This window comes from Megascapheus bottae, unplaced genomic scaffold, assembly GCF_031878675.1.
Source record: "Megascapheus bottae isolate mThoBot1 unplaced genomic scaffold, mThoBot2.hap1 HAP1_SCAFFOLD_53, whole genome shotgun sequence".
NCBI classification, from domain to species: Eukaryota; Metazoa; Chordata; class Mammalia; order Rodentia; family Geomyidae; genus Megascapheus; species Megascapheus bottae.
In genome coordinates, this window is record NW_028327559.1 from 1,923,690 (window position 1) to 2,067,868 (window position 144,179).

General features: G+C 40.2%; 2 protein-coding genes and 1 pseudogene across 2 annotated transcripts; 2 read left to right on the forward strand and 1 right to left on the reverse strand.

Annotated features, from left to right (window-relative positions):
* Positions 1 to 2,945: 2,945 nt before the first annotated feature.
* On the forward strand, positions 2,946 to 16,065 carry LOC150039686 (zinc finger protein 556-like). The gene is made up of 7 exons (XM_090327663.1): positions 2,946 to 3,137; positions 6,712 to 6,772; positions 7,012 to 7,133; positions 14,178 to 14,304; positions 14,499 to 14,559; positions 15,056 to 15,369; positions 15,824 to 16,065. The coding sequence occupies exons 2-7, from the start codon at positions 6,763 to 6,765 to the stop codon at positions 16,063 to 16,065; spliced, it is 876 nt and encodes a 291-aa protein (XP_090183789.1). The 5' UTR covers positions 2,946 to 3,137; positions 6,712 to 6,762.
* A 6,755-nt stretch (positions 16,066 to 22,820) lies between these two features.
* LOC150039687 (E3 ubiquitin-protein ligase RNF139 pseudogene) lies at positions 22,821 to 24,852 on the reverse strand (annotated as a pseudogene).
* Positions 24,853 to 26,742: 1,890 nt separating this feature from the next.
* LOC150039688 (uncharacterized) lies at positions 26,743 to 72,491 on the forward strand. Its single transcript, XM_090327664.1, has 6 exons — positions 26,743 to 26,883; positions 28,668 to 28,761; positions 30,505 to 30,578; positions 32,981 to 33,104; positions 34,794 to 34,869; positions 72,227 to 72,491. Exons 1-6 carry the CDS (start codon positions 26,797 to 26,799, stop codon positions 72,489 to 72,491), a joined length of 720 nt encoding a protein of 239 aa, XP_090183790.1. The 5' UTR covers positions 26,743 to 26,796.
* Positions 72,492 to 144,179: the final 71,688 nt, after the last annotated feature.

The following is a 144,179-nucleotide window of genomic DNA, read 5'->3' on the forward strand; positions in this document are numbered from 1 at the left end:
CAAGGACAGTGCTCAGACCCTCAGCTCAAGCCCAGGAATGGCAAAAAAAAATTTTAAAAGATGAAAATTTATCCAAGTTTTCAAGATAGACAAGCCTTGTTTGTTACAGTTTTAGGTATAGAATATTAACATTTGCATCTAAGCTCTGTTCTTGGGCACCTCATTCCTGTAATTCTAGCTAGTCAGTAGACTAAGAGCTGAGGATGGTGGTTTGAAGCCAGGCCACGCAGGAACGTCCATAGTTAACCAGTGAAAAGTGGAGGAGAATGGCTCAAATGGTAGAGCACAACCTTTAAGTTAAAAGCTACAAGGCAGCACTTAGAGACTGAGGTTGTGTCTGTGCCAGTACAGTCCCCCAAAAGGCCACCATAAAATACAAATTGTATGGCATCTGCTTACTATAGGAATGTCACACTCATGATCCTTCTGCCTCCAGAGTAGCTGAGATTAAAAGCATGTACCATCATACTCAGTTTCTCCTTCTTGTCCTTCTTCCTTCCTTCCATTTACTGTGCTTCTTCTTTTGGGACAAGGTCTGAGACAAAGAGAGCCTAGTTGGGCTTAAATTCCAGATCTTTCTGTCTCAGCCCTCTGGGAGCTGTTATTACACATAAGCTTCACCATAGCTGACATATTATTGTTTCCTACCATAGTAAAGTTTTTGCATTTTTTACGAACACTGCAGAATGCACCATTTCATATAAAATTTGTTTGTTCTGAGATACTTACATTAATTACATAAACACTCTGCATTATTTTCTTGGTTTTTATTTTTTTCCTTGTTACACTTAGTGAAGTTTGAACTCAGAGGCTTGTGCTTGCCAGGTAGTTTGGGGTTGATTTTATTTTAACCATTGAGCCATACCTCTTGTTAGCTTTGTGCTGTGATTGTCTGAATAGGGCGTCCTTTATCCCAAGCCGTCCTGGACTTCTATCCCCCTATTTATGCTTCTCACAGAACTGGAATGACAGCATGTCCAGCTTTTTATTGTTGAGATGAGGGATTGTGAGTACTTGGCTTAGTCTGGCCCTGGACAATGATATTATCAATTCCAGTCTCCTGAGTCACTAGAATTAGAGGTGTGAGCCACTGAGCCTGGGCTACACATTCTATGGAAGTCTTTCTTCAGATGCATTTATTTTTCTGAGGGAAATGTCTGGAATATAAGTGCTAGCTCATAAAACGTAAGTGTAAATTTTATGAAAATGTCAGATTTTTTCCCCAACAATGTATCTAAAATAATGTAGAAGTGTTAAAATTGCTCTGTATCCTTGATGATCCCATGTGTTTTGGGCTTCTTAAATTTAATTTCTCAGGCTAAAAGTGTAGTGGTTTTGGCCTTTCATTTTAATTGTTGATGATGTACATTTATTCTACACTTCCTCCGGGGCTTCATCAAAATTCAAGTCATAAGAAGCCCTGTATATATAGTAATTATATTATGAATATACATGAATATAATATGAATACATGGAGCTATTGGGTTAGTAGTTTGGTCATAAAATCTGAAACCAAAAAGTATGAAATATTCAGAACTGGTAAATCCAGAGAACAGAATGCTTTCCTGGGTAGGAGCAGGGAATTAGTTTGTCCAAAAGATTGTAAATGATATAGCATTTGAATTAAGGATTACTCCTTGACAAAAGAATGTAGCTTCATCATGTACATACTGTGTATGAAGCCTTTGCCTTCAGGTCTCAGCGTCAATTTAAAGACAAAAAGAAAAATAGCATTTTTATACCAATAATACATTTACATTGTCATTTTTTCCACAGGTGCAAATGGTGCACAAAATGCCCTTGGCACCAGAGATCTAATTGCACCATCTAATATATTTATGAACACTACTAGAACTATGTTACTGAGATAAAAACCTCAGTCTAGTTGTTTTTTTTTTCTGTGTTGATCTTTTGCTCAATGGCAAGACATATGTATAAAGATTTTCTTTGAGCTAGGCACCAGGGACTCATGCCTGGAATCGTAGCTACTCAGGAAGCTGAGATCTGAGGATCAGATTGAAGCCAGTAGTGGCAGCAAAGAATCAGAAGTGGAGCTATGACTCAAGTGGTAGAACATTAGCCTTGATTGAAAAAAGGGAAAGGATAACATTTAGACCCCATGTTTACGGGCTAGTACTGTGTTAGAAAACAGGAGCAGGCAAGTTTGCATTTCAATGTAATATGCTTTTTCGCCTTTCTTAAGTAAGCAGATTTAAAAACATAGAAAAGTGTTATTAGTGAAGAGACTAATTCTCAGCAGTGCTATTAATTGAAACAAAAGGAAAGATCAATGTATAGGAATGTAGGGTTATGTACTTTCTTCAGCAATAGATATTTGAATGTCCTAAGTAAAAAGACTGTGATTAACTCAAGATACTTGAGCCTAGTTTTAGAGACTCTGGGTTAGAAAGGTCAAGTATTTATTTTTTTCTTTTAATTGTTACGTAGCATTTCACAGAAAAATTCTGAAGCAATGAATAGTGATGAATATAAAGATAAAAACTAGTCATAGAAAATGTCACCATACAAAAAGTTTCAAAATTATCTCCTAGACTTCCATAGCCAGTTAGATTGCTGATGTCTTTGAATATTAATATGATCAGATAATTCCTTCCTGAATATAAGTACCTATGTGTAGATATGATTATACAATCTATCATCTATAAGTCTGTCTTTTCTATCTGTCATTTATGTACTTCCTGGTATTGGAATTGGGGCTTGAACTCAGGACTTGTCCTCCTGTTTTGATTTTATTCCCAATAAATTCCTAGTTGAACTATGCACCCTAGCTATCACTCTGTGTGTCAGGAAGTTGTGACGGGACATAGGTGCTTGGATTCCTGGTCAATGGCTCTACATCTTAAAAAGACATACTGGCCATACAAGTCGTGTATCAGCCCCTGTATTCATGATCTTGCATGTCATATACATGTTTCTCACATTTTCCTGTCCCATTCCTGCTAAGAGAGGAAGTTCAAGCATCTTGTCAGAATGTGATCCCCACATCTCCCACTGGCTCATTGTTCATCCCATTATTCTGCAGACTCCTTGCTTAGTTCTTTTGAAGAAGTGTGCTGCTCAGTCCTCTGAGGCTGAAAAGCTAAGGATACAAACTCCAGTGAAGGCACGAGGGCAAGGTAAGTAGTCCAATTTACTTCTAAAAAGTCATTTAACGGAAATTTTCTCAACAGATTTACTGTTACGTTAAATGGTCAATCAAAATGATAGCTAATAAAGGTAAGCTTAGAAGTAGATCCACAGAATAATTAAAGTAGTACACTGCATTTGCCTTTTTCATTACAGTTCAAAAGTGACCTTGTGAATTGATAATTTTTTAAGTCATCAAGCTCTCTGAACAGGATCAGTGGAGCAAGCCACAGAATGGGGCTACGTAATGAGTTTCACTATCCACTCCTGCTCCTGGCCTTACTGTTTACTTTTTTTTTTTTTTACCAGTGCTGGGCTTGAGCTCAGGGCCTAAGCACTGTCCTTGGATTTTCTCAAGGCTAGAACTCTACCACTTGAGTCTCAGCACCAATTCTGGCTTTGATCTATGTATGTGTTACTGAGCATTCGAACTAGGGTCTTCACGCAAGCTAGGCAAGCACTCTACCACTATGCCAAACTCATGCCCCCACCCCTACTGTTTCTTTTTATCCTGTTGCTTCAATTGCACCCAATAAATTAGCCACCAAAATGGTTCCATGCACTTATCTTGGGTAAGCTTCTGTATATATTCAAGTGATGAAGATCTGGGTCACTGAAGTAATTCCTGCTAGGCCCGGGAGCATGGCCTAGTGGTAGCCTTGTTGCCTCGCTTGCATGAGGTCTTGGGATAGATTCCTTAGGACCCCATATACAAAAAATGCTGGAAGTGGTGCTGTGGTGGCTCAACTGGTATTGCTCTAGCCTTGAGAAAGCCAAAGGTCAGTGTTCAGGCCCTGAATTCAAGTCCCAGGACTGGCAAAAAAAAAAAAGAATTTTGCTCTTGGTTACTTTGAATACTTGAAGATTTGCACTTTTGCTTCTTTAAGGATCAAATTTTCTTTTGCTCTAAATACCATGATTTATCTGATTTTAGTAGGTGAGACTGATAAAAGATAATGGTTTTCTCGGCAGGACATGACTCAGTCTAATGCAGCAGAAGGGCAAGACATGTGTGAGAGAACATAACCTTTTGTGTGTTTATTATTTACATTCTATCTTCTCCTATAAGGGGTCTTTGTATTTTCAATAATATAGCCAAAGGAATTTATCTCGCAGGTTACTCTAAACAATCAGTGGGACAAAGCATTAAGTGCTCTATAATTCATTTCATAAGTATGAATATTGGGACACTCCTTAGAAATGTCAATATCTTATATTCAATATGATACGGATTTCAGACTTGTTTTATGATATTGGTTGTGTGTGTGTGTATGTGTGTGTGTGTGTGTGTGTGTGTGTGTGTGTGAGTGAGTGTGCTCACACGCGCAGGTGTGAGCGCTAAATTCGGGGCCTGACTACTGCCCCTGAGCTTTTTCACTCAGGCTGGTGCTCTATCACTTGTGCCACAGCTGCCCTTCCTGCTTTCTGGTGGATAATTGGAGATAAGAGTCTCACTGATGTTCCTACCTAATCTACCTTTGAACCAGAAACTACACATGTCATCCTCCGGGGTAGCTAGCATTGCAGGCTGCCTGTGTCCCTGGCAACAAGCTAGATGTTGACTTTTGATTATCAGGGTTTTTTTATTGTGATTAATAAGGGTTACATTATATTCACCAGATAAAAGGTGCATAACTTCACAAACATTGATACTCTTTCTCATGACATGGTCCCCATTTCCCTTCCAACCCCCCCCATCTTGATTTCCCCTCTTCCCTATCCAATTTCAAATAACCAATTAAGCACATATAAAATATATCAGATAACAAGGTGAAATATTGTAATAATATGAGATAACCAAGGGATGGCAAAAGAGATGAGTGCCTGGTGCAGGTCTGCCAGGTCCAAGCCCCTAGCCCTGCCTCTAGCAATTCATGCAGACCTCTACCTGAGGGTGGGTGGGGCCTCACCTCTTAAGAGTTTTCAGAAATTTCCTATCCTTCACCACAATTCTAAGGTGCTAACTTTGGACAAAGTTTTACAGCTTACTGGTCATAAGCTACATCTATGTCATACTTATAGTTCTCATCCATGACTCTTTTGGAACCCACCAAACTTCAGTGGACTGACTGTTTTTATTCACCTCAAATATCTTTCCTTTTAGAGAGAAAACAGTCAAACCTTAATTTCCACCAGGTGTGTGAGGATGTTTGTGGGTGTTGAATGAACCTAGAATTGTAACATATACAGAAACATGTTTCCAGAATGAAGGGTTAAGAAGAAAAAAGGGGTTAGCAAGCAGGAACCAATAATCAGAAAGCCTAAGTTAGAACACTGAACCACTTTGTCTCTTGATGCCAACTTTGAAGGAGAAATGGGAGAAAGAAAGACAAAATTGTAAGGATAAACAGATTCTTTTTCTCAATGATTTACTTATATAGATTATTAGTCCTGTTTCTATATACATGACATGTCAAACTCAACTACCATGAAATTTCTTAAATGGACTCACATTTTTGTTTTGTTTTCCTTTTTAGAAAAAAAGAAGGTAAAGATCACATACTTTTCTTCCACTTTCTTCATTTCAATTCTTTTTTGCCAGTCCTGGCCTTAAGCTCAGGCCTAAGCACTGTCCTTGGATTTTTCTCAAGGCTAGAGCTCTACCACTTGAGCCTAAGCACCACTTCTGGCTTTTTCTAAGTATGTGGTACCAAGTAATTGAACCCGGGTCTTCCTGCATGCTAGGCAAGCACTCTACCACTATGCCAAACTCCCGGCCCATTTCAAATTCTTAACTGAAACATTACATGTAACAATAGCTGGTCCTAACTTCTATAAAAGGCTATAACAGTGGCCGGGAGTTTGGCCTAGTGGTAGAGTGCTTGCCTAGCATGCAGGAAGACCCAGGCTGGATTCCGCAGTACTACATTCACAGAAAAAAGCCAGAGGTGGTGATGAAGCTCAAGTGACAGAACTCTAGCCTTGAGAAAGTCCAAGGACAGTGCTCAGTCACTGAGCTCAAGCTCAGAACTGGCAAAAAAAAAAAAGACTAAATCACATTAAGTTTCTTTGCCAACATAGACAGTTACAACAATTCTTTTATAGTTGCCTTAAACATAGGCATGAGAAAAACTTACTGAAGGAATTGAAAAGGAAAAGGAAAACCATAGAGAAAAGAAATGGATGATAAATGTAACAAATAATTTTGAAACACTCAGATCTGAGAGGCAACTATTTAAAAAGCCCCAAAGGACAGAGTGAACACAATCTATTGTTCTAGTCAGCAAAATAAGACAGAAATCTCACACGTAAGAAATACTGTTTTGCATATGCATTTCAAAAGTTTCTGTTAGGAAGTGAGTAGAAGATAGAGATTTTCTTATTCAGGACTTGAGAGCATAGAATAAAGAAACAGATTTCTTATAATCGATTACTTCATGCTGAATGTGCATGAGATTATTAACATGTGCAGTAACTGTTGGTGAATGTAAGACCATGCTCACTCTGGTCTCTCTTTCTTTTTTTTTTTTTTAGTAAGAAATGATTTTATTTGTATGCTTGATAATCACACTCTATAGAACAGGTAACAAAAATAAAACAAAAGCTTTGTTCTTAAAATTCTAGGGCTGAAAGTCATTCTTTGGGAAGAGCTTCAGTGATTCCTCTGAGAAAAGAATGAAGTCTGGTGAGTTGAATGACCGCCTTCCCCAAAAAGTTTTTGTTGTTTTTCAACATGCACACACAGAGAGACACAAAAGGCAATCTAATTCTTTTATATAAATCCCTATCTTCCAGAAACTTATTCCCCCAATTTCATTATCTTTCTGCCTCCCAGTCTTGACTAAAGCATAGGCTAATGTGGTCCTATCTTTACAACCCTTTACTGCTTTATTTATGTATTTATGATTCTTTGCTGCCTTCTAGCCTCAGTGCTGGTAAGAAAGCATCTCACAAATCACGGAGTCCAGGATAAGAGGAGACAATTTAAAACCTCCCAGGAAGATTTTGGGGATATCTGTCTCTCTTGGGGGCTTGGTATTTCAAAGGTCAGTCCTGGGTCTCTCCATTTTGATGACTAATGTTAAATTGTTTTGACTTTTTACAAAAATATTTAGCTATGCTTATTTACATAGTTTCATCCACAGAGCACATAGTAGGCACATATTTGTCGAACAGAATCCTTAGATGGATAAGAAAAAGGGAGACAACCCTCCAAATCTCCTTTCTCCCACATATTAAGAGCCCAATAAGGTTAAAAACTACAACTCAATTTATACAAGCCTCTCTGCATTCCTTTTTTACTTCAAGCTATGTAGCTATGCATTGGTTTCAGAAAGAAAAGGATGACACAACCACACACAATGGGGAAATTCCAGGATCACTAAGAAAACATCATTATCCTAAATCACAAACACTTTCTTTTAATACTGGTTACTACATGGGAGACTGCTTAGAGTGCTGTTGTCTACCCACTTGCACAATTAGTCCCGGAAAGCCATTGCAGAACATGTAGAATCTAAAGATGCCACATCCTGGATTCACAGCTAACCCCTAACAGAAGTCTAAGGACTATGTCAGCACAGAAGCATTAAGTAGTACAAACGTGAGACAAGCGTGCAAGACATATCCCCCCCACCTGATGGTCCTGGGGGTTGGAACCCAAAGAGGCTTATGCTTGCTAAACTGGTCCACTACCACTCACCAGCCCAATTTTATTTTATTTTATTATTTTTATTTTAAGATAGGGTCTCCCAATGTGTATAGCCCGGGCTAGCCTTTACCTCTGAACCTTCCTACTTAAGCCTCCGAAGTGCTGGGATTGTATCACCATACCTGTCTTTGGAAGACATTTTTTTTTATTTGTTGATTTTTGGGTTTCTTTTTCCCATCTTGGGGCTTGAACTCAGGACCTGAGCACTATCCTTGGAGTTTCTCAAGACTAGAGCCCTACCACTTGAGCCACAGCACCACTTCCAGCTTTTCTGTTTTGTATGTGGTACCCAGGAATCCAATCCGGGTCTTCCTGCATGCTAGGCAAGCACTCTACCACTAGGCCAAACGGGCCCTGGAAGATATTTTTTAAAATAACATTTGACATCAAGCATCACGACTGAAACTTCCTAGACCATCAGCAATCATTTGGCAACGGTGATAAAAAGAAACTGTGAGTGGGGTTGACAAGTTCTGCGTTCTGCATTTCTTTAACTTGATTTATACTAGGCCCCACCCTTAAAGTTCTCTTCTAATTATCACACAACCCATTACCTCTCCATTCATTCTGAGTCTCATAAAGTCTTCCTACGGCAGAAAAACAAATACATGTATGTATATACATGGGGCTAGTAGAACCTGTTTCAGGATGGCTGGGTTTTGTCCCCAATAGGACCCAATTCCCCCAGGACCCCCAAAAGGCAGCAAAGAGAATGCACTTGGGAGTGGCCCAGAGGCAAAGAAGCAGGTCTTTTTTTGTTTGTTTGTTCATTCTGGCGGCAAGGTCACTCAGGCTCTGACCGCATTGGGGTGTTCGAAGGTCTCCAGGTGCCTCAGCACCGCCACCTCGCGGATGGTGGAGAGCGGCATGCCCTCCTCGCCCGTCTGCACCCGCACGCGCTTCAGTGCCACGAACCGACCCCCGTTCTTCAGGTCGCGGGCCTTGAACACCTTGCCATAGGCGCCCTCCCCGATCTCTGCCACGCACTCGTACTGCTGGTCCGCTCGGCTCATCCCTTCCTTCTCCATGCCGCCCTGCGCTGCATCGCTGGGGCCGGTGGGGGTGCGCTCGCCGGCTGGAGCCTTCGCTCCCTGGGTTCCGCTGGCCTTCGCCCTGCCCGCTCCGGTGCTCCGGTGCCTCGGCTGCCCGGATTCTTGTGGCCGCCGAGACTGGATGGAGCGACCTCCCCGCCAGCTCGCCTGGCTCCACTGTGATGAGGCCGCTGCGAAACTCCGCCTGCGGATTCGCCGCACTGCTGCTGCCTGAGAGGAGCAAACCCCTGATCCCTCCTCTTCCCTCCCCGAAGCGAAGTGTCTACCCCGACACCAAGGCAATCACATACTCTGCCGGGGCGCGCCTCCTTCAGCAGTCTGAGAACCTGCGGGGCCCAGCGGCTCTGGGCCTCCTGAGGACGGCAGCGAGTGTCAGTCCGTGTCCGCACATGTCCTGGGCGCGCTGAGCAGGTAAGGAGACTGGGGAGCCGGCGTCCCCGCTCCCTCCCCCGAGGGGGTGGGCACAGAGGCGGAGGGCGGAGGGACAGCGGAGGGCGCCGCCCGAGCTGCACTGGGGGCGGTCTGGGGCCTTGGGGCTCCGGCCGGGGCTTGGGGGCCCGAAGTGGGGAGGCTGCCAGGGCGGTCGCCCAGCGCACCAGGGGAGGGGACCCGAAAGCTGACTTCGCTCAGACTTACCCTGCCGCTGGACCCGGGGGCCTCTGGGGCGGCGGGGTGGCCAGCAAGTGTTGGTCTCTCTTTCTAATGTAATCTTTCTCTCTATCCACATTGGCCAAAAGATGAATTACGTAGACATTCTTTATACTTTGTGAACACATCTTGTCTAGACAGCACTCTAGTGGTAGAGTGCTTGCCTAGCATGCATGAAGCCCTGGGTTCAATTCCTCAGTGCAACATACATAGAAAAAGTCAGAAGTGGTACTGTGGCTTAAGTGGCAGATTCCTAGCCCTGACCAAAAACTGTCCAAAGACAGTGCCCAGGTCCTGAGTTCAAGCCCTAGGAATGGCAGACAAAAGAAAAAGGGAAAAAAAGAAAAGTAACTTGTCTATGTTGTTTCCTTGTCAGAGTAACAGTGACTTCATAGAATGAATGACAGAGTTCCTTTCTTTCCATGTAGTGGGACATTATTGATACTTCTTTTAGTCTGGAAGAATTCTATAGTGAATCTCTTCATTCCAGGGCTTTTCATTACCTTGGCACTGTTACTTCTAGCAGTGAGGGGTTCAGGTGGTCTCCCTGCAGTTTCAGTTCTCTCAGATCTCACCCATGTAGGGGGAGGGGGGCCACCTGCTGCCATATGTGTTGCTGATTGCTTTCAGTCCCATCTAGCAGCCAGCACCCAGGGGCAGCAGATAGATCCTGAGTGCTGCTGACTCTCTTCCTTCCAAAGGCTTGGATGATTCTCCTCCAGGGATCCCAGTCCACTGATCAGAAGGCACACCACTGTCCAGCATCTTGGAGCTGCTTTCATTTATCAGCTTTCAGAGGTCCTAGAACCTGGCCCCTGTTTCACTATGGAAACACTTTTCTTTATTGCCTAGGAAACACTTAGCTTTAATTTTTTAATCTATAAGTATACATATATATATATTATATTTTTTTCAGAGCTGAGGACCAAACTTAAGGCCTTATACTTGCTAGGAAAGTGCTCTTCCACAGAGTCAAACTGCCAACTCCTTAAGAGGCTCTTAAGCAGGGGCTTCCAAGCTATTCCCATTGGATCTTTCAGCTCACCCAAGTCAAAACTCGTTCGTGTTTACTACTGGTTCTGGAAGCCATTTCCCCATTGGACAGTACATGTACACTGTGACAGAGTGTGCCAGACTCAGAGCTTCAGAATCGAACCTGGGCCTTGTTGGATGCTAGACAAGCACTCAACCACTGGGCAAAACTCCCAGCTGTAATATTTATTTACTATTTTTTCTTGCCAGTCCTGGTGCTTGAACTCAGGGCCTGGCACTGTCCTTGGGCTATTTCAAGGCCAACACTCTACCACTTGAACCACAGCACCACTTCTGGCTTTTTCTGTTTATGTGGTAATGAGAAATCAAACCCAGGGCTTCGTGCATGCTAGGCAAGTACTCTGCCACTAGGCCATGCTCCCTTTCTTTCTTCCTTTCTTCAATGCAAATCCTGGGTCTTAGATTCAGGGCAGTGTTCCTTGTTTTTTTTCACTCAAAGCTGATTCTCTACCACTTATTCCTCCCACTTCCAGATTTTTGCTGGTCAATTGAAAATCAGAGTCTCACGGACTGGCCTGTTTATCCTGGACTTGTGACATGATCCTCACATGTCAGTCTCCCGAGTAACTAGGATTTTTGGCATGATCTACTAACCCCAGCCCCATGAATCCTTTTAGCCATGTCTTCTTCAGACACTGTGCTGAGGTCTCTTAAGACTCCTGGAACTGAGATTGCTCCTGTTTTCAATAGCTTCAAGTACTTAAGTCTTGGACAGAAGGCCCTCTTCCAAGATAATGCTTTCTTCAGCTTTCTGCAATATGAGAAGCTAGATTGTCTTATCCTTTGCTGATGTGTCATGTGTCCCATGCTGGGAGAGTCACTACCCTGCCAGGTCCAAACACTGTAATTAGGCTCCAAATAGAAGTCACTTCATTAACTAGGTCTGTCACCATATTACCTTGTGATGAGGATGGGGCCTCTAGACTCACTTCCCGTGCAGCCAGGGCTAGAGTTTCAGTCTCTTAGTTTCTACTGTCACATTCCTGTGTACATGCTCTCCCTTGTCCTGTCTGCTTTTCATAGGTCCTGGAGCCCTTGCTTTCCCCTTAGAACTTTTTTTTTTTTATTTTGTCGGTAGTGAAGCTTAACCTGAGCTTTTCCACTCAAGGATATTCTTTAAGTCATAGCTTCCCTTCAGGCATTTTTGGTGATTAATTGGAGATCGAGTCTCACAGAGTTTCTTTCCCTGCCTGACTTGGAACTGTGATCCTCAGATCTCAGCCTCCTGGTAGCTTGGTTATAGCTATGAGGTGGTAGCACCTGGCCTTCTATTTTTAATTGTGTCTCTGTATGATTACACACTGAACACTATTCTTTTACTTTTGACCCTTGAAAGTTCCAAAAGCAAATGCTGAAGTTGTTCCAGATGAAATCCTAGGATCTTTTTTGCCTTTGTAGGTTTCACACATGTATGAGGTTAGAGACAGCCTGCTTCCTCATTTATTAAGGTGGTCCTGATGTGGGGGCCATTTAAGATGACTTTTCAAAACACATATATATGCGAGAGAAACAAATCCACATTACATTTTCTGGATATTAAAAAGATGGCACATGATTCACAGGACTACAGTCATTTACCACAGTGAGACCAAAGGAGGACATTTTTAGGAGAGGAACATGAAGGGGCAATGCCTCTGTGCATCAGATCATATAAAATAATGCTTATCTAAATGAACTCCAGCATGTGGAAATGGGGATTCTTTTTTCTTTCTTGTTGTTTTCTTTTCATCTTCTTTCTTTATGTATATATGTCTTTACCAGGTTAAGGAGAAACAGAAATGGCCAGGCAAACAGTGAATAAATGTAACAGTGGCATGTTTAACTATAATGAAAATGAACTAAGAACTTGTGGATTGGGATGAAAAGGCAAGGGATAACATTGTCCAAAAAGAAATGTATTTAGTCCTTGACTGATATAACCATGGTCTCCTGTACATCATCTTTACAATAATAACATTTTGAAAAGATGGCATATAGAGCCTGGACTTTAGCTTAGTGGTAGAATGCTTGTCTAGCATGCACAAAGTCTGGGGTTCAATTCCTTGGTATCACTAAATAGAAAAAAACTTGAAGTGGTGTTGTGGCTGAAGTGGTACAGCTGTAGCCTTGAAAAAGTCCAAGGACAGTGCTCAGGCACTGAGTTCAAACCCCAGGACTGGCCAAATTAAAAAAACGTGGCATATGTCCCGATGCCAATGGCTCAGATCTTTAATTTTAGCCAATCAAGTTAGTAAAGTGTGCATCATTTTCAATTTTATTCATGCATAACTAAAGGTATGTAAGGTTTTAATACGTTTTACTTTGTGATTGTGAGTCAGTCCCAGGGAAATTTGTTTATATGTACAAAATTATCTTGACTAGCTAGTCATTCCTGTGTATTTGGTTTTTTTCTTTTATTTATTTATTTTGCCAATCCGTGGCTTGATCTCAGGGCCTGAGCACTGTCCTTGGCTATAGCTCTTCTACCACTTGAGCCTCACCACCATTTCTGGATTTTTCCTATGTACGTGGTAGTGAGGAATTGAACCCGGGTCTTCGTGCATGCTAGGCAAGCACTCTACCACTAGGCCAAACTCCTGGCCCCTCCTTGTGTATTTTTATATAGTTTCATTCATTAGTGTACTGAACATATTAATCCTTTGTTTTGACTTGTATTGCACCTAATTTTCTTTTGTCTCCCTTAGTTTACACATATTAAACTCCTCCATGTGTTGGGTAATATTATTACAGACAAGGTTTTATTGGCTACAATACTTTGCGACAAAAGTGTTAGGCCATAAGTCTGGAGCTGGGCCAGATGTCCATTAGCTCATTCCTGCAATCCTATCTACTCAAAAGATGGAAATCTAAGGACTAGAGTTCAAAGCTAGCCTAAGTAGGAAAGTTTATGGGTCTCCTTTCACCACTTAACCAAAACATGACTAGAGGCTGTGCTGTAGCTCATGAGGTAGAGCACTCACCTTGAAGAAAAAAGCTACATGACAGTGTTCAGGCTGTGAGTTGAAGCCCTGACAAAAATACACGAGTCTGAAACAAATTATTCAGCCCTTGCTGACCTTGAACTTCAGATTGTGCTACATCATCCTCTCCATGCTTTAAATTTTAGGCCTTTGCCATTATGTAGGGGAACGTGTTCTACTTTTAGCTTTCCTGTTTCAAGACAATTTAATTAATGTCTCTGATAAAAAGAAATGAAGTACATGTTTCCCAATAGATGTCAGATTGTAGACTTGCTCTTACTGTGTGCTATCTACTGTGTCCTGAATGAATTTATGTTTTATCCTAGTAAGAATTCATGTCCCCTCCTTTGATCTATTTTGCCAGTCACTTTGTAGAATATCATCTAAACAAATTCAAAGTTCTTTTGTTCTTCCTCTGTTACATCATATTTTCCCGTTTAGCTCTTTCTTCCTTTCTCAGGTTTAAGGAGTGCTAGAATTGTGGGTTTGTGGGGAGGAAAAAGTAACAAAGAACTATGTGAGAAGTACCATGTAGAAAAGATGTCTGGTGAGTATTTAATAATTGATATATAGACAACATAAGGTATCCTTTTGAAAAAAAAATAAGATGAGACTCATTTCTGTGACTTTAACTCTTGCTTTGGAATTCTTTGTGGAATATTTTAGGAGACTGTGAACTTTGAGGATGTGGCCATCAATTTTACCCTGGAAGAATGGGCTTTACTGAGTCTTTCTCAAAGGAAGCTCTACCGAGATGTGATGGGGGAAATCATTAGAAATCTGGCCTCTATAAGTAAATATTGCCTTACTTAACCTGTGAGCTGTTCCTGCCCTGAGTGATGCTGCATGATTTGGAATGAAAAACTGAACATGTGGGTGAATAGATAATTATAAATATACTGTGATCACATTATTCATGATGATAGTTGCATTCTTAATATTTTTTATATTGTTGAAAAATCATTGATTTCTATGTTTGCATTTTAGAAAAGAAGAAAGAAAAAGAAAAGACTGAAGTTAACTGCAAAAATCCCAGGGAGGAAGTAAGGTAATTGCACTAACCAGAGATAATACTATGCAGAGTGGCAGGAAATTTTTAAACCAAGCTGCTATACAAATGCACACAGATAGAAATTGATTTTATCTTAGAAAATTTTCCTTTTAAACTGTATACAAATGGAGCTCCAAAACTAGAAAATTCAGGAATCTAAAAAAATATGCCAATATTGGGAGCATTTGGAGGACATCATGAAAGCTCAGGAGACGCTTTCTAATGGTTTCCTAGTTTGCAAGCAGTTCTCAGTTTCTGTGTGTGTGTGTGTGTGTGTGTGTGTGTGTGTGTGTGTGTGTGTGTTTGTTTTTCACAGAACTCAATTTGTAGAGAGAGTGTCTGAACATGAACAGGGCAGTCAGTGTGAAGAAGCCTTCCAACAGGATGTGGAAAGCATTTTGAATAAGAAGACTCTACCTGGAGTAGCACCCTTTAATACCCATGTGTTTGGAGAAACCATCCTTACTCCTTCCCCCATGGGTATGCCTTTCAGAGCTCACACAGGACAGACAGCCTTTGTGAATCAGGAATGGGAGAAAATCCCCACCACTCATAAAGACTGTGGGAGAGCCTGCAGGAAATCCCATCAGGATCAAACTGGCCATAGAATGCACCATGAGGAAAATCCATTTGCAGCTATGCAATGTGAAAACTCCTGCAGCCATTCCTATGTTTTTCACAGACATGAAGAAATCGACACTGAAGTTGAACCCTGCTGTGAATGTCTGCATTGTGGAAGACCCTTCCCTAACTCCACTACCCTTCAGGAGCACAAAAGAACTCCTCCCATGGAGAATCCCTATAAATGTGAGTAATGTGGGAAAACCTTTAGTTTCTCTAGTTATCTTAAAGCACATGAAAGAACTCACACTGGAGAGAAACCCTATGAATGTAGGCAATGTGGAAAAGCATTTGTTTCTAGCAGCACCCTTGGAAAACATAAAAGAGGTCATACTGGAAAGAAACCCTATGGATGCAAGCAATGTGGGAAAACCTTTCTTTTCTCTAGTTATTTTAAAGCACATGAAAGAACTCACACTGGAGAGAAACCCTACGAATGTAAGCAATGTGGGAAAGCATTTATTTCTAGCAGCACCCTCGGAAGACATGAAAGAGATCATATTGGAAAGAAATCCTATGGATGCAAGCAATGTTGGAAAACCTTCCCTTCCTCTCATTACCTTAAAGCACATGAAAGAATTCACACTGGAGAGAAACCCTATGAGTGTAAGCAATGTGGAAAAACATTTGCTTTTTCCAGTGACCTTCGAAGACATGAAAGACTTCACACTGGTGAGAAGTCCTATAGATGACTGCAGTGCGGGAAAACATTCATTCTTCCTTATTACTTTGAAAGACATGAAAGAATTCACTCTGGAGAGAAACCTCATGGATGCAAGCAATGTGGAAAAACATTTGTTTTTTCTAGTGACCTTCGAAAACATGAAAAATCTCATGCTAGAAGCAAACCCCAAACCCTGTGGATGTAAACCATGTGGGTAAACCTACTCTTCCTCTAGATCCCTTGAAGTACATGAAAGAATTCACACTGCAGAGAAACACTGCACACGTGCGTAGTGTGGGAAAACTTTTGCTTTCTCCTCTCTACTTCGAAAACATTAACAAATTCATACTGGAATGAAACCGTATGAATGTAAACAGTATGGGAAAGCATTTGTTCTTCCCTATCATCTTCAAAGCCATGAAAATATACACTCCAGAGAAACTGTATGAATGTAAGCAGTGTAGAAAAACATTTGTTCTTATTGTCTGGGAATCTAAAGTTCCAGAGTTCTAGGCATGTGTTCTCTGCCTCTGGCTTATTTTGCTCTTTTGAGACAGCCTCTCACTGTTAGTGTAGTCCTGGGTAGCTTAGAGCTAGTGATTTTTCTTTAAGAGGAGAAACTGTTTCCTGTGTATCCTTACAGTTGCCATTACTATTTCAGATCCTGAGATGAGGAGAGCTATAGGCATAGACTGATCGTTTTCAATAATGATAAACCAACCCAGGAATAGTGCCCAATGAACCTCTGTGCCCTGAGATTTAGGAGCATGGCTGGCTGGCTGTTGAAGTACAGGCATCTGCCAAGTCTCCAGCTAAGGATGGGATTCCTGGGGTTTCCAGAAGAAAGTGGACAAACACCAGCAGCCTGCCTGGAAGATACCAGTCTGGCAGCTGGATGAGGGGTGAATGAGGAGGTTCTCGTAGGAATGTGCCTCAATCTTTTATTCACAATGGGTCTCACTGACCCAGGGTGATATGAAACAACAAAAGAAAGCATTAATTTTGTACTACTGAAGATTTAACTTTTCTCTCCGTGTGTGTGTAAGTGTGCATTTGTGTGTGAGTGTGTACGTGCACACACAAGTATGTGTTGAGACTTGAATTTAGGAATTGGGCACTGCTCCTTAGCTTTTGAACTCAGGGCTGTAATTCTACCACTTGAGCCACATCTTCGATTCTGGCATATTTTGCTGGTTAAGTAGTGTTGAAACTTAGACTTTTCTCCCCCAGCTGGCTTTGAACCTCAATCTTCAGATCCTGATTATCTGGCATTACATGTGTGAGCCTCAACCACCGGCTTTTGTTTTATGTCTGAATATGAGGTACCCAAAACCATAAGAAGGAAAAGCATTGACTGTTTCAAAACATGAACAGGCTGGGAGCTGGTGGCTCATATCTGTAATCCTAGCTATGCAGGAGGCTGAGATCTGAGGATGGAGGTTCAAACCCAGCCCTGGCAGGAATGTCATTGAGGGAGGAATTATCTGAATATATTAACATTCAAAGGCATCAGCAAACCATCTGGTTAGTGGTGAATTTTTTGGCTGTTGACAGTTTCTATGTCTAGTTTTTCTTTATAGTCATCTCTAATCATCTAAATTTTTCTATGAAATGTTTGTGTAACAATTAAAAGACAAAGTTAGTACTTGGCTTTTCTAGAAAACCCACTGTCTACAAAAGTAGCCTCACTAATCTTCAGCTAATCTCAATCTTTTAAATTAGACAGTCAAATATCTATTGCTGAAGAAAGAAAGTACATTTAATATATAGCTTCTTTCTCATGATCTTTCAATCTAATGCAGTTAATAGTATTTCTGGGAATTAGTCCCTTTACTAGCAGCACTTCTCTAGGATTTTGAATCAGCTTTCTTAATTAATTAATGTCTGAAAAAGCAGATTACTTTGAAAGGCAAGGTTGCTTTTTTTTTTAACATAGTACTGGGGCTTGAACATAGGGCATAAATATCCTTTCCCTCTTTCCATTCAAAGTTAACACTCTACCACTTGAGTCATAACTCAACTTCTGACTCTGCTGCCAGTACTAGCTTCAAATTGATCCTCAGATGTCTGCCTTCCAAGTAGCTAGGATTACAGGCATGAGTCCCTGGTGCCTGGCTCAAAGAAAACCTTTATGTATCAGACTAGAAATTGTCATCACCAGTCTATGGTGCCAAGGACACATTTTACATCATCTGCATCCTGTAGATGGTAGTGTGATCATGTTATTGGTATAAAATGTTATTTTTTCTTTTACTTTTTGTATTTAATTTGATGCTGAAAATCAAAAGCAAGGACTTCATACACACTATGCACACTATTAATCTATACTTTATTCTCAAGGAGTAATCCTTTATTCAATACCATATAATTTTCAACCTTCTGGACATACTATTTTCCTACTTCCAGCCAAGCAGTAATCTACTCTGGCCACTAGATTTAGCAGTTCTGAACATTTCATATTTTTGGCTTCAGACTATCAAATTCCCCAAACTATTAACCCATTAGCTTCATATTAATACTGTATATCCTATATGTACAGGGTTCATTTGATTACCTTGGTTTTTAAGAAGCTCATTATTAATGTAGAATAAATGTAAGCCATCATCAATTAAAATGTAAGGCTCAAACCACTATACTTCTAGCATGAGAGATAAAATTTAAAAAGCAAACAGTACATGTTATCTCCAAGTATACAGAGCAATTGGAATGCTCACACATTATTTTGGGGAGGGTCAAATGATATGTTGGGGGAATATATGACATTTTCATAAAATTAGCATTTATGTTTTTTGTACTAGTAATTCCATCACAGTATTTCCCTGAGAAAATGAAAAAATATCTATCTATCTATCTATCTATCTATCTATCTATCTATCTATCGAATGTGTAGCCAGGGTCAGCGGATTATACCTATAATCCTAGCTACTCAGGAGGCTGAGATTGAGAGTATCACAGTCCAAGGCTAGAGCAAGCGAAGTGTAACCCTAATTGCAATAATTAAAAGCAGGACATGATGACTCATGCCTGTCATCCCAATTCTGTGAGAACCATAAATATGGAGATAGAGGTCCTGGATGGCCTGGGATAAAGGAAGGCCTATTTAAACAATAACAGAAGCAAAAATGGCTAGGGGTATGGATCAACTGCTTAAAAAAAATCACTCCCAAACCTTGGTTGGCAAGCACAAGCCTCTGAGTTCAAACCCCACTAAGGAAACTAAAGAGAGAGATAGAGACAGACAGACACCAGGAAAAAGAAATTATCTGAATTATCCATAACAGTATTGGATCTTGTATTGGATTGGGAAAGACTTATCCATTTCTTTCTGAACAACATTCCATTCACTGGTTCTCTTTCACATTTGAAAATGACACTCATTTGTCATTTAAAACTGATTTAATTCCTGATTTAAGCAATCATGGAAAAATAGACATGCGTGAAGAAATAGGAATTTTTATAAGCAATCTCCTCTGAAAGCAAAAATGGGAAAGGCAAAGGAGTGGAATTTGACATAGTCCACATCCTGCATAGATTATTTTCTTAGAAAGAGCTTCAGGCTGCATGAGCACCTGACTGCAACAACTGCACAGGGTGTGGACCATGGAGTGGTCTTTTCTTCCACTGAAATCATGTTTCAGGACCTCAGTTTCTTCCAACTGCAGGGGCAGCAATGAGAAAACCTCACAGGCCACTATTTGTTATTTTCTATCCAAAAAAGTGTTCAGATAATTTAGTATTTTTTCCATTAGTTTTCCCCTCATTTTCCATGCTAGTGTCTGAAATGTTTTAAGAGTCATATCTCTACTTATGGCTTTTGGGTTTTGGTTTTTGGAGGGCTTTTTTTTGGGGGGGGCTAATGATAATATTATTGAGTTTCCTGTCTGAACTTGCTTCCAATCAGGATCTTTAGTGCCCAATGTCCCAAGTATTAGGTTTACAGATGTGAGACACTAGCAGACAGAAAATATTATTAACCTAATCTAAAATATATTCACAATAAATACAAGTTTTAGGTATGTAGGTATGGACATAGGTAGGTACTTACAGAAATAGATAAATAGATCCTTCAATAAGTCTTCACTGAAACACAGAAAAATACATTCTCATTTTTGTGGGGTGTGAAAAAGAAAAATGGAGCTTGTATTTAGGTCACCAAGTTGGATTAGTAGGCATTCTGCTGTTGAGCCATACTTTAAGCCCTTTTTCTGCACTGATTATTTTCTTTGAAAGGTAATAAGATCAATATTAATTGATGCCTAACAGCTTGTTTTGAAGAGAACTCCAAAAATGATTTAAAAAATTATATGAAATTGGATACTGTAAGAAACTGGCATTGTTTTCTAATAATTTCACATACATAGTTATTATTTTGATATTCACATTCAAATAGGACTAGACTTACAAAGTGTTATTTAGCTCTCTAAAATAAAAGGTACAGATTGTATCGTATTGTAAGTCATTAAAATGTGTGAGCATAAAAAGCCAGACCATGAACACATTTTATACAAGGGACTTGGCTCTGGGTGGGGAAATGGGGACCAAGACATGAGAAAGGGTATTAATGTATGTGAAGTAATGAACTGTCTCTCTGGCGAATATAATGTCACCCTTCTATTAATTACAATAAAAATATGAAAAAAACAAGGGACTTGGCTCTACATAGTTCAATTTAGCTGTCCTTTCAGCCAAAGTCTGGAAAAAATGCTTAAAATATCATAGAAAAATTATTCAATCTACATTAATGAAAATAATGATGCTTTTTAAGATTAAATACAACTCAACAGAATGTCTATATGAGAGCAGAAATGGAATTAACAAGTACATGTCTGATGCCAGAATTATCTGTATTTTATTTTCTTTATAGAGTAGACAGACAAATGAAAATATCAGAGGGAACTTCCAAGAGAACATCATGAACGTCAGGCAAATTTTCTAATAAAGACACTTTTGAGGGCAGGGAGATAGACCTAGAAGTATCGTGCTTGCCTAGCATGCATAAAGTCCTGGGTTCGATTCCCTGGTACCACATGCAGAGAAAAGCTGGAACTGATGCTGTGGTTCAAGTGGTAGATGCTAGCTTTGAGAAAGCTCAATGATAGTGCTCAGGCCCTGAGTTCAAGCCACAGGACTGGCCATAAATAAATAAAGAAAAAAAGAAACTTTTGAAGTTCTAGATTTTTGCAGAAACAATATACATGAAAATGTAATATATTGCATATATTGTTCTATCATTCAGTGAAACTTCAATTGTATTTCACACTTGTATTTTCTAATGCTATATGTACCTAATTACACCAGTTATTTTAAGACAGGGTTTTGGTTTTTGCCCAGGGTGTATCTGGACAGTGACTCTCCTATTTCATATTCTGCCATTGGCCACAGATGAAAGGAGCATGACACTATGGCTGGCTTTCTCTGTTAAGATGGAGCCTCAGTAACTTTTATGGCATATAGTCTGCAATCATCATCCTCTCAATCTCAATTTCCCACAGAGCTGAGATGGCAGGCATAGCTACTGCACTAAACTTTAATGTTTTTCTCTTATACTTCATAAAAGTGAGAACAAACTTCTGGTGTCTAGTTCATTCATGATCCAGTGGTGAAGCTAACAGTTACTGATGCTTATAGTTGAGTGACCTGATGCAAAGACAAACCTTCTGTATCTCAGATACAAAAGAAGCGTCCATGACTCTTACAGTAATAACTCAGTACTTGATAGTCACACCGGGTCACATTTTCTTCCCTTTTACTTTTTACCTCGTTTTCTGGTAGGAACTTGGATTCCTCCCTCTGGTTTCTAAGTTTTGTTTTCATTTCTGCTGCATATAGTATTTTTGTTTACTTCAGGAAATTCATTAAGTGGTCAGGTACTGGTGCTCAGGCCTGTAATCCTAGCTACTCAGGAGGCTGACTTCTGTGTATCATGCATGGAAGTCAGCCCAGGCAGGAATGCCCATCATTCTCTTCAATTAATCAGAAAAAAAGCTGGAAATGGAGGTGTGCTTCAGTTAGTGTGCCAGCCTTGAGCAAAAATAGGCAAGCAAGTGAGAAAAGCCCTGAGTTCAACTGCCAGCACAGCCACCCCCCAATATATGTCATGAATAGAAATCCAGAGGTAGCCCAGTGGTAAGCAAGTAAAAGGCCTTGCTTTGATTCCCGGGATGAAACACACACACACACACACACACACACACACACACACACACACACACACACACACACACACACCACTTGAATGGCCCTTAGTTACCATTAGTTCATCTTTGGCTACTGATGCGCTGTAAAATGTAATGACTGGATTTCAGTTATTCCCTTCATATAGAAATTCTTTGATAAAACTATCTTTGTCTTCATATTCTGCTTTTAGAGTGTGTAAAATAGTATGGGTACAGCTTGTAACACCTCAGGCCTCTTTATAATTTACATGTTATTTACACTCCCTTAGGTGGCCATATTTAATGGTTTAAATAAAATGTAAGAAGTACATTTGGACAACTTACAGTAGGGTATTTTTTTTGTGGGTCATGGGGCTTGGACTCAGCCTGGGCACTATCCCTAAGTTCTTCAGCTCAAGGCTACCACCCTACTGCTGGGCCTGGACATAGTCCCTGAGCTCTTCAGTTCAAGGCTAATGCCCTACCCAGCTTAGTAGTGCCTTTTTTTTTACATATGATCATAATTTACACTTTGTAAATTGTGAGAAACTTTACACATATGAGCAGATAGTATTATACTTTATATTGCAGTATGAGAACATCACCAGGTAACAGTAGTAGCTCACACCTGTAATTCTAACTACTTAGGAGGCTGAGATATGAGGATTGTGGTTCAAAGCCAGCCTGGGCAATAAAATCAACATGACATCTTTTTTTGTCATAAAAACGTGAAAACATTTTATTCTATGTACAATAATGTACACAAATTTAAATAGGTACCAAAGAGACCAGAAGTAATTAAAGAGGTATATTTACAGTAGCACATCACAGTAAACAGAAAACCATTCACAGATTCAACATTGATACTGTTTTTTTGTGCTTGGTTACACACTGAAGTGAAGCATATTACTTCATTTTGGATGAACTGAATTTTAAACGAATACCTCAATGATTAGTAAATGCTATTTTAATCAGTGTCATCATTAACAAGTTCTTCAGCTGCTGCGCCTGTGGGCCGAATTCCTCCATTTCTTTCTCTTTGAACATCAGCATCATCATCAACATTGTCATTATCATCATCATCATCATCATCATCATCATCATCATCACAATCAGTACTGTCATCTTCATTTAATTCTCTGTCAGATTCAGCAGATTCTTCTCTTATAGCTTCCTCTGGATTTTGATTTTCATTGGGTGCAATAAATCCATTGTTGTTAGACACATTTGAATCATCCTTGATATTATCTTCAATGTATACTTTTTGATGGCACATTGGACAAGTATCTTGAATGTACAGCCACTTCGAAGGCAAAGTGCATGGAAATAATGATTACAAGGTGTAACACCAGCAGATGTTGTAAACTCATGGTAGCAGATTGCACATACATCACCTGTTTCTTGCAAGCGGCTCCCTTTTACTTCAAGAAGTGAATTGATTTTCTTAACGGCAGTTCTACGGTTCATGAATGTCTTCCAACCCTTTTTTGCTTGTAAGTAGATGTTAAAATAAGCATGTAGGCACATCATACAAGCCCGAATTTTACTTCCTGACTCAAACATCATAGTATAAGCCCCATTTTAAACATCACTACTCCAAATATAAATTCAATAATATTGCCTATTGAACGAACGTAGTAGACATAATCATCAAGCTTTTCCCAGAGGACATTATAGTAGCCATCAATCATGAATAATGTATAAACAGTGAGAGAAACAATTACTTTTAAGCAGAGTTCCACGCAAAGGCTGTTACTGCAAACAACCATGTATTTAGTGCATAGTGATGCCAGAGAACATAACTGAGTAAAACAGGAAGGACAACCAGGCAAGCAGAGACAAACAGCATGGGAAAATGTCTATGAAAAGATGACACATGGGAGGCACTGAGAGACATTAATACAGGATCTGTCATTCCATGGATGAAATGCAGGACTGCAGTTAATAAAAGGCACATGTTTCTACTTAAGCGAATAAGTCTCTCTTCTGGCCTTAACCCACTTAAACCAGTCTGAAGAGCCAAAATAAAAAATAAAACAGGTACTACAAAGCCAAGCCGCCTGTCATCTTCTTCAGTTGATCCAATAAAGGCCAATATTCCAAGGCCCAAGTAATGGGCTACTGAAGAAATTACAGCACTCAAGCCCAGTACAGTTAGGGTAGAATCACATCCACTAATTATAAGGTTACAAATGAGGTCCCAGAAATCATCCCAAGAAATAAAATAGGACTCAGTTTCATTTGCCATCCTTAAAATGTATATTAACACTGTAGCCTGGGCTGTAACTCTTGTTAGCCCGAAGACGCGAAGTATATCTGGGAAACGAATCCTCTTCCATGTGTCTTCCATCAATAACTGTAATCCATAAATTCGATACATGTGCCTCACTAAAAGATAAACATATCGTGTAGAATAATAAGAATAGATGGACTGAATCTGGAGTGGTGTGATGTATCCAATTCCAGATGTGAGCTGTAGAACAATGAGTGCCGCCCGCAGTGAGGGCCCTTTCCGAGGAAGCAGCTCAACCCTGAAAGCTGATGTGTTGTAGGCACCATTGAAGTCAGTGTGCGAAGCAGCATAATAATTCACCAGCACTGAAGTTGCGGCTAACAGAAAGGCTGAGCTGTACACATAAAATTGAAAAGTGATCGTTGTGACAAGATCGGAACAATACTGGATACAAATATCCCGAGGAGCCGGAGGAGGACCTGGAGCGCCATACAGAACCGGCTCTGGCTGGAATCACAGTAGGAGTTGAAGATGGCGTCGATGATGTCAAGGCAGGGTACCCGGAGCGCCACCTCGAGCGCTGTCCACATCTGCTGATGGGCCATCCTCCCCTGCTGCTGTGGGGCCCCTCCGCCACTGCCACACCAGGGGCACGCGGGGCAGGGCCAGGGCCTGCGGCCAGGAGGGGCAGGGGCTTGGGCCGACGCCCTCCTCTCCTCTCCAGCAGCCCACCCCGCCGCCCGCTGGCTTCATGGCTTGAAGCCAGCTTAAGCAGAAGTCCAGAGTTAGCCAGTAAAAATTCAGTAGTGGAGAAGAGTGGTTCAGCCTTAAGTGACAGTCTAGGGGTAGCCTCCAGGGCCTAAGCTCAAGTTTCCATGCCAGCACCTTCCCTGCCAAAAATCCACCCTAAAACAATTTGTATGTTGTCTAGTTACTGTATGGATTTCAAACTCATGATCCTTCTGCCTCCAGACTAGCTGAGATTAAAAGCATGTGACAGTATACCCAACTTCTCCTTCTTGTCTTCCTCCTTCCTTCCCTTCCTCCTTCTTTCCTTGCTTCCCTCCTTCCCTCTTCCTTTCCCCTCCCTCTTCCCTGTCTCTCTTGTTCATCATATGAATGAAACAATCTGGCATGATGCTCTGTTTCATAGAAAAGTTCTTTCATTCTGAGATACTTATTACATAAACCCTCTGCATTCTTTTTGTATTTTGGAGTATTATTTCATCACATTTTATTTATTCATTCTATTCATGGACACTGGGAATGTTTGTATTTTTGGCTGTGATGAATGCAACTGTTATGGATATTCCCTCTTTTTTTCTGTTTTGTTTTGCTTTTGTTATGACTAGTGAGGTTTGAATTCAGAGTCTTGTGCTTGCCAGACAAGGTTTGGGGTTGATTTTTTGTTTTGGTTGTTGTGGTTTGGTACATAGTGGGGCTTGAACTCTGGGCCTGGGCACTGTGTCTGAGCTCTTCAGCTCAAGCCTAGAGCTCCATCACTTAAGCCATAGGGCCGCTGCCAATTTTCTGGTACTTAATTGGGGCTAAGAATCTCATGGACTTTTCAAAGCCCTGGCTGGCTTTGAACTGAGATCCTCAGATCTCAGCCTTCAGAGTAGCTAGGATAACAGGTGTGAGCCACAGGCGCCCAGTTGATATTGATTTTTTTTAACCAGTAGAGCCATACCTCTGGCTAGTTTTGCTTTTGTTATTGTTTAAATAGGCCTTCCTTTATCCCAGGCCATTGTGGACTACTATCCCCCTATTTATGCTTCTCACAGAACTGGGATGACAGGCATGAGTCACTATGTCTAGCTTTTAATTATTGAGATGAGGGTTTGTGAACACTTCACTTTGTCTGGCCCTGGACAATGATACTCGCAATCTCAGCCTCCTGAGTAGCTAGAATTAGAGGTTTGAGCTACTGAGCCTGGCCGACACATTCCATTAGTAGTAGTCTTGTTTAGATATGTTTTCATTTTTCCCAAGGAAATACTCTAGAATCTAATCTCTGGCTCATAAAACATACATGTTGATTTATTGAAATTGATAGATTTTTTCCCCAAATCATATTATTAGACACTCCTTCCCAAAATGTATGAATATGCCACTTGCACTGGCTGATTTTTTGTGTTTTTGGCTTTTTAAGTTTTATCTCTCATGCTAGAAGTATAGTGGTTTTTGCCTTGCATTTTAACTGATGCTGTGTTAATACTGAGCTTCATAGAAGTCAAGGTAATCAAATGAAGGGTATATACGTATGGTATGAGTATGAATAGGAAGTGAAGCTAATGTGTTAGTAGTTTGGGGAATTTGACAAAATCTGAAGCCAAAAATATGAAACACTTGGCTGGGAATAGGAAAATTGTCTGTCCAAAAGTTCTAAACTATATGGTATTTGAAGTCAAGATTACTTAAGTGTAGCTTACTAGTGTATACAGTATGTATGAAGCCTTTGGCTTCAATTGCCAGCATCAAATAAAAGACAAAAGGAGGAAAAAAATAATAACGTTTTATGCCAATAACATGTTTACGCTGCCATTTGTTCACAGGTGCAGATGGTGCAAACTGTGCCCTTGGCACCAGAGACTGGTGATGACAATAGCTGTTCTATTAAAGGAAACAACCCGAACTATGACACTGAGGTAAAAAATTCAGTCCAGTTTTTGTTGTTGTTGTTGTTGTTGTTGTTGTTGTTGTTGTGAGTCACCAGGCTTGTACTAGGCCTGGGCACTGTCCCTGAACTCTTTGGCTCAAGGCTACCACCCTACCCTTGAGCCAAGCCCCACTTCCGGTTCTCTAGAGGTTAGAGATAAGAGTCTCAGGTCCTTTTGTGCCTGGGCTGGCTTTGAACTGTGATTCTCAGATCTCAGCCTCCTAATTAGCTAGGATTATAGGTGTGAGCCACTGTGCCCAGCAAGTCCAGTTTTGTTTTTTTTTAATATTGATCTTTTACTCAGTGGCAAGGCATATGCATATGCACATATTCCTTTTTTGTGGGTCATGGGTTCCTCAGTTCTTCAGCTGTGTCCCTTTGAGCCACAGAACCACTCCTAGTTTTCTGGTAGTTAATTGGAGATAAGAATCTCATGGAGGACCGGGAGTTTGGCCTAGTGGTTAAAGTGTTTGCCTAGCATGCATGAAGACCCGGGTTCGATTCCTCGGTACCACATACATAGAAAAAAGCTGGAAGTGGTGCTGAGGCTCAAGTGGTAGAGCTCTAGCCTTGAGAAAGTCCAAGGACAGTGCTCAAGCCCTTAGCTCAAGCCCAGGACTGGCAAAAAAAAAAAAAAAAAAGAATCTCATGGACTTTTTTGCTGGGCTGGCTTTGAACCACAATCCTAGCTCTCAGCCAGTACCCAGCAACATAAAGATTTTGAGCCAGGCACCAGAAACTCATGCCTGTGATCCTAGCTACTCCAGAGGCTGAGATCTGAGGATCACAGTTTGAAGCCAGTAGTGGCAGCAAAGGGTCAGAAGTGGAGCTAATAGTCAAGTGGTAGGATGTTAGCCTAGACTGGAAAAGGGGAATGCATAACATTTAGACTCTACATTCAAGCCCCAGTACTGTGAAAAAAAAGCCAATCTTGTATTTCAAGTTATCTGCTTTTTGGACTTTAGTTAACTAAGCTGATTTAAACATCTAGAAAAGTTCTATTAGTGAAGAAACTAATTCTCAGCAATAATACTAATTGCATCCAAAGGAAAAATCATGAGAAAATATATGTTTATTTATTATGAATTAGATACTTTCATTCTTTGCCTATAGTCATTGGAATGTCTTAAGTTAAAAGACTGAGATTAGCCAAAGACACCTAAGGCTAGTGTTGTAGACTCTGGGTTAGAAATGCCAAGTACTTATTTTTCCTTTTAATTATTACACAAGCATTTTATTAAAATCTTAGAAGAGATTAATAGAAATGAATATAAAGGAAAAAAATCTAAAGTCATACAAATTGTCACCATCCAATTAGGCACTAACTCATATCCAAATGAGTTTAACCATATGGTTTCCTGATGCCTTTGAATTTTAATATGTTCAGCTGATTCCTTCCTATATACAAATACATATGATTTATACTCATTATCTATCTATCTATCATCTATCTATTATCTGGACTCTTTCTTTGCTTTTTTTCTCAATGACTCACTTTTTTATCAATGAAATAAGCATCCTAAGTATGATTCTGTATACAGGAAAATATGTCTGGACATGTTTGGATTACTGGTCAGTGCCCTCCACATCCTAAAAAGATATACTGGATATAGAGGGCATATATGAGCCCCTGTATTCATGTGCTTTTGTTTCACATATATACTTCTCACATTTTCCCGTTCCACTCTTTCTAAAAGAAGTTGTTCAAGCATCTCATCAGAATGTGATTCCCACATCTTCCCACAGCTTATTGTTCATCCCATTATTCTTCAGACTCCTTGCTTTGTTCTTTTAAAGAAGGGTGCTGCTCAATCCTCTGAGGCTGCAGATCTAACAACACGAAGTCCAGTAAAGGCACGAGTACTAAGTAAGAAGTCCTATTTAATTCTAAAAATTTATTTGACAAATTTTCTTTGTAATATATTGGCTGCCATGTTTCATAATCAATAAAAATGATAGCTAACAAAGGTAAATTTAAAAGGTGGATCCAAGGAACAATTACAATTGCATACTTCATTTTTTTTTTTTTGCCCATACTGGGACTTGAGCTCAGGGCCTGAGCGCTGTCATTGGGCTTTGTCAAGGCTAGAGCTCTACTATTTGAGCCACAGCACCACTTCTGGATTTTCCTATGTATGTGGCAACAAGGAATCAAACCTGGGTCTTTGTGCATGCTAGGCAAGCACTCTACCACTAGGTCAAACTCCTGGTCTCCCTTTTTCCTTATAGGCCAAAAGTCACTTTGTAAATTGACCAATTTTTTATCATCAAGTTCTTTGAATAGGTTCATTAGAGTATGCCACAGAATTGGATTCCATAATGAGTTTCAGTTTAATGTGTTCTGATACAATAGGAATGTCATGGGATCACTTACAGGGGAGAAGAAGTGATAAGCTCACTTAGACAAGAGACTAGATTTAGGAAAATAAGGTATGGATATAGAAATGGCAATGAGCAGATGAAGAACTTTGTTGGAAAAGAAAAGACACAGTGGACAATTATGAGAAAATATCAATTCACTTTCTAGAACAGCATTTTTTTTAAGAAATATAATAAATCACTCTCTCAGAAATTATGCTTAAAGTTGTGAGAGCTATTATTAATGGAGAGTCTGATCTGAAACACAATCCTAAAGGTGCATGGTCACAAGGCCGTTCCTCCCTGGTCTTGTCAGAGAAAGTGACACAGTAGGAACCACCTTGCCACTAGGGAAGTGAAAACCATCTAAGGAAATATTGTTCATTCTGAAAGTTTTAGATGCAGTGCAAATTTGATAAAGAAGTAAACTTCACTTCAAAGAATGCCCGATCTGGGCAAGTAGGGAAAAAAGGCATCTTTAATGAATGTTACAAATAGTAGATTAAGTCACAAAAGAGGAAAACTGATTGCCAAATAAGAAAAGAAATAGCTCTTGAAAACACTTGCTGTTGAGGTGAAAACAATTGGAATGAGCTGCTGATAGGTTACTTAAATGAGGCAGATAAGAATAGGGTGATTGTGATTCTTAATGTACAGTTATTTCTTTTTTCTTTTTCCCCTTCTGGTTAATCTCATGTAGTTACTGTATCTGGCTTTGTTACCTGGTATTTTATATATACATTTATTTGTATATTTGCAACTAGAGAAGAGGGGAACAAGATGATTGGGAGGGGTGGGTGATGAGAAACGGGACAAACATGAGAAGGGTTATCAATGTGCTAGAAGTAATGTACCCACTACCTGACAAGTGTAACTATAATCCCCTATACATTACCCTGACAATAAAATAAAAATAAAAATAAAAGAATATGCACTTTGAATTTGCTCTTTTTTATTATTTTTTTTACATTTTATTTTTAGCCTCTTGTGTTGGTTCACTTATATCAAATAAATTAATCACAGAAATGTTTCCATGTCTTCCTCTCAGATGATATTCAGTATATATTCAATTGATGAAAATCTGGGTCATTAAAGTAATTCCTGAAGGGAGAAATAAAAGTATTTTGCTCAGGGTTACTTTGAACACTTGAGGATAAACTTTTGTTATGTCTAATTTAAGAATAGGCTTCTTTCTTTTACTATCATTTATCTGACTTCAGTAGATGACTGGTGAAAAATATGGTTTTCTCAGCAGGCCATGACTCTCAGTCTATTGCAGCAGAAGAGCAAGAGAGTTGTGAGGGCAGGGAGCATAAACAGCCTTTGGTATGTTCATCCTTTACATTCTATCTTCTCCTGCAAATGTATTTTATTTATTCAATAATATAACCAAAGGAATTTATTTACCTCACAGACTACTCTAAACAATCAATAGTTCAAAATAACAAGTGCACTATAGTTATTTTACTAAGTATGAATATTGAGACATTATTGCAACTGAAGGAGATGACTAATAAGGAAGGGTTTATAATATTACAACACAAACAAATTTTTTTTTTGCCAGTCCTGGGCTTGAGCTCAGGGCTTGAGCACTGTCCTTGGACTTTCTCAAGGCTAACGCTCTACCACTTTAGCCTCAGCACCACTTCTGGCCTTTTTTCTATGTATGTGGTACCAACGAATCGAACCCGGGTCTTTGTGCATGCTAGGCAAGCACTCTACCACTAGGACAAACTCCCGGCCCAGAATTTTTTATTTTAATGAATGGAATCAGAAAATATAACTAAAAATTTATAGATGGATTTAATGATAACTTAGCATATGTTGATATTGGGTAATCTGCCGTGGTTATACACATATGAATGACGTAGAGATTACCAAGTTGAAGAAAACCATTAGCCAATGCATCCTACAGGAACGTAGGGCTTGGTTTTTTTATAGCACATTAAAAATTGTTATGTGTTAGACACTGAATCCATTTCCCTTTCTGAATAATTACCTTTGGAGAGATAGTCAGGAAACAAACAGGATGAATATTTACATGAGAGAAAAGGAATCTGTCAGCAAAGAATTTTCATCTCTAGAATCCCTTCCAGTGAAGATGTTAAAAAGGATTTCATTTTTCTTGCTTGCGGAAATGGAAGCCATTAGGAAGAAAATTCTATATTCAGACAATTGGTTCCCTAATATGACATTGTATCAGACAAATGAATATCTAGGATACATTATCCAGGGAGACAGAGCAGAGAATGCCTAGGTTCATCATTTTATCCTTACAGTCATAGATTGAGCAGTTGATAGTAAGATACTCATTATCCTGGCATCTACATTGTTACAATGAATAAGAAAGGAATGATGGCAGAAAGACAAGACACATTTTTCACATTTAAGAAATAGCTTCTTACCAGATACAGAGGCTGGGAATTGGAAGGTCCAGGTTCAAAGCCAACCCCCACAACAGTCTGGGAGACTCCTGGTCAACAATAAGTAGCCAAAAAGGAGGCAGGCAGTGTACCTCATGGGGTAGAGTCCCGAAGTGGTCTAGAAAGCTGAACAAGAGTAAGAGGGGCCCTCAGTGTAAAGGTTGGAACCAGCTGAATCTGAAAACCAAAGAAACAAAAACTGTCCTATTGCTTTCATTCTTAAAACTTATTATAATTTTTCCTCATAGGGAAGAGTTGTATATTGTGATAAAACTTTCAGTATTTAAATCTAATGTAAAGAACAAAATTTCCATGGAGCTCTCTGTGATTTACTGCTTTCTTCTCACTGAAAGCTTTTCCTTAATATATAGGTTCTGTACTTCTGTCTTTGTGTATCTAGGACAATACTCTTCTTTTTTCTTTTGATGTTAATCCTGAGTTGTGATCTCAGGGCCCCTGCCCTGAGGGTATTTTTTTTTGCTCCAGACTAGCAGTCTCCCACTTGAGCCAGGCTCTATTTCTGGATTTTTAGTGGTTCATTGGAGAAAGAGTCTCACAGACTTTGCTGCCTAAGCTATTTCAAACTGTGATTCTTTGACCTCAGCCTCCTGAGTAGTTAGGATTACAGTTGTGAGCCATTAGAGCCCAGTTGACATTACCTTTTCTTTTGCTTAATTCAGTATTAGGATCTCTCTTTATTATACAAATATCATCTTTTGAGATGTAAGCTATTCTCCTGGAAAGTGTTTTTATATTTAATTCTATCCCACTGAAAATAGTAGTACTTTTAAAATTATGTATTTGATACCCTATCCTCCAAAGCTCATGGGATATTCACGGTGGCTGTCTATGTTCTTGAGTTAGTTGCTTGCTGAAATACTCCCACCAGCCATAGTTCTGTGCATCTGCTGGGTTTTTCTATAGTCACACGCTTGAATGACATGATCAATGACCTGACGACAACCACAGCAGCAACAACAGTTGTTTCACATGCAAATCAGAAAGAAATAGGCACTGCAAATAACAGGGTCCTTTTTAATGAACGGTAGCATTTACCCTTAATATTGAAAAAGTAATTAAATAATAGCTAGTATTCATACTTAAAATATATCTTTTTATCTTTATCTTATATATTTGATTCTTGATTTTTCCTCTAACCTTACATGAAATGAGTTCATTTCAGAAGGATCTTTAGTGCAAATATAAAAAGATGAATAATTACCATATTTGTATATTCGATATATGGCATTAGAAGTATTTTCAGAAACACATACACATTTTGAAATACTGTTACTTACTTTATAGACCACAGACCAAATCAATGGAACAGGTGGCACTAATGTCTTCTCTAAGTCGTCTGAATCAGTCCCAGAAGAGTCTACATTGCCTCATTATGAGCAAAGTAAACAACACAGAATGGAAGGTGAAGGTAAGGCCACTGAATACCTGTAAGGTCCTTTTTTAACCAGTCCTGGGACTTGAACCCCAGCTTGGGTACTGTCTCTGAGCTTCTTTTGCTCAAGGCTAGGACTCTACTACTTGAGCCCCAGCCCCATTACTCTTTTTCTGAGATGAGACCATTATGGAACTTCCTGCCTTGACTGGCCTTTAACCCAAATCCTCAGAACTCAGATAGCTTAGAATACAGTTGTTGTGAGTCATCGGCACCTGGCTTCTAAGGTCTTTTAGATTACTTACACTAGCGCTGCTTATCACTGTTATACAATACCAATGTGTTATTCTTGCATTAGTGTCACAAATATGCCTCAGGTTAAAGTAGAATGAGGGCTACACACTTTGCCATGGAGAGATGATTCCCACTGCATCGCTCTCAGTGGAAAATCCCTCCTGTGTCTTTTCACTGTGCTTCTCCTCTATGCTCTCCCATTCTCACGGAGGGTCACACCTACAATACTACAGGAACTTTAGGTACCTTTCACTTTCACCCCAACTTAGGAGACCCTAGTCAGCTCTGTAAATGCTAATCCCATATTTAGTGCCTACCAGATCTTTTCAAGCCTTGGTGAGAGATGTATGGCTTTAACTGCTTTAACTGTAATTCCCAGGATAGCAGAAGTGACTCCATTTTGTGTAGCAGCTGCAGTTTAGTTATAAAAAGAAATTGAAAAATAACCAGCAAGATGTTCACGGTCAGAGTGACCAAGAACTGAAATTGTATAGACAGGATAAGGAGTAAGATAAGGAGTATGTGAAAAACATGTTATGACCAGAAGAAGGACACGTAAGCCCTTCTCTAGCCAAAAAGGAAAATTCCACTACTGCCCAGAATAAACCCCCAGCCTTATTTGAATTAACCAATCCCTACTCTGTAACTATGCTTCTGCTTCTGTAAACGCTTCAGCTACCCATAAATACTCCCCTCTCCCCAGCCTCGGCGCGCAAGTCTTCTAGGAGACTTTGTTGCCCCCGGGCGCCCGTGTACCCAAATAAACCTCTTGCTGTTTGCATCCGACTGCGTGGTCTCGGTGCTCCTTGGGAAGGGTCTCCTCCTGGAAGACGTCCCGCTGAGTCGGGGGTCTTACATTGGTTCAAAAGCCAGCTACTGTTTCTCATTGCTACAGATTTCTCTAGATTTCTCATGTACCTTCCCATATCCATACAGGGGTATTCTTGCAGTAGAGCATTTAGTTTTCTTTTGATTTTTTAGGTGTTACTGATGCCTGATGAACTACACATGATATGAAATTTACAGTTTATTTTTTCACTAATGTATTCCATATATGTTTATTCATGGCCACTAAAGGAGCGAATAAACATCACTCACAAAATCTCTTCATGCTCCTTTTGTGACTTTATTGGGAGCTTTCCAAAAGCCAGGCAGGGTGACATGTATTTGTTTTGTTTTGTTTTTTGGCCAGTCCTGGGCTTGAGCTCAGGGCCTGAGCACTGTCCTTGGACTTTCTCAAGGCTAGAGCTCTACCACTTGAGCCTCAGCACCACTTCCAGCTTTTTTCTATGTATGTGGTACCGAGGACTTGAACCTGGGTCTTCATGCATGCAAGGCAAGCACTCTACCACTAGGCCAAACTCCTGGCCCCGTCAACATGTATTTGTAATCCCAGTGCATCTCTGGCTAAGACTGGATTTAAAGTTTCAGACCAGCTGGAACTACATAGTGAGGCCCTGTGTCAAAACAAGTGGGGAGGAGGTGAGTGGCAGAAAGGAAAGATAAAGTAAGGAAATTTCCAAAAGTTATGTAAATTCTCAATGCCATTAGCTATTAACATCAAAATTACTGGTTTCCTTTTCTCTGTTTTTACAAGTACACTGTAATGTGACATTGGTTGTGAGTTTTAGCATTTTAGCTGGTCCCTGCCCTGCTGCATATCCAAGTCCTTTCATTGCATCACAGATGCATGCTGATGGTTGCTATCTTGCCAGGGCCAATTCTATTTGTGTATCATCTCTGGTGAATTGTCTTTCCACAGCTCATCCTGAAGAGTTCAGATCACCGTTACTCTAACAGCTTTCATTTTCGAGAGGATACATTTTTGGCTTTATTTTTTAAGCTCTTAATATGATCACTGTGTGTGTGTGTGTGTGTGTGTGTGTGTGTGTGTGTGTGTGTGTACACGTGTGTACACACATGTGCAGAAAGTCTGGAAGTCTGAGGCTCAAATGCTTGGCATTTTGCTTTTGGTTGGTTCTGTACCACTTGAGTCTAGGCTCAACCCTCTGGGGGTTTGCTAACTAACTGAAGATAAGGGCCTCCTGTATTTATTTACTTGCCCACCCTGATCCTGTGAGCCTCCTGAGTATCTAGGATTATAGGGTTGAGCTTCAGCATCCAGATCTATCAGCATATGATTTCTTTCTTTTATTAAGTTCTCCCAAGTGCAGAATAAAATGTATCAGTTGGGACTACTGAGAAAACTACAGAGTAATCACGGTGGTTAATACATGATTAGTTATGCTCATCAACCTTCTGTATGATTTCTGTAATGTACAACTTGATTTCTTGAGCCCTATTTTTGGAAGCAAGTCACTTTCAGATAAAGTCCTCTTCCTCCTTTCCTCCTCCTCCCTGCCCTTTTCCTTCTGCTTCTCCTCCTCTTTAAATTATCTTTAAGGGGGTCTCAATTGAACATGTCAGGTTGTGAGTACAGTAAATCTTCCATCATTCTCCCCATCTCTCCAAGCCTCTACCATCCCCTCAATTTTCCTAGTTCGTTATTCACATATGCATATTGAATAGTGCACCTATATTTGTCCTTTCTTCCTTTCTCTATTTGTCTGCCTCTCCTTCCCTTGACCTTACTACCTTATCCTGACTCCACGAGTTCCGGCTGGCTGGCTTGCTTTCTTTCTTTCTTTCTTTCTTTCTTTCTTTCTTTCTTTCTTTCTTCTTTCTTTCTCTCTCTCTCTCTCTTTCTCTCTCTCTCTCTTTCTTTCTTTCTTTCTTTCTTTCTTTCTTTCTTTCTTCCTTTCTCTCTTTCTCTCTCTCTTTCTTTCTTTCTCTCTCTTTCTTTCTTTCTTTCTTTCTTTCTTTCTTTCTTTCTTTCTTTCTTTCTCCTTTCCCTCTTTCTCTCTTCCATCTTTTCTTTTTTGGTACTGGGAATCAAACCCAGGATACTGCACTTGCTGGGCAAATGCTTTGGCACTGAGCTACATCCCAGCCCAAATTCCAGCTTTCTGGTATCCATTTTGTTAAACTGTAAGACAGTGGTGGAAGGGGGTTACACCATTGAAATTCTCTGCTGCATATTCCATGCTTTAGTTAATATGATGGTGTATATGTGCATAGGACATTGTATATGCTTATGTGTTCTTGCCTCTGTCTCTTTTCCAAGGTTTGAGATGGCCCCTGGGGATAAAGCCAGGTCCCCTGAGGACAATTGCCTAATGACAACTTGCTTGTGTTTGGCAGACTGTGTGTTATCTTGTTTAATCGTTTTTTTTTGCTCAGTCCATAATTATTGACTTCCTGGTATCTGCTGGTCATGGGCTATGGCAGTAGAATATATGACAAAGGACGAAGGGAGACCGAGCATGGTCCTTTCCTATGAAGAGCCTAATCATCATTATAGCAGGTACAGGGTCACTGCGTGTGCTCTGTGTGCTTCCTTAGAGGGACAGGCATGGGACCTCAGACAAGCTTCCAGGCCAATGGTCATCTGAGCCTAACTCTGATACAGAGTCAGACAAGTATTGTGTCAGTCCTTACATCCAAAAGATATAGGAGGGTTGTGGGACTGAGATGTGATCCCAAATCTTGGGGCTTGAAGTAAAAGAAGTGGGACCCATTTCTTAGAATCTCATGCCCTACAATAATACTTGGACTAGCGAGGCAATCTGGGGTAGTTTGGGGCTGTTTAGGACTTGCTGAGCTTCGGTCTGGGGCCTCACTTCTCCTATTCTAAGTTTCTGCCTTACTAATCAGGAGGCTCACAAATCCTATGGATTTACTAGGATTCAATCCCTTCCTGTTTGTTCTGGAACTTGGTTGGTAGCTGCTTCTGTGGGGGCTAAAGAATTCACAAGGTCATGGACTAGAAAGGTGTCCCCTTGAGGCCTGCTGTGTAACCAGATGGGCAATTCAATCACAGGAAAGTCATATTGGCTGGCAAAGGACACCAGGACTTCATGAAGCTCACCTCTCACCCTCAGGGATAAGCTTTGTCCCAGTGCCCCATTTTCTATACATTGAGCTGACCCAGGAAGAAAGACATCTCTAGATTCTTCAATCATTGTTTGCTTTTGCTGGGTTGCCCAGACCGGGAGGCAGACAGGCGGCCTATCCAGTCAGCAGAGGCTGAAGTGTTTTCCCTGGGGCTGGCACCAGTCTGCAAAGAAGCCATGGGAGGCGCCGCCAGGCATCGGCTTTAGCAGGTGTCTCAACCCTAGAGCCAGAACCACAGTTTCTGCTTACACAGTCAGAATCCTGAAATTTGAAAATAGATCATAAATAGACATGTGGATGACCTAAATCCAAATGGACTGGGTACCCTGGGGGAAGACAGAGCTTATTTATTTATTTTTATTTATTTATACCCTACCTCATCGCAGAAAGGGATTAGTTGAAGCTTATGCCTGTGCAGAAATACTTAATATACAACTGAAGGGTTTAAAAATATTTTTTTCTAATCAAGAAATGGAAGAAATTAGGGCAGAGAGAAAATGAGGGCAGGGATTCAGGATGAGGCTGGGAGAAGGATAGATATATAAAATGCATGCACTGCCATGCTCCACATCCCACCCCTGCTCCCCTCCCCAAGATTTTTATTCTTGCTTTTATTGTTGGTCATGGGACTTGAACTCAGGGTACTGGGCACTGTCCCTGATCTCTTTTACTCAAAGCTAGTACTCTACTACTGTGAGTTACAACTTCACTTCTTTTCAGCTTTCAGTGGTTAATTAGAGATTAAAAATCTTGTGGATGTCCCTGTGTGGATTGGCTCAGGGACAGCACCCAGGCTGAGTACAAGCCCCATGACCCACAAAAATAAAAAATAAAAACAAGATCTGGAGAAAAGCACTTCTTGACAAACAAAATGCCCAACGTTTTGTTCTGGCTCATGGAAAATGAGATCACACAGAAATGTGAAAAGATAAAGAGTGAAAATGTATTTAAATCTCTTTTTTCAACTCTCCCCACGTTTTCTATGAGCATCAATAAATTGAACCAGAAATATTTATTTATCTCCCTCTCTCCTTCCCTCCCTCCCTCCTTCCTTCCTTCCTTCCTTTCTTTCTTTTTTTCTTTCCTTCTTTCTTTCTTCTTTCTTTCCTTCCTTCCTTCCTTCCTTTCTGCTGGTCTTGGGGCTTGAACTTAGGGCCTAGCAGATGTCCCTGAGCCTCTTTGTGATCAAAGTTAGCACTCTCTAATTTAAGCCACAGTGACACTTGGAGAATTTTCTGATGGTTATAGAAGAGTTCTATCTTTTGAGTAGTATGGAACACAAATAATGTCACTTTATAATTAAAATGGGTCACCTTCCCATTTGTAATATCAACAAAGTTAAAAACAACTTTTACCAGAAAATACAAGGAAATATCCTTTTTACATCAGATTTAGATAGTGCTGTTTAAAGTAAATCTTGATTTTTAAAGAATTTGTTTTAATTTTAATGCATAGAGGGGTTACAGTTATATTCGCCAGATAGTAGGTGCATTTCTTCTCACACACTGATAACCCTAACACTTGAAAGATATAGAAATCATGATACAAACCTGTAGGTGAGACTGTGTACTTTAAGCCAAAACCTATAAACTCTAGGAAGATAGGAGGAAATCCCATTAATCAGTAAGCAAGAGAGAAATGATGAAGTAGAAAAATTAGCAAAATAAATGAACATTAACTGAAAAAGCATATGCTAAGTTAACTTATGAAGAGATGTGCAAAAGGGATATGCAAATCAGGATAAAAATGTGATATCACTTTATACCTGCTTGACTGTCAAAATAAATCTAAAAATAGTTAAGGATAAGCAATATGTAAACCAGCTGGTCACCAGTGGTTTATTCAGGGGGATGAGATCTGATGATCAAGGTTCAAAGCCAGGCAGGGGAAGAAAGTCATGAGATTCTTATCTCCAATTAACTACCAAAAGAAGCTAGAAGTGGATCTGTGGCTCAACTAGTAGAGCACTAGCTTTGAGCCAAATAGCTCAGGGAAAGGGCCGAAGACCTTGCATTCAAGCCCCAAGATCAATGCGTGTGCATGCGCACACACATGTATTAAGTAAAACAATAGGATATATTAGATGTGTGTGTATGTATTTCTTGGATATAATGATTCTAGAAAGTATAATTATAAGACAACTTTAAAGTTGATTATCATTACCCACCAATTCTATCACGGTTCATAGTGGAAAGAGTTATGTACATAAACACGTGTGCAAGTGAGCTAATGCACATAACAATAATTTTTGGAATGGACAAAAACATAAATAAATAGAAACAAACCAAGCATCCATGTTTAAGGCAATAGACAGATAAGTCATATGCTTAGAAAATAAGATATTAGACAGCTTTTAAAATAAAACCACTTAGCCACACTCATAATAAACTTTATTAATGTAATAACATTGAAATTTAAAAATAACTCCAAGGAGAATATTTATATGACACCCTTACTTGAATGTTTAAAAGTATATAAATTGAACAGTACTTCAGGGAGACATAAATAAATACGAGACAGTATCACATAATAGAGAACTTCCCACTGCAAACAACTATAAAGTCTTTTACAATGCACAAAATAAATGCTTCTAGGCATCACATATAAACCAGCACAGGACTAATTTACAAAAAAAAAAAGAACAAGATGAGAGAGGCTCCGTATTCCCCAGATCTGACCTGAGTTCCTTTTCCATAAAAATTAAGGATGGGCTTTCTATGTAGAGGGAACAAAATTAGAGTCTGTGGCTGGAAGCTGCTGATCTCGCACCTATAATCCTAGCTATTTCCATGTTTCAAAGCCAGCCTGGGCAGAAAAGTCCACTGAGAGTCTCAGTTCTGCATTATCAAAAAAGCTGGAAGCAGAACTATAGAAAGGTGGTAGAGCACTATCCTTTAGCAAAAGGAGCTTAGCAACAGCATCCAGGTCCTGAGTTTGAACCCAAGACCAGCCAAAAAGGAAAAGCCTTAGAGTGTGCTGTGGCAAGGTATGAAGGATGTTAAAAGATAAGAAGAGATGAAGAGATAGGAAGCAGTGGCCCATGCCTATAATCCTAGCTACTCAGGAGACCGAGCTCTGAGTTTCGTAGCTCAAAACCAGCTCATGCAAAAAGGTCCATAAGACTCTGATGTCCAACTAACTCAAAAAAGTGCCAGAAGTGGAGCTTTGGCTCAAGGAATAGGGCACTTGCTTTGAACAAAACAGCTCAGGACAGTGCCCAGGCACTGAATTCAAGCCCCACCTCCCCCCACACACATGAAGAAACTGCAGAACTGAAGTGAAAAATTTCCAAAGTGCCCCAGTAAATTATACTCAGGATCTCAGATGACTTCAAAGAAACACATGAAGGAGTACAGAAGGATGTGATCACTTGAAGAGAGCTCACCTGGAGACGCTATTTCAATAGAGAGGTGTCAAACGACAGGCCCAAATTACTAACACCCTTATGAATGCCAATGACTTTCAGATGAACTGAAGGGAGGCCCAGACCTCAATGTGGTTTGGTTCTGACAGTGAGGGACCACTAACACAATACACTAGGGAGCCAAATTTCCTTGGATGAAGACTATTTGTTCATAACAGCAATTTACTATGATGAGGAAAGGTAAAAATAGGTCCAAACCTTTATAACATGGATTCCATGGTGGTCAAAATAACAAAAATTGTTAGTATGCATGTGACAGAACAAGAATTACTGATAACCAAGAAATAAAACAATGATTAGAATAAGAATTTTAAGGTGAAGCCAATAAAGCCAACAGAAAAGGACATGGAAATAAACATGTGTATATCATGAAGGTGTAAAGACAATAGAGGAGATGAGAGATAACCAGAGCCAAAAGCTGCAAAAATATGAACTGGTAATATGAAGCCATTGAATAAGTATTAAAAATAGACAAAATTATAAAATTAAATATTCTCTGAATATTCACTCAATCAATAGAAAAACTAATTAAACCACATAAAAATGTAGCATTAGAGAGTTCCAAACTATGTATGTACCCAACATTCAACTAAGACACTAAAAAAAATTGAGAGGAAAAGCTAGAGAGCATCAATCATGAGTTTCTACCTCATATGTCTCACAAATATTTAACTAAAAAATGAAAGGAAGGATGAAAGGTTTAAATAACATTAAAGGAAATGAGTAAAAATTTCCCCAGTCTGAATAAATACATCCAACCATTGATTCAAAAAATGTAGTAGGATAAAGGCGAAGAAAGCCACAAATACCTGATACATTACAGACAAGTTGTGAAAAATGAAATGCAGAAAACATCTCCAATTAAAGAGAAAAATACATGTTAGGCCTAGGGAAGGAGAGAAAACAAGATGAGGGGTGGGGGTGGGGAGAGGTAAATGGGGACCAAGACATGAGAAAGGGTATCAATGTTTGTGAAGTAATGCACCTTCTATCTGGTGGATATAATGTAACCCTTCTAGTAATTACAATAAAAATATATGGAAAAAGTTAAAATCCCTCCTGAGTTTAAAAAAAAGAAAGAAAGGAGCAAAGATACATTGGTAATGAACATCTCCAATAATTCAACTGAGATGATTGACCATAAACTTACTTTTGTTAACAGATAAAAGAAAAGGAACTAGGAACCTGGAATTTGAGACCCAGAAAATAACCTTCAAGATAGAAGAAGCTCCCTCTGAACACGATGACTGACATTGAAGATCTATTCTCTTAACCTACTTAAAACACTTATGAGAGCTCCATCCATCTCAGCTATCCTGATGGATGAGTAAAATGTCATCAGATGTATAACACATTCTCTTGATCCACATATACACTGTAGAGCACTTGGGTTGTTTCCATTCCTTGCGATGGTAAATACTACAACAGTGTACATGAACTGTATCCCAACTTGTAATCTTTCTGATACATGTCAAAGAGAATTGCTAAGACATAGTGTTAGTTATATGTTTTATATTACAGCAGGCTCGGTGAAACAAAGGACACATGTTTTCTCTCACATGAGGAAGTTAGCTATGTTATAAATATATATATATATATATATATATGTAAACATATACAGAATCCTATGCCTACATGCCTATAAGTAAATCATGGTATACACAGAGGTGAAGCCCAGTTGTGCTAGCTACTTTGAACAGCTACTGTACAGTTTAACAAAAGGAATACAAAGAAACTGGAAATTGTGGTATTGAGGAGTGGGACAAGAGAAGGGAGAAGAAAAATGGAGAGAAAAGGGGTAGGGGAACACAATCATAATATCTGTGTGTGTGTGTGTGTGTGTGTGTATGAGGGGATTGGTGTGAGGTTGAGATAGGGGGAGCATTCTGAAACGAATGGCATTGACTAAGATAAATTGTACTTATAAATGGCATGTGGAAACAAAATCTTTCTATATGACTAGAGATCATAAAAATCAATTAAAAATAAAACATGTGTGACTGGAGCTCTAGTTTTAGCAGGAGGACCCAGCTACCAGTCATCATATCCTCTTTGGGACAATCATTTCTAGATCCAGTACAGAAGAAACAATTTCCCTCCTAAGTCTCAAAGGTAAAGAAACAGATAAATTTTCTGAGAGCCCAAACTAGAGAAACAAATGAACAAAGCAAACTTTGTAGTGTGTGAGTGTGTGGGGATGGGGATGTGTTTGAAGTGTGTGTGTGTGTGTGTGTGTGTGTGTGTGTGTGTGTGTGTGTGTGTGAAAGATAGAGGGGGAAGAGGGAGTCTCTCCCTGTGTCCTATCTCAGTTTTGCCCTTACCGGGTCTCTAGTGGATCAGTGTGGTGGAGATGGCTGTGTATTGTTGACAAGTAAAGGAATAAAATAACACATATACAGCTATATTCACTGTATTTGAATACAGGGCAACAGAAACTACTGGACTTGAAAATTAAAGACTGAAAAAGGAAGATAAGAATCTCAAAGATCTATTAAGCTATACCACAAGTTGTACTATATAAGCTATTTGAGACCCAAAAGAGAGAAACCTGACAGATTTTTCTCACACAAATATATTTAAAGCAATAATTGTAGAAAAGCTTCCAAGTTTAGTATAAAAATACATATTTACAGATTTCAGGCTCTTGATAAACTCCAAAAATATGCGAACACACACATCAAAAAAAAACAAGTCAAGCTGCATCTTAATTAAATTGCTGAAAACCAAAAGAAAATAAAGATTCCTGAAAACAGCTAAAGTAAAATGGAGGAACATGACAGGATTTAGATAGGCTTTTCCTAAAAAGATAGGGAGACCAGGATAAAATGGAACACAGAGTATTTAACATACATTATCGTGAACAAAACAACTGTTGACCAGAATTTGTGGGGTGTGTGTGTGTGTGTGTGTGTGTGTGTGTGTGTGTGTGTGTGTTGGTATGGATGCTTGGCTCAGGGTCTAGTTGCTTTCCTTTAGCTTTTACATTCAAGGCTGACTCTACCACTTGAGCCACAGCTCCACTTCCAGCTTTTTGGTGGTTATGTAAAGATGCAAGACATTCCTACCTGGCCAGCTTTGAATAGGATCTCAAAGTCCTGAGTGACTAGAATTACAAGCACTGGCAAGATCACACAGATTTTATAATCAGTGACAATATCCTTCAGGAAAAATCAAAACCTACGACCTTCTCAAAACGACAATGAAAAGATTTCTTTTGTCTAGCAGTCCTGCAGAATAAATGTTAAGATAATTGCTCAAGGTAAAGTAAAATAATATCAGGAAACAGAGCTTCAGGAATGAACAAAAATAAGATAAATAGTAAAACTTTTTTTATTTTAAGCACTTTGAAGTACGAATGACTGTTGAAATAAACCAATCACATTCTGTACTAGAAGTTTCAATGGATGCAAACAGCCTTAATAATTATCATACAAAATAGCATAAGGATAAGAGAGGATAGTTATTTAAAAAAAAAAACCTTTGTGCCACAAAGTTACAGTTCTAATTTCATGTGAAGTGGTACAATGTAAACTCTTAATAGTTCCCATAAATATTATTAGCCCAGATATATCCAAAAAAGAAAATATGTGCAATAAAGTATTTAAAATATTCAAATAGCTCAAAAGAAATGGGTTATGGAAGACCAAAATATAGAACAAAAAATCCATAATAAAATTGCAGATAAAATCCAACTCTATCAATATCTTCATTAAATTATAATGTTTAGAACACTCCACTGAAAGGTACATATTAACAGTGAATAAAAAGCAAAGTGCTTCTATGAATCACAACTGAACCATAAATATTAGACAGATTGAAATAAATGGATTAATAATGGTAGGATTTGTTCAATTTTGTGGAATGGAGGTAAAGCAGGACTTGGAGGGAAATGTCTCAAGTTAAATACTTATATTACTAAAAGAATAGGGACATAAAATAAGTAATCTGTGGTAGGCTCAGGTCACTCATGTCTGTAATCCTTGCTACTCAGGAGGCTGAGATATGAGGATTGCAGTTAGAAGCCAGGCTGGGCAGGAAAGTCTGGGAGACTCTTATCTCCAATAAACTGCGAAAGGATGGAAGCAGAGTTGTGGCTCAAGTGGTAGAGCACTAGCTTTGAGAAAAATCTGTGGAAAAGATCTGAAAAGTTCTGAGATCTCTAATACTCATCATCCTCTAGCTAAACTGACTGGGAAACAAATAGACATGAACTAAACTAGCAACATCTACAATGCAACAAGCACAATTCATAGTTTAAAATATTGTGAATAATTCAATGCCATAAAGTGAAGGACTCAGAAGAAAAGGGCCAATTCCTTAAAAGACTTAAACTACCATATTGTGTACAAAAAGAAATAGAAAACCAAAATATCCTTCATATCTATTAAGGATACTGAATGGATAATTTAAAACCTTTGTAAGCTGAGTTCAAGCCCCAGGTTCACACACACACATAGTTCTAAACGGTATCTTAAGACTTAAACAGCTTTCCAGATGGAATCTGAAAGAAATCATACCATTCCACATACTTCCTTGCAAATAGACATTACCAGAAACCTTAAAGAAGAGATGATCCTGTAATCATACATGCAAAATGTTCAGCACAATATTGGCAAATTGGATTGAGCCTTTTATATAAAAAAAATGATGCTCCCTGACCAGCATTTGTTTCAGAAGTGTAGGACTGATTTAGCACACAATAATCAATTACTAGAATTCATCAATGATGATACTAGAAACGTAAAAGAAAAGAAAAAACGTATAATCACATTGGAGAACATTCAACATAATTCGGCATGTAATTATGACCTTAACAAAACCTCTCAATAAACTAAGAGCAGGGAGGAATTTCCTTGACCTAATGAAGGGTTTCTAGAAAAAAGTAAATACAAATTAATTTTGTACTTATTCATAACAGGCTGAATGCTATCTGCCTAAAAAAGAAACAAGGAAAGGATTCTGTATTTCATTATTCCCAGCCACCACAATCATGGAAAACTAAACAAAAGAAAGATTAGAAAGAAATAAGACTGTCTCTATTCACAGATCCAGGTATGGCTATGGGGAAAAAATCCTAAGGAATTACGTGAAAAGCTACTGCCTTTTTTTTTGCCATTCCTGGGGCTTGAACTCAGGGCCTGAACACTGTATTTGTGCTTTCCCAAGAAGAAATTTTGCTGTGTATGTGATATAAAGGAATAGAACCCCGGGCTTCGTGAATGCTACGCAAATACTCTACTGCTAGGTCACACTCCAGGCCCAAAAGCTACTACTTTAATAGCAAGTAATATTAGCTACACAAAAGGCTGAGATCTAAGGATAGTGGTTTGAATACAGCCCATACAGCAAAGTCTTTGATACTCTTATCTCCATTGAAAATCTCCACTGAAAACTACTCAAAAATTAGAAGTGGAGCTTTGGCCCAAGTGGTAGAGCACCAGACTTGAGTAAAATAAGTTCAGGAACAGTGCCCAAACCCTGAGTTCAAACCCCAGAACAGACACTAAAAAGCAAACAAAAACTATTAAGAAAAAGGAAAAGGCAAACGTAGGGGGGAAAAAAAGCTTTAGAACTCATAAACACATATCCATTGAATGACTTATATCAAGAAAGCATGTACAATGACTGCTTACGTCTCAACAATAATACAACAAATAAGTATCTTAAAAATGAACATGAAATAATCAGTAGAAACCTCGGGCTCTCCTAGCAGAGGTTTACTATAGAACAAAACCTAGATACATAAGGCCATATAGTATGACGCTAAATGAAAGGACCTCCAGGATATAGAAACAAAAGCCACATGAGTAATTATTGTCCTAAATGTACTATGTTATCTCTCATCTCTTTTGCTGTCCCTTGGTTATCTCATATCGTTACAGTATTTCACCTTGTTATCTGATATATTGTATATATGCTTATTTGGTTATTTGAAATAAGATAAGGAAGGGGGGAAAACAAGATGAGGGGCGGGGGTGAGGGAAGGGAAATGGGGACCAAGACATGAAAAAGGGTATCAATGTTTGTGAAGTAATGTACCTTCTATCTGGTAAATATAATGTAATCCTTCTATTAATCACAATATAAATATATGGAAAAAATAAAATTAAAAAATAAAAATAAAAAATATATATGGAAAAAAATGAACATGAGAAGCCAACTACTAGTGATTCACAGCTAACCTAGCTACTACTTGGGAGTCTAGAACCTGAGGATTGTGGTTTGAGACCAGCCCAGATAGACAATCTGATAAATTATTACCTATAATTTACCAATAAAAATCCAGAACTAAAATGTGGCGCAATTGCTACTCCAGCCTTGAGTGAAAAAGCTGAGTAAGAGCACAAGATCATGAATTCCAGCCTTCTTACCAGCTCAAAAGACAAAATTGGGGGGGGGGGGGGAAGGGGAGGACAAGTTTAAATAATGAGGGTCACCAAACAAAGATATACAGACTGTAATAGCAAGATGTGAATTGATGTTCATGTCCATTAGACAATAATACACTGCAAATTAACTATCAAAAGGCTCTAGAGTACATCAAGTAGAATGGTTAAAATAAATAATAATAGCAATTAGTAACAATAAACAGAGAGTACCAAATGCTAGAGATGATTTCAGCAACAAGAACACTGATTAATTAGTGGTAGAAATGCAAAGTTTCCCAGCACATAGGTAAGATCTTGGCGGTTCTTTAGAAACACAAATGCATACAATATGTCCCATTAATCCCACTTCAAAGCATTTATCCAAATGAATCAATATGTATGTTCACATAAAAAAATGTTTACAGGCCCCCGCCGCCGCCGCCACTGCCACAGGTGGCTTGGCCCAGCCCGCGGACGGAGGGCCACCGCCCCGTGATGCCTCGCCTCTGACCTCGGCGGCCCGCCCCTCGCTCAGGCGGTCTCCCTCCCCGCCCGCTTGGAGCTTGCTGAGCCGCGGCGGCGGCGGCGGCGGCGGCGGCGGCGGCGGCGGCGGCGGCGGCGGCGGCGGCGGCGGCGGCGGCGGCGGCGGCGGCGGCGGCGGCGGCGGCGGCGGCGGCGGCGGCGGCGGCGGCGGCGGCGGCGGCGGCGGCGGCGGCGGCGGCGGCGGCGGCGGCGGCAGGGCGCGTGCGCCGGACTCCGGGAGAGGCCCCGGTGTGCGTCCTGGGCTCGGCGGCTCCATTTCGCGGCGAGACCCAGGCCGGGCAACTTGGTTCAGCCTCACCACTTTCCCCATCCCCATATTCCAATCCACACATCACACTCCTACACACACACACACACACACACACACACACACACACACACACACACACACACACACACTGGCTTTCACACTCACCATTCCTTCTGCTTGGACCCCAGGATGCTCTTTCCTCCCCATCACTACCAGCTCCATCCTTCCCATCCAGTCCAGATTTACAAGGACAGTTGGCATATCCCAGAGCCCACATCTGAATTGAGCCCCATGAATAATCCCGCTTTCCATTCTTTATACCCTAATCTTTTCCTTCACAAACACCCTAACTTGTTATTCCTCTGTGTGATGAATCCATCACTGGTTTACCACTCACTGAAAATACCATGCAGGAAGCTTGGGTAAGAGAATTCCCTGTGCCTTTCACACACGTTGGTTCACAAGGAAGGAACCGAGGTAACTGCAAGTCCAAATGAATAAATATATGTGATTCCTAGCCAATCTTCAAACCCAGTTCACGTGTCATTTCTTTTTTTTTTTCTTCTTGACCTCTAGACACCACCTGACAGAACTGGATGTCCTCCACTGCATTCCCAGTAGCTCTCTGCCTTCCCCCATTGCTGTAGGTGTCATACTGAGATTTAATCATTGAGTCTCCAGAGTGCAGAGGCAGTTTAATATGATTTTGTGTCTCCTGCCCTTAATACAGAACCTAGCAACATTACATTAAGTGGCTCATGAATGAAATAGAGGAATGAAGAAGTACATGTGTAAAGGAAATAGCCAGGCCTTCTTTCAGGCTCTTCTGTCTAGAAGTTTGGTAACAGAGGCTCTGTTACCAAAGGAACTATTTATAAGAAGGACTAGGAGCCGGAAGTGTGGCCTAGTGGTAGAATGCTTGCCTAGCATGCACGAAGCCCTGGGTTCGAGTCCTAAGTACCACATACACAAAAAAAGCCAGAAATGGTGGTGTGGTTCAAGTAGTAGAGTGCCATCCTAGAGAAAAGTCCAATGACAGTGTTCAAGCTCTGAGTTCAAGCCCCAGGACTGAGGATAGGAAAGGGAAGGGAAGGAAAGGAAAGGAAAGGAAAAGAACCAATGACACGGCATTTTTACTTTTTTGTGGGGAGAAGGAAAGTCAGCTTCTCCTAGCTGTGCCCTCTTGAGGGTCTTTTTGCCTGTGGGGCTGTGGAGTAATGTCATGAGATGGTGACCCTCTCGTGTCCCTTGCTCCCCACAGGGGTGCTCCTTATTCCCCAGGTCCCTGCTGCTTTGAATAAGAGCTACTGTTGTACAAACAACTTGGCAGGGTTTTTTTTGTTTTTTGGTTTTGCTTTTTTTTTTGAAAATAAGGACCAGGGATTTGGGATTTGCTTTTTTGAATCAGGATAGTAAGACACACAGAAGTGACTCTCTAAAGGAAGAAGTTTATGGTCCTCAAAGGATGCTACAAGGAGGAAATGAGGCACACAGACACACTACACCAGTGTTGTCAGAGAACAGACAGCACAGGGGAGGAAAATGACAAGGAGCTTTATTTTTGAGGGGAGACGCAGGAAAAGTCTAGTGTAAGCAGGTTTAGGATTGGCCACTGTGGCTAATTCCATTAAATTCCGGGGTGTCTGTATGGGCTAACAGGGTTGTCTGGTATCTGGCTTTCAGGGAATGAGGCAGCAGAAATGTGGCTTGACCACTAAATATCCCATAAAACAGGGATGTGAGCTTCAGATTGGTTGGCTCCCATATGAGAAGTCTGCTCACGAGTAGATAATTGGCCATCTTCAGCAGTGAGCCAGCCCTGGGGAGGCAGTTCCTCTCAGGTCAGCAAGGCCCCTGAGATGTTAAAGCATTCTACAGCCAAAAAATAAGACAATGACTTTCATACAGCATTGTCTCTTTTCTAGGGAGGAAAGAGCAACATTATTTTAATATTACTGCTTTGGACTGAATGTTTGTATCGCTCATAAATAATCTTCAAATGTGGTGATCTATTAGGAGTCAGAGCCTTTGAGAAGCGTCTGAGTCATCTGGGTGAAAACTTCCTGAAGAAATCCTTATCTGTTGGGTCCCAGTGACTCACACCTAGAAGCCTAGCTCTACTCAGGAGACTGAGAGAGGAGGATCACAGTTCAAAAACAACCTTGGGCAGAAAAGTCCTTGATAACCTCATCTCCAATTAACCAGCAAAAAAGTAGGAAGTGAAGGTATAAATCAAGTTGTAGAGTGCTAGCCTTTTGTAAAAAAAAAAAAGTTAAGGAGAGAATGCAAGGCCCTGAGTTCAAACCTCAGTATTGACAGAGGAGGGGAGGAGGAAGAAAGGAAGAAAGAAGGTAGGATGGTAGGAAGGAAAGGAAGGAAGGAAGGAAGGAAGGAAGGAAGGAAGGAAGGAAGGAAGGAAGGAAGGAAGGGAAGGGAAGGAAATATGGAATGAAATGAAATGAAATGGTACCTTGCCTCCACAAGTGTGAGAAATCACTATCTGCTGTTTACAAGCAACCCAGCCTACAGCATTTTGTTGTAATAGCTCAGAGTAAGGGACTTACTTTTGCAAATTTTTAGAAAACATATGACCTTGTCAATCACATTGCCTAAGAAGGAAGCCATGCAATTAAATTGCCCTGAAACTGAGGCATCATTACCTTCCCAGTACCTACCACTTCCCTCATTTTCTCTGCTCAACAAAGAGGCATGGAGACATCTCTACTTGGTGCCTTACCCCAAGCAGAAATAGCTCCTCACAGGAAAATCAGCATGTCAGTAAATAAAGCAAAATTTTATGCCCACACTTAACAAATATCTGTGACATCCTAACACACATCAAGAGTTTCTGTGAGGCACAGAGAATAACTATGATTAAGCACAGAGAATCTGCTGTTGTAGTTTGGAGCTGGTGTGTTCCTCAACTACATATGCATTTAAAGTCTTGTTTCCCAGACCATGGCATTATCAGAATGCTGGAACCTTTAAGAGGTGGAACCTGATGTGGAAGGAAATAAGGCCATTAGGGGTGGTATCTTGCAGGAGGATTCTGGTTCCTCTTTTTCTCTTTTTACTTCCCAATCACCAGGATGAGAATACACCTCTTGTGCCATGAACTCTGACCATGAAGCACTCCGTTGTCATCAGCCTGCAGCAACAGAGCCAAAGGATCATGGATTGAAACTTGAGCAGAATAAACCCCCCCCCCTCTTTATAAGACAATTGATTCTCTCAGGTACTTCTTAACATTGATAGAAAGCTAATACATCTATCCTCACAGAGAAACAGGTAGCCAATGTGATAGGTCCAGAGAGACAAAGAATAACAAATCATGTTCTGACATTGGTAATTCTATGGAGAAGCTCATTAAAAATTGACAAAGAAGCTGAGTGTAAGTGGCCCATAGCTATAATCTTAGCTACTTAGGAGGCTGAGATCTGGAGATCAAAGCCAACCTGGGCAAGTAAGTCTACGAGACTCTTTTCTCCTACTAACTACCAAAAAGCTGGAAATGGAGCTGTAACTCAAGTGGCTCTAGAGTGCTATATTTCAGCCAAAAAAAAAAAACTAAGGGACAGTGCCCAAGTGGTGATTTCAAGCCCCAGTACTGGCATCAAAATAAAATTATTTTTAAAGAAGGAAACATTGAAAACATATCTAGGAGACCAGATCATATGCAAAGTTCCTAGAGCTGCAGGTGCCCCAGGAAGGAAGAGAAGGCCCCTGTATGGGTGGTCAGATGGTTCGTGTAGGACTCTGTGTGAGCTCAGGTTTTAAGTTTAATGGAACACCTTTCAAAAGTCTTAGAGACTGACGTGGCATGTTTACTGTAACTAGTTCACTGAGCAATCAGAACCCCAAAGGAGGAAGACAAGAAGACATTTCTCTATTCCTTCAAGTCCTTCTCCTTGGTCCCAGCAGGATGCCAATGACGCCAAGGTTACTTAAGTATGCTCACCGGCAACAGTGCCACCCTCCTATAATCCTAGTTACTCAGGAGGCTGAGATCTGAGAATCACAGCTCAAAGGCATCCCAGGTAGGAAAGTCTGTGAGACTCTCATCTCCAATTAACCACCAAAAAAGCTACAAGTGGAGCTATGGCTCAAAGTGTTAGAGTGCTAGTCTTGAGTCAAACACCAACACCAAAACAAAACTCAGGAAAAACAACCGGGCCCTGAGTTTAAGCCCCAGGACCAACACACACACACACACACACACACACACACACACACACACACACACACACCCCATTTTATCACTAATTAATGCTTGACCCTTCTAGTCAGCCAAGGTATGGCTGATCTTTGTCCTAGGACAGGCATCTTGGTCTCCTACCAAGATTCCTTTCACACCCTTTTCCTGGAGCCTCCACTCTCTCTTCTGGCCCTCAAGAGCAAGGGGCACATATGGAGAGATTTTAAGAATCCTCTGAGAAAAGATGGTGTTTTCCCTCTACCTCGTTTAGTTCCTTATGCAGTTAGTGCATCCATCCAAGTAAATGTCAAGTGTGAGGAAGAATGGAGTGACTAGGGGTGATCGATGCTTTGCACTGGAACAGCTGAAGAACTGTAAGAGCTGTACTGTGGGGTTGGGCAAATCTGGATAGAAGGAGGTCAGAGAATACTCTTGGGGATGTACTGAAGGGAAGATGTCTGTGAAATGTTCTGGTTGATCTTAAGGCTTGGGAAAAGTCTGGAAGGGGGGAATAGCATTTATACTAAAGAGTAAACATATAGGCCGGGAGTTTGGCCTAGTGGTAGAGTGCTTGCCTAGCATGCACAAAGACTTGGGTTCGATTCCTCAGTACCATGTACATAGAAAAAAAAAAGCCAGAAGTAGTGCTGAGGCTCAAGTGGTAGAGCTCTAGACTTGAGAAAGCCCAAGGACAGTATTCAGGCCCTGAGCTCAAGCCCAGGACTGGCAAAATAAAAAGAGAGAGTAAACATGTAAAGCTATTGCGCAGGATGAAAGCATAGAGAAAGAGCCCAGAGACAAAGAAAGACACGCACAACCCATCCCTTGGAAAATGATAAATGATAACAGTTGAGCAGACACTGGGGAGCCTGTGGAGGAGGAGTTTAGATAGGAGAGTGAAATTCAGGTGTTCCATAGATGGCTGCCTACCTCACAGCACAACCAAAGCTATGTACCATCAGGCAGCTGCTCCAATCAAATGAGTAGTTAAAATACAGATCAGGTGCCCCTGTCATGGGAGATGAACATTGTAACTTTTAATCTCTTTGGACTCTTACCCTGCTGAGCCATCTTCCATGGTAAGTCAGCTAATCAAACATGTCCTATGCCAGGGACTGCAAGCTGCTGTGATTTTTCAAGCACACCAAACAGTGGGAAAGAAAACTGAGCAATTCAGACCCAGAATGAGGCTTGACCTGATGCCCCCAAATAGCACTTCCCCACTTTCAAACAGACCTTCCATCTGGGTTTACAGCTGCTGTGTGCTGCCTCACAGCCTGGCAGCCTGGCTTTCAGGGGCCACCATGAGGATAACACAAGGCTGGCATCTGTGTGTGGGCAGGAGTAACACTGGGAGGTTTTCAGAGGTGAGCTCTGACCAGACACAGGCAGACCCACCATTGAAAATGAAAAATTTTTGCCAATCACTGTCAGGAGTTCAGTCATTGCCCCTACCATCCCTAATCTACTGTCACAGCCCGAAATCAGAAGCTGGGGATTGGGCAGAGCCCCAGTGCTTATACAGGCCAAACCCCAGAGAAGTATTCTTCCCTTGGCTCTAAGATACCCTACGGCATCTAAGATGCAAACCCTGCAGAGGCACACATCCTTTATGTAAGATGGCACAGTATATACATGGCACCTAAATACATGCTCCAGTGAACTTGAAATCATTGAACAATGCACACACTACTTTAAAAAGTTGTTATTGTTAAGGGGATGATAACTGAAGAAGAATGTCCATAGGGACTGGGTACAGACACAACTATCACAGGCCTAATAACATTTTTGCTCCACAGTAGATTAATGTATAGATACAGAACCCACAGAGACAGAGGGCTGACTGTAACAGAAAGACCTCAGATGAGGAGATGAAAGTCCATACTGATTGAAGGATCAGTGTATGTGAGCATACGTGATCACACACACACATAAACACACACATACACACACACTTATTCACATGCATACACACACACATACATACATGCTTTTCATGCGCACTTGCTACTCTACACATGGCTAGAGTAGGGGAAGTAAACAGAATGTTGGTGGCCGGGAGTTTGGTCTAGTGGCAGAATGCTTATCTAGCATGTGTGAAGACCCAGATTCGATTCCTCGGTACCGCATGCGTAGAAAAAGCTAGAAGTGGTGCTGTGGCTCAGGTGGAAGAGCTCTAGCTTTGAGAAAGCCCAAGGAAAGTGATCAGCCTGAGTTCAAGCCCAGGGACTAACAAAAAGAAAAACCAGAATGTTGGAGTTACCTCAGTGGTCCCCCAATGATCCAGGGAATCACAGCTGGAACCTCACTTGAGTTCAGTCTAAAGGTTCTTAGAGCAATAAAAGGCACCTAATATGTGAGATTTACTAAGAAAGATGACAGCATTGAAGATGCATCTAAATGCTGTTGAGCTTAAAATGTTTTTTTAAAAACTCATTTCCTCCAGCACAGCCCTGGACAAAACAATTTCAAATATAAAATGACTCTTTATAAACCCTGCTTGGCTTCATAACCATACCATAAATGTTTTTAAAAGTACTTTTGGTGTCTTCTAGTCTTCTCATCTATTTTCATGTGAGACTTGGGGATCTTTATGTTAAAGTAATTTTTCCAGAAGTGGAACACTGTCTGCAGAGAAGAAAATTCTAGCCCCCATCAAGAGCAGAAGCTTCAACTGGGTGATGGTAGCTCATGCCTATAATCCTATCCACTCAGAAGGTTGAGATCTGATCATTGCATGTTCAAAAGCTAGCCTACATAGAAAAGTCTGAGAGTCTTATTTCTAATTAATCAACAAAAAAGCAAAAAGGAAGGTATAACTCAAGCGGTAGGACCCTGAGCTCAAGACCCAGAATTGTCACAGAAGAAGTAAAATTAAATAAAAAAATGAAACATAAACTTCATATATGAGTCTTAGAAGAACCCAACACAGCTGCATCATTTAGGAATAAAGTCATTTTCAGTCATGTATGACCAGCTATGGAACTTTGACAGGATGATCATCTATGTGTTTGGCTTCTGGGTAGGTAAAGGGCTCAAAGGCATCCCGGCTAGCAGAGAAGTCCTCAGTAGTGAGCAGCTGGGGGCCCACAGCAGAGAGTGCCTCCTGTCTGTTGGGTTCTCTCGGTTTCTAGGTCCCTCTCAATGTGTCTATCCTATTCATGGATCTCCATCCTTCTTCTTTGAGAAAGCTCCTTTTCTTTTTAATTGGCAAAGAGAAAGCATTGTCCATAACTGAATAAGATGGGTATGCATGATTAAAAGCCACTGGCAAGCCATGTGCCATTAGTTCATGCCCATAATCCTAGCTATTCAAGAGCCTGAATATCTCCAATAAATAACAACAGCAAAAAGCCATAAGTGGAACTGTAGACTTAAGAGTACTAGAATTGAGAGCAAGCTCAGGAAAACAGAGCTTAGGTGCTGAGTTCAAGCCCCAGGACTGGTACAAGAAAAGAAAAAAAGGAAGGAAGGGAGGGAGGGAAGAGGGAAGGAGGGAGGGAGGGAGGGAGGGAGGGAGGAAGGAAGGAAGGAAGGAAGGAAGGAAGGAAGGAAGGAAGGAAGGAAGGAAGGGAAATATTAGAGAGATGCTCATTAAAGAATTAGAAAAGATGAAGTAAACCAAAGTGGGAATTTTATGTAGAGATGTAAAATAACTATAATTGAAAGCTACAGATAAAAACTCACTGGATGGGCTCAATGGAATGCTAATGATAGAGGAAAAAAAGATAAGCTTGGAAGCAAACTAATAGAAATTATCCAATCAGGATAAGAGAGACAATTAATTTTGAGCCAGACCCTTGTGTCTCACACTTATAATCCTAGCTACTCAACTGGCTCACAATTTGAGGATCACAATTTGAAGACCAACAGACAAACAAATCCAAGATCCTCCTAGCTCTAATTAGCCAATAAAAAAAAACAGAAAGAGGAGCTATAGCCCAAGTGGTTGTGGTCACAAACATCAAGCAAGAAAATTAGGCCCTAAGTTCAAGACCCAGCACTACAAAAAGAAGGAAAGAAGAAGGGAGGGAGGGAGGGAGGGGAGGAGGGAGGGAGGGAGGGAGGGAGGGAGGGAAGAAGGGAAGGGAGGAAGGGAAGAAGGAAGGAGGAAGGAAGGAAGGAAGGAAGGAAGGAAGGAAGGAAGGAGAGAAAAAGGAGAGGCTCACACCTGTAATCCTAGCCACTGTGGAGGATGAGATCTGATTATTGCAGATCAACCTGAGCAGGAAAGTCCATCAGATTCATATCCAGTTAATTAGAGAAAAAGCCAGAAATGGCACTATGGCTCAAGTGGTAGAGGACTAGCCTTGAACAAAAAGAGATTAGAGATAGTGCCCAGGCCCAATGTTCAAGCCCCAGGACAGGCAAAAAAGGAAAAGAAAGAAAAAGAAAAAAAACAATTTTGCCTAACAAAATATGACCAGAATATTAAGGACCTATGAAACGGGTGGGGGAAGGCCCAATATTTCTATCAACAGAGCCCTAAAGCAAAAAGGAGACAAAAAATATTTGAAGCAATAATCGTTGAAAACTTCTAAAAATTAGGTGTGAGAGGACAAAAAATGTGTACAGCTAACATGTTTCATGAACCCTAAAGAAACCCAGAGTCATACACGTTACTATAAACTAATAAAAACTCAAGACAAATAAAAATCTTGAAAGCAATCAGATCTGCCTATAAAAGATGATGATTTTCTTGAGTTCTCTAAAATATGCTTGATAGCTAAAAGCAAAAATAAGTCAGATGTAGTTTTTGATATGTATAAAGAAAGCTAAATGATAAGAACCACATGCCACTTGAAGCAGTAAATCACTGAAAAGATACACTCTGAAAAGATAAATATGCACAGTATCATTTTCAAAATACCCATTATAAAAATATTTAATTAGGGGGCCGGGAGTTTGGCCAAGTGGTAGTGTGCTTGCCTAGCATGCATGAAGACCCAGGTTTGATCCCTTGGTACCACATACTTAGAAAAAGCCAGAAGTGGTGCTGAGGCTCAAGTGGTAGAGCTCTAGCCTTGAGAAAAATCCAAGGACAGTGCTCAGGCCCTGAGTTCAAGCCCAGGACTGGCAAAAAAAATTAACTATTCAAAAGTACACCGAACAACCTAACAGAATACTACAAGAATTTAAGTAACCCAAAAGAAGGCAGGAAAGAAAAAAAATAGAAGAACAAAACAGAAAGAAATAAAAAAATAGAAATCTTAAATCCAAGCCGATAAGCAAATCCATTAAATATAAATGGTGTAAATACAACCATCAAAAGACAGGTGTTCAGAACAAATTTCATTTTAAATATTCAAAAGCCAATTATGTGCTGCCAGCAAGAAACTCATATCAAATATAATGTAGGCAGATGAAAGATAAAAGGGTAAGAAGATACATCATGCAAACACTAGTTAAATGAAAAATAGAGTGGTTAGACAACAGAGAAAAAATATCATGGACAGAGAGGCATTACATAATGATAAAGGACTCAGTTCCTTGATAAAATGCAACAGGTAACAAATGAGTGAAAATAAATACAATCTTATCTTTTTATTTGTTTATTTTAAATAGGAAAGGGAAGGGGGAAAACAAGATGAGGGGAAAGGGTGGAGGTAATTGGGACAAAAACATGAGAAGGGGTATCAACGTGTGTGAAGTAATGCACCTTCTATCTGGCAAACATAACTGTAACCCCTCTACTAATTACAATAAAAAATGGAGAAAAAAGAATGTAAATACAGAATATAAATGCATGAAACAAAAGCTGTACCAATTAAAATAATAAATGAATTTATAATTATGATTACATTATATTATATAATAATTATGATGATTATAGAGACCTCAATGTAAGTTCCTCCGTGATAGAAATAGAAGATGGAAAACACAGCAAGAACATAGAAAATTTAACTAAAGTCAAAAACACTTACTTAACAAGAGACCATATCTCACATTATAAAACAAATACTAAGCAATATAGAATAACTGAATGACACAAAGTAGGTTGTTAGGATCATAATAGAATTACCTTACAATTCAGCTATAGAGAATCTCTGAGAAAATGAACTCCAAAATGTGAAAGCACATTTGTAAATAATCATGGGTCAAAAACAAAACTATACTTAAAGGCAAACATAACATTTTACAGTTTGTGCAGTGCATAAGAAAAACTGGAAAAATCCCAATTATCCTCCAGGAGGAGATGGATAAATCCACTACGGTACAGCCACTAAAAGTGTACTGCTGTGTAATAAGGAGAATGCGCCATTGCTAAAACACACCAACTTGGCATTATTCTGGAAGAATTATCCTGAAAAGTCTACTATTCCCCATTGCTAGTGACTCATGCTTATAATGAGTAGCTACTCAGGAAGCTAAGATCTGAGGATCACCATTCAAAGCCAGCCTACACAGAAATGCCTGTGAGCTACTTTTTCCAATTAACCAGGCAAAAAGCCAGAAGTGGAGGTGTAACTGGTAGAGTTCCAGTCTTAAACAAAAAGGCCTAGGGAGAGCCCAAAGCCCTGAGTTCAAGCTCCAACACTCCCCCTCCCCCCAAAAGGGCTACTATTGTCTACTTCTAGTCACATGAAACTGTTAAAATTATATGTGTGTATGTATTTGTGAATATATACCAGGTGTGGGGGGGGGCGGTTGTATGTTTCTGTGTCAGTCAGATGCTGATAAGCTTGTAGGGATCCAGGCATTGGTGGTTCACACCTATAATCCTAGCTACTTGGGAGGCTGAGAGCTGAAGATTATGGTTCAAAACCAGCTCAGGCACAAAAGAAAGTCCGTAAGACTCTAATCTCCAATTAACCACGAGAAAACTGGAAGTGGTGCTGTGGCTCAAGTGATAGAGCGCTAGCCTTAAGCTGAAGAGCTCAGGGACAGTGCCTAGGTCCAGAGTTCAAGCCCCATGACAGACATAAAAAGAAGATGAAGGAGGAGGAGGAGGAGCAGGAGGAGGAAGAGGGGAGAGAAGGGGAGAGCATAGTGAAGTAAGTAAAAAGCTTTCTATGAGCTAACATTCACAAACCTAAAAATGACAACAAAACAAGCAAGCAAAAATAAACATGACAGATATAATGAGGAGCCTCACACTGAACTCTCTCCATGAGTTTGAGTGAAAGGATCTTATGTTAAAAAAGAAATTATACATAAAGCTGAACACTGATAGCTCATGTGTATAATTCCAGCTACTCAGGAAGCTAAGATCTGCATGGCTGCAGTTTAAATCTATCTTGGGCAGAAAACTTGGAGAGACTCTAGTTTAAAATTAATCAGCAATCACTATTGAGCAAAAAAAATTACAAGCCAGGATACAATAAAAACACCTGCAGATTCATGCCCACTGCTACAATATTCAACACAGTCAAGTTATGAAAACAGCCTAGATGCCCTACAATATATGAGTAGATCAAGGAAATGTGCTATATCTAGATAATGGAATTTATATATACATATATGTATGTATAGATATACATATATATAACGGAATGTTACGCATCCATCAGGAAGAATAACACAACATTTGCAGCGAAATTGAAAAACTTGGAGGTGGGGAGAGAGAGAGAGGACAATTCACAATTTCAAATGAGGAAATTATATCTAAATTATTAACATATATGAAAACATACATAAGGTTATATGCATATATAGACAAACAAATGGATGAAAGTGTAGTATACCATAGGAGGATTCCAGGACTATAACTCCTTTCATTAACTTACAGTTTAACAAAATGAATACCATGGGGGCTGGGAGTTTGGCCTAGTGGTAGAGTGCTTGCCTAGCATGCACGAAGACCCAGGTTTGATTCCTTAGTACCATATACATAGAAAAAAAGCCAGAAGGGGTGCTGTGGCTCAAGTGGTAGAGCTCTAGCCTTGAGAAAAGCCAAGGACAGTGCTCATACCCTGAGACCACGCCCAGGACCGACAAAACAAATGAAAACCATATATTGTGTTAAGGGAGAGATGAAATTCTTAAAATTATATGAGCACGAATATTTGTGAATATAGGTGAATATATACTGTGGGGTGTGTGTGTGTGTGTGTGTGTGTGTGTGTGTGTGTGTGTGTGTGTCAGATGCTAACTGAGCTCTTAGGGAAAATAATGAGAATAGAAGGGGTACTGGGTGCTGGTCAAGGGGGGAGTGCTCAGAAGGTAAATATAGTCATTACATTTACTGTACATGTGTAAAAGTAGAACCAGGAAACTTGAGGGGAGAGGTGGAAGAAGTGGGGGAGACTTGTGGAAGAGGTGATACTGATTGTGATGCATTGTTCTCACAAATTATCACATTGAATTAAAACCCCTTTGTACTTAAAGATCATTTAACACCAATAAATGATGGTGATGATGACAATAAAAATAAGAACGATGATGATAACCAAATAATAAGCAAAAAGCTGGGTTGAAGGTCCACCTCAAATGATAAAGCAAGCAAGCACAAGGCCTTGAGGTCAAACCCTGGTACCAGCAAAAACAAAAATAAAAACAAACCCACCCACCAAACAAAAGCTGCTTCAAAATCAGAAGACACCGCAAGGAAACTGATGTGGCCTGAACGAACAAGTATGAGCATAAGGCATCGAGGAACTCATATGACATCAGATTCAAATTCTTCCTCTTGAGCCTGGCTGGGGAACTGTTCAGCTATATTCCCAGGAGTTGATGAATCCTAAGAAAATCAAACTCACCTGTCCACCATGTACAAGAGGCCTTCTGAAGGAGTTACCCTTGCTGAGGAAGGGCATCTTTGCAAAGGCAGATTCTGTGTCAGAGGCATCTAGGATCCTTGTCACACAGCTTGGCAGCTGCCATTCCAGCAATTTCCTTCATCACTTGCAGAATATAGCTGATAACTAGCTTGGTAGTTGAAACAGACCAACTACACCAAGTATATAAGTTTGCTCTAGCTGCTGTAACACATTCTACAATCTGGGTGGCTCAAAACAGAAAATGCACTGTCCTAGAGGCTGGAAGTATCATGTGAAAGTACTAAGCCACAACTCCTGACTTTTGCTAATTGGTTGGAGAATAGAGTCTTGTTGACATTTCTGGCCAGGCTGTCATCAATGAACTTCATAAGAAGTAGGAAATGACGGGTAAGTCAATGATACCAGCATTGAGTTGTTAGATAGCAACTCATTCGTTCAGTTACTAAGATCCTCTAGGTCTGAGCCTTCTGTGTAGCTGCGGTCACAAGCCTGAGCAGGGCCATACTCCTCTGCAGCTTCCAGAAGAGGAGGATCTTCCCAGGTTCTGACAGGCCCCACCCTTCCATGGCTTGTGGCAACATCATTCCAACTTTTGGCACCATCTTCACAGGTCATCTGCCTCTGTGTCCTGCTGTCATGCAGCATTCTCAGCTCTTTGGGTGTCTGCCTCTAAACTTTCCTGTTCATAAGGACACTGATCACCAACCTAATGGCCTAGATTTTAACTGAATTACACCTGCAAAGATGCTATTAAACATCAAGGTTTCACAGAAAGTATGAAATGATAAATCGAACAATGACAGCAGCATTGACTTGTGAGATATAAACCACAGCATCCGACTCACAAGCCATTCCCGGGCATGAAGTTTCTGTTCCCCTTATCCTGTACTGCCCTTCGAACTGCTCAGATAAAAATAATTAAATAAATAAATAAATAAATAAAGCAAGCAAGCAAGCAAGCCTCTCCTGGGTCATAAGTTTTTCTATAATGCAAGTTGCACCTCTTTTTAAAGTTTCCTCCTGGACTCTCACAGATGTAAAATTTAATGCTTCTTTTTTCCTTTGGTACTTGCATTCTTCTGTGTTTTGATTTCCTGAGTCTCAGCAAAATCTTTGTATAACCACTTGGCCTTTTCACAAGATTATCACAGTAGTTACTGGTCCTGGAAGGAGGGTAAACAAATCTCTCTCCCCTAACAGGGCCCCTGGACTCGGCCATAAGTTCTACAAAACAACAGAGAGCCATGTTTATTGCTTTGATCTTTTATTTACAGAGACTGCACGGAATGGGGCAAACTTGAAAAAAAGATGGTGGAATTAAAATTTTAATGTACAGATGCAAACTAGCATTTCAAAACTCCAGTTGGTGTGGGATCAGTGGAAGCGTCCCTCCTGTTTTTCTTTTTTATGATCTTTTATTGCTGTTTCAAGGGTAACTAAGATTGGAAGTCAGGACCTTGCTCATACTTAGTTGGCTACCAATTGAGCCCCACCTCTAGCCTGACATTTTACTAACTAATTAATTCATTTACTGACTTTTTTGGCCAGGCTACTTTCAAGCTAACTTTTTAGGAAGTACAAAGTGTTGGGTAAGACAATGACACTAGTATTGTTTTGTTACATATACGAATAATAGCTGATTTGTTCAGCTATTGAAATCCTCTCATTCTCAGCTTCTGGTATAGCTGGATTCCAGCCATAAGCTACCAGCACCTAGATTCCTCCATTGTTTTATTTGTCCCCTCAGCAAATGAGCGCATACTAAGTCCATAGCCTATACAAAGGTGACTAAGATAAAGTTGTAAAACCTGGTGAAAAATGTGTTAGGCTAACTGAGCTTAACAGAAGATATCTCAAGAGTAAAAGAAGTTAACAGAAGATACCCCAAGACCTTGGCACCATCCCCAGCTCATCCTAAGGAGCAAAGGGTATCTATCCTCTAAGTTGATTCATTTCACAAACCCGTAATAGTAAAGATGTCTCTTCTCCTTCTAGCCACACAGAGCCAGATGAGCCCTGAATCTCAGGGGTGCCTGGAGACACTTGATAGTCTTTTATCAAGTTCAAGTTCACAGCTCCAGTATTTCAGGCTCTGAGCAGGGCGGTGGAGGTGGAGTCAGGAGGAGAAGCCCATGGTGGCTGCCTTGGCAGCCTTTGCAGGTGGATACTTGCTCAGGGGAAGCAGGGGTGGGGGGGGGGACTGGAGAATGGGGAGCCCATGGTGTCAGCTGTCTGGGGGAGCCCAGGAGGCAGCTGGCAGCTGCTCCTCCAGATATAGCCCTGCTCTCCTGGGAGTGTGGCAGCTTCTTATTCAAAACCAGGAGATATTTTTAATACTCTGGCACTCGTGCTCCATTTAGAATATTACTTCAGTCACTAATCAGGAAAACCCAACCGTGCCAGGCTTACGAAGCTTCCTGAAGCTCTCAAGGCCATCAACAGCCAGGAGAATGTGAGCAGCTAGTTGTGAGATCCTAGGTGGCTCTAACTTGTACAGGTCTAGGTTTTGTGGGGAGGGGAGCTGCAACTAACAGACATCATATTTAGGGCATCTCTTCTTTCATATATAAAGGTTTGGAACCCAGTGAGCAATGAACATACAAAAGATATCTAAAGATCTATGAATGGGAACACTCATTAAGACCAGACACCACTTGGACCCATAAGTGACAGACAAAGATTTTAAAGCTTAAAGACGACCAAAACCAGGCATTTGATGGCTTACACTTACAATCCTGGCTAGTAAGGAGGCTCAGATTGAGAGGATCACACTTTGAGTCCAGTCTTGGAAAGAAAAGTTGGAGAGATGCCTTCTCAATGGAGATCTGGGCTTGGTGACGTGTCCCTGTATTCCCAGCTATAACAGGAAACTTCCTGCCCAGGCTGGCTTTGAACCACAATCCTGAGAGCCTCCTGAGTAGCTAGGATTTCAGCACCAGTTGTTTCCATCTCTCTTATTTTCCTATCTGCTTCATCTCTATTGACTCTGGAGAGCCCTGACTAACCTAATCTCCCTTCCAGCTGTTCCCAGCGGAGCAGCTACTGGTAGGCAGACAGGTGTTCATTTCCTTCCTATCTAGAGCCCTGGATGAAGGAATCACAAAGTCACTAATTATCACAACAATTTCACACTCCACGGAAGCCTTATGCCCCTTTAGAAGGCAGAAAGCTGAGGCTTAGAGAAGTTAAACAACTAACTAAGGAAAACCAATTTGAGACAAAAATTTCATATCTTTCCCTCAAAAGTACCCAGCAGTGTCCTTGCTAGACAACAGACAGTGGCTCTGCAACAGCTTAACAGGAAGGATGGGGAAGATTAAGAACCTGAATGACAGAAGCCAACTTTAGGACTTTGGCTTAAGTACTTCATTATCTCTCTGATCCATGGAGAGAATATGAATTTCTTAAATAACTGTATAAAATAAATAATTGATTTTTACTATATCTAAATTAAGAGGAGAAACTTTCAAGAAAGCAAAAAAAACCAAATTGGGAAATAATATTTATAAAAGAACTGGTTGAATTAATATGAATAATTTATAAAGAATTTCTACTTACCAATAAGAAAAGTGTCTTCAATAGAGAAATGAGCAAAGAGATAAATGACGAGTTCACAGAAAAGGAAATATCTTTAAACAATAAGACCTTTTCTCTCTTTGGTGGTCAGGGGGCTGTAACTCAAGACTAGACTAAAAGGCTGGATGAGGAAGCTGGTTGCTTATAATCCCAGCTACTATGAAGGTAGAGATCTAGAAGATCAGAGTTCAAACCAACCTCAAAACAAAGTTAATGAGACCCCATCTCAACCTACCTGCCAGATGGGATAGCTCATGTCTGTGATCCTGGCTATTCAATGAGTAGAGCTATATTGGATTATGGTCAAGACCCTATTTGAAAACTAATCTTATCTCATAATGTTACAGTATTTTACCTTGTTATCTGATATATTGTATATATGTTTATTTGGTTATTTGAAATAGGATAGGAAAGGGGTAAAACAAGATGGGGACCAAGATATAAGAAAGGGTATCAATGTTTGTGAAGTTATGCACCTTCTATCTGGTGAATATAATGTAACCCTTCTATTAATTACAATTTAAAATATATGAAAAAGGAAAAAAAAGTTTAAAAAAATGGCTGGGAACATGACTCAAGAGTGACAGTACTCCTGCTTAGTGAACACAGAGTCCTGAGTTCAAACCACAGTATCACCAAAAGACAAAAGAAAAACAGAGACTGGACTAATATACCTCGTCAAGCATATTTTGTAGACACACAGCAAGAAACCCCCATGAGTTTTCCAGTTTGCTGATCATGAGTCTCTCCTAAAGTTACATGGAAGAGGACAGTGTGATAAAAGTAATTTGGAAAAGACTTTGTTGTTTACATGAATATTCATACCCTGGACAATCAATCAGCTCCACATTACGCGAAACTCGAAGTTTCAATAAAGGACACCCATCAGCTAAGGGATGGATTAAAAAAAAATAATAAGGAGGAGGTACTAAATAAAACAGTAGATCAGGGAAAATGAAGCATAGCAAACAGCAGCCAGGAATTGAGAAACAAACATTATACGTAGAAACTATTTTCTTCGCTTCAACCTTTAAACTTCTTCTTAAGTTGCAATATTAGTACAAAGGAACAGAAAAGAGTAAGAGCAACTTTTACTATCTGATCTGCTGGCTCAACATAGCTACCAAGCTCTGAAAACTGAGCAAGGACAGTGCTTAAAAAAAAAGACATGTATCCTGGAAAAGCAAATACGTGGAAAATGACCCACCACCACCCCAGCACAAAGTGCTACACAAGGATGGATATCTATCTTGAAAACCTGCGTAGCAAAAGACATTCCTTCCTTGAAGGGAGGCCCAAACTCAATGATCAAAGTTTAATGAACCAGTCAGTCTTAGAGACCCTGAACCCAGTGATAAAACAGAACACAAAGAGTGGTTAAATGTCCCAGGTGTGAGAACAAAGGAAAACAAGTGCCCCGGAATCACTTTAAGCTAGACCCTGCCTTCTATACACATATCCCTGATGTCTTCCTTTGCAGTCTCTCTACGTTACCATATGCCCCTGCCTTTCTGCTTGCCTGCTTGCTCAACAAAGCTCTGCCAAGTTTTCCTGCCATCGTGACTTGTCCAGAAATTTTTATTCTGTGATCAAAGTCAAGGACCTGGGACCCCAAGTGGAGGGGGCCTTCCTCCTCCTCCTCCTCCTCCTCCTCCTTTTCCTCCTCCTCCTCTTCTTCTTCTTCTTCTTCCTCCTCCTCCTCCTCCTTTGCCAATCCTGGGGGTTTAACTCAGGGCCTAAGCACTGTTCTTGGGTTTTCTCAAGGCTAGCACTACCACTTGAACCACAGCACCATATCTGGCTTGTTTTATGTATGTGGTACCCAAAGAATTGAACCCAGGTCTTCATGCATGCTAGGAAAGCACTCCACCAGTAAGCCAAACTCCCAGGCCTAAGAGGCCCTATTTCTGGAAGAAAACTGAAGAAACCATTATCCTGAAACTGGGGACAATACCATTTGCAACCGGATTAGTTGTGAAATCACACACAGTGCACAAGGAACTCTGTGCACACCATACACTTAATTGATGAGACAGTGTGCCATGAATCCAGAATTACGGGGGGTACAATTCTAAGATCCAAACTGGAGTCAAAACAAACAAACAAATAGTGTTGGATTTTTAAAAAAAATACCTATCTTTCCCTGAGTAGATAAATACTGTGATCTCATCCTTGCAAAGAAATTAAATATTTATTATTGCAGAATAATTTTTAACAGAAAGTTGCTCCTGAAATTCCTCCAACCAAGGCATAAATGAAATTTTGACACCACTATCCCAGAGTGAGATGAATTCGGATTTAAATGGCAGAGAATGGGGGCTCAGCTGCAGTCATCTTTATTTATGCATGTGCTCAGGCGGAGCTAACAGAGAATTCTACAGGCCCAATGATAAAAGTTAACAGCAACATCAACCTACCGAACTTAAAAAGAAAATGACTTGCAAGCACTCTGTCCCCCAGAACCAATGGCCTGTGATAAAGCTAGGCCATGCAACTGAGAATGGATCAGCAAGAGTTTACTGGACAAATGAGTCAGTGATGATTTTTTTAAAGGCAATATTTTCTAGGTACCGGTGCTCATGCCTATAATCCTAGCTGTTCAGGAAGGCTGCAATCTGAAGACTGAAGTTTGAAGCCAGCCCAGGCAGGAAAGTCCATGAGAGTCGTATCTCCAACTAACCAGCAAAAAGCTGTAAGTGGAGCTGTGAGAGCGGGAAGAAAGGAAAGAACGAAGGAAGGAAGGAAGGAAGGAAGGAAGGAAGGAAGGAAGGAAGGGAGGAAGGGAGGGAGGGAGGGAGGGAGGGAGGGAGGGAGGGAGGGAGGGAGGGAAGGAGGAAAACCATTATGTTTTTCAAGTTTAACCTTCAGGCACAGAATAAGGTCCAGAACAAAAATACCAAACAGCTTTCAAACACACAGAATCAAAGTCAGATAATTTTTACCTCAAACTTTCTTCCCCAGGAAGCCACTTTCCTCTCCTTACCCAATTAACAACACTACTACCCTATCCCTGTTCAAAGGCTATCAAATCATTAGACCAATATCTACTGAATACTCATATATGTTAGATTGTTGCTGAGCAACAAACACAAACACCCATGCCAACTTTGTTCATGCCAGCTTGTTAGCCCTTCATCAGATAGTTTCAATAGTTGTGTTTGATCAGAAACCAAAGTAAGGACTGTAAAGGGCAGAACAGAAACTGAGACCTGCGAATAGTAACAGAAACACACCAGTTAGAAACAGGAAGTGAAGGTAGGATCAATTTTTTTGAAAATGAAGAACAAGAAGTTGAAGGTGAATATGTATGGGGGCTGTAAATAATACAAAGGAATGTAGAGGAGGAATTTCAGAAATAGGCTCTGCATGATTTACAAAGGCCATGTTCAAACTTCTACCTTCATGTTGAATTCAATTTAAAAAAAATTTTAGAAGGAATTTTGGTTGGGAAGCAGCAGGTATGGGGTGAGGCTTTTATAGTTTGCATTTTGTAAAAAAAAAATCACGCTGGACTATCATTATCTCTTTTCTTCCCTCTGCTACTCCTTTTCTCTTTCTTCTCCTTTTTCTTTTCTTTCTCCTCTTCCTCTAGAAAGAAGAGAAATCTTATTTTCCTTTTACTCCTTTTCTTCCTTTCTTTCTCTCTCTCCAGTTCCCCCTTTCATTCTTCTCTCTCTCTCTCCTTCTAACTTCCAGGGACCTTCCTATCTTCCTTCCTTTCCACCACTATCAGCTTTTTCTATGACATCTGGGGTCATATTTGTTAATATTCATGCGTGTGTGCGTGTGCGAGCTTGTGCGTGCATTCTTGCATGTGCGAACACACGCAAGCGCATGTGCATACACATGCCTAGTTGTTTTTTATTATATTTTGTTTTGTTTTGGCTCATAAATTGTATCCCGGTTATGCCCCTAAAGAAAGTAGTCCCCTGAAAATTAGACAAATGAAAGATGCCAAATCGGATGACTCCAACCCAGGAGCTAGGAGCTCATAGCTGTAACCCTAGCTGCCCAGAAGGAAGAAATCTGAGGACAACTCACCATTGGAAAATAGCCAGGACACACTGTATTGACACTCCTAACCCAGTTGACCAGTAAAACTCCAGAAAAGGAGATGTGGCTCAAGTCAGTAGAGTATCAGCCTTGAGCAGAAAGGCTTAAGCAATAGTTCAAGGACCTGAGTTCAAACCCCAGTACTGGCACCAAGATTTGTTAAAAACAATGAAGATTACAATCCAGTCACAACCATATGTAACTTCTGAGGTTGGCAGATGTAGAAGATAAAATATCATAGAGACTGGCTGTCAGTAGATTAATCTAAACACAAAGCTGGTTGTTTAGCCTAGTGGTAGAGTGCTTACCTACCATACATGAGGACCTAGGTTTGATTCCTCGGTACCACATACATAGAAAAAAGCCAGGAATTGTGCTGTGGCTCAAGTAGTAGAGGTCTAGCCTTGAAAAAGCCCAAGGACAGTGCCCAGGCCCTGAATTCAAGGACCAGGACTGGTGAAAAAAAAAGTCTTTAAACACAATCAAGAAGTGTACTCAACTTGGGCATGGTGGCTCATGCCTGTAAACCTAGCTATTCAGGAGGCTGAGATCTGAGGGTCAGGGTTCAAAACTAGCCTGGCACAAAAAGACCTGAGACTCTTATCTCAACTTAATCCCTAGAAAACGGGAAGTGGGGCTTGGGTAGGGTAGGGTAGGGTAGGGAGGTAGCCTTGAGCTGAAGTGTTCAGGGACAGTGCCCACACTTAGTTCAAGCCCCATGACCTACACATACACAAAAAAACCTCAGTGAACTCAATTGTATTTACTCTGTTGTTATGGTCTCTTGATTGGATCAAATCAACTGGTATTGTTATTGATCTGTCAGCATTTTTCTCATGCATTCTACCAATAATGACATTCAATCATTCAATAATACTCCTTAAAGCAGTTTGCTTTCTCCAGGTAATATATCAACAAACTACTTGAGTATTAACATTGTGACCAGTATCACTCATAAAATGACTGGCCATCTACTAGAATATCACATTAGTCTAGTTGATTGACAGCAGAATGCTCACAAGACAGGAAGAGGGTAAATTGACAAGTGTAGATATGGTGGGAAATAACACTTATAAAAGTATCTGTGTCCGTTATTTGAAATTTGATAGGGAAGGGGGGAAAACCAAGACGGGTGGGGGGAGTGGGGGGGAGGGTAATGGGTACCAAGACATGCGAAAGGGTATTAATGTATGTGAATTAATGCACCTTCTATCTGGCAAATATCATGTAACCCTTTTATTAATTACAATAAAAAATTAAAAAAAAAACAAAAAGAAGTATCTGTGTCCACATCAGAATTGGTTAACTTTTATGTTTCTGTAGACATCTTAATGCCATTGAGTTTGTCAGAATATAATCTGCAAACCTGGCGCCTATAATTCATGCTACTCAGGAGGCTAAGATCTGAGGATCAATGTTCAAAGATAGACCAGACAAAAGAAAAAAGTCTGTGAGATTTTGAGACTTTTTTCTTCAATTAACCATCCAAAAGCTAAAAGTGGAGATGTAGCTCCACTGATAGAGTACCAGACTTGAACAACAACATAAAAAGCCAAGCAAGAGCTTGAGGCCCTGAGTTCAAGCCCCAATCCTAACACGAAATAAATATATTACATTTTAAAACCCCGAAGCTACCAGAGGGGAGGGAGGCAAGGGCTCAAGGGATTGCACCTGGAGTCATTCCAGAAGATGAGAAGGACCACAGGGTAACCTGAGAAGATACAAACTGGGGACAAGTATATACCAGCAAACTAGAGGTTACCACCCTGGGAAAGGACTCAGATAGGCAAGGAAAACATTTCTGAAGGGATAAAGTCCTAGCTACAAGATAGGAAGGAAGGCAGAAGCCATACTGAACATTCAGATGGGCCTTGCATAGCAGAGCATAGAGTGTCAGAGATCTTTGTTTCTGAATCCCCAGGGTCTAGATCAGCAAATGTTTGCTAAGGAATCAAATGAAGCAAGCCTTCTTCATGTGTAACCGTGGAAGAGTTCCAAATGAGCTGATGGCTCTGTCTCTGTCTAACATGGATATAGACTAGCTCCATCTCCGTTGTTTTCTTTCGGGAACTGACAAGACTGACTGGCACAAAGTAGGTCCTCAGTAAATATTCATGAGTTGGAAAATGTATGAATGATATTGTACGATTTATAAGAAAATGAAAAGACTTGGTAAAAAAAAAACTATATATTGAGTGACATCAGCCAGACCCAGAGAAACAGAACTTACCCTCATTTTAGGGTAGAGAATGTACCTATAAATCTATAAATGAACACATGGTGTGGTATGCAAATAGTTACAAATGAATTAACTGAAGTATAATAAATTCTCTAGGGAGCTCAAATAGTATAATGGTCAAGAAAGGCTAAGTCAATGCCCAACAAAATCAACACTGAGATACAGGTGCCTGCAAGAGGTGGGGTGAGGCCAAAGGGAGAGAAGTAGAGGATGTAGGGTGAAGAGGGAAATGGGGAGAGAACGTAGTCAAGAATTTATTGTATATACCACAAAATTAAGTGGAGGAAGGGGCCAGGAGTTTGGCCTAGTGGTAGAGTGCTTGCACAAAGACTCGGGTTCAATTCCTTGGTACCACATACATAGAAAAAGCCAGAAGTGGTGCTGTGGATCAAGTGGTAGAACTCTAGCTTTGAGAAAACCCAAGGACAGTGCTCAGGCCCTGAGCCCAAGCCCAGAACTGGCAAAAAAGAAAATTAAGTGAGGAAAGGAGTGAGTCAAAGTGAGGTGAGAATGCGGAAGGCAGTGATGATCAAAATGCAGTGTATTCATAAACTGCCTTGTGAAATAATACCTCATTTGTATGACTACCGAAAGATAATTTGAAGCATTTATATAAGCTGAAATGCATGAACAAGCAAATGTTTCTATTTGTTCTACCTTGCATCTTTCTGGTGTGTGTGTATACTGGGGCTTGAACTTCAGGCTAGGAAGCTGTCTCTTAGCTTCTCTGTTCAAGGCTGATGTGCTATCAATTGAGCCACAGCTCCACTTCATGCTTTTTGGTAGTTAAAATAGAGTCTCATGGACTTTCGTGTCTGGGAAAGACAGTCTCCAAAGTAGCAAGGACACAGGCCCCAGCCATGGACCCATGGGTTTTCAACATGATTTTGTGGAATTGGTTGTGCTCGGAAGTTGCAACATCCCAGTGTCCAGGACTGTGAAGGTTCACCCAACAGTCCCAGACAGTTCCTTCTGATCAGCCCAAGGCCAGAAGCAAACAGCTCGCTTTGTATGCACATGCAACTACAGGTGCCCATGCCTCATGAGGGTCCCAGCCTGCCAGAGCTAGGAGCAGCTGCCAAGGTTGTTCATTCCAAAACTCCTGAGCCCGTGATGGGACCTTCCTCTACCCTTAAAACATGTGGCTCGAGGCGTACAGCAGCCTTACCTCCCAGCCCTGTGAGAGGCTGAGTGGCATAAGGCTGCCTGTGTTCCCTGGTTTTCCCCTGGCTCAGACCCACTGTCCTGACACCATCCATTTCTTTGTCCTTTCTGGGCCTGTCCCAGGGCTTCAACTCAGGGCCTTGTTCTATGCCTTGGCATTTTTATTCAAGGTTTTACCACTTGAACCACACCTCCATTTCCACTTTCTTTGGTAGTTAATTGGAGACAAGAGTCTCACAGACTTTCATGCCAGGCTGGCTTTGAACCACGATTCTCAGATCTCAGCCTTCTGAATAGCTAGCATTGCAGGCATGAGCCTCCAGGCATCCAGTTCAGTGTACTCTGTCTGAATGACACAAACAGAATGTTTTCTGGCAGTAAGAGAGCAAGTACATTTGGAGAAGACACTACAGGTGTGGAAAGCGGCCTTCACAAACCCCAATTCAGGATGCACAGTCATGAGAACTACCACTGGTTGCTTGACTGCAAGGACAAGCCTGGTCACAATGGCTATTATCAGCTAAGAAAGTGCCTCTGGTCCAGGTGCAGGCTTCTCTCCCATGGGGGACCACAGATTGGGAAAAATGAACAGCTGGACCTAGGAGCCTGGGATCTCTCATTCAGAGCTACAAGGATGCTCTAACCAGTATGGTCACAAGGTCCCCTGAGGCATTCAGAGAAAGCAGCAGTGATGAGCGACTTCAGGACAAGGAACAGTTCCCCATTCCAACCATACCACACCCTGAATTCAGGAGACCTTTACAAGTAGAATCTGTGTTATTGGTTCACAGGTGAGGAAAAGCTCTGACAGTATGGAAACACTTTTTCTAGGCCCTTTTACAAATTTTCTACATAATCAAACCTACTGGGAAAGGTTAACATTCTCTCTCTTCCATGGATTAAAAAAAAAATCAGAAGTCCACATTGGTATGTGACTTGCTTGGAGACACACAGCTAGTATGGCAGCTAAACTACACAGAGGTCTGCCTGACTCAAAGACAGGTCTTCTAGGACCAAAGCTGGACATCTATGGCTCCTATCTGTAATTCTACCTGCTCAAGAGGCAGAGATCTGAGCCTGGGCAGGAAGTCTAGGAGACTCTTATCTCCAATCAACAAGCAAAAACTATCCAGAAATGGGACTGTAGCTCAAGGCTCTGTACAGAGCTAAACCTTGATCAACAATATGCTCAGGAACAGCACCCAGACCCTGAATTCAAATCCCATAACCAACACACACACACACACACACACACACACACTGAAGCAAATGCTACATTATACTTGCACAGAGCCCCTGCAGGTTATGGCAGCTAAGCAGAGAGCCCCAATGCTCTGCCCAAGCTCCACTCATGACTACAGAAAACAAATGTGGATCCCAGATGCACTGAAGCCTGGGAAATATCCAGGCTGAAATAAATTGGCTCTCCTCTAACTGTCCTACCGTGGAGACGGGGGAGAGCTGTGACAGACATCATACATCACCTAAAGCCAAATTCAATTTGTACCCATGTATAACACAAACATGTCTCAGGTGTAGCATCCATGGAGCTCATGTAACATTCTGCACACTCCCTTCGGAGGGCTGGCAGGACGCAGGCTGCACAGACCCACTTAGGGACGAACGTGTTCCAATGTGAAGGAAAAATTAGTTTACTCAAGGTAAGAGGAGGGGGGAGCCCTCCCACGCTTGTGAAGTGCCAGACAAAAACAAAAACATGAAAGGATCTGAAGTTCCTGTCCCTCCCCATCCCCCCAAGCCCCTGCTAAAAGAGGAAACAAATTGCAGTTGGCTTCCTCCATGCCCTGTGATTGACAGGACAGCTCCTAGGTGCAGACAGACCAACAGGCCTCCCAGCTGGATGAGCCAAACTGGAGATGCATCCAGGAATCCAGAGCACACGCTCCTCCCTCGCCCCCACCCACTGCAAGCATGGTCCCTGCACATAGCCTGTGGTGCCATGATTTCCTCAGTAACTTTGTGAAAGGTGCTTAGACTTGGTTTCCTGCCTGCTAGAAGGAGGGCAAGTCTATGGAAGAGAGTGTGGGTTGGAGGAAGAAGGAGCAGATGGGAGGAAGGAGTCCAGTGTGCTTTGCCATTCGTCATCATTAGCTCCATTCCTACTATTTGCAAAAATCCTAAGACATGACAGTAGTCCCATTAGCCAGCACCAGGGGCCTTCAGCTCACAAAGCCTGCTGGGACAGCAAGGGTTCATGAGGGAGGAAGAGGAAATCCCTGCTAGCTTTGAACCATAATCCTCAGATCTCTGCCTCATGAGTAGGCCTTACAGGTGTGAGCCACTGGCACCTAGCTTGCTTTTGCTAATGCATAAACTGCTAATGGTCAGCACTTAATGGTCAACAATGTATTGCTGTCAATGAGACCAGTTTAGAGACAGCCATAGGAAAGTAACACACGGGGGTTAATGCTAGGGAAATGTGATATGCTGTTTAAATGAATTTTTGAAAGATAACATGGAAAAGAACTAAACAATTCCCTTGACTGCTTTCACACAAACAATATAACAATGACTCAGGGTGGTAGAAGGGGTATTTCTCTTCCCCTAGCAATGTGGTTGGTGGAGGGGCAGGGGTTAGGGAACTCTGTTCCAGGTTTCTGTCTCAATAATTCGATGAGGTATCTCACCGGTGTGGTGAAGAATGGCACACAGTGTGCATCCCAGAGTGTACACAAGCAGCATCCTTGTAAGATTATGACCCCGAAGTTATGCATGCCATGCCCTTTAAATGCCTTTATCCAGAACACAGTTACACAGCACATCTAATGTCATATATAATGGGGATGTAATGAGAGGAGGGGGTAAAGAAAGGGGAGGAGGAGACCGGGAGTTTGGCCTAGTGGTACAGTTCTTGCCTAGCATGCATGAAGACCCAGGTTCGATTCCTTGGTACCACATGCATAGAAAAAAAAGCTGGAAGTGGTGCTGAGGCTCAAGGCTCTAGCCTTGAGAAAGTCTAAGGACAGTGCTCAGGCCCTGAGCTCAAGCCCAGGACTGGCAAAAAAAAAAAAAAGCGGAGGGCGGGGGGGAGAAGAGGAGGATGAGGAAGAAAAGAAGGAAGAGGAAGAGATACGAGGGGAAGCGAGGAAGCGAGGAGGGGAAGGAAGAAAAAAAGGCATTCTCTCCCTCTCTGGCCTCTCTGAGCTTCCAGGAAGGAAGCGGGACCTTGCTGGTAATCTGGTGGCTCTTCCTAATACCTCAGTTTGGTGCTACAGAAAATAGCCTCAAGAACGCTGTGAATAACAAACTTTGAATACTGACATTTTCCTGATTAATAAACTCATTGAACCAACTTCTATCCCCCATTAAATAAAAAACCATTGATAGTATACTGAGATAATTCTTCTGGGATTTTTGGGGGAGGGGGTTACTGGGGATCGAACCCAGGACATTGCACTTGCTAGGCAAGCATACCACTGAGCTACATCCCACCCAAAGGCTGATTTTTCATTGGCTTGATTGATACTGTTATACTTTTCTTGTCTATAAAATTGCTTTTCAGCTTTGCATGGATTTCATTTTATCTTTCAGCTTCCCACATTTTGAGATAGGACCTTGCTAGGTTGTTCAAGCTGACCTGGAACTCTAGCTCCTCCTGCCTCAGTCTCATCAAATGCTGGAATTACAGTCATAAGCCAGCAAGCATGGCATTTTAAATTCACATCAAAATTGAGCAAAATGTACAGATTTCCCATATCCCCTTCTGCCTAATATATGCAAACTCCTGAATGATTAATTCCTTGCACCATGAAAGGTGTGTACACACACACACACACACACACACACACACACACACACACACACACACACACGCTCTTCACACTGAGTACAAAATGTCCCCATTCCTCCCTATGTTTGATTCTCAAAGTGATGTTTGGAGTCACTGGCTTCTCAAACCAGAGGCTAAGCCATACCTTGAATTTTTGAAGTCCGCTCTGGCTCACAATCAGCTAAAGGGAACCCACCCGTGACCTTCGGCTGGTCACAGCAGCCCTGTGTAATGAAAATAACACAGGCTGTAGAACTACTGTCCAATTTTCTAATAGCCATTTGTTGACCTCAAAATATCCAAAGTATGGCCATCTCCACATGTAACAAGTATAAAAATTATTCACATATTTTGCACTAATACCATCTTCTAAACTGGTGGGCTTTATGCATTTACAAAATACAGATCCAAATGCTACATTTTAATCAGAGTTACTTGATCTGATTTGAGATTTCACAAAATTTATCTTTCAAAGCATAGACGCACGTAATTAAGTGGTTGCAAACAGAGCTAAAATTTTTCAAATACTTGATTCAAGTGTCATTTTTTAGTCAAATTGAAATTAATTGAACTTAAATATTATTAAAATTACAATGGTTCCAGAGCACCTGCCTCATTTCAAGTCCGTGATAGCTGCTGCCAGGGTGGACAGCACAGTGCTGTGGCCAAGATCAAGGAAGGGGCCACAGATCAGCCTCTGAGACCCTCTGCCCATGAGGTCATGAGCCACACAGCCCCAAAGCCTAAGAGTGGGAAACCAAAGCACTTCCAGTGTCTTTGAGAGCGGCTACTCCAAGGCCATTAGTCTACTGAGGAATGGGTCATTTTTAAACTACTTTTATTTTAAAGTCCTACAAGATTTTTTGAGCTGGGCACTGGTCATTCATGCTTATAAATCTTACCTGCTCAGGAGGCTGAAATCTGAGAATAGTAATTTCAAGCCAGATTAGGCAAGAAAGTCTGTGAGACTCATATCTCCTGTGAACCACCAAAAAGCCACAAGTGGAGCTGTGGTTCAAGTGGTAGAGTGCTAGCCTTGAACAAAAGAAGCTAAAGGGACAGCCCCCAGGCCCTGAGTCCAGGTCCCAGTACTGGCACCAAAAGGAAAAGAAAAGGTCACACAATGGAGAACAAGGATATCTTAGCCTCTTCTGGGCAGACTTGGCCTCCCTGGCCAGCCCCGATCACCATCCCCGTCCTGTTCTGAGGGTCTCTCCTGTCCACCCAAGGGACACAGCCAATCCCCTAAGCACTTCATTGCTTATCCCTTACAGAACCCTCATCAACCTCAAGTACTCCTGTGACCCCCATCTGCCATCCTGACCACACTGGCTCTGGCCCCAAGTCCTGCTTCCCCTCTGGACCCTTCTAGCAATCTACTCCATACCACAGCTTCTTTAAGTCTCCTGTCCAGACCCCTCTGTCTTGAGCACTATTGCTTCCCTGGAATTCCTGTATGCAAGCATCACTCAGAATAACAAGGCCCACCCAAGCCTCTCCCTGCCTCATTCTTCCTCTTGACTTCTCACGCTCTCAGACTCCATGCGATTTGCTCAGCCATGCAAACAAGAACCCAGATACCACCTTACATCAAAACGATCTGCTCTGTCTGTATTTCATTACATCCATCTCCTCAAGGTGACTCCAGTGAGTTCCCCTACATATTACAAAGACCTCAACATCTCACACTAGGCTACAGCCCCCAAACAAACAAATGTACAAACCTAGTCACAACCATATTTATATGCCTACAGTTCCTCTGTTGACTGTGTTGAGTTATAGCCTTCTTCTTCCTCTATTCCTTCCTTCACCACCCTCTGAGCCATGATGTAGTCAGTCACTTCCAATTGCTGTAATAAAATACCCTAGGCTGAGTACTTTAACATGAAAAGAGGGTTATTCAGCTAGAATTCTGGAGCATTCAAGGGCATGGCCCTGGTTTTAATGGCTCTCGTTAGGGCCTCATGGTGGATAGAAAGAACATTGGCAAGGAGAGGCTACTTGGCCACATCAAGCAACAGGAGAGGTTGCTATATGACCTTTCACATATCTCTGATCTCCAAGCCACCATCATCTTTCAGCATCAGTACACTGAGAGCCAAATTCCCAACACATCAACCACTGGGCTCATTCAGACCTGCCTGAGGGAGGCCGAGATGGAAGCAGAACACTAAGAGTTTCCCTCGTCACAGCCCCCAGCTGTATCAGAGGATGGGGAGGATGAGGTCACTTCTATTCTGTGGTAGCACATGAGCCACGGCAATGGGCTGGAGTGGTCAGTCCAGGATGAGACCACACAACTGCCAGAGGCCCAGAACCATTCATTCCTGGTTAGTATCCCACTGGAACCCTTACCTGCTTCCTCTCCTCCCTTTCTCCCCATCCCCCAGCCACCCACTGCAAGAGACCCATTTACATGCCTCAGAAGTGGGGATGAAGAGCAGGATCACTAGACTGTCCACGCCCAGAGGCCTGGGGCCATGAACTCAGTGCACTGGATGGAATGTACAGGCCACGCTGCCTCACCTCCGTCACACATCAAGTGAGAAAGGATCTATTTTTACCTGCGTGCCCACAACTTCAATGAGCCCAAAATACACTGGGCTAAATGTGCTTCTGAGATGTGCCAAGTGGTGCCCAGTGTTTCCTCAGAAGTCAAGTCATCGTGAGAAGTGTGGTGGGGGCCAGGCTAGCAGGGGCACACCAGCCCCACTGCTCAAGCTGGCTGCACCCCACACTCTCTCCTCTCCCTAGGGTCCTTACAGTGACCTGGATGGACAGACACCTCTCATGGAAGCTTCTAGCATTATCCCTCAGCACTGTCCAACACAAGCAGGCAGCCGCTTACTCCCCAGTTAGGAAGACAGTTAGCGGGTCAGAATCCCCACATACCCCAGCTGCAAAACACACCCAAAGATTAGATAAGCTAAAGCCAGGCAGTCTAAGAGGCCAATTACAGTCTCGAGGCTCCAGATAAGTGAGGGGGGGAGGGGGGATTTGTGATTTCAGGCTCCATGGGCAGAAACCTAAAGCATGTGCACCCATGACTGGTAGCTACCATCGACAGATAGTCTATGGGAAGAGGGGATCAAAATGCAGATCATGCTGGGCGTGGTGGCTCACACCTGTAATCCTGGCTGCTCAGGAGGTGGAGACCTGAGGATAGCAGTTCAAAGCCAGCCCAGGCAAGAAAGCTTGTGAGACACAAGTCTCCAATTAACCACTAAAACAATACAGCCAAAAGTGTAGCTGTGGCTCAAGTGGTAGAATGCTAGCCTTCAGCAAAAAGCTTAGAGCTCTGAGTTCTAACTCCAGGTCTGGCACCAAAAAAAAAAAAAACAAGTATAGATTCATATTCCCATGAGAGGGCAGTGGGCGGTGCTGTCTGGAGGCCAGGCTGCCTGGATGGAGGAATGAGTCGCAGAGCATCATGCTCTGGATACAAACTGTGAGCTCATGGCATGCACAGGCTGAGCTGAGCTTCCTCCTCTGTAGATCAGGAATAAGATATCTCCACCTCTTTACTGGGAAGACTAGGTCATGAAATGTACCCAGTGTCCAGCATACAGTAGGTACTCTAAGGTAGACTTAGTGGGAGCATGCCTTTATCTGGCAGCATGAAATGGGCCCAATCTCGAAGAGTCAAATGGCTGCATTCCGTTCCATTGTCCTGATATGGATGTCAGCAGCTCGGGTGGAGAAACTTAGCCAACTTCTCTTGAGGACTGTCTTTCCTCTGTGTGTGTGTGTGTGTGTGTGTGTGTGTGTGTGTGTGTGTGTGTGTGCACGCGTGACAGTCCTAGGGACTGAGCACTGTCCCTGAGCTTTTTTTGAACTTTGTTTTTAGAGCTGGTGCTCTACTGCTTAAGCCACAGCTCCTTAGTCATCTTATTTCAGTGGTTAATTGGAGATAAGAATTTCACAGACTTTCCTTCACAGGCTGGCTTTGAACTGAGATCCTCAGACCTCACATGTTGAGTAGGTAGAATTAAAGGCATAAGCCACAAGCTCTTACCAAGCCCAGAGTTTTGACAATTATCTCCCGCTAACATATGTGCCATATCTGTATGGCATCATTTATCTACATCTCGCATGGTTTGTGGGGGATACAGCCCCAGACCACAAAGTATTTGCATATAAATGGAGGCTCCAGACATATGTCTGCCTTTAATGGGAAATGTCTGCCCTATACACCTCGTGGATAGATTGTGCTTACAGGCACTGAATGCTTTACTTTCTGCCATGGCTTAAAGTGTGCCGATCCTTTAACAGTTTGTTAATTCTTTAAATTTATAATCCTGAAATGTCCATTTCTGAGCATACAAATGATTTTCAACTGCCTGATGAGCCGTGGCTGCCAAGCAACCCAGGAAATCAGCTTTACTTAGAGACATGAAGAGTCAGTGTTGTTGCTGTTGAAATCATTCCAATGATGAACCATTATGGCAGGGGCAGGAAGGGGGCACGGTGGGGGGAGGGACATTTTCCAGATCAGCTGATTGACTATCGCCAAGTCACTAACCCCAGTGACAGAAACCCACTGTTTATATGTATTAACAAATGCAAAATTCAGCCTTTATCCAACATTGAGCCAGTCACTAGGAAGTAAATCCAAATGGGGAGATAGGGACAGGGCCCCCAGAACCCATGACAGAGCACAAAGTAAGCACTCAATAAATAACAGGTGTATCCAAGGTGCCCAGCCTGCCCAACTTTGACACAAATCCACTGTCTCAGGCAGTGGGTCTACAAGGCAGGGTGGATGCTACCACTGTTTGTCACAGAGATTCAAAATGGTGGGAGGCGGGGAAAAGAGCTCTATGGAGAGTTGGCTGTCTGCCCAGAGCCTTGCCTGGGGTGACAGTCCAGATATTCCATGCAATATTATAAATGGGATCAAAGACACATAAAATTCACCAGTGGGACCATTTTCCAAATGTACAATTCAGTGGATTTTAATCTTCAGTGTTGTGTGTGTGTGTGTGTGTGTGTGTGTTTGTGTGTGATCCCCATCTAGTTCTAGAATATTTTTATTCATCCCTTCCCCAAAGAAATTCCCATTCCCCTTTCCTACAGGCCCTAGTAAATCACTTGTCGATTGTCTGGTTTTCTTTGTTCATCAGATTTCTGTTGCTCACTGTTAACCGTATTGTCTCTCATGGTGTTTCACTTAAGACACAGCAATTTTAAATTTCACCTAAGAACTAGCATGTATCAGAAAATCATTCCTTTTTCTGGCTGTATAATATTCCATTGCATGGTCCTGTTTATCTGGCTGCTGATAGACACATTGGGGAACTATTGCAAAGGGAAGTTTTATGAAGCCCTTATCCAATGTTAATGGATGGGGCAAACATCACTTCCAATCCAAGGTGCCATGGTCATTCCATTCAAATCATAAGGTCATTTACCTCAAATATTCAGCCACTCTTCTGACTTTCTTTTGAGATCAAGTTTCCCTCAGGAAAAGCCAGCTGCCAGCTGCTTATCATTCGCACAGTGTTTTTGTTTTGCATCAAATATGGCTTTGTGTTTCCTCCACTCATATTCCCTAATTGATTTACTGACTTCAAATCAGCATTGCAATAGTCATGAAAGAAACTGTAGATCATTAACCTGTAGCTACTGTCACCATGAATTCCCTGGTGGCTGCATACAGATGAGGAGAGAGACTACTTGGGTGAACACAAGCTGGGTTTGTACTGGGCTCTGTTGCCTTAGCTCCTTGGTCCTCGCAAGCTGCCTGAAAGATTAGAACTAACTTCCTCCATACACCGATGACAAAATTCAGGATCCAAGAGATGAAATGACTGGTCTCCAAACATACCAACAAGAGGCAGAGCTGGCATTCAGTTGTCAGGTGTGTTTGTCAGCAAAGCTGCCTCTTGAGCCACAGCCAAGGCTTCCTCCATAGAATAATGATTAACAGTGAGCCAGCAGAGTCAGCTCCTACCACACCTGGAGCCTCACATCCCTTCAAGCTAGAGGTACAGATACTCTGCAAACAAGCAAAGACTCTGCCCTCAGAAATCATTGAGGGATGGCAATTATTAGGAGGAGAAAGGAAAAGGAAAAGGAATAGGCTGGATTGGATTCTCAACAGGTGAGGACTGTTCATTGAAGAGCAGCCAGGGGTAGCAACCTTTCCATGGGACTGGAGGTGGTGGGGTTGGAGTTGGACTTTCATGGAGTCTGAGCAAGGAGGCAGAACTTAACTAAAAAGCCCTTAGGTCTAAGTGGGTGGGGGCTTTCGCTTGGGCCCACAGTGAGGTGTGTACAGCCAGGCTTGTGCATTCTCCTGCCTGCACCTGTAATGCACCTGGGATAATAGAGCTGAAGACAAATCCGTCCACAGTTGTACCCCTGCGTTCTGCAAAGGTGGTGGGATTTTATATTCAGCAAGGATATAGCACTGGGGACCTGTGTCCAGGCCTCGAAGCCAGGACCTCTTCTGTGCCTCAGTCTTCAGCTGACTACAGAAGACTCAGCTGCCCAGCACAGCCTGAGCCTTGAGGCCCCCCAACAAGAGGAGAAGCTGTAGTCTAGGGACCACTTGACCTGTCTTTACATCTGGGAATGCTTCATATTCCTGTGCAGGCTTGTGTGTGGAGAGCTTGGGTTTAACAAGAGATTGAGTATGAGGCACTCATTAGCGGACCACCTGGACCCCCCTCATCCTTCCCCCTCAATCCAAACAGTGGTCAGGGCCCCAGGACATCCACCATTATGTCTGATCATAAGGAACCCAGGGACCGGTTCCCTGTAAGCACCTCACTTCTGATGATAGATAAACATGTCAAAAATGTCCCTGATCATCCAGTAGACTTTCAAATCGGAACCTCAAAGGTCAAAATAGTCACAGTAATATCCCAAGTGGCAGATCCACCTGCCTCTTCCAAATCCACCAAGAGATCTGACTACCCCAGCTCCTCTCCAGTAGGCTAACTCCACATCTAACAACAGGATCTGCTGGGCCACCTCAAATTCAACCAAAGACCCAACTCTTTATTCCCATGTCTCTGCAATCCTACCCACACTCCTCTGCCTCACAGCACATCAGCACACCCTTCTTCTTGCTCAGGCCAAAAGTGGTGGCACACCATCTTTGAATGCTCTTTCCACTCAGTCTTCCACATATATCCAATGTCTATTCACATGTCAGGGTTCCCCACTTTGCCTCCTTTTGCCTCCTAAGTCAAAGCCCCTGCTGTGTCCATCTGCATTGCTTCAATGGTGTTCTTGAGGTCTCCTTCCTTTCCTATCTCCTGTAGCAGATAGGCTCAGAATGCTCCCCTAGCTTCCAACGTGGAGTCAAATCTAATTTCCTCTCTAATAGCCTCTTGAGGCCTTCACTGACTGAATGCCAGGTATTTCTTGATCATGCCAAATATACACTCCCTGCTCGGAGTCTCCAACTGACTGTTCCTTCTTCCTGAATGCTCTTCCCTTAAAGTCCAGGGCTTTACCTTTCCACCCACTCCAGACCTCACAAATCCCTCCTTATCAAAGGGACCTCCCATCTCCCTGCTCCCCTCACTCCACTTTATTTTTCCCCATCAAAGATGCCTCTGATTGATTGGCATATAGTAGGTGCTCATTACAAGATAGTAGGAGGAAGGGGAATGAATTCTACAGACACAGGAATTTTAAGCCAAGAAGTTTAAAGCTCAGCCAGATTCACCAAAGCTTTGAGTGTACAAAAGCCAGAACTTCAGAAAACCCAGTCTGCCTAGCTCCAATACATCTTCCCTGTTTTCAACAATGAATTGCCTCTCTGGATCACAGTTTCCATTGGAATTGGAATCACTGTCCTGAGTAGAGCAAAAAGAATGGAAGACAGATACGACTTTCAAGAAAAACGTGGAAAATAAATGTTGTGGGAACAAATTGTCATGATCCAATTATGGTCACCAAACATTTATCAAGGGTCCACAAGCACATGCCACCCCACTCTCCACACTCCTCCCTGGCCCGATAATGTAAAAGATACTTTAGAGAGCCGAAAGCTAGGAAGTAGATGCACAAAACTCCAATCCAGAGCTGGCATGGTAGTACACACATAATTCCAGCCCATGGGAGGCTGTAGCAGGAGGTCCTTAAGTTCAAGGCCAGCCTACACTACACGTAGTAAGTTCCAGGTCAGCATCAGCAACATAGGAAAACCTGTTTTAAATATATTTTTTTAAAAAAACAAACAGCTAGGATCTAATGCCTCACGTCTATAATCCCAGCTACTCAGGAAGCTGAGATCTGAGGTTTGTGGATCAAAGCTAGTTCAGGAAAGTCTGTGAGACTCTTGTCTCCAATTATATACCCAAAAGCTGGAAGTGGAGCATAACTCAAGTGGTAGAGCACTAGCCTTAAATAAAACAGCTCAGGGACAGTACCCAGGTTCTGACTTCAAGCCCCAGGACCAACACACACACACACACACACACACACACACACACACACACACACACGTCATAAAGAGTTGGACATGGTGGCAGATGCCACATCAGAGCTATTCAGTTGGTGATAGTACTAAAAAATATACAACATGGGCCATAGATAGCCCATGAAAAATAAGAACTTACCTTCAAAACAAATTAAAAGCAAAAGGACTGGGTATGTGGCTCAAGGGATAGAGCGCTTGCCTAGTAATCTCAAGGTTCATTCACTATACTGGAAAGGAAGTGGGGTAAAGGAAAGGAGAAAGGGAGTAGAGAGGCAGAGAGGAAGGGAGGGAGGGAGAGAACGAGGAAGGAAGGGAGGAAGGAAGAGGGTGGGGGAGGGAAGAAAGGAAGGAGGGAGAAATTAGTCTATCTGGAATTTCCTTCACTCAACCTGAGATGAGATCTGTCAATGATGGCAATTCTCTTCATTAGACAATGGAGACAAAGGAGAACTGGCTCCCAAAAGCTACACAGGCCCCAGGCCAGCAGGAATCACAGGAGTTCCACTCTTACAGAACCCACCACCCATGGGGACCCCAGGGGGTGGACATGCTGACCAACTACCTAGTAGAACCACCACCACCACCGCCCTCTCCACACACTCAAGCATGCCCAGGGAGAGCGGCGCTGTCTGCAGAGGAGGGGTCAGATCTGTCACCCTTGCCATCTCAGCCCATTACCCGGAGTTATCTCCCCTAAAACAGAAGGAGTCTATGTCTATACTGGCATTCATTGCCCAAGCCTTCCGGGATCAGGGTTCTCAAGTTTACAGTTCCAGAATTAGAAATTAGCTTATACTAAGTAAACTTACCCTGTGATGTAGTTAATACTTGGTGTTGTTGTTTTGTTTTGTTTTAAACGAAATACTTATAAGTGGGCTAACACAGCTAATGGCATAGAGCAGTAGCTGTCCTATGAACCGCCCAGGGAAAGAGAGACCTTTAATGCTGAAGTGAGAGTTTTCAAGGGACCAAGAAGATCCTCTGTAGTCATGTGATAATGTACCTTGTCGTCATGATGATAATCACCTGTCCTCTGTTTGGTCTCCTTCACTGGACTGGGAATTTCCGAGAACACATATGTGGAGTACCATCGTGCCTCTGTATCTGTCCCCATACTCTGCTTGGATGCAGAGATGTGTTCATGAGTGATGGATGGACTGAACATGGGAATGTGTAACAATGGTCCAGAAGATAGATGGATAGATGGACAAATGGATGGACAGGTGGACTGGTAGATAAATAACTGGACAGATATGCCCATGAATGAGTGATTGGTGGATAAATGGAAGTATAGATGAAAATATACACAAAATTACAGAAGCTGCTGTGCACCTGTGGTCCTGGGTACTGTGGAGGCTGAGATCTGAGGACCATGGATCCACGTCAGCCTTAAAGGAAAGTCTGCAGGATTCTTGTCTCCAATAAACTCTCAAAAAGTTGTGGCTCGAGTGGTAGAGAGCTAACCTTGAGAGATACATAGATAGATAGATAGATAGATAGATAGATAGATAGATAGATAGATAGATAGATGATAGATAGATAGATAGATAGATAGATAGATAGATAGATAGCTCAGGGAAAGTGCCCAGGCCCTGAGGTCAAAACCTAGAAACAGAAAAAAAAATCAATCAATCAAGATTCTAGCGTTCAGGGAGCATTTGAACAGGGGCCCTTTTGGCACTAGACTGCCTTGGCTACAATTTCTCTCTGGCCAGCCAAATGATAGCATTACACCCCCCACTCATGGACCTTTATCTTTTCTGTTCTAATAGTTCTGTGATTTTTTTTCCATGGTGGATGCTGGTGAGATTTTACCTAACAGTTCTGAAGTGGATTTCTGGGGGGAACGTAGCTCCTCCACATGTAACAGATGCTATTCTTATCCACACAGCTTTCCAACCCACTCCTTAGTCATTCCCAACTATTCACCTCCATGACATCCTGCAAGACGGAGTTGCAAAGGTTGATTCATTATATGAGGAGGAGGAGGAGGAGGAGGATGAGGAGGAGGAGATTCCTATGAGTCTATTTTAAATCTTCAGTCTTGAAATTTCACCACATGTCCTCTTGCCTGTGAATGCGTGGGTGGTTCGAGTGTGCTATGGGCTTCCATGCCAGCCCAGAGTGCCCACTGTCCACTGACCCTTCAGAGGAGACACTTCCTGGAAACCCCACAAGCAAGGATGCTTCCAGAGTCAATACTGAGGGCTCACACATGTTCCTGTGGATACTCTGTCAGCGCTAAACTTTCTGTGTACTGAACAGATATTGTATTGATCACCAAAGTTTCAGGCTTTGGGCTGGGGACAAGATTGATTAGATACACTTAGTTTATTAAGTAGTTTATTTATTAAGCAAACCACCATGGCCCAGGAAGAAACTCAATAAGGAGCATAAAGTAAATAAAAGCATCATAGGATGTAATAGAAACAAATGAATAAGCCAACCTATAAGTGTTAACAGATAGATATTTATAAGGTGAGAGACACACCTCACAGTGAGAATAGCAAGTGCTCTGCTAGAGTCACAGGGAGGAGGTAAGTGAGACACTGACGTCTCCGTGCTTGGGGGAGGAGCCTCAGGCTTATGCCTCCTATAGACACCTCGGGTGGACCTGAGTGTTTCCAATCTAAACACACACATCATCACATGTCCAGCAGTCAGTTTGGAGAGAAAGGAGGGAAGGTGGTCAGCCTAGAATGCTACCAGAGGAGGAAGCCCAAAGAGGTGAATACAGGTGGAACCCAGGCAATGACAATCAGGAGAAAGGTTCTCAAGACCCCAAACCATGCTACTTGGACCAAGGGCAGCCAGGCTCGGGGAAGCTCAGACAAGGGACATTTCCAGGTCTGAAGCAATGCTCCATTGGCCTGGGTGGGTTTCCTGAGATCAGGAACTCTTTCTTGGGGGTACACAAGGGTTCTCATGAATGTCTGCTATCCCTGGAACAGAAGTCTCTAAATGTGTCAACAAACTTGAGCTTCAAGTCTGTCCATCTAAATAATCAACTCTGCATCTCGATGGATCTTCCCCAAAATACTAGCATTTAAGAGATCTCCAGGGTTCATCTGTAGCCCCCAACCATACCCAGAGGCTACCAACTCCAGCCCCTGGGAGAACCAGACAGAGGCCAAGACCCAGTCAATCATGCTACAGAGACAGAATACACTGCGGTCAGCAGAGGCTGGACTTGGAAAGAGGCCTCATTCCTACCACATGAGACCCTCTCACTGCAATCAGATGTAAGTGTCCGCTGGGAAGCCAGCAGGAAGACCCTCAGGGCCCATCTGTTAGGAGGGGATAGATTCGAGACTTCTAGCCTTCTAGAGTGCAGGGAGCTCCAATTAGAACACACCCAGACACCCAGACCACAGTCTCCGTAGCCTGGAAGAAAACCTTCCACTCCCCCAGCCTGCTGCTTCCCGTTTAGTGGTTAAAACAATGTAGGCTACATTACAAATCAAAATAAGCAACACTGCATTTTATAATTAGCCACAACTTGACAAATTAGTACAACAGCACAGTGTGTTCCTTGAAGCATGGCTTACTATATTTTGCTTAGAGAATATATGTCACAAATTACAGATGTATTATTCAAAGTACTTATGCAATCAGTGAATTCTAAAGGTGCCCTTTTGATACCACTGTGTTGGGGCTCAGGGCAGCTAGGTAATTCATCATTCAAGCTTTGAGCTGTAAAGATGTTTGAAAAGATTTTTTTCCTTAGAAGAGGGACAAAAGCTTAATGTACTATGTTATCTCTCATCTCTTTTGCTGTCCCTTAGTTATCTCATATTGTTACAGTATTTTACCTTGTTATCTGATATATTGTATATATGCTTATTTGGTTATTCGAAATAGGATAAGGAAGGGGGGAAAACAAGATGAAGGGCTGGGGTAGGGGAAGGGAAATGGGGACCAAGACATGAGAAAGGATATCAATGTTGGTGAGGTAATGCACCTTCTATCTGGTGAATATAATGTAATCCTTCTATTAATCACAATAAAAATTTGAAGAAAAAAAAGATATGGAAGACTGACATCTAGTCTCTGAGAAGACATAGTAACAATGAGGCATTTGAGTTGATGCAAAGTCTGATGATCAAAAGCTCTGGGGTTGGAATCCTAACTGCCAGGTGTTTGCTCTGTGTTGTTGGCAGGGACCCATCCCCCGTGCTAGTAGTGAAGTTACTGTGACCACTGAGGTGTTAGTTCATGCAAAGCATCTAGACTAGAGCCGAGTGCATGGGAGAAGTGAATGGAAATTGCTGCCTTCATTGTTAAGACTCACGTCCCTAGAAGGTTCTGGAGGTCAGAAGCATCCATTCCTCTGGCAATGAAGATGAAATTGTTCTCAGCCTTGTTAGTGCAGAAGCTCAGAGTCAGTTTCTCTCTGAGGATATATCAAGTTCACAAGAATCCATGGGACACACCAAAAAGCCATTTGTGATCTGGCCATGAGGGGCTCTGGCGGGTGCATGTTTAAAAACCAGCCTTGGGGGCCAGGAGCTTAGACTGGTAGCAGAGTACTTGCCTACTATGCACAAAGCCCTAGAATTGATTTCTCAGTAACATATACTCAGGAAAGCCACAAATGGTGCTGTGGCTGAAGTGACAGAGCACTAGTTTTGAGAAAAATGTGTCCAGGGACAGTGCCCAGGCCCTGAGTTCAAGCCTTAGGACTGGCCAAAAAAATAAAAAGGAAAAACCAGCCTGGGAAGGGTTGGGGAGCCTTGGGTGTATATGCTTTAGCTTCTGTTGTTAGGATCTGCAATGCGTCCCCTTTAAAAGGCATATGTTGAAGCCCTGCCCTGGTTCCTAGTATCTCAGTATCTCAAAAAGTAGCCATATTTGGAGAAAGGGCTTTTTTTTCACCAGTCCTGGGGCTTGAACTCAGGGTTTTACACTGTCCTTCAGCTTTCTCAAGACTAGTGCTCTGGCTTTTGTGTGTGTGTGGAGGGGTGGGGTACTGAGGAGTCGAACCCAGAGCTTTGTGCATACTGGGCAAGCACTCCATCATTATACCTTGCTCTCAGTCCCAATAAAGCCTTTGAAAGTTAAGGATGAGCTATAATCCAAAAGCAGTTGTAAGAGCCTATAGAATATACTTGAGGAGAAACGTGAGTGAATACACTACTTTGTTAAATTGCAACTCCTTCGTACAACTACTTAAGGAAACGAACGGTATTCTGAAGAATGGAAGAAACAATTACTGAAAAATTCATAAGAAATAAAAGGAAGTCAACTCTGGATTCAACTCAAAAACAAGCATCTTGCAGAATGCTGAGGAGCCCACACCTGTAATCTTAGCAACTCAGGAGGCTGAGATCTGAGGGTCACACTTTGAAGCCAGCCCATGAAGGAAAAGTTGGTGAGACTCTTAGCTCTACTGAACAAAATTAAGCTCACAGCAAAAGACTTCCAGCTTTGAAAAAGCCAAACACGGGCACAAGATCCTGAGTTCAACCCCAGTACTAGTGCTGTCAGCATGTGCTAGAACATAAGCACACCCAGACACACACACAGAGCCTTTACTCTAGCAACAAAAAAGAGCTGTCTCTCTGACTTACATAGTATTTCTGCATTGGTTCAGAACTCACTAAACAGTTGAGTAGAAATGATGAAGCCCCAGCTGGATACAGGTGGCTCATATTTATCATCCTAGCTCCTTGGGAGACTGAGAACTGGAGGATCATGCTGCAGGCAAGACCAAGTAGAACACACTCATGAGACCCCTCTAAACCAACAGCTATGTGGGAAGTTGGTATGATTCAATGTCAAGCCACTCACAGGCAGAAAAGTCTGCAGGACTCTCTCTCTGTGGATGGTATCTGAGAGTAGTAGTACACACTTGCAATCCCAGCAATGCCAGGAAGCCTAAAGAAGGCAAATTGCCTACTTTTCAAACCTCAGCCTCATTGTCCTAGCCAGACACCTTGGAAACAGGCACCCTAACACCAGGCCTCAACCTAGAACAGAAGCTGTGCTACTCAGAGCTGCTACAGCATGTTGCTGCTGGCACTATAACATAAAGCTCAGGGCCCCAAGGGTCCCTCTGCAGGTCTCAGGTCCTCCATTTCATCATCTCAGAAGAAACAATCTCTTTGGGATCCAGTCTACCTAGGGGACCAATCTGAGGGAACCTAGCAAAACCATGTTGCCTAGTATCCGCCCTCTACATGCTTTCCACCCAGCAAATCACCTGGCCCCAGCTGAGCAACATGCAAATTAGAGTTGTCTAGGATTTACAGAGCTTCTGCCAAGCCCTAGGAAGGGCTTTAGGAGCAGAGCTTTCTCTGGTACCTAACCCTCCTTTTTCCAGATGGCTGTTCCAAAGCCCCAAACAGACTGGTTGGCCCTGTGTTCAGTCTCTCCTCCAGCTAGGAAGTCTCTCTGACCTGGTCATCAGTCAGCCTCTGGCTTCAAGGACTCTATGCTCCAAGCCTGCATCGATGTCTGATACCAAAAGGGGCACAGAAGGCCTATTGAAAGGCAGAGATCTCTGTGCTCACTGTGCGCCCACAGCATTAGAAGACACAAAAGGAAAGAGGTTCCGCCAGGAGCAACAACACCCTGGTGGGCAGTGCCCTAGGATGGATGGGAGATCCAAAGCCCTGGACACATCAGCCATGATGTCTGCTCCATGCTCCAAGAATCTTCTGGAAGCCTAAAATTTTGAAAGTTGTAAAGGGAACTGCCATCACCCAAGATGGATGCAGGCTTATGATAAAATTCATACCTACAGGGGCCAGGAGTGTAGCCTAGTGGTAGAGTGCTTGCATTGCTTGCGTAGCATGCATGAAGGCCTGGTTCAATTTCTCGGTACCACATACTCAGAAAAAGCCAGAAGTGGAGCTGTGGCTTGACTGGTTGAGTCCTGGCCTTAAGCAAAAAAAAAAAAAAAAGTGTCCAAGGACAGTGCCCAGGCCCTGAGTTCAAGCCCCAAGATTGGCAAAAAAAATTCATACCTACTGATGTGAATTCATATCTATAAGGCTGCCATCATAGAAATCCACAGGTTCTATGGGATTTGCCAGGAGGAAACAGCAATCCTTCCCTTGACCCAGCTGTGCTCTGAGCATCCTCACCTCCACCTCTGAAATTCACAGAAAGCCCAGGACATCCATGTGAAGAAGAAAAAAATTCCCAGGAAGAGTCATCAAAATGTCTATGGTGACTCCACAGAGAATGAAGTCACACAACCTCCCTCCGCAGGCAGACATACCCGAAGCTCTGACGCAGCTACCTACTCCGCCCACTATTCCTAACACTCACCTTGGGCTTCAACCTTTCAGTCTCCAGTCCTCCATCCTTCTGAGCCCCTTGGAAAAAGACAACCAAGAATCTTGGTTTGGCATACAGAAGGCAGAAGTATGGTGAGTCCTCAAAAAAAAAAATAAAACGAATCCATGATCCAGCAATACCACTTTGGGGCATTTATGTAAAAGATTGCAAGATGGGATATAGTAAAGACACCTGTACAGCTATGGTGCTACACTATTCATCAAGCCAAGCTATGGAAACAGCCTAGATGCTCTACAACCAGTTAAGAAAATGTGGTGTGCGTGCGTGTGTGTGTGTGTGTGTGTGTGTGTGTGTGTGTGTGTGTGTGTGTGTGAATTTTACTAGTTCCTCAGGAAGAATAATATTATGTCATTTGCAGGTGATTTGAAAGAACAACATTATGTTATTTGCAGGCAATTTGGAGGACCAAAAAAAATGATGTTGAGTGAAGTAAATCAGGTTCAGAGTGGCAGTTTTCTCTCATATGTGTAAGTTAGGTGAATACACAGGATCAATCACACAGATACAGTATATCATATAAACTGTATGCAGAGGTGGAGTCTTATAGTATAACCCCTTTGAACAATTAACAGACAGTTGAACAGAATGCCAGGAAGTTGAAGCATGTCTTGTCTCTAGGGAAATGGGATATTTTTTGAGAGGTCAAACAAATAGAGAAATGAATAGAGAGCAAATACAGCCATAATACTTAATATACTTACATGAAAAATGAAACTAGGAGCTGGGTGCTGCTGGCTTCATGCCTTAAACCTAGTTATTCAGAAAGTAGAGATCGAGGTTAGAAGCCATCCCACGCAGGAAAGTCCATGAGACTCTTATCTCCAATTAATCATCAGAAAATTAGAAGTGGTGCTGTGGTTCAAATGGCAAAGTGCTAGCCTTGAGCAAAAAAATCTCAGGGACAAAACCCAGACACTGAGTTCAATTCCCATGCCAAGGGGTGGGGGGGAAAGGAAGAGAGAGAAAAGAAGGAAGGAAGGAAGGAAGGAAGGAAGGAAGGAAGGAAGGAAGGAAGGAAGGAAGGACGGAAGGAAGGAAGGAAGGAAGGGGAAAATTTAATTTTAAGGGATGGTTGGGCTTGGTATAGAGAGAAGAAAATGATGGAAGTGGTAACATTGACCAAGATATATTTATATTCACAAATTGATATGTTGAATTGAAACACCATTGTACAACTATCTAAAGATAATATTTTTCTTTTTTTATTTTTTGTCAGCCATGGGGTTGGAGCTCTGGGCCTGGGTGTTGTTCCTGAGCTCTTCAGCTTAAGGCTGCCACCCTACCCCTGAGCCACAGCCCCACTTCCCGTCTTCTAGTGATTAATTGGAGATAAGAATCTCACGTTCTTTAGTGCCCAGGCTGGCTTTGAACCTTGATCCTCAGATCTCAGCCTCCTAAGTAGCTAGGATAACAGGCATGAGCCACCGCACCCAGCAGATAAATATTTTAAGAGTGATAGTGTCCTAGCAAGCACAAGAGTTCAAACCATACAATCACACACACACACACACACACACACACAAACACACACACACACACAAACACACATTTGAATTCAGAAATATGATGGAAGTAGAGATGATCAAATGGAGTGAACTGAGGCAGGCAAAGAAGATAAGTACGTGATGTCACTCATGTGAAATGTCAAAAGATGGTTCTCACAGAAGCTGGGTATGACTGGGGCTTAGAAGAGTATGGTGGGAGGAGAGACGGGAAAGGTGGATGTACAGGTACCAAGTTCTAGTTAGATGGGAGCAATTGATGGATGCTATTGAGCAGTAGGCTAGCTGCAGAGAATGACAGCGTACTGTACATTTCTGAAAGCTGCAAGGAGGGAGTTTGACAGCTTTCTTCACAAAGGAATGACAAATGGTCACTCATGCTCCTAGATGTTTTGACTGATTTAAACATTCTACATTGTATATATGTACCCAAACAATCTCATTATCCTATAAATATGCATCATTTTATGGCCTTATGTCCCAGTTAAAAATAAATTTCAGTTAAAAAATACATTCAGAAAAGAAACAAAAAATAGAATGTGGAAATCAAAAATTAGAAAAGAGCTTCCTTCTATCCCAGGAAAAATTCAGATCAGCATAAGGCAGAAACTTCCTCACGGCTCTGGGATGGAGAGCCATCAGGGAGCTCAGAAAGGGATGGCTTGCAGTTTGCAGGCCCTCTTGGGAGTAGATCCTGCAGGCCTGAGCCAGCAGCTCTCCTTTGGGCGTCTTGCCTCTGGCCCCTTCAGAGCCTTCATTACTGCTGGCTGGGCCTCCCCAGGCTCAGGTAAGGGGCACAGGTGAGCAGGCTGTAGGCTATAGGTGACCTGTCTTGGCTCTCCATCCAGCTAGAGCTTTAGTTTGATCTCTGACAAATTCACAGCTCAACTGAACTCAATAAAAGCCCCTTCTGAAACTGCACACTGCATCATAAATAACCTGTCTCCTAGAATTTTGGACCCTCTTACGAAAACAATGTCTCCTCACATGTGAAGTTTGTGTGTGTCAAACGTCAGTCTATGTGCCAATTTTCACCAACATACACACACACACACACACACACACACACACACACACACACAATCTCTCCTGCTTTTCTGAATAGCCACTAGCTACATCTTTACCTTTATTCCTATGTGAGCTAAGGTATAAGATTTTAAATTTCAGTGGTAACCAATTCATGCCAATAGAAAAAGAGAATCAAATATGAAAAAAAAGTTAACATAAAAAAAGAAAAAGAGAATCAAGATTTTGTGGGTGTATATGTCTGTGATTTTGTAAAGACTCATTCTTAAAGTATGAATTCATAGGTAAGAAAGTGAGGTAGCTATTATTGTATAATTCTAGTCTACTTTCCAGTCTATTTTCCATAGCTCACTAAACAAAGCTTAGATATTTACTAAGCCCCAGGACAGAAATACCACTCGAGAAATCATGGCTTTCAAAGTCGAGAAGGAACTCTCCATGCCCTCGTGTCTAGCAAGTGCAGGGCACATAATAAGAAACACAGAGATGTCTGCTGAATGAAGGAGCAAAGGAATTAATGGTGTTCCACGACACAGAGAATTTTCCTTTTATATCCCAAGCAAAGACTCACACAACTTGCTTCCTTTCCTGACTTGCTAATAAGCACGGCAACATTTATAAACCAGCATTGACCTAAGAGTTTTGACATGCCAGTGACCAACTTTACACTGGCTATATTTTCATTGCCATTCCTTCTGCAAAACCAGGAATGCCTGAAACAGTGCTAATCCTCAAAAGATGACTTTATTTACTTAAGAAAAAACAGCTAGGCATTCATAAAAGCAACTCTGTGAGTGTGTATGTGTGTATGTGTGTGTGTGTGTGTGTGTGTGTGTGTGCATTGTTCCTCTACTGCCTACCTACCAAGGGTAAGTTTTAGCCCACACTGGTGAGTCCATAGAAAATTTCACACAGAAATCTCCCATAGAAAAATCTTACTTGTTGGCTGGGAGCATGGTCTAGTGGTAGAGTGCTTGCCAGCATGCTTGAAGCCCTGGGTTCAATTCCTCAGTACCACATACACAGAAAAAGCCAGAAGTGGTGTTTGTGACTCAAGAGGTAGAGCTCTAGCCTTCCGAAAGCCCAAAGACAGTGCCTAGGCCCTGAGTTCAAGCCACAGGACTGGCAAAGAAAAAATCAACCAAAATACATTGACCTTGCTAATAAAACTATAACCAAAATGGTAAACAATTTAAAAAGAAAAGAAAAGAAAATCTTACTTCACCTAAGTGCTAGTGGTCTGTGCCTATAGTCTTTGATACTTAAGATCTGCAGATTGTGATCTGAAACCAACTCAAGCAGGAAGGAAGGAAGGAAGAAGGAAGGAAAGAAGGAAGGAAGGAAGGAAGGAAAGAAGGAAGGAAGGAAGGAAGGAAAAGGGAGGGAGGAAGGGAGGGAGGGAGGGAGGAAGGGAAGAAAAGGAATTACTCCAAGAAGAAAAATCTAGTTGTATCCCAACTCATCGAAAGGTGTGACATGGAATTTCCTATGTAATTCTGAAACTCCTTTCAATGTGAAGAGGAGCATAAGGCAGAGGAGAGAGCCATGTGAGTGATCTCCTGGCTTTGCAGGAGCCTTGTGGGTATCATATGTTTCTGTGCTAAACAGGAAGTCAAGCCTCCTTGTTCTCGGATAGGACTTGGCAGCTCATCTCAGTAAGTTATCTCAGACAGGCCAACAGTACAATCTGCTTAGACTGCCAAGCTGGATGCAGCAGTCATGAATTCTGGTGCAAGTACAAGAGCATCTTCAGGCCCTGCCTGTGTCGGCATCAAATATGATTACACATTAATTTAAGGGGCAATTGCCATATGCCAGGCCTACCTATCAACACTGAGACACAGGGCCTAAAAGTCCTCATTGCTGTGGAGCCAGTAGCTTAGAAACTTCGATACATAGATGGCACAGGCTGGATGTTCATCAAGTGCCAGGTATGGTAATCAATACTTTATTTGTATCCGCTTGTTTAACATACACAGCAACCCAAAGTCCCAGTGTAACAACTCACACATTGCTACACATCTATGTTCTTTTTTAGGCCAACTTGGGGCTTGAACTCATGGCCGAGGTGCTGTCCCTGTGCTTTTGTGCCCAAGGCTGCTGCTCTACCTACTTGAGCCACAGCTCCAGTTTCAGTTTCTGCTGGTTAGGTGGAGTCTTATGGATTTTCCTGCCCAAACTGTCTTTGAACCACAATCCGCACATCTCAGCCTCTTGAATAGCTAGGATTTACAGGTGTGGGCCCCCAGTGCCCTGCTGCATGTCAACTTTCTGCAGGCAAAAACTTAGACATAGAGGTTAATTACCAAAACTTGTTCCATCATTCATAGCAGAGCTGGGATTTGAACCCAAACTCTGCTTTTGAGATCCTCACAACCTTTCCAGTAGCCTTAGGCCTCTCCAGCCACATAATCCACAGCAGTGTCAGCAGAGTAAAATAAGCTTGCAATGTGGGTATTGAAAGAGTTATGGGGAAAAGTTTCTTGACAAATAAGAAAAGGATTTTCCTAAAGGAGAGAGTTGTCTTTTGGGATATTTGGCAATAGGCTTGTGTAACTAACAAGCTAAATAAGGGTCAGGCCTCAAAGGAGGAGGGTGCAGCCTGGATAATAAAGAGAATGATATGTGGCTCCTGGCATGGTTTATCATGGAAATGATAAGGAGAGGAAAGAAGATATAGGGGATACACAGAATAGAGAGACAGAGACAGATAGGTAGATACAGAGGAGGGGAGAAAAGAAATTAGGAGGAGAATGAGGAAGAGAATGAGGAGGAGGAAGAGCAGGAGGAAGATGAGGAGGAAGAGAAGGAAGGGGTGGAGGAAGAAGAAGAGGAGAAAGGAAAGAAGGATCAGGAAAGGTGGGAAGAGGTGACAAAATGAGGGAAGAGAAGAAAAGGAAAAGCGGAGGAGAGGAGCCAGTGGAGTGGAGAGGGGAGGAGAGGGGAGGATGTCAGGAGGAAGGTTAGGCACTAAGTAATAGGAAGCTATCATCTCTAGGCATTCCAGCCAGAAAACTGAGCAAAGTCTACCTCTGTCATGACTGATCGTTCACTGGTGTATGATCGCTTACACTTGTTGGCCCTGGAGAGGAACTGTGATTCTATTGCTAAAGGCCTGATGTAGAAAGCAAGCCAGTGGGCTTCTCACTAACTCTGGGGACGCTTTAGACTTCTATGGCGTTGATGTGAGCAGAAATCTTTCAGGCAGTTTCACATGAATCTTAGGGATCACACAGGCCTGTAGTAGCTAAATTACGGGATACAGCCAGAACGAGCCTCTTATGCAGACTATGCCTTTACCCATTTTCACTCATATGTGGAAGCTAGATCCAAAATACAAACATACATGATGACATGTACTGGGTTTTATGTACAAACTGACTAGAGGAAAGTAGACTTATGGGAGGAATCCAAACGTATAACTCTCTACAGTAACACCTCATAAAGTGAACGAAGAGGCTCCCAGAGGTCAGGCTGCTGCTGAGACCACATGCTTAGTAAGCAACCCAGGAATAACCTGACAATAATGTGCTAGTTCATATCTTCAGAACTATAGGTATGAAATTCCATTGTTTTATATCATGTTTTTTCATAGGCTCAGAATCGATGGTTGCATTGAAAACCATTATCTGCTCATACTCAAACCTACCAATCTTAGTTAAACTCATTGAAGTCTCACCCTTGACTGAAAATACCAAGCCTGCATTCATCATCCGAGATGGCTCTCCACTTATTCAAATGAAATCAGCTTGCTGAGCTCCCCGGACTCTGAGGGGAGAAGGGAACCCGGCAGTAAGCTGAAGAATAATCCTTGCACATGGAGCAAAGCCAAGTCCTGTTTACACAAACCTGAGTGTGCACGCGTTATTAAAACCTAGGCTGAACAAAAATCACTTACTCTGCATTAGGTGATTAATAGTTGGGGCCCCTTCCTGAGACATCACAGCAGTCCTGAGAAATGATGCAATTACCCCCAGTGAATGCAGACATTAAGAGACTTGTTACTTACAGGGTGGTGTGTACAATTTCATGGTTAATTAGGAACTGGGGGTGGGGGAGCATGGCTACATTACCCAGCCTAGACAGAGCTCTTACACTGCCCTTCTCCTTGCCTTCAGATTGTTACCAGATAAACCTTCAGAATGGAGGAAATCAACAAGGCTCTAGGTTAATTAGAGCTCAGCAGTGATTGCAAGAGATGAGTTTGGGGGTAATCTTAAAGGAGCCAGGTCCTGACGACCTCTCATCCACTTGACGCCCCCCTGGCGCCCTCCATCGCCTGGCAGAAGCACTTGGAGATGTGGTTTCCAGGGAGAAAAATTGCTTTTAATCAAGACCAGGAAATGGAATTACATGTGTAATTAGATAGAAACAGCCACAAAACCACAAGCTGAAGAGCTCGCTGTAAATATCGTGCTTCCGTTGTCATCAGAAGCTAGTGGGAACTTGGGCATAAACTATGCTGATGAAGGCATTTGGGTTTGGGTTCTATGGCTAACTGAAACTTCCCAGGAGGAAAATAGTGGCTGCTTTGTATTCCTTGGCAGCAGCCCCCGTGGTGATGCAGTAGGCATTCCCTTGGTCAGCTTCTGCTCTGGACCATTTTGGCCATCACCTCAAGCTTACTATCCTTGCACACAAATGAATGTGTATCCACTTTTCTCACTTTGGGAAGCAGATTGTAGATGCTCAGTGACAAAGCTAAACTCTTTCCGTGCTCTAGGTTCAAAGGTCCCCAATCAAGGTTCTAATTTGTATTCATTTCAAGTTTAGCCACAGAGCAGGCAGAGAACCACGCTTTTTAACTAGAAGCAATGATTTCTTTGACCTCTACAGAATCACCTGAATTCTCATTTTAGGCAAAACAGGATGAATGTAAGTGGTCACCAGTGGCTTACAACTATAATCCCGGTCAACAGGCAGGGATTTGATGATCAAATCTGAAGCCAGCAGGGCAAAAAGGTCAGTGAGGGGCTGGGAGTTTGGCCTAGTGGTAGAGTGCTCACCTAGCATGCGCAAAAGACCCGGGTTCAAGTTCGATTCCTCGGTACCACATACATAAAAAAAATGCTGGAAATGTTGCTGTGGCCCAAGTGGGAGAGCTCTAGCCTTGGGAAAAATAAAGTTCAAGGACAGTGCTCAGGCCTTGAGTTCTAGCCCCAGGACTGGCAAAAAAATAATAATAATAAGTCAGTGAGATTCATTATCTCCAATTAATGAGAGAGGGGGGGGATATGACAGATATGTAGGATGAAGGTATGGTTCCGTGGTAGATCTCCTGTTTTAAACAAATTTTAAAAAAAAGGGACCAAGGCCCTGAGTTCAAGCTCCAGTATAGTGAAAAAAGGAAACCAGTGTGGGCAGGTAACCACTGCCTGAGATTATGAATCTATGAATCTATAAACACTTCTTCTCTGAAGAGCTTGCAAACCCTCAAGGGAATCTCCAACAGAAAGGGCGCCAAATCTCAAACTCCAAAAGCCTAACACTAAGTCTAATGGATCTTGCAAACAAGGCTGGCATAGCTCATCCAGAACATGCACTATGACACAGAAATAAAATTATCGCTAGAAATAGAGGATTTAGGGCACTGTCTTGGCTCAGGACACAGTTCATGGCAGAGTAGTCAGAAGATACTGAAGGCCTCTTTTCTCCTCTTTTGGAAATGCCATGAAAAGGGAGATAGAGAGACTAGAAATTGTGGATCTCTTCAGTTCAAAGCCATTATTTGTTCATTTGCCAGCCCTAGAGCTTGAACTCAGGGCCTGGACACTGTCCCCGAGTGTTTTAACTCAAGGATAACACACTACCATGTGTTGAGCCACAGCACCATTTCAAGCTTCTGTGTAGTTAATTGCAGGTAAGTCTCACAGACTTTCCTGACTGGATTGGCTTTGAATCTCAAACCCCAGATCTCAGCCACCCGAGTAGCTAGGATTACAAGCGTCAGCCATCAGTGTCTAGCCAAAGCCACATTTTTGTTCATAACACATCCCAATAAAATTTTACCTTGTTCACAGTATATAATATTACATTTATTATAGCAAAATATGAATGGTAACAATAATAATGTTCATAAATAATTCTATCTGCAAATAATATCAGTAAATTCATTCTGCCAACAGATCCTGGTCATCTCACCAACAGCCAATGCTGAGTATATCAGCAATTACTGTGGTCCACGGCATACTGGCAAGTGACAGATCACTGGATAATAGCCTAGATCAGATCACTGGATAACCAAGGTATATCTTGTATATTGACATTGCTCCATATCAAATGTTAACTTGTTAGTCTTCACCTAACATTCTAGCAATGTCATGCTTTTACTATGTCCTTCTTAAATACATTATTTCTGGAATAAGAGTAATTGGTAGAGAGCAGGGATACTGGATGGTACAGAGAAAGTGTGGGCTGGTAGTGAGACTGGGTTCATGAGCCAGAGAACAAGTCTGGCTATTACAAGCCAGTAACAAATAAATAAGACTGAGACCCCGATCTCATGGGCACTGAGACAATCCAGCTGTGACCCAGCTCTAAGGACTCTACAGAATGCCATACCTTTCCCAGGACTCCAGGCCTGCTGGTGGAAATGGCCGCAGAGACTACATTCCACCCATGAGTCCTTTGAGAAGTACATAGCCACTTCTGGGAACAGCTGGGCCCTACCTATGACACAAGGCTTCTTCCCCTTTTACTCTCTGGCTGGTTTCCACTGAAGCTCTACCAGTGTTTGTCTACTTTTAATAGAATGCTTAGGCTGGTTCCGCCTTAGCTAGTTTTTAAAAGTGAGACTCTCTTTGCATATTGACTTACTTAAGCTTTTAAAAATGAGACACGGGATTTCCCAGTGAGCAAAATTTATTTGTAACTTAGAGCGTTCAAAAGTATGTCCATGTATGTATGAGTGGTATTTAGCACATATAATAAATACTCTTACACATTTTGAACATTTACTCACTTAATAGTTTAAATGTATGATCAAGGCTATCTATGAATAAGAAGACTTGAAACAAATAGAGAAAGGTCAATCCACTTTTGGTGAGCAAAAAGAAAAAAAAAGAAGAAAAGAAAGTTTAGTGAATATATGGTACAAAATCCATGTAAAAAGGTCAGTGATTACAGGTGCAATCAATGACTGAGTGAAGTTTTAATGAAAAGGAAAAACAAAATTCACAAAGACAGCGGGTTAAAATATTCTAGGGATAAATTGACCTAAAAATGCACAAAGCTGTATAAAGAGAACTGATAAAAAAAAACTAAAGGATACAAAAGCAGGTATAGAAAATGTGGAGATATGTCGCTTTCTTCAGCAGTACTCAGTATCAAATAGACTTTAATTTGCTCTAAATGATTCTATAAATTTAAAGCATCTCTATTAAATACCACTAGGCTATTTTAAGAGACTAAACAAGCAGATTTTAAATTTTAAAAATTTAAAAAGCACTGATAGGAGCTAGGAAAAACCTGAAAAAGAATGGCAGGCAGTACCTTATTAAAATGTACATATTACAATGCTTTGATAATTAAAACAGTGTGGTATGGATATAAAAAAGAGCATGTGTGAAGAGAATCTGAAGTAAAATGGTGCTGGTGAACAAACTCAGGGACCACAGAGCCATATTCTTAGCTCTCAAAGACCATAATGAGATCAATGAAACCAAAAAACAGAACGGCTAAACGTAGACTCCAGTGCATGAACTGTAGTAAAGATTTTGCACATTATAGAAAAGATATTTCAAGCCAGGCCCCAGTAGCTCATTCCTGCAATCCTAGCTACTCAGGAGGCAAAGATCTGCAGTTCAAAGCCATCTGAGACAGGAAAGTCCATGAAACTCTTTTATCTCCAAATAATCACCCCCCTCCCCCCCCCCCCCGCCCCCCGCCAAAAGAAAAGGTCCGGAAGTGGAGCTGTGTCTCAAATGGTAGAATACTAGCTTTGAGTGAAAATACTCAGGGATAGCAACCAGGCCCTAAAAAAAAAAATATTATAAGCCAGGTGCATGTCTACAATCCTAGCTGCTTAGAAGGTAGAAAATTATGGCTCCAAGCCAGTCTGAGGTTAAAAAAAATGTCAGTCCCCATTTTAAACAATAAGAAAGGCTGACACAGTAGTATACATTGTATCATCTAGCTATATAAGAAATATAAATAGGAGGATCATGGTTCAGGTGAGTTCATGTCCATTCACCACAAAAAAAAGAAAAATGAGATCCTAATAATAAATCAAAAAGGGCTGAAAGCATGGCTCAACAAGTAGAGTGCTGCTTATGACAGCACAAAACACTGAGTTCAAACCCCAGTACTTAAAAAAGTATTGAAAATCAGTGTGGAAGAAAAGAAATTGCTCATCTATACACTGAAATGACTGTACACACTAAGGAATGTCAAATGGACTCTTAGATTTAAATGTCTTAAATGAAACTATAAAGTTTCTGATAAGAAAAACTAAAGGAAATCCTTTTAGAACTTTGTACAAAGGAAAATTTTCCCATGAAGTAAAACCAAGACAGCCATAAAATATGACACAATAAAGGGAAGATCAATACCTTTTACCATACATAAATCAAAATAGCCTTCATGAATAAAAATAAAAATGACAAACCGGAATCAATATTTTCAACACACACAAAATATCAAAGAATTAAAAACTCCTGCTGTAAAGAATTCCTGCAGAGCAAGAAGACAAATAGGCAAAAGATTTGAACACATGCTTCCAGAGAACTCCTGAGCGAACACATGAGAAGATGCCTAGTCTCACACCAAAGAGAAATGCAAATTATAAATGGGCTCTCCCACTACTTTGATCCATTTGATTGGCAAACATCCTCAAATTTGATATGGCAGTCTGCTGACAAAACGATGGAAAAGTAGGTACCCTTATTCATGGCTGGGTAAGAACATAAACTGACACAACCCTTTTGGAAAGGAATGTTGGAGTATCTATCAAAATTACAAACACAAAAATTCTGTTTTAGCTGCAGTTCCATCCTTTAGGAAATTACCTGCTAGATATACTTGCAAAACTTGCAAACTGACCTAATTGCTAAATGTGTCTACAGGCAGCTTTGATTTTTAGAGCAAAAGATTGAATAGAATCATTAGACAACTGGTTAAATACGGCACAAGTATACCATCAAATGCTGTGAAGCTGGTTAAAAGAGGGGACGAGTCTTTCCAATAACAATATAGATAAAATTCTTGAGGCATTTTACAGAAGGAAAACATCAAGTGCAGAGCAGACAGGTTTGCATAGCATCCTCCAAACACATAGAAAGATGAGAGAACAGGAATTTGTTCCCATGCCTACTTAAAATTCATACAGAAAATCTTGGAAGGACCCCTCTGAATTATTAATGTGTTTTTCTGAGGGATAGGAGTGATATGGAACAGAACAGAGCTTGGGGAATTTGGACTCTATACTCTATAAAAGGACATGAACTTGGTGCCTGGTCACTGTTACTTCACTTTTTCACTCAAGCTGGAGCTCTACCACTTGAGCCACAACTCCACTTCTGGTTTTTTGGTGGTTAGTAATTGGAGAGAAGAGTCTCCTGGACTTCCTGCCCATGCTAGCTTAGAACTGCTATCCTCGGATCTCAGCCTCCTGAGTAGTTAGGATTCCAGGCATGAGCCACCGATGCCCATCTTAGAATCTAATTTGGCTGCTAATTATGTGGATGTTGACCTACTCATTAAATATTAAATATCCTAGAGTTGTTTCATAAACAAACAAATGTTAAAGAAATAAATCATAGAGATTAGCATGCTAAAAGGTGATTGTGAACTATGGGAATAGAAAACATAAAGAAAATGAAGGATGGTTGTGTTGGAGAAAGCAAGCCTGTGGGACTAAAACAAAAAGGAGTGACAGATGCTTGTGAGTGTGATTGTGAGGAAATAAAACCTACAAATATGCACCTTAATGTGGGTGAGCTATTCACAAACATTATATAAACTCATGTGTGTGCGCATACATATATATGTCATCATTCAAAACATTTTAATAGTCAATGAATTTCTTCAGTATCAGAAGCTGTGTATCTAGAAATCTTTTATAAATAAATTATTACAAATACATTCAGAGACTGAGCTTGTAGGCTGTACTGCAGCATAACTGCTCAAAAACAGACAATTAAATAAATCAAAGCATCCCATATAATAAAATGCTAAGCAGGTATGGAATTTATGCCATAAAATACTGCATAGAAAGCCAAGTACCAGTGGTGACCCTAGTTACTCAGAAGGGCGAAATCTGATGATCATGGTTCAAAACCAGCCTGGACAGGAAATCATGAGACTCTTTATATCCGAGTAACTATCAAAAAGCAGGAAATGGTGCTGTGGTTCAATGGCAGTGCACTAGCCTTCAGGCAAAAAGTTTAGGGACAGCACGCAGGTCACAAGCCCCAGGACCAGCGCACAAATAAAAAGTTAATGTTATCCCAAAATGTCTTTTTTTTCCTACTGCAAGATGCACATCAACATCTTCACGGCTTTGATCTTTAGGAGAGGGGATTATGGATGGCTTTTATAATTGCATATTCATATTTTCTCATTTTTCTACAATGAATATGCATTGCTTTCATAATAAAAAAAACAATAGAGGTTATTCAAAAGGGAAAATGGAAAAGAAAGGAAAAGGACCAATTTACATAGTTGATAGCAGAGAAAGCTGCTCTAACGGACATCTGCTTGTCTAGATTCTCAACCCTGATGGCTTTTAAATTGTGCTACAATGAAATTCAAAGGCAAAAGTGAAATTTTCAGTGAAATACACAGAGGACAAGAGAGGTAGAGAAGAGGAAAAGTCACAGGGATCAGTCTGTATGCCATACCCCAATATATTTTCTCCCCCCCTCCCCACTACACCCCTCTCTCTCTCACACACACATACATACACTGCCAAGAAAGCTGACAATTCTGACTTGTGAAAATAGACCTCTTACCTAAGATTCAACAATAGTAAGTTAAATGTTCAGTGCATAAAAGCAGAGGATTGCAGGCCAGGCTGGTGGCCCATGACTATAATCCTTAACTACTTGGCAGGCTGAGGTCTGAGTTCAAGTCACAGAACATGAATGAAAGAAAAAGTAAAGGAAGAGGAAGGGAAAAGGAAGAGGAAAGGGAAGGGAAGAGAAGGGAGGAAAGGGCTCATTTGTCCATTTCCTAGGACTAGTCTCTGAGAGCAGTCACCACAAGGAGTAACTCTTCAGGAATGCTCATCTTGTTCCCAAACCCAGAATCCTAAGAATCAATCACAGCCAGAACTCCCAGGACCTGCTTCTGAATTCCTTTGCCCAACTCCTTCCAGATCAGTCTGTGAAGCCACACTGCTACCACTGGCTGGACAGATAGGAGGACCTGGTCCCCAGTGGCCTGCAAGGCCTTGAGGCTGCTACACTCCACCAGTATCATGAAGGCATGACACCCTGTGCCCATGTGAGAAACAGCCCAAGGACCCCCGAGCAACATCTCCAGTACCACATGGTTGATCTCACTCATAGCAGAGACTGTAGCTTGCCATATGCTAACCTGGAAGCTGCTTCCAAGGGCTTGCAAACCACGCTGCAATCAAGAGCCCCCCCTGGCTCAGGGCCCATCTGCTGTGCTAAGACAGAGCCTCCTGTGAGATGTCATGAAGCAAAGGCATCAGAGGATGCTGTGCTCTTCCCTCAGAGGTGAAAAGCGGTCCCCAACCCTCAGGATGAGGTGAAACCAGACAGAAGATGAAATCACTCAGCATATACCCAGAGTTTTGTTACTTTGGACCCTTGATGAGTATGACTTTATGCTGGACCTCAACAAGCCTCCAGGAAAAACAGTGAGGGTCTTTAAGAGTCTTGTGTTGATATAGATGCTTGTAGAAAGGAGTTTGTTCTGGCCTGGAGAGAGAGAGAGGTGAAGGCGGAAGCCTGAAAGAATGCTTTCCGATGGTTCTGAGACCTTTCTTGCAGTCTGTTCACGGAAACTTGTTTCAGTAATTATCAAGGACTCAAGGATGAGGTGGCTGAGAACATGACAATCTCCTGGTTAGGCTATTTTCTGTACTGCTGGGTTTGCCTTCTTCTTCAAAGGCCCTCCAAAAGGCCTGGGTCCCCAACTCTACTTATGGCCAGCTATGCTGCTGGCAAAAAGCCATGATGTTTGGTTTGTTCTCAAACACGACAGCTCGCATTGTGATCAATGAAATCCAAAGGCTTGGCTTCCACCCAACCATCAGCCTTTTTGTGTTTGCTATCCCCATCCCTTGCCGAATCCAGGCATTCTGGCTCTCCGTCAATTCTTCAGTTGATGTCACTCACCTCGGGGTCATGGCACTAAGTCACACCCAAATGTGGCTCTCTCCTAGGTAGGGGTTGGGAGGGGGTTGGGGAGGAAATTTCCCCTGATGCTCTAGACCCTGCCAGCTTCTTGTCTCATAAAACCACTTCATTTTCTTTCACACAAGGTAATGTGGTCACATGGTTCTCCTTTCCATGGAAGTATTGAGTTACATCATCTCTTTCCCACTAGACAGTCAACTCCTTGAGAACAGGAATCTCTCTGTTTGAGCTTATGTTTCCACTGCATGCTCCCTCATGAATGGTGCCAAGCGCAGGGTTGTGTGCTCTTTATTAAGGATTTCCCAGTGAATGGATGAATGTCTATGGCAAGAATTCTGAGAAGGATATTTGCCCTGGAGAGGGGGAGGGTTCCATTCTTTCTTCCCTAATAGTGTGGTATCACCAAAAGCACTTCTGGGAACCAAACTTTAAGGATCAATCTCTTTATCTCAGAAGTACAATCAGGAAGAAATGTTAGTGGAGTGGGACAGGCAGATGTGGAGAAAGGGAAAGGTAGAGAAGGAAAGGAGAGGGGAGAGTAGGAGAGAAGAAAAGGGGGAGGAAATCAGGTTACACCTACAATAGAGGACTGGGGAGACAGAAAAGTTGGGGGGAGTGAGAGGCTGGGTAGAATACCAGTGCACACGACAGATTAAGTATCACAAAAGGAGAACTCAGCCCCCTCCTTCCTATTTGGCTTTCTTTCTGGCTTGTGGGAACTCCAGCCCGTGTCCAGGCTGACATGGCAGTTGCTGGCCCAACCCCTCTGTGATTGCCACTACAGATTTTTCCATTAGCCCACAATTTTGGTTCTTCCATACAGCATGGCTCCATGAATACAAACCCTGATTCAACTGATGGCCTAATTCCCTTCCCTGAGGAGAAGCAACCAACACACTGAACATAGGAACAGAGACCCAAGTCATAGTTTCCAGGCACCCACTGCCTTTCCTTCCTGATCTTGTCCTAGTCATGCAAAAGGACAAAACCCAACAGCTTGCAGAGCTCAAGAAGCAAGGCTCAGATTTTGCAAATGGTGCCCCTCACCTTCCACTAGGCTCCTCAACCTGCAGGCACCCCTCTCTCAACCATACCTACAGCAGGCGTTGTCTCTGTCTGTGCCATGCTCAGTGTTGCAAGCAGAGCTGTGAAAGCAAACCAGGTCTTTGCCCTCGTGGAGTTTACAATCCAGTGGAGAACATATGCATCAATAATGTATCCATATGCATGCTAAGTTACAACCTGGATGAATGTGTCCTATAATCTCATGACATGGAGGGAGGGAGCCACCAGCTTTATCTACCTATGGAAGCATTAATGAGGAGAATGGAGCAGGGGAAGCAGCACATTAGATGGATTATTACCAGTGGATTGGTGAAGGAAGTAAAGGAAGGTGTGGCCTCAGACATAGTAGACAAAGAAAACAGATAGGATTGGTCCATATAGATCCTCAGTCTCACTATCTCAGGAGGAGTCAAAGGTTCTTGCCCCCAGGGGGTCAGACAACATTACGCGGTATAAATTCTTGTGAATGTTTTTATTGTTCCCTCAGTTATGAATGAGAGCTTAGCTGGGTACAGTATTCTTGGTTGGTAGTTATTTGACTTAAGGGCATGACATATATGCTTCCAGTCACTTCTTGCTTGCGTGGTCTCTGCTGAGTAATCTGGGGTTATTCTGATTGGTTTTCCTTTATAGGTTACTGAACCCTTTTCCCTGGCTGCCTTTAGGATCCTTTTTTTTGGTTTCTACTGATCCAGTTCAGATTACGATGTGGCGGTGAGATGTTCTTTTCTGATCAGGTCTGTTTGGGGTTCTAAAAGCTTCTTGTATCTGGATGGGCCTGCCCTTCTGGATATTTGGGAAATTCTCTGAGATGATTCCCTGAAGTATATTTCCAATACCATTGACCTCTTTCTCCAGACCCTCCTTAAATTAGGCTTCCTAATTGTATCTTGCACCTCCTGAAGCGCTCTCTCATTTTTCCTAGATTTGGATTGACTCATTTTCTGTTCTTTCTCTATAATAACTAAATTATCTTCAGCCCCGGAAATTCTCTCCTCTGCATTGTCTAACCTGCGCTCAAAGCTATCTACTTTATTTTTCATCTCCCTTGCTACTAATTGCTCATTTTTGATGCCTTGCATCTCTTCTTTTATATCATGTATGGATATACATACATATGTATGTATGTATGTATTTATTTCATGGGTCATGGGGCTTGAACTCTGTGCCTGGGCGCTGTCCCTTGAGTTCTTCAGCTCAAGGCAACTGCCCTACCCCTTGAGTCACAGCCTTACTTCCTATTTTCTAGAGGTTAATTGGAAATAAGAGACTCAAGTTCTTTAGTGCCTGGGCTGGCTTTGAACCATGATCCTCAGATCTCAGCCTCCTTAGTAGCTAGGATGATAGGTACTAGCCACTGCACCTGGCATAATTCAGTTTATTTTTAAGACTACTCTCTTTAACATTAATGAAATGTTCCCATCCCCATAGAAAAGATGAGTAGCAAGATTTCTACTTTTCTGCTTACCCTATAAAGGAAGCCAACAAAAAGAAGAGTAGCTAAAGGAGCTATCATTCTGTGCGGATAATCTGCACACTAATGCATAGTGTGAGTTTTGTTTATGCTTATTTTTGTTCAATATAATCACCTCAGAATTAACTGTTTTACAAGGTACATTTTCAACGTGCACCTCCAACTGATTATGTTATTTAAAGGCATGTTTGCCCCTTGTACTGGAAAATTACCCAGTTAACACCATGACAATAGTAGTGATTTTCAGGAAGGGATCTGTGGATCCTTCTCTCTGTAATTTGCTTGCTGTTTCTGACAGCCCTTCACAATGGTTGTAATCAGTGTGGTTGATGTTTCCTATGAACTTTGCCCAGAGTTGTCCATCAAGGCTTCCCTTATGTATTTTTAAAGTACTGCAATATCTTTGTCACTTTGTGCATGATTGCAATTAGTCAGAGTTGCTTTCATTTTTTGATTGTTAAGAACTTTCTAATTGCAAGCACAGAAAACATGAGTAAAAACATATTTTCCTCCCAGCAGGAAACACAAAATTATAGAATATTTTATAACTTCAATCAATGTTAAAGGTCATCTACCAAAAAATATAGTGTATTAATGACCCAGAAATAGGGGGTGGAAGTACAAACACATGAAGATTATATTAGAGACAAAGCCTCATGCACTTTCTATTACCCTGTAATCTCTATATGAAATTCTTTAGTATTAATAATAAGAAAAATTTAAGTATTGAAACCTAAATGTAGGATATCCTGATAATCAAAGAGTAAGCTCTAAGAGGGTAGCTGCTTCAATTCAGTGTTCCCTATTTCATTCCTACTATCTAGGCTAATGCCTAAACTGTTCAGTAAATATCTCGGATAAATAAATGAATTGATCATTAATACCCATCTCATATGCATATATATACTCTATTTCTCAGATTTTAAAATTGAATTTTGTGTTTTGCTTCTTTACCAGTCCATACTCATATTCAGATATGATATGTCTATATATATGTAGTTATCATTTTGTTTTACATTATCAAACCATGTAATTTATGATTATATTTTAAAAATTAAATGGATTACAAGTAGTGCTCGTTTATTAACTTTATCAGAAAATTTCATCATATGACTAAATAACTATTGCAATAATGACTCAGTGATTCAAAACCTCCAAAATTAAGCCTACTTTGCTTTTATACAGATTTATTAATGAGAAAATAAAAGTTTAGAATTGTTTTTGAGTACTATACTGTTAAGACCCAGGAGAAGGCTTGGGTTACAATACAAATTATTAAAAGTTTAACATAGACAATATTCCCTCTTGAGACTACCTTGAAAATAAACACAATTTCAGGTTTTAGATATAGAAAAAATAATAATCATGAATATCATAATGAATCTGGAATTTGGGAAAACATCTGAAATGGTATGCATATTCCATTCACCTGAAATAGAAAAGGAATAAGATAATGAAAACAGAAAAAAAATATACAAAGCCTTGTATTCCTGTCTTCTCTGTTTCAGTATGAAATTAACAAACCCGAGACAATTCTACTGTTTTTTAACATATACTGGGAAAAATTCACACAATGGCTGGCTCTTGGCACAAGTCTCACTTGCCTCTCCCAGCTAATATTCTCTTTCACTGACTCAGCTTTTGGTATCCTGACCTCATGTCTGCAACCACATTATGTCTGTCACACAGGTTCCATGAGATTCTGGCCACTGAGAACCAGGTTGTAAATGCTCTAATCTGGTGTTCTGTGCTCAGCCACTGAAAAGCACTCACCTTTTCCCCAGGCTCTTCAGGTCACTTAATAAGTAAAAAATAAAGTAATTCTTTTTTCTCTTTGTTCAGTTCAGACAAGCTTCCCTTAAGGCATGGGAAGACTTCTGTAGAGATTTTGGCTTTTCTCCTAGATTTCCTTGGTGGTTAATAATCCTGACTTCCCAAATAATAATACTAATTTAAACTGTGCTTCTTCCTTTCCTGGTAGGCACAGCTTAAGTTGTGTGAGTAATGTAGGTAGTCATCAAAACCATGGACCGTGGTGAAAAACGGATCTGGGTATTGTGACCATAATTACATGGAACAATTTGGGTTTCAATTCTCCAAGACAGACTGACAAGAAATATGATATTTTTTTATCAGATCTTCAAGTTCACACTTACAGGCTGTGTTCAAGCATATCCTACTTCAAGGCCTTTCTTTTGTGTGCACTTTACCTAAGTGACTGTTTTCTTTCTTTATCCTTTGTTTTCCTGGAGCTTGTCCAATTACAGGCCACTGAGATTTCTTGCTTATTTTTCTTCTTTATACTACTAGGGATTTATGACAAGACGAAGTATACATGTATATATAAGGTTCCTATTTCTTGGTAGGAGAGTTGTATTATTTAAGTTAAAGACATTTCTTGATCTTCTACCAAATAGCTGACAAAATAGAGCAAAACAATGTGTTCACATCTAAAAAAAATCAAGTGGATTTTAAAATTATGGGAGAAGAGTTTAACAAAGGCAAGATGACACTGCTAGCATGAGGGAGGAAATACCAAGTAGAAATTCTAGTCCACAAGGCTTATTGGTATGAGGTACTAAGTTCATGATGCCCATTTGGAAATAAATCTTAATTATGTAAGGAAGTTTAGCTTCTTCCATTTGGATAAATTACAAATTGATTTGTTTTGTGGGAAAGACATTGGCTAGTTATTTGACTATTAAATCAAATGTATTATGCATTTCTACTAAAATATATTCATTGTAGGAAACTTAGAAAATGTAAGAAGCAAAAAATAAAAAAGGAAGAGAAACATGTGGGGGCCAGGAATGTGGCCTTGTGGTAGAGTACTTGCCTACCACCCAAGAAGCCCTGGATTTGATTCCTTGGTGCCACATACACAGAAGGAAGAGAAGCAATAACAATTCTAACCTTTATGTTATCATTTTTAGCATTTGCCTCAATGTTCTCTTTCCCCATAGAATTTTCAAAAGTTTGCTCACATTTGTACTGCTCAATTTGTATATATTTGATAGCCTGCTTACCCAGTTATCCATAAATATCAAAACTATCCTAAAGTTGAAAATCTACTCAATGTTATTTTTGTAGCTATCTAGTATCTATTAATATTTGGAGCTCCAATTTAGTGTTGATGATTCCTTATTAGCTATCCATAATTAGCCCAATCAATATCCACTGATTCATTTCCTTGTTTTCCCTAATTCCCTGTTACATCTTCCTTTATGATCTCTTACAAGTCTGCTAATATTGCTAGTACATCAATTTCAGTGTATCATTATTAATTGTGGATGTAGTTTCTGTCTTTGTTTGCTGTGAAAACTTTCAGCTTTGGGATTCTATATATATAAATTATTTTATTTTCTGCTATTAATCCAGAATCAGTTAATAGTAACTGATTGTGAAATGCTTGGTCTGCTAGTTAATATCCCTTTTTCGAAGGTCTATAGTCTTTCAAAGACTGAAGAAACCCTTCTTCCAGGAGATACAGAGATCCACATAGCTACCTTTTCTCAACACTTTATCATCAAGAGATCCTAACTACATCTAATAAAACCTAACTCTTATAAAACAGTGATAAAGGGTTAAAAACCCATAAAAATATAATAATTAAATGCCTCTTGTTTCCATATCTTGGAGTTCATTTCGATAAACATCATTTTGTGTGATCATGCACATAGCTATTGAGCCCTTGCGATCCTCTCCTGAACATATCCTCCTCTGATCTCACTGTGTGAATGTTTAGAGTCCTGTTTAGTGTATCATGTGTAAGGATAATTTCTTCTCTTTTAGCAACCTTTTTTTATTATTGTGGACGTATAGGCACATTCCAATTACTACGAGTGAGAGAAGCCATGCAGCCTACTTACTTCATGTAATTTTCTCAAATCTTTGTATTTCCTCATGAATGGAGCAATATCATTCTTTCTGATGGAGGCAGGGAATCTCTCTCCAAAATTTGAGTGAAAATATCTACCACAAAACATTGGAGAAAATAAATGACATTTTAATAAATAAAATGAAATAATGTTAAAAATACAATGTCTTTTCCTAAATCAAATAATAAATGTAATTCACTTAATATTTATTTTACTTGATTTTAAATCCTTTTGATCTTTAGACCTCATTCCTCTTCAAAAACATTAAGATTATTATTATTAGTGTGTGTGTGTGTGTTTGCATGTGTTTGCCACTCTCGGGGCCCTGAGCACAGTCCTTGGGCTTTCTCAAGGCTAGAGATCTACGGCTTGAGCCACAGCACCACTTTTGGCTTTTTCTGTGTATATGGTAACAAGGAATTGAACCTGGGTCTTGATGTATGCTAGGCAAGCACTCTACCATTAGGACAGACACCCAGCCCTAATTTTTATTTGGGACTCACTGGTCAGGCAGAAGCAAAGGAGAAAGCTTATAGGCAAGAAAAAGAAGCTTGGCTCTGCTTTCATATTTTATTATGTTTTAATAGCCATAAATATAATAATAGGTATGCCATATCAGAAAAACCAGGATGCTATGTGGTACTGAAGAACAACGCATATATTTTTAAAACACATGCTTTACATCCTGTTCATGGCTTTGATATTTTTCTAGAGCCTGTCATATATTATAGCTAGTTTTATGAAAGCTTACATTTATAGTTTTTCTTTTACACACACGCATGTGCGCGCACACACACATACACACACACACACACAAACACACACACACAGTGTGTATGTATAGATTGCTTCAGGTTACCCAGAAAGCTTAAAGGGCTGCAATTTGTAGCCCAAGGCAAACTGAGTAGTCTTTGGTCACCTTGCTTTGTAATGGGGCCTTCAAGGTGTATTGAGCTGCCCTTAGAAACTGAACATCCAAATCCAGCTGAGTCATCCAGTGGCTGTACCAAGATCATACTTTCCATGCTTCTATCTGTTTTAATAGCCAGGAACAGGACAACAGTCTCCCTCATCAGATTTTAAACTGGAATTGAATTGTCAGTCCTCACCGCTGCAGTTAGATGCAGGCTTTGTACTGCATCTGGGAATGACTGTAAGGCTGTCTGGGTTTCAGAGTTGGCTGTGTTGGATTTCAGTGATGAGCCGTATGAGGTAAAGCAGGAAGGAAGAAGAGCTAAGACACATGCTTTCCTCCTGTTGCAGCATTTCACTGAACCTATTTCCACTTATTCAAAGCTCTGAGAATGAGAGCAGAGAAAAATATTTGAGTAAATGCCTTTGTGCTTTGGACTTGGAGGAGACTCCCAGAAAGTCTAAAAAGAATGGTTCATAAGTGCAAAGGCATATCGTATCCAGGCATATATTTTTCCTGGAAACCTATAAGTCCCATGAAAGAAAACTAGAGCCCTTTCATAACAGTAGGACTGGTTCAGTTACTCCCTTCTGGATTCTATTCTTACATCAATTATATGGTATAAAAGAGAGCTGATGCAGAAGAGGAGCTCCTTAGGGCTCAGAGCTGTTCTGTTTATTTACAGATGGGTAGACATAGAGTTCACATTGAGTGGAAGATTGCAGTTCAACTTTTAATTTTTTTTAATATGGCTGATATGTAGCTGAGGTTGGAAAGAGGAAGTATGCAGAAAGAGACACATGGTGGGGCTGCAGGGACTGGACTTACATCCACTCTACTTCATTTGTAGAAGTTTTTGAAATAATGTTCCCTAATATAATATCTCCAGGTATCAATATGTAGCTTAATTAAAAAAACACATATATGGATGTATCTGTCCTGTTGAAATTGTATTTTCCTGATGTAGAAAGCAGATCATATGTTCAACAGATTTAAATCAAGAACATAAGACAAATAATTAGACATTATTACATATAGGTCAAAAATCTGTGACATAATTCATTATTTAAGACATATGCCTTTGTTTTTTTGTAAAGAAATCCAGGGTCTATTTTGGTGTTGATAATTCACAGCCCCTTTTACTAATGGTAATCTGATTTGGGGCTCTCATACACACATACATACAAAATTTTATAGAGCAACATGTACTGTGTTGACAATCCTCAGAAAAGTTCTAAGGTACATCATAATGAAAAAAGGAAGATTAATTTAGCTCACAGTCTGTGGCGTATGAAGGCATGGGTGTGGATTGCATGAGTTCAGCTGAGGTGAATTAATTGCCCTTCCTCTGGCCTGCCTGCTTCATATTATGATGGAGTGTAATGATGAGAGTTTGTGATGGAACAGACAAATTGCATCCGGAACCATGAAGCTGATAGAACTAGATGGTGCCAGAAATTTCTCCTTTTGTAACAACTCCCTTCACATGACATGCCTCCAAGGTGACCCATAGATATCACACTAGATTCTATCTTTAAGAGTTCTGCTACCTCCTAATGCTGTTACTCTACTCACTTGGACTTTGGGAAAGAAACAAAGCAGCTAAACCATAGCAATAATCTTCTTTGGTGTGATGGAACCTAAAATAAGTCTTCAGGAGATGAATAAGTCATGTCCATAGAATCCTCTTGTGTGGAATTCTTGCCATTATATGAAAGAACTCAGTGAGTATCTGGATCCTTCTTCTCGCTAATGACAGAGTGAAGATATAGCCAGCTGTTAATTAGCAATCAGACCCTTACCAGATATTGAATTTGTGAATGCCTTAGTTTTTTATTTCTCAGGCAGAAGAGGCAGAGTTGAAGTTTTTCAGTTGATGGTGATTTTGTTATAGCACAATTCAAACTGACTTACACAACTGAAATTCCAAAGGAAATTCTCCATTTGATATAAAATCAAGAGTTCCTATCTTTCAAGTCTTGTCCTATAAGACTACTAATAATGTAGATAGTTTCTATTTTAAAGAAATATCAGTTAAGATGCCCATATTGTTATTAAGAATCTCAAGGAGAATTCACAGACAAAGCTGAGGTATTGCATCATAACGATGGCTTTCTGTTGAAACGCAAGACTGTATGAAAATTATCATCAGAAATGTGATGGAGAAATCTTTATACATGATTTTATTTCAATGAGTATGGGCAGGAGTAGAGAACTCTTCTCTGGTATTCAGTGTGGGGAATAACAGCTTCTTAGACTTTTGTTTGAGTTCTTACCAGGTAATTAGACATTGATGGAATATTATGTTTATGTTTTTACATAGAAGAATAAATTCCATTTAACCAACAATGATACCTAAATCATCTTTAACTAATATATCTTTTGAATTCTAAGTTTGAATTACTTATGGGGCTGAAAACTAATAGAGATGCACAGAAATGAAATTAAGAAGGTAACTTCTGAAGCCTGAGCCATCTTCTTTGAATAGACAGTGAGTGTACACACAAAAAAATTGAATAACAGAATAAGTGTCCTACTCAGTAGTGGACTTCACAAAATTAATGTCAATGGCAGTGGGCTTTCCCTTGTCCAGTATTTGATGGCTAAATCTAGTAACACTACCTGGCTTGTGGTAGCCAGTAAGTGTTTGACTAGAACAAATACTTGAATGGACCAAGGAAAGGAAGAGAGAGAAATACTAGTTCTAAAATATAATAAAAGCATAGTACAAAGTAGTGTCTGAATAATGTCATTTGCTGATAAATGAAGTTAATATTTTAATAGCTCAAGAAATACCTACTAAGAAGACTGAACAATTTAGTTAAGAGCACCCATCATGATGTCTGATACCACTAAATCCTAATAATTGTTAGCTACTAAAATCTGGTATGGTATTAAGTAAAGCAATTTCATACTAGATGGCTGTATGGTCAGACGCACAGATGGACAGATGGATAGATGTGGAAGTGAAGATAGACATTATAATTTAGGAAATAACAAAGCATCAAATTCTCATTATCATAGCTAATGAGCTGCCAGACATGGACCACTTGCTCATTTAAGTAACTTTGTTTCCTTTTTAATTCCATGATTTTCTTTTGAAATATGGCCTGTAATTATCTTTCACCAGTGCTATTATTTTGTACTGCATTATCACTTAGCTAGTTGCTTGAGTCCATTCTTTTCCATCAGTGACTTTTGTTTTAACTTAGTAAATATTAAATATATTCCTTCCAAATGTGCTGTGGATTGCCGCTTCTCAAATGTGCCTCTTTGTGTACAGATATTGGTAGGGCTGCATTAAAAAAAATCCATTCTTTGTTCTGGTAATAATGTTACACCTAGCCACTGTGGGTTGCCATACAATGCAGCTGGGAAATCATTTTAGTATATGGTATTTGTTCTCAGACACTTGCCTGTCACTTGGAATAGACACTTGTCTTTGATTTCATGTCATTTATCACATTTATTTATTTATTTCACAGTGATATAAATTATACACTTTGAGTATAGTTTAGAGGACCCATCTCTATGGGCACTGAGAACATTTGACTCAAAGTCACAAATCAGAAGAATATTGGATTCTCATAAGAGAGATGAGATGGCTCCATGTTATTTGAAAAGATAATGAGAGCAATTGTAGCTATACTAAATACCAAATGAGAAGAAGCAGAATGGAGTGCTTTAAGCAAAAATAGGGTTAAGAGAGAATTCACAAAACATGAAACCAAAAATAAGAAAAAGCTGCACAGAAATGAGTGTTGAGTTGTGCCATGACAGCTCAAAGAGGAGAAGAGAAGAGGAGAAAGAGCATCTGATAAATATAAAAAGAAAGTACAGTGAGTAAAATGAGAACAAAGGCAAGAGAGCATAAGACAAGAGACAATGAGACCATGTTTAAAACAAAGCTATGATGGAAATATCATGTGGTGATGTTAAAAGATTTAGGAGAAATTAAATTGGAAACAAACTTGCAGGAGTTATTTAAATATATAGACCCTCAACACTAATACATCATTTTCTTCTATGATTTAGACAATGACCCTAAGAGAAACATTTTTATTATTTTTAATTTTATTTTATTACAATAAAATCAGGTTAGATTAGTTGACCCTCAATTAGTTGACACAATATTAGAAAGTATCTGTGTAGAGATGTAAATGCAGGTACATTCCTAAATCTGACATTCCCTTCACTATTCCCCTTAATTATATGAAAATATGAAAAGATTAGTCAGTACCATCTGATTGAAAATGATACTCTGTTCTGCATGATGTTAAGAAAATGAAACTTTTTTTGGCAAGGTAATACCATTGAGTGGATGAAAACTGAATTATCCCTTGAGTAGAAGAGATTGATTAATATATAATGTGCACATTGTCTTTAATAAAATAGTGGGTTTTTTTCATTCTGTTACTTTACCAATGAGCAATTCTTGTATAGATTTTAACCTAAAATTCTCTGAGAATATGCTAAGCTTCTCTATGTCATTATAACACTGAAAGAGTACTTTTTTTTAAAACTTTTTCCATTGGTTTCACATTTCTTTTTTCCATTGAATTATTATAATTCAATATTATAATAATATTTAATTGTCCCTCTTTCACAGATATGTGAAAGCAAACAGAAGAATCTGCCCATTATACTTCTACTGTTGGGCTAAGCTTGGTGTCTTGATTAACAGAGACCAGCAGCTTCTAGCTGCCAGGTCATTCTCCGAGACACTCAACACAGTTTGCAACTGGTGGTGCAATTTAGCAATTATGACAAGGGATGAAAAGATAATTGAGAATTTAGTATATTTGGATTCTGTTTGCAAAGGTGCAATTTCTGAGGAATCCCAAGCTCACTCATTGTACTTGATCCTTTAGGATAAGCCAATTAATACTCATTTACTCTTGGGGCCAGGGGTTTAGCCTAGTGGTAGAATGCTTGGCTAGCATGCATGAAGTCCTGGATACCACATACATAGAAAAATCCAGAAGTGGTGCTGTGGCTCATGTGGTAGAGCTCTAGCCTTCAGAAAGCCTAAGAATAGGGCTCAGGTCCCAAATTCAAGCCAGAACTGGCAAAAAAAATTCATTTACTTTTTAATTCCAACTACTATATCCTCTATGGCATTTATCTTGGCTAATGACTAATGTGAGATAAAATAACAGTGTAGCAGAAAATTGGTCACAATCCTGATTTGAGGCCCTATCAACCTAGATTCTATTCTCCAGAGCCAAGGAAGGGTTACCTTGACACTGAAAAAAGGCTAATATCCCATAATATGTTACAGAATATTCTGAATTATGGCTTTCTTCTGTTCTCCCTCTGGCAGTATGGGAAAGGTTTCATTTGGCCTCCTTCAATTTCCAAGAGGATTAAAGTAAAAATTATATAGTCAAGGGAACCATCGGTGGCAATAGAACAGAGTTAGTTAACCTTGACTAAAGTTAATTTAGCCATTGGAAATAGTAACAGTTTGGGGTATGAAAGACAGATGTCATTTCATACTATTCTTTATCAAATGTCTTTTCACCAGCTATAATGTGTTAATAATTGGCCTCTGATTTTTGAGGTAAAAGCTAAAGAACTTATCAAATGAAATATAATACAAATTGTACACATCACTCTGTTTCTTTGAAATTTTTTGAAGTTTATATGGTCAGTGTCAAGGATGAGCTTGCTGGTCTAAAGAAAATTCAGAAAATTCAGAAACATTTTGTTTTACAGTATTTTTGAGTTATAATAAGCACATTGAAATTATCTTACATTACCTTACTATTATAATGTTTGTGTTTCTGTTTTTATTTTTGTTTTTTTGCAGTCGTGGGACTCTGGGCCTGGGCCCTGTCCCTAAGCTCTTCAGCTCAAGGTTACCATTCTACCCCTTGAGCCACAGCACTTCTTCTGATTTTCTGGTGGCTAATTGGAAATAAGCATCTCATGGATTTTAGTGCCTGGGCTGGCTTCTATGAACCGTGATTCTCAGATCTCAGCCTCATTAGTAGCTAGGATTACAGGCATGAGCCACTGCATCCGGCTACTATTATACTTTTTTCTTTTCTTTCCTTTTCTTTCTTTCTTTCTTTCTTTCTTTCTTTCTTTCTTTCTTTCTTTCTTTCTTTCTTTCTTTCTTCCTTTCTTTCTTTCTTCCTTTCTTTCTCTCTTTCTTCTCTTCTTCGTCTCCTTCTTCTTCTTCTTCTTCTTCTTCTTCTTCTTCTTCTTCTTCTTCTTCTTCTTCTTCTTTCTTCTCCTTCTTCTTCTCCTCCTTCTCCTCCTTCTTCTATTCTCCTTCTCCTCCTCCTTCTTCTTCTCCTTCCCCTTCTTTTTCTTCTTCTTCCTCCTCCTCCTCTTCCTTCTCCTCCTTCTCCTCTTCCTTCTCCTCCTCCTCCTTTTCCTCCTCCTCCTTCTCTTCTTCTTCTTCCCCTCCCCCTTCTTTTTCTTCCTCCTCCTTCTCCTCCTCCTCCTCCTCCTCCTCCTCCTCCTCCTCCTCCTCCTCCTCCTCCTCCTCCTCCTTTTCTCCTTCTTCTTCTCCTTCTCCTTCTTCTTCCTTCTTCCTTCTTTGTGGGTCATGGGACTTGAAATCAGCATGGGCTCTTTCCCTGAGCTCTTCAGCTCAAGGCTACCACTCTACTCCTGTGCCTTGGCCCTGTCACTGAGCTCTTTAGCTTCAGGCTACCACACTACCCTTGAGCCAAGGCCCACTTCCTGTTCTCTAGAGCTTAATTTGAGATAAGAGTCTCAGGTCTTTTTGTGCTGGGGCTGGCTTTGAACCTTTATCCTCATATCTCAGCCTCCTGAGTAGCTAATATACTTTTCTAAGAAGGGCAAAGATCTTATTACGTTTGATTTGGGCTAATAATAAACTCATCTGATTATGCACTATTCTTCAATAAACCAGACATAGTTAACATTTAGATGCAATATTATATACATTGTCAAATACTACTGATAAACAGTTATAGAATAACCTCTCTACATTTTCTTGAAATGTCTAAGTATATACACATACATTCACCCTGTATATATTCACACGCATCTATATATGTGCCTAACCAATTTATTTTTATACATTTACATTTGTAAATCAAAAGTAGAGAAGACATTGTAAGTTAGACTGGAAAGGGGATGAATGTGATAGGATTGTTTGACTCTTTGTATTGAGCTTAATTCAGGTCAAGTCAATTAACCACAGTGGGTTCCTTCTTGAACTCCTTTTTTGCAAATCCAGCCCAGGGTTGAAACTTATTGTTTGCATTAAGTACAATTGTTCAAAGGCTTCTGAGAAACTTCTGTTGTCCTCTGTAAATGAATATAGTAGTTCAGTACATTTGTGCTCAAAGGGGCATGGTGCTACAATTACACATTGTAACTATAATCCTTTAATTTTAATGTGTCTGTCAAAGATGCAAGCACAACTGTTGGGAGGCTCCAATCTTGTGTGAACAATATCAACCAAATGAAATGTTTAAATTTGAATTAATTGAGGAACAGTTTTTCTTCCATTACTTATTTTTCCAGAGAACAGTAATGTCAAGACATTTCAATCAGATTCCCAATGAATGTCACCTTCTGCGGATAGGCTGCCTCCCTGAGATGAAGGGACAGTCAGGAAGTTACACAGGGATATAAGCCCAGGGCCAGGGAATGGCTGACATAATTTCTTCCTATAAAAGAAAATTAAAGGCTGGTGGGATGATGCCTCTAAATGAAGAAGCAATGGGAGAACCCTGTTGTGAATTTTTGGTATTAAGAGACAAAAGATGTCATCTATTTTGTGTGATCTACTTGTGTTGTTAGAAGAGTCAAGTGAGATAAAATATCTAAAAGCCCTTGAAAAAGTGTGGAAGGTGATATAAGAAGACAGGGGTCCCTGTGTGGCCTACATAGAAGCTAAGATGTCTGATTAGTGTAGAAGCTGACCCCTGGGTAACCGAGAATCTGAGCCATCATCCAACTTTGATAATGCAGTGGTTAGTGGAAGGACTAATTTTCCTTTTTTATTAAGTGAGACAAAAGCTTTTTAAAATTTAAAATTATAGTCATATTTTTGGGGGAAAATAGTGATTCATCAAATTGTTCTGGTCAGTACAGTCATTAAAAAAAAGGAATTTGGAATCTGATTGATAGCTTTTATTTAGAAAGTGATTTCCTGGCCACACTGTGGAATCTTTGTCAAGCTGAATAATCTGGACCCATGTAAGGTATTCAATATGTGATGCAGTTACAGGTATGAAACCAATGGACATAATATCTAGTATTTACCATGTGCCTGGAAATAAATATGAGGACAACTTTAGTTCCCTTTTCTAGAATAATAGAGGTCAGCATCTTGCTTAGTTTTGGACTCCTATAGGAAAATATCAAAGATTGGTTCATTTATTTTGAAAAAGACAGGTCCAAGATGAAAGCAGCCTCCTCTGTTACCTAGTGCTTTCTCTCCACACTGTCACAGGGCTGGAGGCAGAAAGGCAAGCCAGGAGGAATGTTATTTGCTCAAGTGTCAGAAGAAACATGCCATATTTCTTTTCTGTAAACCTTTAAATATAATAGCACTAGTTCATTTATGAGTTTGAAGAGCTCACCTGAGAACAGGGTTGATTTGGGGATTATTGCCCAACCACAACTTCTGGGGACACACTCAGAAGAGAAAAGCAGTAAGTGATGATCCGTGTGTGTTGTCTGAAGGATGGGGTCACATGCATGCAGAGAAACAATGTTTCAGGCCGATGGTGGATGTCTGGAGGTAGGACTTAGATATGGGCTTTCAATTGTCCTTAAGTATCAAGCAGTGCTGAATCCTACCAAAGTTGACACCTACTAATTTTGAGAAAAGTCACAAGGAAAGCTTGTGTTTTCTATGAATTGATGTTGAACAGGAGAGTGCAGGAGTCTTAAGTCAAGACAAGCTAGACAAGTACATAGAAGTTTTCATAATAATGTTATGCTTTGTGTTATTATTTGCTTTATTATGTTTATGCCAACATCCACAGAGAGACTCTCTGTTATTGCAGATTCTTCCAAGGTATAGGATTCCAAAGATTTAGTGCTCCTGGTTGTAATTTAATGTGTTTGGTATGATTGTCATCACAGTCGATGTGGTATAAGACACTGAATTGGAGATATAAAAAAACAACTTATTTAAAACTTTTAAACCAGACTAACACAGTCAGCTAAACACTAGTAGAGAAACAAAAAAAATAGAAAAATTAAGTATGATCCTTCCTGTTCACTCAGCAAAAAAGAATTGAATGTATTTTTTAGTCTATGTAAGCAAAATGTTTTATTTTATTTTTGGCATAGTTTAATGTTTTTTCATAAATTTTTATAATGATGGGGAAGTATATTTAGGTTAAAAATGTCAACTAGGCATTAATTTAAAAACCTGATCCTTTTCAAAGAATAAACTACTAAGATTAAGATAGTAGAAAAATATTAATAATGTGGTATATTGAGAAGTAAAGAGATCATAATTAACAAACACAGAAAAATAATGAAGGCACTGTGTGTGTGTGTGTGTGTGTGTGTGTGTGTGTTTGTGTGTGTATGGTGGAAGATACCTCATGAAAGAAGAAATATATATTTATAGCAATGGGAACTGAACTGTTCTCTTCAGATGCCCAGAGGTAATACATTACATGAGCAGGTGTGAGTATAAAATTTTCTACTTTTGAAGCTTTATCAATTATCAAGGCCCTTCTGTGTTACTATAGGTCTACAAACACCTTTCGAAATTCTGTTTATGACTGTGCAAATTTGTTAGCAGTTGACTTTTCCTGCTTTCCCAGGCTTCAATAACCTTTAATTATATACGAGGGCTTCATTTAGTTGTTGCGAATATTCTAATAGGTGATTTCTAAGCTCTAAATTAAAGTCCCTAGATTTTTCCAGAGTTGTTGATCAGTGAAAGTATGGTTTTAGATGTATCAACACAAATCTTATCTTCTGGAATTTCATTGTTGGACAACTGATGTACAAGCCAGCATACTTGCCTACCTCCTAATAGTCTTGTGGTCTTATTATCCATTCTAGGGTATTCTACAAGATGCCAGCACTTGAATCCTCTAGGAATATTTAAATAATGTAATATTTGGACATAGGCCAATAGTTCATTCCTTTTCCATAGAACAATAATCCTTGGCCAATGGGTCCAGAATTTAGACAGGATCAATTTTTAAAAGGATCCCACGTAAGAGGTAATCCTAGGTATTTTTACTTGTTCTCATTCTTCCCAATTTGTTTCTGTAGATCCCAGGTAGACTAACCAACTTCTGGTCTATATTTGTTACCCTGTGGATGCTTGTTAATGGCAATCTGTTTTCCAATGTGGACCTTCTCTCACATGCTCCACTGGGATTAATAACCTTGGCATGCCTAATAAACCACTTCCTTAGGAAAGTCTTCTGACGCTTTGGAGTGTAGTAGACCTTGTTGTACTCTTCCACATGGTTATCTGTTTCTACTTTACTGTAATGTCTGGAATTGCAGGTCTTTTAAAAAACTATATACACATTTTTTTCTTGCTAGAAGGTAATCCTCTTAATAGCAAAAAATATACATGTTATGGTGGCACTTCAATGCCTAGCAATCATTGTTCAAAAATAAACAAATCCATAGGCCTTTGATGATGGAGCCTAGAGGAGTTACCCATGGAAAAATCTGGTGCCATCTGCAGGTGCTGTGAGAAAGTGAGAGGGGGCATGATGTCCTCTCTCAGAGGCTCCTGAGAGGAAAATCCTTTGAAACTAGCCAAGGATTTAATATTGGTAGAGCATTTGTATTCACAGCACAGACTCCTCTCACAGATTGTTTTTACTGTTATTATAAAGGTGATGTAAATTGAGATTATAGTTACATAAATCAGATAGTGAGTACATTTCTTTTGGACAATCTCACCCTTTTCTTCACTCTCTCAGTTTTTTCCTCCCACCCCCACCCTCAAGTTGTCTAGTTCATTTTCAACGTAGTGTGTAGTGATTACCACTGCTGCACTGGTTCACTTCCTTACCCTCCCAATGACATATAAATGAACATATGACAAAAAGAAGAGAAAACTTAAAACAGCGACAAAGAAAAGAATCTCTAGTTTCCATTTCTTGGAGCTCACTTAGATAAAAACTTGATGTGCTCAGAGATACATAGGCCATGGTACCTTTGTGTTCTGTTCTTAAGTCTATCTGCCTTTGTCTCACTGTGTGGGAATGACTTGAGTCTTGTCCCAGTGTACTTTAGACCTAGCTTCCCCATGTGAGATACAAGTTGTGTTGTTTGGGTCTCTGAACTTGCCTCACCTCCATTAACATGATTTGTTCTAGGTCTATTCATTTCTCCACATCTATTGCTGATTCTAAGAAGGCTGTCTAACTTTGAGCTAAGCCACTTAGTGGTTTTGACTCTGGCCACTGTAATCTTTTTACCATCTTACCTTGCATCCCTACCCTAGTATCTTATTTTAGTGATCAGGGGTCAAGAAAAGCAAAGTGAAAAGAGGGCACAGGAAGAAGAATGAAGACAGCAGATCAGGTCCTGCTCATCACTACAGATTTTCTTTCTCCTTGGCATGGCTTAATACCTTTTTTCCAGCTTTACAGAGCTGTGGCTGGCTATAGGAAAATAAGGCTTTCTTCTAGATAACATTTTCTAGTCTTACTTTGATTTTTTTATGAACATCGTATTAAATTATCTAGGGACATGCAAGCCTATTCTTCCTATAAGGGCTTGTGAAACCTGTACTATGAATCATTATATCTAATTTTCTTTCACATCTGCAGGCTTTTTATCAAATTTTATCAATTTTATTAATATCACTTGTAATGTACAAGAGTCATGGCAAACCTAAGAAATTTTTAACCATATCATGATTATCTGAAGAGTCTCCTTATTGGGTGCTGGTGGCTCATTCATACCTGTAATCCTAGCTACTTAGGAGCCTAAGATCTGAGGATGGCTGTTCAAAGCCAGCCCAGGCACTAAAGTCCATGAGACCCTTATCTCCAATTATCCACAAGAAAACCAGAAGTGGGCTGTGGCTCAAGTGGTAGAGCACTAGCCTTGAGCTGAAGAGCTCAGGGACAGTGCCCAGGCCCAGAGTTCAAACCCTAATAGTAAAAAGGGAAAAAAAATAGTCTCCTATTTCTTTAATTTTTTGTATCAATGCTGGTCTTGGGCTTTGAACTCAGGGCATGTGCTCAGTCCTTGAGCTTTTTTTGCTCAAGACTAGCACAGTACCAGGTGAGCCACAGCTCCAGTTCATTTTTTTTTTAGAGAATGGAAAATACGAGTCTCATGAGAATTTTCTGTCCTGTCTGGTTTCAAACCATGATCCTCAGATCTCACTTCCTGACCAACTACAGGCAACAGTGCCTGGCTAGGTCTTCTGTTCTTATATAAATCAGAGCGTAATAGATTACTTTTTTACCACACCTGAAATTCTTATGCAAAACTAAGTGCTCAGCAATCTATTTTCTGAAATAAGATGCACATTAATGATAGACAATTCTAACCTAGTTGGCTAGGGATTATGAGCTATATACCTGATTATAGAGATTTAAATGTAATCAATTTTAATAGCCTCAAGAAAATCTGTAATATTTTCTAGAAGCTAACGTCCCAGTGATGTGATACTTTATCTCTAGGCAAAGGATGAAGAGGGAAGCATTTGTCAACTAGATAGGATATTCTCTTCTATAGGATACCCAGAGTTCATTGCCCCTGGCTTCTTTCTAGATCGATCCCATTGTTCGAAATGAATCATGCTGTCACAGCTGTGAAGAATGACTAGGAGTTTTGTAGTCAGGACTGGATATAATGGAAGTGCCCTAGCAGCTTCCTGGGCTCCAGCAGGGCAGCAAGATTAAATTTGAGCTCGAGTTTTGAAATGATAAAAAAGCTGTTTGACTGCATTTTCAATATGTTTATCAGGAGAAAGCTGTAAAGACGAGATAACTCCTGCAAGAAATTTAGAAGTTGAAATGAGCATCTAACAGTCTGAAAGGAATCTGCTGCCGTTGAACATTACTCATGTTTCTATTGCCGAGCACCAACACTGCACTTTTCCTCCCAGAATTATTTTTAACTAGCTTGGAAGTCATCCAGGTTTAACTCCTCTCCAAAGCAATTCTGTAAATGTGAGAGGGGCTAGCTAGGTTCTGATTCAAAAGAGAGGTGTACCTGGATGTCTTTTGTATAGCTGTGAATATCGACAGGATGGTTCTCACTTATCATTCTGCAATGGAACAGCTTAAGTGTGAAATGCAGTTCCTTCCAAAGGTGATGAAACCAGCAAGGCAGCTCAAAGGTAAAGCCATGCTAATGCACACATGCTTATTTTACTTTTTTCTCTCCTCAGAAAATATTCAGGTAATAAAATGAAAGCTTTAAGATGGGAGACATTAGAGACAGCAGTACATATTCAGTAGGAATGACAGTTCAAATTTAACATGGAAAACATGTTCAATACACCAGTGCAAAATAAATACAAGATAAGCCACATATAACTTCATTTGAAACGTGCCATGAAATAAATTGGCTATTACCAACTCATGGTTTATCAAGAAAGAAAAAAAAATGACTATACATTAACGAATGAAGAAAAATAGGTGGAATCTGATCCAACAATTATTTCTGATGGTCCTTTGCTTCTTATTTAAAGAAAAAAAGCTAAATTCCATTATGTCTTTTTCATCTGCTATCACATTGATATTTTAAATATTCAAACATTATAGCATTCTCACTTATAGGAATATTACAGACTTCATAGGAAACTTAGACATTTGACTAAGTATGTTTAAATAATGGGACACCAAAATAGATTAAATATTTAGTATATTGAATATATGCTACAATGTATATATATGTGTGTGTGTGTGTTTATTGTTTGTGAAAATTGCTTTTAAAATAAATGTTCATCTTGAGTAATGTTTTCAAAAGAGTTTGTTTACCAAGTGGGAAATCTCCAATTTATTCAATTTTTAGGACAGTTTCAAGAATATACTGTTAATTAAGACCAGTCCCAGTGTAAAACCTCACATACCATCCTTACCATAAACTACTCAATCACCTGATTAATTTATTATTACTGTTGATACTATCTGTCTGGTTCAATGCAATCCACTGAAAGGATTGGATTTATTCACTAATTTCTATGAATAAAATAGAGCTTAAAGGACCACCTGTCAGGCATGATGGCACATACCTGAATCCCAGATATCCAGTTGATTAAGACAGGAGGTTCTTTTAAGCCCAGGAATCAACTGGAAGCCATTCTGAATAACAGAAAGAGACTCTTTAAAAAAACAAAAGAAGAGAAGGAAAGAAGAGAAAGAGGAGGAGGAGGAGAGGAAGAAGAAGAAAGTTGGAAGAGGTGGAAGCAGAGGCAGAAAGAATAGGATGAATTAAATAAGAAATTAGATTTGGGAGTAGAGCTGTGGCTCAAGCTTCTTGATTTATCCTTGAGCAAAAAAAAAAAAAAGCACAGGGACAGACCCATGTCCTGAGATCAAAGTCAAGGAACATCCCTCACTTACACACACACACACACACACACACACACACGCACACACGCGCACACATGCACACACACTAGAAGTTTAGGTTATTAACACTGTAAATCAAGCAGGCTTGAAAAAACAAAATGTGACTTTTAAATTTTCTATTGAGCTGGACCTGCGGGCTCACACCTGTAATACTAGCTTCTCAGGAGTCTGAGGATCAAGGTTCAAAGCCAGCCTGGGAACAAAAGGATCTGAGACGCTTAGCTCCAATTACCCTCTAGAAAAGTATGAAATGGGGCTTGGCTCAATGGTAGGTTGATAGATGGTAGGCTGAAGAGCTCATGGACAACACCCAGGTCCAGAGGTCAAGTTCCACAACCTGGATATCTTTATCAAAATACCATTTTATTGCACATTAGAAATTATTTACCTATGAGTTATAATAGAATTATGCTAGGAATCATCATTTCACAGGAGGTTTGTGTTTTATAGACACATATGTGATGAATAAATGTTCCTCATAAGTTATCATTTTAGTAACAACACAAATCATTTTCATTTTCAAATGAAACCAATCCCTATGAGAAGGCTTTCACAAAATTGTATGACACAATTTGAAATTACCTTTATTTTTCCTCCTTTCTGGAAATTGATTATTGCACCACAATTTTCCCATTCCTTGAGCTGCCATCTGGATATTTCAGACTTTGTGGTCCAGAAGTCAATCAACCTAATGCACGACTGTAGCCATCTTCAGAAAATCCTCACCTGCAGCGTAAAACATGATTAATTTCTTGACAGGTACACTTGAGTCTTCCTCTTGTCCCCCTAGTCTATCCTCACTCTTAGGAGTTTTGTGTGCTTTTCTTTCATCATCTACATGGAAGAGCCACTGTTCATAAAACTGTCCTTGTGAAGATTTATCTCTTATTATTAGTTTGCTGTGCTGCAAAATCTACCTTATGTAAAAATAAATGAAATGAGCAATCTGAACTGTAATAAAGAGATTTAACACAATATTTGAGAATATTGATTGAGACTGTTGGTCTTTGTTTTCTTCTTCTTTTAAATTTTTTTCTCATTTTAGTGTAGATTTAGGCATCTCTTTACTATACCTTTTTACAACTGGGGAGTGGAGGGAATTAACTTGGTTTGATAGAGGCATTAGACAAAAAAAATAGGGAATTCTGTAGAAGAAATTAATGACAATTTTCAAAATTTAGGAAATAATTATAACTTGGATAATAAATAAATATTACTTTTATATGGTACGTTGCATAAAGACAGTCCTATTCACCAAGTAAAACATATTGGTTATGGTATATTCTGGTGAATTTATCTGTGGATAAATAGGTAAAATATCAATACATGAATGCATGATTTCATCCTAAGGGATGTTTTGTGGAAAAATGTATGAAATACTGGTTAAAATTCATTAGTCTGAAAAAATAGAGGTTAAATCATCATAAATTCAGTAAGTCTATATGTGTATAGATTACACAGAGAAAAATAACCATGTCTGTTATACTATATAATTCTGTGGAGCTTGTGAATTGGCTATGCTTGTAGTTTTCTCAGATGTTTCTTGTTGTCTGTGCTATAAGCCATACAGGATACAATTGAAAAAAAATACTTTTAAGTGTGAAGTACCCTTCGTGACAAATATATTTGGTGACAGTTTTAACTGTAGAATGATTCACAAAGATGACTTCTAGGATGGCTTCATGTTAATAGAAAAATAAGTTCCATGCACAGTATGTTTGAGAAGCACTGACCTAGTGGCTTTCCTCATATTTTAGTGCTTGTGCAAAATGGTAGTGGACATGGTGAGTTTTCTTTTGTTTTTGTTTTTTTTTTTCTTTTTCTGTTTTGCCAGTCATAGGGCTTGAACTCGTGGCCTGGGCACTGTCCCTGAGTAATTCAGCTCAAAGCTAGTGCTCTACCACTTGGGCCACAGCACCATTGACTTGGTAAGTTTCTAAGAATGTGTCCTTTTCTAAAAGTCATGGAACCAGGTGGTGCTTTTTTTCAAGATAATATTAGGCTTTCTTTTTCTGTGGTGTAGGCTTTTTAAAACTAGATTAAAGAATTCTGGAAATGTAGTTATCATTTTCCATCACTGGTTATACAGTTGAAGACATTATTAGCAATTATTTGTTTTATGTTAACTATTTGTCAGTTATATCACAATCCAAACATGACCAAGTCTTGAGATCCTTTGAGAGATTCTGTAGAAATGATTGAGCAGTCAGTATGCAAATTCTAAGTGGAAGATGTATAACTGTAATATCAAGCAGAATTAGGTAGGTAGGTAGGTAGGGAGCAAAAATCGTGTTCTCCTCCCTTCAGGGTTTAATGACTTACTGGAGGCATTCAATCATTGAAGAGGCACCGAAGAAAGTTTCTTTAATTTTTTTGAACCTAAGAATCCTAATCTCTGCAATTGTCCTAACAACTGCCATCCTTACTTTTTTTTTCTTGTGTCAGTTGTGGTGCTTGAATTCTAGGCCTGGGTGCTGTCCCTGAAATCTTCACCTCAAGGCTAAAACTCGAACCCTTGAGCCACAGCACCACTTCCAATTATCTGGTGGTTAACTGGAAATAAGAATCTCATGGGGGGCCTAGTGGTAGTTTGGCCTAGTGGTAGAGTGCTTGCCTAGCTTGCACGAAGACCCAGGTTTGATTCCTTAGTACCACATACTTAGAAAAAGCCAGAAGTGGTGCTGAGGCTCAAGTGGTAGAGCTCTAGCCTTGAGAAAAATCCAAGGACAGTGCTCAGGCCCTGAGCATAAGCCCAGGACTGGCAAAAACAAAACAAAACAAAAACCACACACACAATTAAAATATCTGGGGCCGGGAGTTTGGCCTTGTGGTAGAGTGCTTGTCTAGCATGCATGAAGACCCGGTTTTGCTTCCTCAGTACCACATATGTAGCAAAAAAAAAAAAAGCCAGAAGTGGTGCTGTGGCTCAAGTGGTAGAGCCCTAGCCTTGAGAAAATCGAGGGACAGTGCTCAGGCCCTGAGCCCAAGCCCAGGATTTGCAAAAAAAAAAGAAAGAAAGAAAAAAAAATCTCGTGGGCTTTCAAGCCTGGGCTGGCTTTGAACTATGATCCACAGATCTTAGCCTCCTGAACTAGGATTACAGGTGTGAGCTACTGTTGCCTTCCTTTCCCTTTGGAAAAAGATGACAATAATAAATTTGGAGATAATTTTATGTGTTTGAAGATCTGGAAAGTAATAGTAATAACTATAATATATATGAATATATGTATATATGCATATATGTAATATATATATAAATATATATATTATAAAGGATGGTAGTAAGGCAAGGAAAAAAAGAAACCTGGACTGATAAAAAAATGATGAGAGAAAAACTTTTCTCTGTGTATTTTCATACAAAAGAAAACCTTATAGATGTTAGAAATGCCCCTTATTCCAAAAAAATTCTTTTGCAATACCAGTTATGATGAATAACTTTGAGACAGTTTACCTATAGGAAGAAGTGCTTATTTAGCACTAATTTAGTGAGATTTGGGCTTTAAATAGCCATCTTTAGTTAGGACCAGGTTTTATTCTTCTCTGTAATATACTGGAAGGGGTAGGTTTGGACAATTTGAGAGACGATTTTTAGCTTGAGTCTGGCTCTTCAGGTACCTTTTAGTTTAAGCATCAAAATACAAATTTATTCTTGAATATTTTTTCTCTAAAGAGACTGAAAGATCAATACATTTTGTCAATCTTTGCTTTTTAATTCCAAGATCTACCCAACAAATTGACATACAGGGAGAATAAAATCTGTTTTCTGCTAGCCCTTAGTTAATGGTATCTGCAATAGGAGGATTCCAAGGACTTTTCAAGTTGGTGCTGTTATTATTCGTATAGCAAGGTCACAGAAACTTTGAGCTTAATAGCAGGTAAAAGATGGCTTAAACTTAGGAGTCCCAGGGAACCTTTGATCTTACCTTTTATCTCCCCTGAAGTCTTCTTTTATTCTTTGTTTGGCTCCACCATTTACCAACTATCTTGTCCGGGAAAAATTGCCATTGGCCTGGCAAAGGACACAGTCAAGTCGATACTGATTTTATATAAATTAAATAAAAGGGTTGTGCTTCATCTCTTTGACAACTAAATTACATGAGGCTCAATGGAATATCAGAGCTTGTTACATTCCCAAAAAGCTGCATAGGAGGAGCAATGTCATTTGATGCTATTAATGGCTTAAATGCCTTCAGGTTTGGTCATTCCTTTGGATCTACTTCTAACTTTACCAAACCAAAATGTTTAAGCATGAAGAAGTCATTGTAAAGACATACTCAAGGATACTTTAGAAAATGTGAGGAAACAATGATTCTTTTAAATGATAAGTACTGCCTGTATTTGTTAATCACAGACTGTACCTACTATCTGTGTAACTGGTATACCAAAGAAAGCAGAAAAAAATGACTGGAAGAATGCCATGTAGAGTTTAGAGCACAGGCTGTTTTTCTTTGATATAAGGAAAACAAGAATATAATATACTATGGACAGGACATACCATGTATTACTTTCCTGCTTTTTTATATAAAAATGTCAACAAACATATCTTAAAGCAATACCAATATATTACTGCACTCTCAGAAGTCTGGGTACAGTGTGTCTAAGGTGGGTCCTTTCTTGGTACCAAGATGGTGGCAAAGCTGTTCCATCCTGGAGATGAGGAGTGGATATTAGTTTGTGTCGTCATTCAGCTTATGATTAAATTTAATTCCTTTCAGGCCCTAAGGTCTACTTAAACCTTGAGGTCTACACTCTTGTTGGCAATCATCAGTAGCTGCATATTACTTTCCCTCCTTTCTTTTCATGTCCTTTCTCATACCTGCCCTCATGAACAAGTCAACATCCTCTTATACTTTACATCTCTCTGATTCCATAGCCTTCTGAATCTCTCTGAACTCCACAAACATTTCTCTGTTTTGTGCCATTAGATGGATCCCACTAGAGTGGGATCCTCTTCTTATTTTCACATCCATAATATTAACTACATCTTCAAGTGACTTTAATCACAAAAAGTTATATTCATAGGAACCCAGGACTCAAGTAGTAGAGTGCTAGCCTTGAGCTGAAGAGCTCAGGGACAGAACCTAGGCCGAGAGTTTATGCCCATGACCAACCAAAAAAAAAAATAGTCTGCACAAAATAGAGATTTCAAGGGCCTGGAATTTGGCCTTTTGGTAGAGTGCTTGCCTAGCATGCATGAAGCCAGCATGATATAGAAAAAGCCGGAAGTAGTGCTGTGGTTCAAGTGGTAGAGCTCTAGCCTTGAGAAAGCCCAAGGACAGTGCTTAGGCCCTGAGTAAAAGGACTGGCAAAATAAAAAGACATTTCAAGAGCTGCATAAGGGCAGCTATATTAGGATCCAAGGGGACCATTATACTCTTAGGGAGCAGATGGTATAAAAGCTCCACAGTGTTGACTAATATTTACAATGTCTCAGAACTCTTGAAAACTATCATATTTAGAATATTTTATTAGTCAAAGTTGACTTTCACTTTTTGTACAACTTTTACTTTTTTCATATATTTTTTATTGTAATTAATAGAAGGGTTACATGATATTTGCCAGATAGATGGTGCATTAATTCCCATACACTGATACATGTCTTGGTCCCCTATAACTTTTACTTTTTATTAATTACAATTTACCATTAATTAAGTAATTATAGTTATTGCTAGGAGAAAAAATGCAAGCAATTGGTCTATGTATGTCCCACTTCCTTTCCCAAAACAAAACATCTTTAACTAATCTCCTGTGAATTTGGTATCTGGTAAATAGATTACTGACTTTGGCTACAAGCAAAAGACTTGTTGCTCTCCTTAAAAGGATGTCACTGGGTGAGGATTAACTGTAGTGAAGACAGCATGAATATAAAGCAAGGATATTTGTGTATATCCTTTGCGCACTGCCACCAGATGGCATGTCAAATGTTTATCTGAAACCCTTAATAGCTATAACCTTGAAGTCACTTAGTAAAGGTGGAAAATAAGTAATTTGATTCCTTCTAGATGGATTTGAAAAATCTAATACTCACAGCTGTTGGAGATAACACAATCACATACTTAGAAATTCAAGTACAACATGGACATAAAGATATATTCTAAGTTAGACACTGGTGATTCATAATTGTAATCTTTGCTCCATTGGGGGCTGAGTTCTAAGGATCATGGTTCATAGCCAGCCCAGGCAGAAAAGTCTATAAAACTCATCTGAAACTAACAACCCAAAGGTAAAAAGCAGAACTGGGTTCTACGTGGTAGCCTTGAATAAAAAAGCTAAGAGAAAGCATCCAGGCTAAGTTCAAGACCTAGTATTTGCACACACACACACACACACACACACACACACACACACACACACACTAAAAATAATAAATTATTAGGCACATTATAGATTTTTCCTATACCGAGAGGAAATGTTCCTAACTCAATATGTTGGTAAATAATTCCAGTCTCTCTCATACAATGGTAAAATCAGAGCCACTTTTTGAAGCAGTGAAAATGCCTGGTGTAATTTCAATAGTTATAAATCAAAATTAAGCCTAGAAAACTGGACTCATAAATAAGTGCAGAGACTCCAGCTGGTTTTATTCTAAAGGCACTCTCAGATCCATTTGCATGAAGCTGACATGAGTATGGGAAAAGGGAATTCTATTTTAGTACAATCAGTTAGGAGCAGTCCCCAGGATTTAAATTTCGTAATAGGGAAATATACAGCAATTAATTTTTAAAGATTGAATTACTAAATGGAGAAATACAAGTTCTTATTTGCCCTTTGATGATTGTTTCTGTTCTGTGGAAAATTTCTAGGATTATAGATGAAGATTGAGGATAAGGAATTCTTTCATTCAACCACAAAGTCAGTAAGACAGAGCATGTAACCTACATTTTCTTCTAATCAAATCTGCTGTTTCTTTGATGAAATTGGTTTGGTGGGCTTTTTCTCAGCTTGAACTTAACCACATAAAATGAAACTTCATAGATTCTGACTCTAAATTCTAAAGATTAGAGAAAAATTAACCATCCTGACTTTTCTGTTTTAACCAGACTGCTCTAAGACTTAGAATGAATTACTTCAGTAAACAAACTGAGAAGATTGTGAAAGACCACAAAAACAAATAATTTCAAGAATTTTTGTTGTTTATATCAAATGTCTTATCTGTGGCAGTTAATGTAGAGGTTCACCCAGTTAGTTCCAATTGTATATTAACTTTTCCAATGAAAGAGAAAAACTACTCAAAGAAGTAAAATAACTAACTTAGCTGACACAACATGTAAATGTAGGAGACAAAGTTAGGAAATCCAGTCCCCTTTCAAATTCCTAATATCTTTTGTTTTACTTAGTCAACTATATGAATATTAGGAGTGTCATTGTATTTATGTAGCCATTTATATGTTTATACCTGATGTCTCCTACTTAAAAGTACTATAAAATCTTTACTCAATACACACTTTTATTTTTATTCCTCAAAGTCTAAAATGCAATGCCATAAAATACACTTTTTTTTGCCAGTCCTGGGCTTGAGCTCAGGGCCTGAGCACTGTCCTTGGCCTTTCTCAAGGCTAGAGCTCTACCACTTGAGCCTCAGCATCACTTCCAGCTTTTTTGTATGTATGTGGTACCAAGGAATCGAACCCAGGTCTTCGCTCATGCTAGGCAAGCACTTTAACCACTAGGCCAAACTCCCGGCCCATGAAATACACTTTTAAGTTACTATTATATCTGCACTTTTAGAAATAAGCAAACTATATCAAGTTGAGTTAATAATGCAAAAATTTGATCCTACTTACTGTCCTTTTCCTTTTCCATATTTTCCTTTGGTAGTTAATGGTAGTAGAACTAATTTTTTAAGTTGTAGAAATATCACAGTTCATTTACTCAGCGTGTATTTCTGGAGCACAAACCATTATGATGTTCTGTTTGTAGTCATGTGTTTGCTTATTTGCTGATTTATTTTGCCCTTTGTACCAAGTGTAGATAGGAAGAAATGCAACAGTCCCCCCACAATGAGCAGAAGGGACATGATTGTATCCTGAAGAGAACCTAGAAGAAGCAAGGAGGCAGCCAAAACAGGCTAGTTAATACCCAACTCTCAATGCCAGATATGGCTATATTTTGCCAGCTCTAATCTTGATACCTCCTATGTAATTGGTTAGGTAGAATTAGTTTAGGTAGATTTTTTTTTATTACCAGGTATTTGCTCTTTACCATATCCTCATTCAGTGTTTTCTTACTTTAACTTTATTCCTCGGGGCTTTATCTATTCCTTATTCAGATGTTTTTACTCTTTTGGATGGATTTTTGTTGTTTTAATGTTTGTTTTTGTTTTTGTGCTGGTCCTGAACTCATGGATTAGGTGCTGTCCCAGGGGCTTATTGCTCAAGGCTTGTGCTCTACCGCTTGAACCACAGCTCCATTTTTGAATTTTTGGTGGTTAATTGGTGATAGGAGTCTCCTGGACTTTCCTGCTTGGGCAGACTTCAACTGCAATCCTCAGATGTCAGACTCCTGAATAATTAGCAAATAACTAGCATTACAGGCATGAACCACCAGTGCCCAGCTGGATTGCCTTTTAAATGTGCATTTTCCTGTGATGAAAAAAGCCGTTCACGTAGCCTACAACATAGTCTGTGGGAGCTATTGCTTTCAGGACATGCAGCAAGCTAATGTTTATTTCCCTTACCTTGTTTGTTATTTTCCTTTTCAATGTTTCAATACTAGTAGCAGAGGCACAGATGACTTAACATTTCCCACTTATGAAACCCCTTTACAGAGTTTTATCTCTTCCAGATCGAGCATTTAAAATTAACTATGAGACTTTTCTATTGTCCTTGATTGGAATGCTGGTTCAGTATTCACAAAATGAACATTTTGGCTGGCAGCTGAAGAAACAATGATTGATCATGGTACTTTCAAGTTGTACTAACATGAAAGAGCTGACTGATGAGAAGGGATGAGAGTATTTGTCTAAGTACTGCCCCAGTAGAGTAACTCACAGTACCCAAAGAATATAGAAGGAACAGAGAAAAGGAAACAAACAAACAAAAAACCCCTCCCCTTAATGCTTAATATCAGGTCATTAGTGCTGACACATTTGATGAGATGGGGAAAATAGGATTTTTGTTAATGTGTCATAAAATAAATAGGAACGACATAGTGGCAGATGAAAGCTTTTGCTTCTCTCCATTTTATCGCTTTTAAATGTGGCTTTTCACATTCTGATTAGAATTTTAAACATGCATGGGAATTAAGAAGATATGGAATTTATGAAAAAATGATCTCCACCAAGTAGTTTCTTAGGCAGATTGGAATGCTTTGACCTTGAAAAGATAAATCCAGAACAAGTTAAAAACAGTGCATTATATTGCTGTGAACATATACAACTCCTAGCGTGTTGTGTATCACAGATTAACAATAAAATAGAACAATCAAAAGATGAGGATGAGACTGACTTTTAAAACATAATTTACTAATGCAATTTTGAATGATCCCAACTGTATTTTGTTCCATTTATGAAAGAGATCTTGCCTTTCCTAATAAAGATCATTCAGATATAAGATAACCAAAAAGCATATTTTTCTAAGTTCGGCTTATTTATGTTCTAGTAAAAGTAAAGGAAATTAGTAAGGATTAGGATTTCCAGTAAGGATTTGCTAGTTTTCTTTCTTGTTAGTTTCTAAAGCCTTCCCAAATGAGTATGAGATAAAAATTGAAAGCTTTATAGATGAGTTTGGGTAACCTCCCAATAGAATGCTTCAGTTGATGCGCAAGAAAATTCATCTATTTTCAAATAGGAAAGACCTTCAAGGATGTGCCTTGAAAGTAGTCCTCAGTTTGTTCCTGGGTTCTTATTAAGGCTGATTATAACTATAACAGGCTGGTGATATGCTATGAAAACCAGTGTCGTAAAGAGAACCAATGAACTGACTGATGCAATCCTGATCATGAAAAAAGAGAGAAAAGAATTATCACACATTTTCACAATGCCATCTTGGAATAACACTGCTTTATTCCTTTATATTGCTCTGTACATAGAAGGTTGGGGGGGTGGCTTATATTTAGACCTTATTATTTATACTTTCTTTTTGCCAGTCCCGGGACTCGAACTCAGGGCCTGAGTGCTGTCCTTGGGCTCTCTCAAGACTAATGCTCTACCACTTTCTGGCTTTTTCTGTATATGTGGTACTGAGGAATTTAACCGAGGTTTTGGTGCAGGCTAGGCAATCATTCTAGCACTAGGCCAAAACTCCCAGCCCTTTTTAGACCTTACTAAAGAACTAAAATGAAGACTTCAACAATCTTTCATTTTCTTCAAACCTAATATTTTTTTTTAAAAAAAGCTCCTGTGTATTTGGATGGCTAACAAAATATTTTATGGGATAACAGGTCACTGTGAACCTGTCATGGTGGGTGAGCCTATAAATCTGATTTTGAGAAAAAGCATTTCCATTTACATGGCATGAGAGTATTGAAACTAGTTCTGTGCTCCTGAGCCCCTCTTCCTCAAATCCAACATTTCACTCCTTTCTTTATTTACTCTTGAGTTGAAAATCTTTACACCTAAAGATTACTGAGGGTGTGAATTAAGCAAGGCCGGGCTTCCCTTTCATCTTTGTATTTATAAATCTCTCTCTATATATCTACCTACAAAGATAGCACCGCTATTAGAGATTCCTTTCCTGCCTCCATCTGAAATGTAGTTATTGACTTTTGAAGTATTAAAAGAAAATGCCTTTAGAAAAGTGTCTTCGCAGAACCGTGAAGTTATTGAGATGGTATTGTAAATTTTCCAACCCAGCTTAATCGATCACATAATCTGTTGTGTCCAATAAGAGAACAGATATTTCAGATGGGTCTTTGGAATCACCATAGGTAAGTGGTCTGTGTGATCAGAGGGCAAAGAATGAAGAACAGGTGGTTAATATTCATGTTCATACATGAAATAACCAGTGAAAATATTAACATTTTATGTTTGATCTGTAACATTCTTTTTCTTTAGTAATTAGAATTAAAGTTAGGATCTCCTCCTGCATTCCAGGCAAATGTTGTGGAGTTCATATTCACAACTATTTTTGTACTTGCTTTTTGAGACAAAGTCCAATTAAGTTGCTTAGCTTAGCCTCAAATTTGTAATCCTTGTGACCCAGCCTCCCTATTAGCCAAGATTACAGAATCAAGCAACCATACCAGTACTGTCCATTTAAATAACAAATTATGATTTTCTTTTCCGAATCTTATTTTTATTATGTTTAAGTGGCTTTGCAAAGAAGTTGTCATTCTACGAAGCAGTTTATGGATACAATGGCTTTGAACCAACTCCACCCCTTTTATCATTCTTCCTATCTCTCCCAAGGCTACCCTGTCCCTCCATTTCATTAACTTGTAGGATATGTACTGAATTTTAAGACTTCATACTCCCGTCTGAAATACAGTTTTCAAATGCGTATTCAGATCTAGTTTGTGCTATAAGATGATACTAGAGCTATGAGTGCTTCAGTGTATGTACATGCCTTATTTATACATAAATACATTTTTTTAAAATGCCAGTTCTGTGTGAATGTGCACATGCTGGTATGGAAGTCTGAATTCAAAGCCCTGCACTCTCACTTGGCTTTTTCCCTTGAGGCTGGCAACCTTCTGCTATACTTTGGCTTCTGGCTTTTTGCTCATTAATTGGTGATAGGAATCTCTTGGCTTTCTCTGCCCTGGCTGGCTTCAAATAATGATCCTTAAAATCAGCCTCCATAGTAGCTAGGATTACAGGAATGAGCCATGAGTATTTGGTATCAGTGGTAGTTATTTGATATACATTGTAGTCCCATCCCAGCTTACTCAGTATGACACTATGAAGATAATTGCTCATGATATTTCTAAGCAAAGAAAGAAGTCCAGAGATGTAAAAAATATTTTCCTTTTCCTAACTTACATCATCTTTGGTCCAAGGCTTTGGTGGCCTGATAATAAAATACATTGGGAAATCAATCTGTTGTGTTATCCCTGGGTATTTTTTAAGCTCAATACATAAAAAGTACCAACTGACATATGTTTTGGGGCTATATCACTCATACCATAGACACTTCTATGAATACTTTTATATTTTGGAATGTTCCATTTTATAATGCTCATGCTTTACATTATGCTTTGCATTTCAGGCTAGGTACAGATACTTGCTAATTGTGCAAGAAAGCTAATTGTGCAAGTTAGAAACTTAGATATGACCTAAATCTTGATGTAAAAGTGACATGTTCACCTCACAGCATTCTGTTTGCAGTTTGTTCTTTGGAATATGAGTTGATAAAAATGTTTAGATTTTTTAATTGCTATCCTTTTATTCCCTTCTTTCAAAATAATTGTTTTATAGATAAAAGTCTTGCATATAACTCATTTTTCTACTTTAGACTCTCCTCTAGGCACTTTTCAAGACCATAGAAATGTAAAGTGTTTCCTTCTTTCCTACCTAGGATCTTCAAAATGAAAGTGACCATATAGTAGTAAAAATCAACACAGTAAAAACAAAAACCCACAAAAATAAACAAAAATTAAAAAAAATTCTAAAAGGGTAAGCCAAATAATTCTGGCTCTTCAGCTCAAGGCCACCACCCAACCCTTGAGCCAAGCACCACTCACCCCCATTTTCTAGAGGTTAATTGGAGATAAGAGTCTCAGGTTCTTTTGTGCCCAGGCTGGCTTTGAACTTTGATCCTCAGATCTCAGCCACCTGAATAGCTACGATTACAGGCGTGAGCTACCTCAAACCTGGTTTTGCTTATCTTTTTAAAACTGAGACTTCTGTAGAGAAATATTTTAATACTAAATACTGATATGTTTGACCCATTCAAATAGCCATTTCCACTGTCTTAATTCCAGAGTTGGTTTATTTATTTATTTATTTTTCTACAAAAATAGGTTCTACTTATCCCAAATAACTTTCAAAATTAAAAAAAACACTCCACATATAAGTCAGGTGTTTAAATTATCAGCTCCCACTCTGAACCTTACTGATTCCATTAGCATGGCATTCTAATTGACTTGGTTATCTAGTTTCCCAGACCACAACAGATTAGAAACAGTAAAGAAGTAAAGCGTAGAGACACAGTGACAGCAGAAATGACAGCTGACATTGCAAAACAAGAGAAAAATAATGTGGGCATAGAACTATATAGCCACATTGTGCAGTAATGGATGCTCACAAAGATGAGCCCTAAATCATTAATTAAGGGGATTCAACAGATAATATTATGTTTAGAGAGCTTTCTAAGTGAAAGAAGGAAGTAATTACATGTCATAGAGATTCTTATCTAATGTTTCTTCTTGAAACTGATATAAGCTGAAAAAATACAATTCTCTAGACTAGTCCAGCAAAATGAAGTGTTAGTAATCCCATCACTAAATTATTCTACTGAGTTTCTAACAACTTGGTCCTAGTTTCCATTTTTACTGGATTTTAGTAGCTGCCTTGTTAGAAGAAAAAAGAAACCAAAAGCAATTCTGAAGAAAGTTATTTTCTCATCCTACACAATGCTAACAACATAATGATTCTGAATAGAAGGAATGGAGAAGGCACATACCAATGACCTAATTATGGAGTTGTGGAAAGTCTTGCATTCTCATTTTAACCCGGACTAAAAAAAGGACCAGTAGAAAGGTTGAATACAGAGTTTCAATTTTACCAAACTCAACAAAATCTGCAAATATTAATTCTCATTTAGATGCATAGTACTGAAGAGGCCATGACCTAATCAACCCATCATTCCAATACATCTGGAAAGAGAGAAAGTCTTTGTTTCACCAACTTAGTGCCAGCCCCTACCAGTGACCAATAAGTCTATTATCTTCTCCCTGGGGAGGGAAGAGGGATATGGAGGGTGTAGTAAGTGCTTTCTAAGAAATTGCATTTGAGAGTATGGACTTGTTGGATGTTGACTTTTATGTGTCCTTTTAATGTGTTTTTATGTAACATTTTACAGATTACTTTTTTAAAATATTGTTTCCATTTATTAAAGAAGATAACAGCCGTATTTTGCAGAAGGACAGAGGACTGGGAACAAGTGAGATAGGTTTTATTTTCTTTTTTTCTGAGTTATGTGATAATATGTTGCAGAGACATGATTCTTTTTCCAAATATATATTGTAATATTAATTTCTACCAAAGAAACTCCTGCTAGAATGGCTTGAGAAATGTGAGGAAGATGTGCTATAATTTCTGCTTACAGATTTTAAGTACTTGCATGCTGTAATGCTGTAATTTAGAACAGTGGAACTTGACCAACAAAGCATTACCTCTTCAGGGAACCTATGTGAACATGAATGTATTACTGGAATTTACATGAGCATCCTGAAATGTTCTAACTCCACTTGGTGTAAAAAGGACCTTATCTTTAATGTTGCCTGTTTGCTTTTGATTTGTCTTGGCTATCGCCTGCCAAGAGGCTGTATAGCTTTAAAAGAATAATTTATTAATAGGATTTTATTTAATCTAAGCATTTTTATTTCAGGTATGGCTCTTGTAATAGAAATAAATGGACTGAGACATCACAGAATGTTAAAGTGGGTCAGGGTCAACCTGTGTTTTTCTCAGAGCTGTCTGTTTGAAATGCTTGCTCTTCTCCACCTTTGTATCTACCTGTTTCATAAATTACTATAATATAGTTTGATTCTGTTGAACCAACCCCTAAAGAAACCAGTTAAATATTTTAGAAAAAGACATAAATGGTTAGTAATATAAAGAAAGGTTCTGTGAATCAAAGACCCTACAGATAATGTAGATGAGGTAAGGAGATTTGATGTATAATGTTAAGTGTGGTAAAGTTTGTAAATCAGAGAATGTCAACTCCCTTGAATTCACCATGGGAAACCAGTGCAGTTCAAGAATGCAGACTCAACATGCCTACATGCTTTATTTTTATTTTATAAATGCTTTTCACTTTCTTCATTCTCCCCCATTTTCCCCCTTGGCTATACTGAGATTTGAACTCAGGGCTTTGTATTTTAGTTAGATTATTACTCAGCTAACATTTATCGGGACACAGTTGCAATTTCCATGCTGATTTCCAGCTGTAATGTAACAGTGACCACATCTAGTAATTCAAATTCCTATAAAAGTCATTGACTTAACATTAAGTCACTTGCTGTTATTAGTGATAGAAGTGTCATGGCTGCCAAATGCACTTATTACTATTAAGTAGTTTATCAAAACAAACTTCCCTTTTTCCCTTGTACTTCAAGATTTGGGGGCTTAAACTTTAAGGTAGGAAACTACTAACCACAGTAAAATTTATCCAACATCCAACAGACTGGAAGTGATTAATATGAGAATATTGCTTTTAGACTGGAATTTATACATTTGGGCTCAATGCATTATTGTCTTACTAATATTTACTAAAATGCATTTAGTACATAGATTGATGTTCTATGCCTGACCAAAGAATAGATACTTATTCATAAGCCTGTCTTTCATGGCTTGATTCTGTAGAGTAATCTTTAATTGTACACTGGCATAACTATATCTCAGTTCACTTTTGCTTGACCTCCAAGTAGAACACATTGTTTAGCTCAATGTTTAGACTGACTGGCAAAACAAGATAATGAGAATAGACAAGTTCTTGTGTTTAGTATCAATTTTTTTTAAAGTGATCATCATTCTATTTGTACTTAATCTTGTCTCTAATGCAAGTAATCTGTACATCATAGACATGAGACATTTTGATAAAAAAGTAAAGAATCAAATAGATTTGTGTATTATTCTTACTATTAGTTTCATAAATTTCAAATAAAGGCAAATCATGTACAAACTTATTTCCTTGAGAGACCAGCTTCTCTGGTTTTAATGTCTTAGATGTAAGCTCATGAATAACTTCTTTGGGGTTACAATACACAGTCATAGAGAAATAAGGGTATTCTTGGGCTCACTTCATGTAAAGACAGAGTGGATGTTTGTAGGTACTTATTTGAAAATAAAGTATTCTCAAGTGAAGTAACCTCCTTCATCCTCAGGCAGGTCTCAGTGAGCTACTAGGCCACAGCTGATAATCATTTGGCTATAATTGCTGCTGGGCCATTGTAGAATTGAATAGCATAAATTGAATCTTAACAGAGTATA

Bases quoted from the DNA above. Each gene is read 5' to 3' on its own strand.
- LOC150039688 (XM_090327664.1), top strand. From the start codon at position 26,797: ATGGTGCAAACTGTGCCCTTGGCACCAGAGACTGGTGATGACAATAGC. The intron at 28,762-30,504 runs GTAAGAAGTCCT...TGGTTTTCTCAG, and splicing joins AGTAAAGGCACGAGTACTAA to CAGGCCATGACTCTCAGTCT. The intron at 30,579-32,980 runs GTATGTTCATCC...CTTACTTTATAG, and splicing joins GGGAGCATAAACAGCCTTTG to ACCACAGACCAAATCAATGG.
- LOC150039686 (XM_090327663.1), top strand. The intron at 14,560-15,055 runs GTAATTGCACTA...TATGCCTTTCAG, and splicing joins AATCCCAGGGAGGAAGTAAG to AGCTCACACAGGACAGACAG. The intron at 15,370-15,823 runs GTGAGTAATGTG...TGCTTTTTCCAG, and splicing joins CATGGAGAATCCCTATAAAT to TGACCTTCGAAGACATGAAA.